The sequence below is a fragment of the Cannabis sativa genome, chromosome 1, assembly GCF_029168945.1.
Source record: "Cannabis sativa cultivar Pink pepper isolate KNU-18-1 chromosome 1, ASM2916894v1, whole genome shotgun sequence".
Lineage (NCBI taxonomy): Eukaryota > Viridiplantae > Streptophyta > Magnoliopsida > Rosales > Cannabaceae > Cannabis > Cannabis sativa.
The window spans coordinates 42080416-42192604 of NC_083601.1; the positions used below are offsets into that span (position 1 = coordinate 42080416).

The 112189-nt window shown below is 32.3% G+C and overlaps 12 protein-coding genes and 1 long non-coding RNA gene across 20 annotated transcripts in view; 6 read left to right on the forward strand and 7 right to left on the reverse strand.

Moving 5' to 3' along the window:
• Positions 1-980, reverse strand: part of LOC115707041 (polyadenylate-binding protein-interacting protein 3) — a 7021-nt gene extending 6041 nt beyond the window's left edge. The window contains exon 1 of one of the 2 annotated variants that reach the window (XM_030634864.2): positions 694-980. The gene's annotated coding sequence lies outside the window, so the exon portion shown is untranslated. The remainder of the gene's footprint in view (positions 1-693) is intronic. The other variant, XM_030634863.2, reaches the window with a different exon arrangement.
• Positions 981-2532: 1552 nt separating this feature from the next.
• LOC115707043 (phospholipid:diacylglycerol acyltransferase 1) lies at positions 2533-8621 on the reverse strand. Of its 2 annotated transcripts, XM_030634865.2 has the most exons (7): positions 7671-8621; positions 6865-7087; positions 6431-6714; positions 5191-5515; positions 4671-4930; positions 3663-4148; positions 2533-2983 (listed from the first exon to the last, which is right to left on the reverse strand). In XM_030634865.2, exons 1-6 carry the CDS (start codon positions 8135-8137, stop codon positions 3671-3673), a joined length of 2037 nt encoding a protein of 678 aa, XP_030490725.2. In that variant the 5' UTR covers positions 8138-8621; the 3' UTR covers positions 2533-2983; positions 3663-3670. The 2 variants fall into 2 exon arrangements, with proteins under 2 accessions (XP_030490725.2, XP_060964362.1); XM_061108379.1 differs by having other exon boundaries at positions 2533-4148; positions 7671-8444.
• Positions 8622-43156: 34535 nt separating this feature from the next.
• Positions 43157-47956, forward strand: LOC115707052 (protein Brevis radix-like 2). The gene is made up of 5 exons (XM_030634876.2): positions 43157-44200; positions 44326-44693; positions 46093-46228; positions 46658-47049; positions 47425-47956. Exons 1-5 carry the CDS (start codon positions 44078-44080, stop codon positions 47501-47503), a joined length of 1098 nt encoding a protein of 365 aa, XP_030490736.1. The 5' UTR covers positions 43157-44077; the 3' UTR covers positions 47504-47956.
• A 1234-nt stretch (positions 47957-49190) lies between these two features.
• LOC115707054 (GBF-interacting protein 1-like) lies at positions 49191-56714 on the forward strand. Its single transcript, XM_030634877.2, has 10 exons — positions 49191-49718; positions 50539-50582; positions 51445-51571; positions 52247-52376; positions 53364-53923; positions 54092-54422; positions 54661-54925; positions 55123-55215; positions 55639-56097; positions 56229-56714. The coding sequence occupies exons 1-10, from the start codon at positions 49544-49546 to the stop codon at positions 56565-56567; spliced, it is 2523 nt and encodes an 840-aa protein (XP_030490737.2). The 5' UTR covers positions 49191-49543; the 3' UTR covers positions 56568-56714.
• A 5804-nt stretch (positions 56715-62518) lies between these two features.
• On the reverse strand, positions 62519-63527 carry LOC115706651 (uncharacterized). The gene is made up of 2 exons (XR_004009613.2): positions 62671-63527; positions 62519-62574 (listed from the first exon to the last, which is right to left on the reverse strand). It is a non-coding gene; the product is annotated as an uncharacterized LOC115706651 (long non-coding RNA).
• An 8220-nt stretch (positions 63528-71747) lies between these two features.
• On the forward strand, positions 71748-73852 carry LOC115707481 (protein BIG GRAIN 1-like B). Its single transcript, XM_030635460.2, has one exon. The coding sequence runs from the start codon at positions 72285-72287 to the stop codon at positions 73713-73715; it is 1431 nt and encodes a 476-aa protein (XP_030491320.2). The 5' UTR covers positions 71748-72284; the 3' UTR covers positions 73716-73852.
• An 8646-nt stretch (positions 73853-82498) lies between these two features.
• Positions 82499-83328, forward strand: LOC133034667 (omega-amidase, chloroplastic-like). The gene is made up of 4 exons (XM_061109954.1): positions 82499-82623; positions 82835-82897; positions 83042-83124; positions 83218-83328. Exons 1-4 carry the CDS (start codon positions 82501-82503, stop codon positions 83300-83302), a joined length of 354 nt encoding a protein of 117 aa, XP_060965937.1. The 5' UTR covers positions 82499-82500; the 3' UTR covers positions 83303-83328.
• Positions 83329-83625: 297 nt separating this feature from the next.
• LOC115707057 (developmentally-regulated G-protein 2) lies at positions 83626-87676 on the reverse strand. 2 transcript variants are annotated; one of them, XM_030634882.2, is made up of 12 exons: positions 87518-87676; positions 87282-87370; positions 87113-87180; positions 86913-86989; positions 86508-86688; positions 86287-86343; positions 86045-86119; positions 85743-85862; positions 85425-85595; positions 85194-85307; positions 84913-85083; positions 83626-84177 (listed from the first exon to the last, which is right to left on the reverse strand). In XM_030634882.2, the coding sequence occupies exons 2-12, from the start codon at positions 87349-87351 to the stop codon at positions 84082-84084; spliced, it is 1200 nt and encodes a 399-aa protein (XP_030490742.1). In that variant the 5' UTR covers positions 87352-87370; positions 87518-87676; the 3' UTR covers positions 83626-84081. The 2 variants fall into 2 exon arrangements, with proteins under 2 accessions (XP_030490742.1, XP_030490743.1); XM_030634883.2 differs by having other exon boundaries at positions 87282-87361; positions 87518-87655.
• A 1004-nt stretch (positions 87677-88680) lies between these two features.
• Positions 88681-91283, reverse strand: LOC115707059 (protein TIC 20-I, chloroplastic). 2 transcript variants are annotated; one of them, XM_030634887.2, is made up of 2 exons: positions 90525-91283; positions 88681-89573 (listed from the first exon to the last, which is right to left on the reverse strand). In XM_030634887.2, coding segments are annotated over exons 1-2 (789 nt in total). In that variant the 5' UTR covers positions 90527-91283; the 3' UTR covers positions 88681-88786. The 2 variants fall into 2 exon arrangements, with proteins under 2 accessions (XP_030490747.2, XP_030490748.2); XM_030634888.2 differs by having other exon boundaries at positions 90503-90678.
• A 229-nt stretch (positions 91284-91512) lies between these two features.
• On the forward strand, positions 91513-93984 carry LOC115707058 (3-dehydrosphinganine reductase TSC10A). Of its 2 annotated transcripts, none has more exons than XM_030634884.2 (4): positions 91513-92271; positions 92784-92931; positions 93028-93324; positions 93644-93984. In XM_030634884.2, the coding sequence occupies exons 1-3, from the start codon at positions 91735-91737 to the stop codon at positions 93321-93323; spliced, it is 981 nt and encodes a 326-aa protein (XP_030490744.1). In that variant the 5' UTR covers positions 91513-91734; the 3' UTR covers position 93324; positions 93644-93984. The 2 variants fall into 2 exon arrangements, with proteins under 2 accessions (XP_030490744.1, XP_030490746.1); XM_030634886.2 differs by lacking the exon at positions 93644-93984 and adding an exon at positions 93425-93619 and having other exon boundaries at positions 91735-92271.
• Positions 93985-96054: 2070 nt separating this feature from the next.
• LOC115703595 (chromatin structure-remodeling complex protein BSH) lies at positions 96055-98813 on the forward strand. 2 transcript variants are annotated; one of them, XM_030630827.2, is made up of 10 exons: positions 96055-96233; positions 96334-96425; positions 96523-96617; positions 96747-96818; positions 96905-96952; positions 97037-97120; positions 97208-97246; positions 97379-97461; positions 97559-97618; positions 98451-98813. In XM_030630827.2, exons 1-10 carry the CDS (start codon positions 96181-96183, stop codon positions 98548-98550), a joined length of 726 nt encoding a protein of 241 aa, XP_030486687.2. In that variant the 5' UTR covers positions 96055-96180; the 3' UTR covers positions 98551-98813. The 2 variants fall into 2 exon arrangements, with proteins under 2 accessions (XP_030486687.2, XP_060971990.1); XM_061116007.1 differs by having other exon boundaries at positions 96061-96233; positions 97559-98813.
• A 723-nt stretch (positions 98814-99536) lies between these two features.
• LOC115707062 (uncharacterized) lies at positions 99537-105453 on the reverse strand. Of its 2 annotated transcripts, XM_030634889.2 has the most exons (9): positions 105106-105453; positions 104459-104624; positions 103885-104053; positions 103288-103346; positions 101923-102732; positions 101294-101431; positions 100524-100814; positions 100344-100400; positions 99537-99892 (listed from the first exon to the last, which is right to left on the reverse strand). In XM_030634889.2, the coding sequence occupies exons 2-9, from the start codon at positions 104588-104590 to the stop codon at positions 99722-99724; spliced, it is 1827 nt and encodes a 608-aa protein (XP_030490749.2). In that variant the 5' UTR covers positions 104591-104624; positions 105106-105453; the 3' UTR covers positions 99537-99721. The 2 variants fall into 2 exon arrangements, with proteins under 2 accessions (XP_030490749.2, XP_030490750.2); XM_030634890.2 differs by lacking the exon at positions 101294-101431 and having other exon boundaries at positions 105106-105443.
• A 960-nt stretch (positions 105454-106413) lies between these two features.
• On the reverse strand, positions 106414-110747 carry LOC115707064 (small ribosomal subunit protein uS3x). The gene is made up of 6 exons (XM_030634893.2): positions 110462-110747; positions 110235-110382; positions 109855-110026; positions 107297-107351; positions 107065-107196; positions 106414-106956 (listed from the first exon to the last, which is right to left on the reverse strand). Exons 1-6 carry the CDS (start codon positions 110489-110491, stop codon positions 106774-106776), a joined length of 720 nt encoding a protein of 239 aa, XP_030490753.2. The 5' UTR covers positions 110492-110747; the 3' UTR covers positions 106414-106773.
• Between the last annotated feature and the right edge of the window lie 1442 nt (positions 110748-112189).

Genomic DNA, 112189 nt, shown 5'->3' on the forward strand with positions numbered 1-112189 from the left:
AATAATGTTGAAATTTTGAGAAAATTATAGCACTAATCAAAGCCCCCAACCTTACCCACAAAAGGTCTTGTAGACCCAATGAACCTAGCCAAACAAAATGAATGAAAATCAAGCTAAATGCACAGTATAATTTAAAAAATAATGAAAGACCATATTATCTGCTAAAGTGCACGTGAATTGTAGTTTTATGGATGTCACTTGCATTATCGTCAAAAGCTCTAATGCTAATTGAATGCGCTAAACTAAAGATCATCATCAACCTAGAACGCACAAACACGATCCCAATTGATTTTCGCTAAACTAAAGATCATCATGAAAGAATTAATGGCACGATGAGATTAAATTTCAAGACGTAGTAAAACAACTAAGCAAAATCACGCAAACGTCAACTATAAAATTCAACACGCTTTACAACACCACAGTTCGCCTAACCAAAACCTCTATTAACGTAATTCGCTTGATACCCAATATGATCCCGAACAAAAAACGTTCTATTCACAAACAAATCCCCCAAAAGTAAAAGGCCAAAGCTTCGGCTTTTATAATTATTATTATTGGCTTATTCTCTTTGCCCTAAGAGAGCGCCCAAAGCAGAAAACAATAGAAGTCAAGCAGAGCTAGGTTGCAACGTAAATGTATTAAATTGGGAAATTCATACATTTAGAATAGAAGTTTTAAAGAAACGATCCTCACCTGAAGAAAGTCAATAAAAGAACCTGTGATTAGTCCGAAGCAGCTTCCGAGTTCAAGGGGGCGAACTCAGTGAGTTAGGGCTAGAAATAGAGAAAGAAAAGGGCTTTCGTTACAGAGCGAAAGCGAAGATCTCAGAAGGCGAATCACGAGGCGAGTGAAGAGATGGAGAGATTTGGGTTGGGGTTGGGGTTTGGAGTTTGGGTTTGATCGAGAGAGAAACGGCGAGACCCGTTACAAAAATTACAATTTCTGTAAATTGCTAAACAATATCAATATGGCACTCGAATATATTCACCTGTGCTACGGTGTATAAATATCAACTTGCATCAATTTTCAAAATTTGACTGTTAAAAACAAAACTTAAGAAAAAAAATAGAAAAACATAATTATTATTAATTTTATTTTATAAATATTCATTTTACCATAAATCTTATTATATTCTTATAACTATTTTCCAGTTTTTTTGGACTACATGTTGATCACATGTGAATCAATTTTAAAAATACTATGTTGAATCATTTTATAAAGATTCATAAGTCAATCAACTGAATTTGTATGCTATGAAGGAAAAAAAAAACAGCAAGACCTTGAATTTTTTTTTCTTATTTAATGCTTGTTTATAGTTCAAAAGATCAACTTCATGGATCTCTATGTTTATAGATGTTAGTTTTTTGTTTTTTTGCTAGATATATAAAATAATGATTAAATTGTATTAAATTTAATTATTTTTAAAATATATAAAAATTAATCTTTTAAATACTAATTTTATTAAGTAAATAAGTTTAAATATTTTAATAATATAATTTATTAATTTGTTAACACTATAATTAATAAATTGAATAATATAATAACTAAATTTATTATAAAGTATGATTAATTGATTGTAACATCTAATCTAAATTTAAATTAAAATTTATATAAAAAATTATTATCCAATTATGTTAATATTTTTTAATTAAATTTAAATCTTTAAAACTATTTATTTTAAAAAAAATTAATTAATTAATTTAACAATGTTAATTTTAACTATTAACTTCAAAAAAAAAGTTAAATAAAAAATTTCATTAAATAATCACATTTAATATAAGAGAGATGTATAACATTTAATTAAAATTTTCATAGCTGCAATAGTTTTTTTTTCACGATTTAAGTTGCTCTGATAATTTCTATGTGGGTTGCTATGTGGATTTAAATTATTCTGTTAGTTGTTATATGAGTTGCTATGTAAATTTCTATAAAAATGTAAAAACACTATTGTTTTTTTTTTCACGATTTAAGTTGCTATGATAATTTCTATGTGGATTGCTATGTGGATTTAAATTTTGATTTAAATTGTTCTGTTAATTGTTATATGAGTTGCTATGTAAATTTCTATAAAAATGTAAAAACACTATTTTAAAATATAAAAATAAAGAGGCCCTAATAATAATAATAATAATAATAATAATAATAATAATAATAATAATAATAATAATAATAATCAGTTGCTTTATCCGTTCGAAAATTAAAACCATCAAATAACCTCTAAGTCTGTTCCGTTCACATTTGGCTTCCATAATTTCAACCCGTGACCCGTCAATGTCAATTATGCATATAATTTTTTTCTTTCAAAATCCATATATGATATAACCAAGGTTTTGGCTAATCAAAAATCCATGGAAGATGAAAGTTAAACAAATAAACCAAGTAGAAGAATAACATAAGGAAATATAATCACTTGCTACATGATGTATGTACATTACATAATCTAAAGACAAGTTATGTGTTGTTAATATATTATATACTAGTGAATATTCAACATGAGAAAGGTACATTAATCTAGTAGTCATAGTCAACGACTTCAAATTTCAAAGTTTGTTGATATAGTAAATTATGTTTATATAAGTCGTGGCAAATCTTTACATATATAGTTGGCACCGTGCTTGCATTATATTTGCACGCCGCCACAAATTTACTTATACACTAAAACATAGAGCAACTTATAAATGGCTTTATGTTATTAGCTTAATATTAATACATTCCTTTTGCCTGAAATAAAAAAAATAGCAGAGTAAACTAAGGAAATAAATAATCATAAGAAATACCCTTCAAGAGCTGGCCTTTGTCTTTCAGAGCCTCCCATAGAACCAGACCTAAGTGAAAATCGTCTCTCTCTCTCTCCATAACTATATTATTATTCAAGTTATATGATATGAGAATGCCATTCAACAGTTTGCTTTGATGGTCGTGTACAAGCTCATATTCTTAGCAAAACACAACGTGGTTATCTTTTGGGGGCAAAGTCTGCACTCTGTTAGAAAAAGTGCATAGACAATAAGGTGATAAGTTCAAAATATATTTGTTGGAGATTGTAAATTAACTGTAGTTAGTTGAATGTTAGTTACAATGTTTAATTCCTTTAGTTAGGTTAGTTGACTATAATAGTGAGTCATTTTATTCTGAACAAAAGAGAGAACAAGAGATCAAGAGAGTCTTTTGTGTATGAAAAAGAGAGTCATCTATGTTGAGATCAAGAGAGAATGTTGAAAAAGGAATCCTTGTTCATCTGAGTTTTCCTATTGGGTGTCTCTAGAGGTGTTGTGTGTCAACAGGTGCTGTATGTGTGTAGATGTTTGGAATAACAGTTACCATGGACAAATTAATAAATTAGCATAGCTGTGTGTGTAACTTATTCTAATTCTCTTTGCTAGAGGAGAGGTTCTAGGGGGATCAATCTGGAAGGTGGACACTGTTTTAGTATGATCCAGTATAACCTTAGCTTTTTTATTTTTTCTGTTATTGGTTGTCTTGGATTATCTTCTTCTAAGTTTGGGTCCTAAGGAATTTTACAACAAGCTTATTTCAAATAAATTAATCGGTAATATCAAGCAACAGACAGTTTTTTAGTGTAGTATGGCCACACATAAATTGGTTGAGCTAAGCTAATGGTCATCAAAATTTATGGTTAGAACAATAGAAGGAATACATACCACTTAAATTATAGACGTAAGTTGATCTTCTCAGACCACTTAAAAATGTCGGAGTGGACTTGATCGCCACCCAAATCCTTTCCAGAAGCACCAGTTGCCACTCTTAAGACATCCTCGATCAAAGCGAAATTTCCCATTATGTCAACATGAGCACCACTCTGAGTACCTCTACCCTCAAGTAGATTGGACGGAGGGGAGTGATCATACTCTCTTATGTATGTTCTCATCCCTGAAGGGTTGAATCTGGTCTTTCCCCGCCAACCTTTGGCGCACATGAAACCTGCACTTAAAACAGGCACTGTTTCATCCCCATCTACAGAATACACCCCATCTTTCAAACAGTTCTCTTCATCATTAGCCTTAGTGTCTATTTGAAATGGAATGTAGCACTCAGCTGCAGGAGATAACTTATAAACATAGGCTCTTTCAGTTGGTATTCCAACTCCATAAAGAGAAAAGATTTCCATATCAGGAGCATTTGGTAATCTGTAAGGAAAAAAAAAAGTCTTCATAAGAAAAAAAAAACAATGACCAACAATGAGCTCGAACTACAGAAGCGGCGTGCAATGCATCTGCAATAATATATGCAAAAAGAAAATGTTAACAACACAAGAAAAGTGAGGTAAACTTGCTAAATTATGAGGCATGTTAGCGATGTAGTACTCTTGAGATAGACAACCTATATGTTCAGCCTATCAAAGAAAAGTCTTCTTAAGAATTTAATCCTTTTATGCTGCAATCAATCCTAATAAAATTGTCCATAAGACCATTTCAAAGGTTTACAATTATGCTGCAGCATCCGGAATTGCCTAAACAAAAAATGAGAGCCATTTATATCTTCGCACATCTTTGATTCGGGGTGGCTCATCAATAAGAAGTTTAGACTACCACATATTGGGGTGATCTGTGAGGCAAATGATCGAGATCCTTACATTCAAGAAGTATTTTCTGAATTGAAAAAAAGGGGAGACAAAATCAATTACAGAGAAATAATGCAAGGATTCTCACTTAGTCTCCAGAGGGTTTGACCAATATTTGTAATGATTGTACATTGGATCATCCAAATTATCAGCAATTCCAAAAGAGAAGTGAGCACTACCCCGCTTCATCATTTTTGGGGCAACAAAATGAAGTAGGTCCACAACTTCTTCAGCAGTGTACACTTTATAATCTGCAACAGCTCTGATTCCCTCAATCCCCATGTCGTGATATTCAGTCCACACATCACGACAAGTACTATTTGCAATATTGTTCCCCTTGATTGCATCCTATATACCAGTTTGCCAACTTAGTATAAATAATGAATTTCAAGGGAATAATCAAGACATAATAAGACTTTGTATGAAAGAACTGCCAAGACCTAATTGAGCACAGTGCACGCAAAGGGCATGTGCACATTACTTTTTTCTTTTTTGTTTCTATTTGTCAAACCCCTGCATTGTTATTTTTTAAATATTTATGATCCTGTATTGCAGAAGGCCCAATATTTCTGCTTAATTAGAAAATTTTAATAAGAAATGAACCTTACCCGAAAATCAATTCTCTCTATCTCAGACGAATGTGCGTCTGCTACATCTTTTCCAAACGATATCATTTTTCCATAATGAGCAGATTTTGATTGAGAAGACAATTTTTCAATCCTCTCTTCACTTGAAATCTGGGTGTCATTGTTTCTTTGACTTTCTTTAAGATTATAGCAATCCTCAGGCGACCAATTATGAGCTCCCCATATAGTGTCCCCACCTTTTGGTATCATTGACATTGTTGAATCCCATGTGCGAGTCATCTTCATAGCATGTTGCAAAGTTTGAAGGCGAAATATATCATTATCCAAAAAACCAGGTGCAATAGCCCTGCATTCGAACCATGACAAACATATCTTCAACTATGAAAGCCATATTATATTGTTGGAATTGTTAAGGACACTAGCTATAGTTAGTTAGCTTAGCTGGCTATTAATGTTAGTCACTGTTAGTTGGTTAAGCTTTCTGTTATTTCTCATAACTAACTTTTAGCTCAGCTTTACTATCCTGTGCTTGTATATAAACTCATTTTACACAATTGATTCAATACAAGAAAATCTTCAAATCAATTCTTTGATTCTCAGACTTTACAGGAATTTCCATCAGACTGAAACAGATTAAATAAAACTAAAAAATTTATTTGTTGAAAACCATTAATGCTTACTCTAATAGCTAGAGAAGAAATCAGAATGTCATGTTGCTACCAATAGTTAGTGACATCTAACATCAAGCTGATGTTTCGTCCTTTTATGTAGTTAAAAATTACACGAAAGCATAGAAAGCTATCCAAAACTTATGAATAAAGATATCTGAACAGACCATGTAGAAAGTAATATCTAGCAGTGTAAAAGCAGAAACACAAACGTTGAAAATTTCTTTTCTTTTCACAAATGACCCAAAGAGTGTCATAATAATGGTTGAGATAGAATCGAGCTAACCTAGACAGTCAGCCTGCACAACGTTCAGGATTCATAATAAGAGTTAGTAGAGATATTTAGTTACTCAAGTATACTAACCTACATCTACACTCTATGAAAAAATTATTTCACATAAAAATTACTTCAAAATGAAGGAAAACAAGCAGTGTACACGACATTTAGTTACTCAAGTATACGAACCTACATACAGTCTACACGCTTTAAAAAACTATTTCAAATTGAAGGCATCTCATTCTCCACAAGCAAACAAAATGCTGCTACTTAAGTCATGACTATTCAGGTACATGAAGGAAAACAAGAATCAAACCTGGCAACTGCAACATCCTTGGCTTCAGAAGAAAAAAGACCAGCAACAGCTTTTGGAACACCCAAAAAGGGTCCACCAATGTTCATCACTGCCTTTATATGTTTAGCACACCAGTCTGGTCCTCCCCCACCACCCATTGGAGCTGGAGCCTCAACCCATTTCATGAAGTGCAAAAAGTACAAGACACCCATTGAATGTGGTAATATAACTGCCTTGTTCCCACCATTAGTAGCTACCATCAATTCTATGTTACTCTTTATCCGGCTTAGTGTCTGATCTCTTACCTAATTAAACGAATTAAACGAATTTGACAAGAATATCTTTACCAATACAAGCAGTTCACAATATTATAAATTGAATGAAACATGTGAAGAGAAATACTAAACCACTCAACTACATTAATATCATACAAAAAAAATGTTAAAAGAGAGTACCTCAGTATTCTGAAATGAGATTCTCCAATCATATGCAGCCATATACATGTTCTTCTCCTCATAACCAACACGAGCCAAGTTAGCAATCAGAACTGCCCACACAAAATACCCTGGAGCAAAGTAATCAGCAGCCACAAGTCCAGTCACAGGCCTGACCCTTATGCCAGAGGGATCCAACCCAGTTTCATTGTCCAATGACATATGTTTCATCCAACAAAAAGGTCTGTGAAATATCCAATCAATCAGCTTGCCCAAGTGTAAAATAAATAAATAAATGAAAACTGCTGAGTTCCAAATTTCAATATACAAGTATAGTGATGAGAATAATTATAAAAATGCCATAGTTGAAGTCTGTAACCCACATACCAACATCAGAGATTAGGCCATGGGATACAGTATATTCTAAAATTTCCTATCAATTCCTTAGTAAGAGATATATTTTAAAACCAAAAACAAAAAAACAATAAAAGAGTACGGTTTTGAACAAGTGGAATGGTCGATTTTCTTTCTATTAAAAGACAAATAATGGAAGTAAAGGTGTGCAGCTGGTATGATCCTTACTTGGGTACATCAAACAGAGGAAAAATTCACACTAAACAAGTCTCTTTCAATAGTCTATACAAATGAAATTAGATTATTGTACTATAGATTAGCAAATGAAACCGATTACTATCATTATTAACCAATCTACTAATAGAAACAAAGGCATAAAAGCTGAAAGCCTCAAAGAAGAAATTGACAGTACAAAGCAAAAACAATAAATTCCATAAATTGATGAAAAGAAATTGTGGACAACTCAAATTTACCTCTTATAGACTTCTCCAAAGGTACCACCCCAAAGGCGTTTCCTAAAAAGCCCATCTGCACAATGATGACCCTCCCACAATTCAAGCCCACCAGTCACAATCCCCGGCACAAACACCACAGGGTGCTTCACGCTGACTCCTTCCTTCTTCAATTTAATACCAGGCGGGTCCGGTAAGGGACCGGTTATGGCCTCCGTCACGTACTGGGGAAACGAAGCCGGCATAGCATTGTACAAGAACAACAAAACCCACCAAACTGTACAAATGCATCCAATGAACCAACAGCAACTATCCACACAAGACCACTTGTTCTTATTCTTATCTTCACTCTTCTTTTTCGCTTTATGTACCTTTCCTGGTTGCTTTTTCTTTGTATCATCACTCTCTTCTTCGTCTTTATGTTCTTCTTCTTCTTCTTTGCTAATCTCACTATTCTCCGCAGCTTTTCTTCTCCGAATCGTAGCCATTTTCGTTTTTACAAACCGTGTGTGACGCTTAAGCTTCCGTTCTTAGTAGCATCTGATTGGCTCTCCTGAAACCGTTTTCAGCTAACATTTTCTTGCCATATTCAAAAAAAAACGAATAATAATGCGAAAAGATAATAATTTTTTATTTAAAAAAGAAAAAAAAAACAAAAATCGAAAAGGTTGGAAGTAAACGAAAATTCTGGAGCAAAATTGACGTTTATGTCTTTATGATGAGATGAGATGAGATGAGAGGAGAGATTTATTCTGAACGAAAAAAATGATAATTTTGTAACTATGTTATTATTATAGCTAATCTGTATACGCTACTAAATTTTTTTAATTATTATTATTATTATTAGACATTTTATGTCTATAATAGTGTGTCTTTGGTCCCCAAGGAATTATTTAAAAATAATAATAAAAATGAACATTATACACATATCAATTATCTAAGCCTTTGATTAAAAAAAAAAAATCTAAACCTAAATTAATATTAACAAGCTTAAGTGGTCATATAGGATTTAAACATATCAATATTATAATTAGTGTAATTAAATATTAAATTTTATATAATTTAACATAATAATTTTAAAAAAGTATTGCTAATAAATTATAAAATATCACATCTAGAGTGTATTTGATGCTTAAATTAATATGTTGTGAAGTGAAGTAGAGTTGGTGCACTGACTGGTAGATCAGAAATAATGTTTGATTTTGTTATTTGAAAATTACTAATTCTGAAATTAGATTAATATTTGAGTTTTTGAGTGTTGTGGAGTGGAGGCGTTGAAAATGTGAGATATATTATAATAATTATGTGGCTGTGTCAGATGATCAATTATTGGTGGCAACGTGGTACATTAGATTAGAGACATTAAATTAAATTTATATAAGATATATGGATGGATGGAGGCCCATGTGTTTTATTTTCTTTATAATTTTGTAAATGAAAACATTTATATATACCGACTCTTCTGATTTTGTTATCCATCTAAGAAACCTAATTTAGTAATTTGAATTGGGCAAAGTAGTTATTTTATCAATGTTTGTATATAATCGGGTGTACACCTAAAGTCTTGATTAGAAATAGAAATAATTTTAGATATATAAAGATGAATATTATCTCAATTTAAATCACTTGAGCTAAGAATAGGTGTGTGTTGGAGGTCCTCGGTCCGAGTCCAGATAAAATATGGTTGTTATAAACGCTTAAATCAAAACAAAAAAATATTATCTCAATTTAAATGAAATATTTCGGAAAGTGCTCAAAAATAAATGTTTAGGTTTAAAAGAGATACAGTAGAACCTCTATTCAAGAATACACTTAGGACCAAGAAAATAATATTCTAATTGAGAGGTTATAACTAAATAGAATTATACGTGAAAAAAAATCAAAATATCAAAAAATATCAATGTAACAAAAATACCAATAAACAATTCTTAATACTATATTATATTAAAATTATTTTCGAGTACATATAATATTTACTTAATAAGATGAAGTTTATGTGTACACTCTTATACACGTGACGTTTATATTGATACACTTAATTTAATTATTTGAAAAATATAAAAAAAATATATAAATATACCACATGTGTAAGAGTGTACAGATAAACCGTCTATATTTTAGTACGGGTGTTGTTCATCAAACTGCTCAAACCGCCTGTACTGCATTGCACCGCAAAAAAGTGCGATTTAAAATTCTTTGCAGTGCGGTCGCAATTTAAATTTTTCCTAAACTGCGCGGTGCGGTGCAATTTGCAGTTTTGAATTGTTAATATGCGGTTCAAATCGCTCCATACCGCACATTATAAAAATACCAATTTTTATATTTATTTAGGTCTAATATGTGAATATCCAATCCAAAGCCTACTAATTATTTTATTATTGAAACTTAATTTTTTTATATATATTTATTTTCAAGTCTTATGGTATTTTTGACAAGTTTTGCCCAAGCTTTGTTATATTTGTGATAGTTTAATTATTGATGATAATCCAAACCGTAAAAACCGCACCGTACCATTTTTTGCAGTGCAGTTTCTACGATTTTTTAGTTTTGTAGTACGAGTGCGATTTAGAAAATTGAAAAAACTGCATGTGCAGATTGATTTGAAAAAATAGTCAAAAACTGCACCATCCACACCACGAACACCCCTAATTTTCAGTTAATTTTTTATGTTAATAATACTTAATTTATATTTCTGAAACTTCCGTAAGTACCTAGACAATAAATTTCAAGTCATTATCTACGTGTTATTTTCTTATTAGTATATTTAAAATAATTTTTAAATTACGCATAAAAATTTAATGAACCAATCAAGAATTGCTGACAATTTACTTCACTTAACAACTAAATACCTATAAAAAAATTTATAGTTATAACTTAAATATTATTACAGTCAAATATTAAATTTAATTATTAATTTATAACCGAAAATTAAATTTAATTATTTATACCACAAATTACTTTTACAAAATACTACTTTTAAACCAGAAGGCAGAGACACAACTTATATTTAAGGGTAGTTGCTAGTTAGTTTAGGGTTGGTTTAGTAGACTAAGCAGATGAGCCCAACGCTAGTTTCAAAAATGGGCCTCGATTGGCCGAAAATGGACTTTGGAAATAGCTCCAAGAGGCTGGGCTGAATAATTAATGATCCAATTGGTTGTCTGATTGAAATTACGTCTAATGCACATCAATTTTTTTTTTTAGAAATTTTCAAATTATTATAAATCAATGGTCTGTTTACAACAATAAAAAAAAAATAAGATATAGAATTTCTCCAATTCAAAATACATTTTTATCTAGCTCTACAGCATACTTTGTTAAGTCGCATAATTAGCATGCCTACCAACACGAGTAAAAATAACTTTAAAAAAAAAGGACAAACAACAACAAACACATCAATTAGATCTCAAAAATAAGATAAATCTATATGTCAACCTCAAAGTTGAAAAAATTCTTAGTGTATCCATTTCAACATGTACTATCAAAATTTATTGTTGATTAGGCCAACTGACACTATGAAAGAGTGCTTTTACTTCCATTTCATTATTTCTAAAATAGCCTTAAACTGACTTGAATAACACAGTAATAACTTTACCTTTGTAGTTTCGAACCACTGCTCCAATATTCAGTACATTCATCTTTAGTATAATGTACATCATTACTCTTATATGTTTATACCCAATTATGATTTTTTCCAAGTAATAATATACTGTTATTTGCAACCGTCTATTATATAATTTTTGTTTATGTATATAGTTCGATTTATTCATTGATTATAAAAGAGAAATTTAATTTTATATGTATATATTACTTTAAAATTAATCCCCTAAACTTATATGTATTAATATTTACTAAATAGGTCAACATTTCTCCTTTTCCCAAAATACCCTCTCATTTTCAAACAGCAATTATCTCTCTACTACCAACGAGACTGTGACTGACGACCCAACCACCACCAATTTTCCATATGAGGATTCACGCAACCCAACCACCACCACCACCACGACCCACGATCCAAACAACACCCTTCTCCACCACCCACGACCCAAACAACACTCTTCTTTACCACCCACGACGACTGTGACTGACGACCACCGTGACTGATGGACTGAAGATCCCTTTCTCTACGACCACTGTGACCCACAGACCCAATGTCAAAGGTTAGTGTTTTTAAATATGTGATTTATGGGTTGCAAATACATTTTTTAGGCAAGTCCGATGCATTCTCGATGCATCGTGATGAAAAAATTGGATCTGAGTTGAAGACAAAAACCCGATATAGGGTCCGATGGCCAATCAATATGAATTATGTAAGAATACTCACAAGTAGAAATGGGAGTATTTGTCCAGATTGGCGAATACTCGAAAAAAAAGGGGGAAGTAGAGGCATAAATACCTAAAATTTTAAATTTGTAAGCGACATAAACTCAATATTTATTTTAGTGACATAAATACTCAATATTTGTAAAACTATAATTTTTTTTTTTTACTTTCGTCAGTACAAATTTCGTTTTGAATTTATTTAAAAGATATTTGAAAGAAACTGATACTACATGTTTATGTTTAGACCTAATGATTTAGAACTTGGGCTTTATATAGCAGAGTCTGTACTGACAAAATTAGAAAAAATTGGTCTGCTTAGTCCATTTCTTAAAGATGGTTTGTGATTAGTCTTATTTGTATCTAATCATTCAGTTACATAACCGTTCAGACAGGACCGTTACACACATTAAGTATACTTAATTGAAAAAAAAAACGTTTGTAAAATAAATGAAAGAGTTTTGACCATTCTTAGTTAGTACTCAAACGAGTGCGACTACTTTGATCACATATCAGTTGTTCATATTCTCGGTAACATGTGAACTTGAGGGTTCACTCGAGTTACCGAGTATATTAAGACTTTGGACCATGTGAACGGATAAACCTTTCGGAGTTTGTATAGATGTGTGATATCAAGGTTCTGATCCATATTATAGAATGTATGCGATTATACTGGTCGCGTATTGAATATTCACGTACTGACAACATAAGACTCGTGGGTCCATCACAAGTTGTCGCATATAATAGTCATTTGGGTTAATCGATGTAAAGATGTGATCTTTACATAGAGTGCTGGGGAAAAATACCAAGTCATCACATATATAGTCCATATATATAAATATAAATTGTGATTGTGCTAACTTCTTTTTGTATGTCCCTTTTTTATTTATTTTTTTTACTATGTAGTGCATATTATGCGATTAGTTCATATCTTCTTGCATATTTCTAGCATGCACAATAAAAAATCCTATTAGAGGTTTGCCCTTGACATGCCATTTTTTTTACTAGAAACTGAGTCGTGTCAAATATAAATATCATCATAATTTTGGATGAAAAATTCATGGCATGGAAAGTTTTCATATTTGTATATATTTATATCTCAATTCAATATTAAATGCGCATGCTTTATTTGCAAGGAGACAGAAAGTAGCACTAAGATATAGGACTTACGTACTTTACCTGAGTTGCACTCTCACTAACAGCTTTTTACAATTTTTAATTTAATTTTAAGAAGAACTTTTAAACCTTTCCACCATGGACAAGGAAAATATAATTGGAGGTTGTCTTGTCACCCTAAAGAAAAGCATAACACAATAATGGAAGCTTTTTTTTTCTTCTTTAAATAGAGTTCCCCTATTAAATTAATGTACGTCTACCTCTATATAAGGGCAGACTCATATAAGAGCAAGACGGGTAAATCTCGGCTTTTAAAAAAAAAATCAAAATTACAAAAGATATGTATTTTAATTAATTATGATATATTTATAATAAAAAAAAATAATATCTATAAGTATAATATTAATTTTAGTGTAACAATAAAATTAGATAACATATAAAATAGAAGTGGAGAATTTAAATCCCACCAATAATATGTTTTTTCTTTTTAAATTTATTTTTGCCATTGTCTTATCAAAACAAATTTACGTCTTCTCTCACTTTAAATTTTATGTTCTCTCTCTAACTTTTTCAATTGTATGAGTTATTAAGAACAAGGTAAGAATCGTATAGAGAAATGTTGCATAAAAAGGCATATAATACCAAACTATAAAGAGATAAGATTTAAAGATTAAAGTATTGATCAAATGAAAGTATCAAAAGCTATATATCAAAGTTACTACAAGAATATTATTTGAAGGGAAAAAGTGTAATTAGAAGGATAACTTAGTGGCTAAGATCAATATTACTAAAGCAACTCACAAAGTTAAAATTAATTAGCTTCGATTATATTCCTTTGTGCTTTTAATTTCTTTTTGGTTTCTTGTAATAAAGGATCGTACTTTTTGATTTATTGCATTGTATATGATACTTGGATGACACTTTTTTTTTGATCTATTTGGATGACACTTAATTCCACTTAAAACTACACATTCAAAGAAAACAAAAACTACACATTTAATTTTTTTATTAATAACTAATAAGTATTAATATTATATATCATTTTAGACTTGTTTTAGAAAAGTTACTAATCACACTATAATTTTTAAAATATGTAGTACAAAATAATACTTTTACTTTAATTTTTTCATAATACAATTAATCTAAACCTAATTTTTAGCACAATCATATGATCTCAATTGTACAATTAACTAATTTAATAATATTGATATGTATTTTTAATAATATTTAATTTATACTTTATATTTTTAAATTGTACATATTTAGTACCTAAAGTAAAATTTAATTAATACACTTTTATCAATTTAACCTAAGAGATCTCAATTGTATGTAATTTAATAATTAAATTTGAATTCAAAATTTATAATATGTTAGACAGTTTGATTATATTAATAAAATTTTAATAAAAATAAATAAATTTAGGATACCATATGTTTAAAATACAAAATATTAAATACATATTATTGAAAACACATAGTACATGTCTTATATTTACATAAAACATAAAGTACTAAATGTGTAGACACTTTATATATATATATCTATATTAAAAAATTATGAGAAATAATAATTTTTAAGATAATTGCAAAAATATATATATATAAATCAAATGTGACAAATTCTTAGTAGGTGGATAGTATTTTTTTTTTTTTGCAAGAACTTCCAGTTCATTAAAAGACAGAAAAAATGGGTACCACAAGTCCCTCCTCTTGGATAACACCAGCATTCAGGCTAGACTCTTTAGTGCTTCTAACTATCCCATCACCAATTACATTAATCCATCGACTAATAAAAAAACAAGTTACAAAGTGTCAAATTCATTAACCAACTTGAGAATTGAGAGGGAAATATTCCAAAGTAGTTAATACGATGGTTGTTTGAAACAACAGCCACTAAAGCCTGGAGTCTGAGAAAATAGTAATATTCCAAAGTCGCCAGTCATGATAGTGTTGTTTGACACATTATTATTTTGGGTCAAATTGTGTGGAACTGCTTTGGATCAACGCTTGAAACCCAATTTACTACCTCTGTTAAAAAAAAAAATAGATAGTGTTTTGTACATAAAAGTACCGATGTACTGTTGGAGATGTATAAGAAGTGTGTTACAATTTGTACTGACATTTTTTTTCTGAAAGACTGACATATTTTCTTTTTTATTTAGATATATTAATATTGATTTGTAAAGAAAAATACGTTTAAATATCATAAACTATTTTAAATTTAAATAGTTAGAAAACAGTCAAAGTGGTATCCGATGGTAAAGGAAATCAGGAAGCATGAGATAAAAAAAAAGTACAAGAATCTTTGCTTATTCCAATTTATTTTCAGTTCAGTATTTTTTTTTTTTTTTTGATATTTCAGTTCAGTACTTTTCATGGTTTTCAAACTTACATCGTTTTTTCTTAATTGATGTTGTTGTCGTTTTATGTGGTCCTTGTCACGAAGTCTTCCTTGTTTCAGCTCCCAACTCAAAGATTATTTGATAGATTAAACTCTCAACTTCCATATATAATTTGAGAATCAACAAAAATGATCAATGTCAAAAATTTATGGATAGCCCAGTCATAGGCGTTGGCGAGGCCATTATTAATATTTTATCTATATATTAATATTTTTATTTTTTCACAATTTTAGAACCTTAAGCGTTTGGTTGTTTGAGGCGCTCGTCTACCCTCAAGGTCGGGCTTGCCTGCTCGTGCTCGTACTTTTTGGGCTCATGTTTTGTCAAAAAGTACGACTTATATTTACAACACTAGGCGAGGGAAGAGAAAGTGCAAAGGTTGCAACTATTATTTGTGGAAGATAAATTAAAATAACTATATATAATTTTTTTTTAGAGTTAAAGTTAGGGGTGTTCATTAGACCACATCCAATATTTTTAGGTCTATTAAGATTCAATCCAATTATATATTAGATGTTAGATTTTACCATTCGATCCGATCCAAATAATTTCAGTCATCTAATCAATCCAACATCCATTGGATGTTAGATTGAATCGGTTCTATCCAGTGAATGTATTTTATATATTAGTTTAATTTGATTTTATTTAATATTTCTGACTTAGTATTTTTTGGATCGGATCGAATCCATCCAATATTTTAGGTCCAATATGTATTGGATTGGACTGGATCCATCCAATCCAAGAAAAATGAGTAAAATTTTAATGCTAATTTTCATATATACATATAGATATTACGTATAATAATATAAAATCTAATTACTCATTCAAACTAAATGAAAATACTATTAATTCCATTGGATGTTAGATGTATTGGTTTTTGGACACTCATCTACCATATGATCCGATCCAATTGTATATTTAAAAATAACATCCAATTCAATCTGATTATAACTAGATATCCAATGTTTGACGGTCGGTTGTTATTGGATTGGTCGATTCTCATTGGATTTGATCTATTTATGCAGACTCCTAATTACAGCTCTTAACTTTGTAAGTGGTTCCTCAATGTGGTACGAAATGCATTACTATAAATATATATAATAATTTATTTTATTTGATTGCTTCTTGTAATGTTTTATTGGAGTTTTTTAAATTTACATTTTAAAACATTTTTTTTTTTGTGTATTTTTACGAAATTCTACACAGAAATTCCTATAACAACTAACAGAGCACCATAAATCGCAACTAAAATCCGTATAGCAACCACATAGAAACTACCAGAGCAACCCAAACCGTAAATTAAAAAAAAACGTTAAAAAAAATATATTAAATAATTCTTTTTTTTATTTTATTTAGAATTTGTATATTGTTTTAAGTTATTGAAAAAAATAAAGGAATGTGTATACTCTTGGTTAACAATTTTGATCATCAACACTAATATTTGGGTTTTTTTTTTATTAAAAAAATAACTTTCAAGAATTAAAGACATATTTAATTGAGAAATTTACACTAAGTAACTCTTTTTACTAATATTAAACATTTATACTTGCTCTCTCTTTTTTTTTTATATTTTTACATTTTACATTTTTCTTTAATACTCTTATAAAGTTTAAAAATTACAATTATACGGTTCACTATTTTTTCTTCTTCCTTCTATTCACACAGCAGCAACCTTCTCCACCCTTCCATCTCGCATCCAGTCGATCTCGTCTCCAGCCATCTCGTCCCCAGCCCGTGAAACCACTACTCAACCTTCTGTCATGGTCTAGGGAGAAAGAGGCACACTCGAAGCTTATTTCCTTCTTGGTAAGTCATCTCTCTCTTTTTCAAACTTCTTTTTGCTGCTATTAAGTTGTTCTTTTCTTGTTCTTCTTCTTTCTTTTTTTTTTCTTTTCAAATTACATTAATAAAAATTTAAATTTGAAAGTTTAATAAGAATATTGTTTTAGTGTGATTGTTTATTATTGATTCTACTCTTTTGTCCTCAAATTTTGTAAATTTTTTCTTCTTCTTTAAGTTGAATTTTTTGTTAATATGTATATAAGGGCACACCTTCTATGTGTTTGACAAAATGCCTAATATAGTTATTCTTAATCACTAGCCTAATGAAAGAGAGCATATTTAATTGTGCTATTGTAATTTTTATTCTTCTTTAAGCTGGGATTTTCATGTTGTTCCTCTGATGTTATTTATGTTCATTTTGATGTTATGAATTAGTTAATTTATCAATAAATTTGATAGTGTTGTTTATGTGTTGTTTATAAGTTGTTTATACGTGTTGTTTTGCTACTGCAGCAGAAAGAAAAAACTTTCATTCCAAATGTTGAAGTACTTCCAAGTTGATTAGGATAGACTTTGTGACAATTTCTATTTCTTTGGTAGAATGAAGTAAGTTGACCACGTTGAGAGTTTACAAATGCTCTATAGTTGTGTGTGTGTGTGTGTGTGTCAAAACACCCATGACATGTGTTTGGTGAAATGCCCGAAAGAATTGAATTTTCACTAACATAAAGAAATAAAACATATTCTTTATATTTTTTCTTCTTCTTTAAGTTGAACTTTTCATATTGTTACTTGTTATTTTTGTTCATTTTAGTTTTATAAATTAGTCAATTTTTATTTATAGATGTTTGATAATTTTGTTGATATAGTGTTGTGTTAATGTTGTTTATAAGTTGTTTATATGTTATTTTTGTAAATGCTTTCAATGATTATGTTGATATAGTGTTGCGTTAGCGTTGTTTATAAGATGTTTATATGTTATTTTATAAATGCTTTCATTTTTTATTTTGTTTGTTTTGCTATTGCAGTTGAATGCAAGAAACTTGATTTTCAGTGATGATGTACTTCAATGTTGATCAGAATAGGCTTGTCGTCCATTTTTATTCCTTTAGTAGAATGAAGTGAGCTGCATACATTGAAAGTGTACAAGAAAAGATTCCAATCTTCCAAGAAAGTTCAAGCTATTGTGTATGAATTAGTGATTGAGAAGTGTGCTTAGTTTTGGTTGTGTGTTGAAGAGCACTATTTTTTTAAGAAACTTTGTTTTTGTATATTTTTTAAAACTTTTTTAATTAATTTTATATGTATTTTTTACTTGATATTGAACATTATAATTTTATTTAATTTGTTTATATAGTTTAGTACAAAAAAAATTATTATTATATTTTTAATTTATACATTAAGTATTTGTATAATTATATTTTTTTTTTTTTGAGAAAAAAGACGATAATTGTTAGTAGGTTTTTTTTAACTGTTGACAATATTTTGCTACGATTTAAAAGTATAAAAATAATTGTATATGTAATTTAAGTAACCTACAATTTTTAACTGCTATAATTTAACGTACAAACAACGTGAAATCAACATATATAAAAAGTAACAAAATTAAACAACGTGTTTAAAACTTGAAAACAATTGTAAAACAACAAACAATGTTATTACTAAATATAAATCATTTTTATTCATATTTACAATCTCTTTCTATCAATGCCCCCACTTGATTAAAAATACACATGATGTATATTCTATTATTTATTTTCTATGTCTGAATATGTAAGAGATAAAATAAATTTTTATTTTAACATGTAAAACTCTATTTGCTTTAATTGTTGAACAACCACTGTAATGTATAAAAAATCCATAACAAACTTTACAACAATATGAAAATAACTTGATTTTATTTTCAATGAGAAATAAGATGTCGCAAAAATAACACAAAAAAACTTCACAGAAGGTTTTCTTTTAGTTGTTTACTTGTTGATGTATGGTTTGATTTAGCTGTCAAAGTATCAATATTAACTAAAATAATATCTTTTGAAATTGATCATCTCCTTAAAGGAGATAAAAGTTGTTTAGTTGTTGTTTCCGTGTTGTTGTCAGGTTGTTGTACATCTGAGTGTACTGAGTGATTGCTATTTTCTTTCATTATCATATTATTGCACACTTTTATTTGGGTAGCTGCCAAAAAAAAATTGTGATTCTGTGTTGCTGAATGCGTACACACATAATGGATATTGCGTGAAATTAGTTTCCTTGGTTAATAGCTTTATGTAAAACATCAAACTTTTGTCATCCTTGAATTGGAGTGGTTAGCAACCTTCCTTCAGTTGGTATTTTAGTTGTTTTTGAGTTGTTTCACTACTGTTGCATTGTAGTTTCTCCATTATTATTGGTACTAGTTCAACAAAAGTACAATCTCTTGATACTAGTTCTCCACTTAATTCGTAATCAACATAATGCTTGTTGTTATCTTAATGACTATTGCTCTGTACCAAAATTTGCAGAGGTTTCATAACTGAAACTAATGTATCAATTTTTCAATTTTGTTAAGCAACCATTTTAATACATGAGAACAATGTATAAACAACTAATTTGTGACAGTTTTCAGTAAATAATCTTAAATATATCACTCCTCTCTCTCTCTTATTTTGTCAAAAGCCTATAAAATTAGACCCCTAAGGATCAACCTTAATGTTTCAGCAACACAAAAAAAAGGCCACCAGATTTCTTGCCGCTCTTGCTGAAAAGCAAAAACAAAGAAAAAAGAATAGAAGATAAATTGTTTTTATTTTTTTTTTAAAAAAAAACTAGTTGTTTCAGATCTGTAATTTTTCTTCTCTTGCTCAATATAAATAAAGGGGCTTGAACTAAAGAAGAAGATAATCGACTTATTGCACACATAAGGGCTCACTACCTAAGGTGTGCCAAGAATTTTAGGTTTTGTTAGATTAATTACCTACCTGATCTCAAACATGGAAACATCATCAATCTTGTACGATTTTTGCTTTACGATTGTACCCTTCTCATTAACGATTTTTTTTTTTCAGATCTGAAATTGTACCTTGGTTGAGAACAAAAATGGAGGAGATGGGGAAGTTCTGGTGCGGCTGGAAACGAAGGAGAAAGAGGATGAAGGGGACTGTTTTGCTCAGTCCGTATTTTTGAAAAAAAAAGTTTTGTCTTTCCTTTTTTGTTTATTTTTTCATACTAAGATAAAAATGTAAATTTTGGATCTAAAAAGCCTATTAAGGAAAAAATCCCTATTTAATTTATCACACCCTTACTTATAATTTTTCTTTTACACTCCTTATTCATTTCAACATCTAAATGAGTTTTTTAATTATTTTTTATCGTATATGTTATAGTTATTTTAGATTATTTATAAATTTTAAAAAATTTAAATTATTTATAATTAAAAAAATAAAATTTAAATAATTACTTACCACTCGTATAAAAAAATAATCACACTTACAATAAAATATTTAAATACTGGAATTATTAAATAGTCAATAGTGTATACCACAATAATCTTTTCAAAAAAAATTGTAAAAATTTCAAAAATCTTTTTATGTTATGAACAACATAATGAATAAATAGTAATTGGGAATAATTGTGCAATTTTCAAATGTCTTTGTAAGTTATGAACAACATAATGAATAAATAGTTATTGGGAATAATTGTGCAATTTTTGTTTTGTTTTGTATCTTTTTTTTTTTTTTCATTTTCTAATTTTACTACAAAACAAGTCGATAACATAAAGAAGACAAGAAGTAAAAGGAAAAGATAAATTGTCTTTATATTTGTCCAAGTCATACAACCATTCATTTAAGTGCATATTAAAAATAAGGCATAAGTATATAGGACAAAAGATATAACTATCAAATTGATTATAGAAAGTAAACAACAAAATAAATATTAGGCCTAGCTAGTGATGGTGCCTTAGTTCCCTTCCCACTTATTTTGGTCTATGTGCCCACCCATTTGAAAAAACATTACATAAAACAAATAAGAGTCATAAAATTCTTTTATTTTTAGTTGGTGGCACTAAAGTTGCTCAATTTTATTTTATTTTTAATTAAAAAAAAGAGTTGCTCATATCTTTAATTGTTATTATTTGGTCCATGTATATTTTTTTTTCATGGATTTGGTCAATATGTTTTTATTTATTATATAATGCATCAATATTCTAAGGTGGCCTTTAGTTACCAATTAAAAATAGTGTTAAGGAGAATAGAAATAAAAATAAAATAGAATAAAATTTTTATTATTTTGTTTGGTAAAGACTATAGAATTAATAATAGAATAAAAACTAAGGTGGCGTTTAGTTGAGAGAAATGAAAATATATGAATAAGAATGGAAATAAAAATAGAAATGGAATGGAAAAAAAATTTAAAATACATAACAAAATTGATAAAAAAATCATTAATTTTTTTTTTCTTATTACATTGGAATAATTTTTATTTCATTTTTAAAATAAAAAAGAGATTTTTACACTAGATACTAAATTTGGCCATTTTTTTACATTTTTATTCCAGTTAGCTTTTTTAAACTTTTTTATATTTTATGTTTTTCATTTTTATATTTAAAAAAGTTCTTTAATTACAAAATTACCTTTTTGATGATGTCATTCTTCTTCCTCCTCTATTTTCTTTCTCTGTTACATGTTATTTCTCTCTTTCTCTCACTTTTTTTTTTTTTTCATTTTTTGTTCATTATTATTTCTATGTTCATCATCCACGATTAGATTTTTAAAATCGTCAAACTTCTGTCCTAACCCACTCATTTCCAACTTTATTTTTCAGTCATGAATCCCTCTCTTCCATAACCTCCCTCTTCTTTTTTTTTTCTTCATTTCTCAATTATTTTTATTTTGTTGTGTATAAATGGAACTACTAGGTCAGGTTTGATGTCCTCTGCTCCTAAAAAAATCTCTAAGAAACTTAAGAAAACTCCTTTAAAGTCCACTAATCTGAAGGTTGAAGGTGAACCTAAAATGGGTATGAAATGTATTGCATATAAAAGAATGTCTAATATCTCTGATGTTCCAGAGGCTTCTGGTTATATTAAAATACCACTTCCATCTAAGGTTGAAGCTTGTAAAGCAAAGACAATGAAGTCTTCGAAATCTGTTAAGGGTATAAGGCTTCGATGGTTTTTTTTTAATTTTTTTTTAGTTTTTTTCTTGTTGTTTCTTTTTTACGTTTTTAGTAGTGTGTTTTAAATTTTTTTTTCTTCCTAATGTTTTAGGTTGTATCTGATTCTGATTTCGAGGATGAAGTTCTTGATTTGGATTTGAAAAAAGATACTAGTTACCAATAGGTTTTTTTAACTGTTAACAACTATTTAGCAACAATATAAAAATATAAAAACAATTGTATACATAATTTAAGGAATCTACAAATTTTAACCATTGAAATTCAATGTTCAAATAACGTGAAAGTAACATATTTAAAAAAGTAATGAAATTAAACAGCGTGTTTACAACTTTAAAACAATTGTAAAATGCTATTAGTAAATATAAGTATTTTTTCTTTATATTTACCATCTCTTTCTATTAATGTCCCCACTTGATGTAAAATCAACATAATGCGTGTTCTTTTATTATTTTTCATGTCTGAATGTAAGAGATAAGATAAATTGTTTTAACATGTAAAAATCTATTCTTTTAATTGTTGAACAATCATTGTAGTGTATATATAAATAATTTATAACAAACTTTACAGCAACATGAAAACAACTTGATTTTATTTTCAAGTTGAAATAGGATGTTGTAAAAATACCATAAAAGAAGCTTCACAATAACATAAAAACAACTAAATTATTATTTTGTAGATATTGTGTAGTTTTCAACTAAAACAATATCAAACGATAAATAAATAATTATAGATTTTTCAATATTCAACACCTTTGGGGGTTTGCTTTTGGTTGCTTTCTTGTTGTTATATGGTTGATTCTACTATCAAAGTGTCAGTATCAACCAAAATAACATATTTTGAAACTGATCCCCTCCTTGGAGCAGATAAAAGTTGTTTACTTGTTGTTGTTGTGTTGTTGTGAGGTTGCTTCACATCTGATTGTACTGAGTGATTGTCACTTTCTGTCATTATCACATTGTTGCTCACTATTATTTGGGTAGCTGCCAAAAAAGATTGTGTTTCTGTGTTGCTGAATGTGTTCACACATAATAGATATCGTTTGAAATCAATTTTCTTAGTTAATAGCTTTATGTAAAACAATAGACTTTTGTCATCCTTAATTTGGAGTGGTTGGCAGCCTTCATTTAGTTGATATTTCAGTTGTTTTTGAATTATTTCACGATTGCATTGTAGTTTCTTCATCATTATTCGCACTAGTTTAGTAAAGGTGCAATCTTTTGATATTATTTATCCAATTGATTCGTAAGCAACATAGTACTTGTTGTTATCCCAATGACCTCTGTACCAAATTTTGCAATGGTTTCATACTTAAAACTAGTGTATCAATTTTTCAATATTATTAAGCAATTATTTTAATACATGAGAACAATGTATAAGCAACTATTCATGACAATAATCAGGAAATGACCTTACATGCATCACTATTTTTTTAAATATGAATTATTTGCACCAATTTATTCAGATCAACCAATTTTCAGTATGAATTTACTTTGATCTACTTCAAAAACATTAAATAACAACCTAGTTATGAAGGAAAACAGTTGTATTTTTTTTTTTAGTAATATAGTATAAACAACTCATAACAAACTTTACTACAATTTCAAAATAACTTGGTTTAACATAGTATTTTCAAGTTAAGGATAAGATGTTTCAAAACAATGCAAATAAAACTTAATAACAACATGAAAATAACTTTTTTATTCTTTTTTTATATTTTGAAATTTATATTTATACCTTCAACTTTTTAATTTTTATTTTTAATGTTGAAAATTATGGAAAGATTAATCTTACTGAATAAATATAATTCAATTATTTTTAGATGGGATGGGTAAAGATGTTATGATACAATATTTTTTTTTTCTTTTTCTCTTGTGGTCAACACAATTATTTTTTTATTTCATTATTTATTATTCTTAATAATAAAGTAACATCAGTTTCTCATTATTTTTGTGTTATTATTGTATTTTTTGTACATCTTTTATTTTACGATCATGGACAACCAAAAAAAAACATAACAACAACGTTAAAACAACATAGTTTTATTTTAAAATTTTAAAACGCACTCACTGTTCTCATTATACTGCCCAGAAACTTCAATTCACTGTTTTCATTCCAGATTTTTAAAAAATACCAGAAAGTACTAAAATATATGAACTAAAACCACCAATATATGCGAATCAACTAAACAACAATTGATTAAAAAAATAATTAAAGCAAACATACTAATCAACATCAGATTTGTTTTTACTAAGGAAAACCCAAAAAATTTGGCAATTAATTAAGCGTTTATGGAGATTTGCCTCAATAGTGACCTTCTTGTCGACTTTTCATGGAGATCTCTATTGTTGGTCGTGTTGCCATGGCTGATCGGAAAAAGCTTCTTGCCGGAGTTCATGGTGATCGGTAAAAGCTTTCTTGTCGGCATTCATGGTGATCGGCAAAAATTTCTACATTGTTGGTGGTGTTGTTTGGAGAAGCTACATCGATTATGGAGTAGATCTTGGATTGTTTGGGTGAGCTCGTGATGATTTTAGATCTGAAATATTTGAAAAAGTTATTTTAGGAAGGTCATTCTAGAGACCGTATTTTTGAAAAAAAACTTTGAGTTTTCCTTTTTTGTTTATTTTTTTATGTGAGAGTAAAAAAGTAAAGTTTTACCAAAATAAAGCTATATGAAAAAAAATCCCAATAAAAAAGGCATTCCACCAAAATGGTGGAAAAAATATTCTATTGGAACGTCATTAATATTTTAAAATGCAACCAAACAAAAGAATAGAATGAAAATTGTTACCATACTTATTTTTCCTTCATCTACTATTTCTTTGTTCATGTTTGGTTTTAAATTCCTTTATGTTTTAGAATGAATTGGATTTGTATGAGTTAAAATTCTGTTTAAAATTACAATTTAAATAAACTGAATTCTTATTATGGCTTAATGCACATTTGAATGTTCTTCTTCATCTATTATTTTCTTATTCTATTTTAATTTTGGTGTGATAATTAATTAACCATGTTAATGAATTGAAATTCTCAAAAGTAAAATTCATTTATGCTTTGATTACAAAAATACCTAAGTTGTTTGTGTAGCTTTGGAGTTATTAAGATTAATGCCTTCTTTGCGATGAATTTACCATATAAATTATGAAATTTTTCATTTAGGTTGAGTTTATATTTCATAACTCAAATATAAGCATCTTTTGTTAACTAGCTATTTAAATCAAGAAAATAATTTTAAGAATCAATAAAAATAATAGTTGACGATAACTGAATACTCTATTTGTTTTTATTGATTGTATTTTTAATTAACTGACGCAGAGTCGTAATAAATGATAAATAAAATCAAAACACGACCAATAAATGTAAATATATATTGACACCAAAATTTAAAGAGGTACAGTGTTTATGCTCTTCAACTGATAAAATTTGGATCCCTTCTTAAGTCAGGTGTGACCCCTTATATAGGGGAAGGGTTGGTGCATGTCACTTCGAGAGACACAACCTTAGTGCTAAAATATCTCAATCGTTAATTTTCGGGAGTGGTTGCAGTTCAATTCTTGCGATAATGTAAAGCCCGCTTAGTTAATTTGGAAATTATCAGTTGTTTATGTTAATTATGAAATTATTTATAGCTATTTAAATAATTTATTATGGATATTTATGGAATTCAGATATGCATGAGTATGTTATCAGTAGTTTTTATATTTCGCATTTCCGGTGTCCGGTATTTTGGGACTCGGCGTTTGGCTCAGTAGAAATCACAACTTAGTATGTTAGTATTTTGGGGACGGGTTTTAGACATTGAGAATGTCGGGAATGGCCGGGAATTTAGAATTTCCCAAAAATACCCCTTAAGTATGATTTATGTGGTTTTAGTATGGAGGGGCAAAATGGTCTTTTTGCCCCAATGATATTTTGTATTATGTGAGTTTTTATTTGGAAATTAAATGTTTATTTTAATTAAATGTTGGCTGAAATGAATTGAGATTAAGTGACTTTATTCTCCATTTGACTTTTCAAAACAAACACTTAGAAAAATTTAGAAATTTCACTCAAACTCTCTCTCTTTTCCTCTCCACTTTCGGCTGGGTATTTGGGGGTGCAAAGCTGGGTTTTTCTTCAATTTTCAAAGCTTGATTCAACCTTAATTTGTGAGCTCTTGATTGTGGTAGGTGATTCTAACTCTTTCTCTTTAAATTTCTTGAAAAAAATGATGAAAAGTGATGATGCATGCATGTTGTTTTGGATGGTGTTGCTGCTGCTTTCTGTGGTTATTTTATGTGGTTCAAAGCATGCTAAATTGATAGGAATTAAGCTATGTTGAAAGCATATAGGTTAGATTGTTAAGCTTTGAGTTTTCTTTGCAAAAAAGTATGATTTTTGAAAGAAAATGTTGTGATTATGTTCTGTGATGTTGCTGGATGTTCTTGTTAGTTTGCAGAGGTGATGTTATGCTTAGTTATGTAGAATTAAGTTGGTTTGCATGCTTGTTTAGGTGGTTTGCTCAAGCTTGAGTTTGGAACTCAAAGCTTGAGCTCCAATGGCAAATTTTGTATCTGTGGTTTCTGGGTAGGTTTGATGCCTTGGATTTGTTCTTTAGGGTGTTTAGAACAGGTCTGGAAAGTTTGGGACCAATTGGGGTTGAATTGGTCGAGTTATGGGATTTTTAGTTGGCTGCCTGCGAGGAACCGGAATTCCGGTTGTGCATCCGGAATTCCGGATGGGGGTCCTGAATTTCCCAGAACCGGAATTCCGGTTGGGCAACCGGTCTTCCGGATGGGGGATTTTTCAGAACCCTAGTTTTCCTCGTTTTTGGGTTTTTAGGGGTATTGCCATGCTTTTTATCGATAGGGAAACTTTTAGTTTCGAGTTTTAGTCCCCGGGAAGTGATTTAGCGTGTCACTTATAGCGTTGTGATTTTTATGGTTTAGGAGCCAGTAATCCGCCGCTCAGCTTCAGTTCCAGTCAGGTTGACCGGCACACCTGAAATCGGACTCCAGGTAAGATTAGTATAACAGTATGCATATGTAGATTACATGTTTAGCGTGCATGTAGGAAGCCTGCTAGATTACATTAGTTATGTATTTAGGCTTCGAACCATCCAACCTGTCACGTCGGTACAGGTGGAGTATGACCACGGCCGGAGTATGACCAGGTTTGACCGATCAGGCTGACACTTGGTTGGTGGTTCCGGGCTATTGACCTATCCCGTCGGTACAGGCTGGAGTATGACCAGCAGCCGGAGTATGACCGGTTCGACCGATCAGGAGGATACTTGTCAATAGTACCGTCCCCTGAACGTTCAAAACTCAGTACCATGTTGGACATGGCAGTAGTGCTCAGTACCATGTTGGACATGGCAGTAGCGGGACTCAGTATCGTGTTGGACACGGCAGTCAGTTTTATGTATGATATTATTATGCTTTTCTTACTGAGTCTGTCGACTCACAGTTTACGTTCATGTGTAGGTAAAGGCAAGGCAGTTGCTGATGGACCGTGAGCGAGCTTATGAGATTGTACATGTCGGGGCGGTTAGGCCTGGAGCGTACGATCCTCGGGACGCGAGGTCTGAGATTTTGTAATCGTCGTTAGACGACTTTCATTTTGATGTAAAAGTTAAACAGATAAAACGTTTGTAAATATTTTTATAAATCGGGATCCCGAGACTTTTTGTAAAATGGTTTATAAGTTTAATGAAAAAGCAAAATTTTAATTAATCACGTTTTTCCATAAACCTCGTTGATTAGCAACGAGCTGCACAGTACGTTTAAAAATCACGTAATACGCCTAAGATAGTTAGGGTGTTACAATTTGGTATCAGAGCCGCCAGGTTGTCTTCCGAAGATCGTCACGACATGTACAATCATCATCAGCAGTTAGCTCGGTTCACGGTTCAGTAAGCCTTTATTGCTTTAGTAGTTTATTTTATTCAGTTATAAAAAAAAAAAGAAAAGCCTGTTAGGAAGCATGTTAGTAGCCTGATAGTAGAATAGGCGCATGTTTCATTTCTAATTTCCAAATTAAGCGGCATTAGTAAGCTCGCCTTGAATACGACCTGATATGCCAACTCTTGGTTTCGCAGGCGGTTCTAACTAGATGGACGCCAGGCGGACTACCAGGAGTCAGGGCAACTCCGTGGGGTCGAATCAGGGTCAGGGAGCTCAGTTTCCCCCACCTGCTAGGGGCCGAGGCAGAGGTCCCCGAGGCAGGGCTCGTGGCCGGGGTGATGAGAACCCGCCACAGGCTGCCCAGGCTCCCCTGCCGATCGAGGAGCCCCGAACTGGGAGTTACGGTTTGCGGAGATGCAAGCCCGGATCGAAGAACAAGACCTCGAGATTCAGAGGTTGAGACAGCAGGGTGCTCCTGCAGTTCCAGTGCCTATTGTACCAGTGGCACCTGCCCCTGCTGCCCAGGCCGAGATAGTGGTGGCGGCCCATAGATTGGAACCATTGTATGAGCGGTTCCGGAAGCAAGCACCTCCGGTATTCCTGGGAGGTCCAGATGTATCGAAAGCCGAGCAGTGGCTGACGGTGATCACCAGAATCTTGAACTTCATGGGTGTCACCGGTAACGACAGAGTGGTGTGCGCCACATTTCAGTTCCAGGAGGACGCCCTGGTATGGTGGGACATGGTGTCTCAGATTCACGATGTCACCACCATGACCTGGGAAAGGTTTCAGGAACTCTTCAACGCGAAATACTATAATGAGGCGGTCAGAAGCGCCAAGAGGAAAGAGTTCGTTCACCTGACCCAGCGGGAGAACATGAGTGTCACTGAGTATACCACTCAGTTTGACCGGTTGGCGAGGTTAGCCTCGGGAATTGTGCCGACCGATTTCAGCAGGAAGGAGAAGTATCTGGACGGGTTGAATCCCAAGATCAGGCATGACCTGATGATTACCACAGACGACGGCACCACCTATGCTCGGATGGTGGAGAAGGCCTTGCGGGCCGAGGGCGCAGTGGGGTGCATGTCAGATTCAGTCAGTACTCCGGTTGGTGGCGGGGCTCCTACCCCTCCTGCATCAGGCTTTAGCAGGGGGAGTAGTGGTTCGGCCATTGATCAGAGGAAGAGGGCACCCACTGCTTCCGGCGGCTCGAGTCAGAACAAGAGGTTCCGGGGGAACCAGAACAGAGGGAGTCGTCCTGGTGGTACTGAGACCCGATTCTCCTATCCCGAGTGCCCCAGCTGCAAGAGGCATCATCGGGGTGAGTGCAAGGGGCAAGGATGCTTTCATTGTGGCATGCCCGGACACTTCAAGAGGGAATGTCCCCAGCTCCGGCCAGAGGCACCGAGAGCTCCAGCGATACCCACTCCAGCCAGGGTGTTCGCTATCACGCAGGCTGATGCAGATGCCAGCCCATCAGTTGTTACAGGTCAGCTTTTTATTAACAACTCGCTTTATTCAGTGCTGTTTGATTCTGGGGCTACACATTCTTATGTGGCGGCCAGAGTCTTTAGTAAGTTGGGTAGACCCTTTGATAGATATGAATCAGGGTTTGGAACCCTGTTACCTGGCGGAGAATTGGTTATCTCCAATAGGTGGATTAGGTCTATGCCGATCAGGATAGATGGTAGAGAGTTAAGCGCTGATCTGATAGAGATGAGCTTAGTCGAATTCGATATTATTTTAGGAATGGATTTCCTATCTAAATATTCGGCGAGCATTGACTGTAAGAGGAAGATGGTGGTCTTCCAACCGGAAAGTGAAGAACCGTTCGTGTTTGTGGGTTCGGTTCAGGGATCTCGGATCCCGGTGATCTCGGCTATGTCAGCGAGAGAATTATTGCACGGTGGGTGCTTAGGGTTTCTAGCCGTGGTGGTGGACACCACTCGGCCAGACACCATTCGGCCAGAGGACATCAGAGTGGTTCGGGAATTTTTGGACGTTTTTCCCGAAGAACTTCCAGGGTTACCACCTCAGCGGGAGATTGACTTCGTGATTGACTTGGCACCAGGGGTGGATCCGGTTTCCAAAGCCCCGTATAGGATGGCTCCAGCTGAACTTAAGGAATTAAAGATTCAGCTTCAAGGGTTGCTTGACATAGGGTTCATTCGGCCTAGTGTGTCACCCTGGGGAGCCCCGGTTTTGTTCGTCAAGAAGAAAGATGGCTCTATGAGGATGTGCATCGACTACAGAGAGTTGAACAAGTTGACGGTGAAGAATAAATATCCACTACCTAGGATCGATGACTTGTTCGATCAGCTTCAGGGGAAGACGGTCTTTTCTAAGATTGATCTCCGTTCGGGTTATCATCAGTTGAGGATCCGAGAGGAGGACATTCCGAAGACGGCTTTCCGCACTAGGTATGGACACTACGAGTTTCTGGTTATGTCATTCGGACTAACCAATGCTCCTGCAGCATTCATGGACCTGATGAATAGAGTATTCAAGGATTTCCTCGATATCTGTGTGATTGTGTTTATCGACGACATCCTCGTATACTCTCAATCAGAAGAGGAGCATGAGTTGCATCTTCAATTGGTACTGCAACGACTTCGAGAACATAGACTCTACGCCAAGTTCAAGAAATGTGAGTTCTGGTTGTCTCAGGTGTCCTTCCTAGGGCACATTGTGAGTAAAGATGGGATCAAGGTGGATCCCGGGAAGATTGAATCCGTCAGGGATTGGCCGAGACCGAAGACAGTGACAGAGATCAGAAGCTTCTTGGGATTAGCTGGGTACTACCGTAGGTTCGTGGAGGGGTTCTCCAAAATTTCAATGCCCCTAACCGAGCTTACAAAGAAGAATCAGCGATTTATCTGGTCAGATAAATGTGAAGCTAGCTTCCGGGAGGCGAAGCAGAGATTGATTATCGCTCCAAAGGTACTAGCCTTTGCCTTCGGACGAGGAGAAGTTCGTAGTTCTTCGTGACGCATCCAAACGGGGTTTGGGGTGCGTATTGATGCAAGCCGATCGGGTTATCGCTTATGCCTCCCGTCAGTTAAAGGATTATGAACAGCGATACCCGACTCATGATTTAGAATTGGCCGCAGTGGTTTTTGCACTGAAGATTTGGCGGCATTACCTGTACGGGGAGAAGTGCGAGATCTATACCGACCATAAAAGTCTCAAGTATTTCTTTACTCAGAAAGATTTGAACATGAGACAAAGGCGTTGGTTGGAATTAGTGAAGGATTATGATTGTGAGATCCTTTACCATCCCGGGAAAGCCAATGTAGTGGCCGATGCCCTGAGCAGAAAGGGTCCCGGGCAAGTAGCTAGCATGGTTCAGATCTCACCTCAGCTAGCAGAGGACATGGTTAGATCCAGCATTGAGTTTGTGGTAGGTCAGCTTCACAACTTGACGCTGCAATCTGACCTGTTAGAAAAAATAAAGGTTGCTCAGACGACAGATCCGGAGTTAGTGAAGATCCGAGATGAGGTATTGGCTGGTCAAGCCAAAGACTTTTCAGTGTCAGATAGTGGGATGCTTTTGTATAAAGCCAGGGTTTGTGTTCCGAACAGTGTGGAATTGAGAAACGAGATCTTTGAGGAGGCTCATTCTACCCCGTATTCTCTGCATCCCGGCACCACCAAGATGTACCAAGATTTGAAACCGTATTTCTGGTGGAGCGGTATGAAGAAGAATTTGGTAGAATTCGTATCGAGATGCCTCACGTGTCAGCAGATCAAGGCTGAACATCAGAGACCAGCAGGGTTGTTGCAGCCTCTAACTCTACCAGAATGGAAATGGGAGGATATTACTATGGATTTTGTGGTCGGGTTACCTAGGACCACGGGTATGTATGATTCCATCTGGGTAGTGGTGGACCGGTTTACGAAATCTGCTCATTTTCTGCCGGTTAGAACGACATTTTCTGTGGATCAGTTGGCAGAGTTATATGTCAGGGAGATAGTGAGACTTCACGGGGTACCGAAGTCTATAGTTTCGGACAGGGATCCGAAATTCACCTCCAAATTTTGGCAAAGTTTGCAACGGGCAATGGGTACGAAGCTAAAATTCAGTACAGCATTTCATCCTCAGACAGATGGTCAGTCCGAAAGGACAATTCAGATATTGGAGGATATGCTGAGAGCCTGTGTTATGGACTTTGAGGGTTCATGGAGTAAATATCTACCGTTGATAGAGTTCTCTTACAACAACAGTTATCAGAGTACGATAGGGATGGCTCCCTATGAACTGTTGTACGGTAGGAAGTGCAGATCCCATATCCACTGGGATGAGACAAGGGAGAGGAAGTATTTAGGTCCAGAGTCAGTTCAGCGGACCAATGAGGCAATAGAGAAAATAAAAGCTAGAATGCTTGCCTCACAGAGCAGACAGAAGAGTTACGCAGATCCGAAACGTAGAGATGTTGAGTTCCGAGTAGGGGACCATGTGTTTTTGCGAGTATCTCCGATGAAGGGGATTAAACGTTTCGGGAAAAGAGGCAAGTTATGCCCTAGATTTACAGGACCTTTCGAGATTCTCGAGAAGATAGGTCAAGTGGCATATCGGTTAGCATTGCCTCGGCACTTATCGGTGCACAACGTATTCCATGTCTCAATGTTGAGAAAATACGTTTCAGACCCCTCTCATATACTCAGTTATGAGAGTCTTCGGCTCGGCCGGACATGTCATATGAGGAACAGCCAGGTGCGGATCCTGGATAGAAAGGATAAAGTCCTTCGGAATAAGACCATAGCGTTGGTCAAGGTTCTCTGGAGAAACAGTAAGGTGGAAGAAGCCACCTGGGAGCTAGAGTCAGATATGAGAGCTCAATATCCAGAGTTATTCAGGTTAGATTTCGGGGACGAAATCCTTTTAAGGGGGGGATAGTTGTAAAGCCCGCTTAGTTAATTTGGAAATTATCAGTTGTTTATGTTAATTATGAAATTATTTATAGCTATTTAAATAATTTATTATGGATATTTATGGAATTCAGATATGCATGAGTATGTTATCAGTAGTTTTTATATTTCGCATTTCCGGTGTCCGGTATTTTGGGACTCGGCGTTTGGCTCAGTAGAAATCACAACTTAGTATGTTAGTATTTTGGGGACGGGTTTTAGACATTGGGAATGTCGGGAATGGCCGGGAATTTAGAATTTCCCAAAAATACCCCTTAAGTATGATTTATGTGGTTTTAGTATGGAGGGGCAAAATGGTCTTTTTGCCCCAATGATATTTTGTATTATGTGAGTTTTTATTTGGAAATTAAATGTTTATTTTAATTAAATGTTGGCTGAAATGAATTGAGATTAAGTGACTTTATTCTCCATTTGACTTTTCAAAACAAACACTTAGAAAAATTTAGAAATTTCACTCAAACTCTCTCTCTTTTCCTCTCCATTTTCGGCTGGGTATTTGGGGGTGCAAAGCTGGGTTTTTCTTCAATTTTCAAAGCTTGATTCAACCTTAATTTGTGAGCTCTTGATTGTGGTAGGTGATTCTAACTCTTTCTCTTTAAATTTCTTGAAAAAAATGATGAAAAGTGATGATGCATGCATGTTGTTTTGGATGTTGTTCTTTCTTTGCTTTACGTGGTTATTTTATGTGGTTCAAAGCATGCTAAATTGATAGGAATTAAGCTATGTTGAAAGCATATAGGTTAGATTGTTAAGCTTTGAGTTTTCTTTGCAAAAAAGTATGATTTTTGAAAGAAAATGTTGTGATTATGTTCTGTGATGTTGCTGGATGTTCTTGTTAGTTTGCAGAGGTGATGTTATGCTTAGTTATGTAGAATTAAGTTGGTTTGCATGCTTGTTTAGGTGGTTTGCTCAAGCTTGAGTTTGGAACTCAAAGCTTGAGCTCCAATGGCAAATTTTGTATCTGTGGTTTCTGGGTAGGTTTGATGCCTTGGATTTGTTCTTTAGGGTGTTTAGAGCAGTGCGGAAAGTTTGGGACCAATTGGGGTTGAATTGGTCGAGTTATGGGATTTTTAGTTGGTACTGCGAGGAACCGATTCGGTTGTGCATCCGGAATTCGGATGGGGGTCCCGAATTTCCCGAGGCAAGATTCGATTGGGCAACCGGTCCTTCGGGATGGGGGATTTTTCAGAACCCTAGTTTTCCTCGTTTTTGGGTTTTTAGGGGTATTGCCATGCTTTTTATCGATAGGGAAACTTTTAGTTTCGAGTTTTAGTCCCCGGGAAGTGATTTAGCGTGTCACTTATAGCGTTGTGATTTTTATGGTTTAGGAGCCGATGTCCGCGCTCGGCTTCGGTTCCGGTCGAGTTGGCCAAGCACACCTGAAATCGGAATCCAGGTAAGATTAGTATAACAGTATGCATATGGAGATTACATGTTTAGCGTGCATGTAGGAAGCCTGCTAGATTACATTAGTTATGTATTTAGGCTTCGAACCATCCAACCCTGTCACGTCGGTACGAATTTGGAGTATGACCGAGCCGGAGTATGACCGGTTCGACCGATCAGCCGACACTTGGTTGGTGGTTCGGGGCTATTGACCTATCCGTCGGTACAGGTGGAGTATGACCAAGGCGGAGTATGACCGGTTCGACCGATCGGGAGGATACTTGTCAATAGTACCGTCCCCCGAACGTTCAAAACTCGCACCATGTTGGACATGGCGGTAGTGCTCGGTACCATGTTGGACATGGCGTGGCGGGACTCGCATCGTGTTGGACACGGCGGTCGGTTTTATGTATGATATTATTATGCTTTTCTTGCGAGTCCGTCGACTCACGGTTTACGTTCATGTGTAGGTAAAGGCAAGGCGATTCTTGATGGACCGTGAGCGAGCTTATGAGATTGTACATGTCGGGGCGGTTAGGCACTGGAGCGTACGATCCTCGGGACGACGGTGAGATTTTTGTAACTGTCGTTAGACAACTTTCATCTTGATGTAAAAGTTAAACAGTTAAAACGTTTGTAAATATTTTTATAAATCGGGATCCCGAGACTTTTTGTAAAATGGTTTATAAGTTTAATGAAAAAGCAAAATTTTAATTAATCACGTTTTTCCATAAACCTCGTTGATTAGCAACGAGCTGCACAGTACGTTTAAAAATCACGTAATACGCCTAAGATAGTTAGGGTGTTACAGATAATATCCCCTATTTTTGTGGGTTTGTAACCACCTTTGAGCTTCATGCAAGGTTGGACGATATTGAGATAGTATTGGATGTGTTGAACTGATTCCACTAATTTCTCAAATCTATTTTCTCTTTTGTTTTATTCAACAAATTTGTTATATTATTTCCTAGTCTAACGTAGGATTAAATTAGTTTCATTTTCTTATGTATATTTAACTTTTAAATATATTAATTGTAATCAATATATATATGCACAGATCATGAATAATAAAAACACAAGTTTTTAATGTATATCATGGTATCAGTAGAATAATTTCTCTTATTCCTTCATCATGTTTGATAATAATCAAACCTCCACTACTCCACTATTATCCTCTCACATCAAACAAGACTCTTATGCTATTCATCATTTTGATGGTCGTGCAACAGTCCTTGTTACACCTCTTTTAACAGGAGATAATTATGGATCATGGAGGCGCAGTTAGAATGGCACTTCGTGCAAAAAGCAAACTAGATTTTGTTGATGGATCCTTACCCATTCTCGAAGAACAAAACGACATTTCTAATTAGGAACGTTGTAATGACCTCGTTGGTAGTTGGATTCTTAATTCAGTCTCTCCTGAAATTCGTCCAAGTATCTCGTATGCTAAAACTGCAGCACAAATTTGTATGCTCCTAAAATATATCAATTGAAGCAGTCAATTACTGTCCTCAAGCAAGAAGGTATCTCTATTTCATTATATTTTACTCAACTCAAATCCTTATGGGATGAACTCAATTCCATTCTCTCTATTCCTTCATGTATTTGTGGTCATGCTGAAAGCTATATTAATCAACAAAATCAAGATCGTTCCATGGAGTTTCTTCAAGGACTTCATGACTGTTTTTCTGCTATTCGTAGTCAAATTCTCTTGATGGATCCATTTCCTTCAATTCAGCGTATCTATAATTTAGTACGCCAAGAAGAAAAATAAAAGAGAAAATAGATTTGAGAAATTAGTAGAATTAGTTCAACAGGATGAATCGGGCTACATGGGGTACCTCCCTAGGGTGCAGTTTGGCTGATCGACCTTATGGTGGGTGGCCCTTACGCTAGGGTTGTACCCCCGGGATGTCCCCTTCTTGCTTCTCATGTTGTCTCCAGAGTTTGGAACTATGTAGTCTTGTTACTTAGAGTAAGTATTGCACTATCTATGTTCATACATAGATATGGTATGATACCAGGACAATAATAATGTAGGGGTGAAAAGTTAGTCAGCCACCACCTTAGGGTAGATTACCTACCCTTGGGGGTGGTGGGGGGATTGATCACTTGACATATTCTTAAGGAATAATTACTCTATCTCATCTCCATATATAGAACATATCCTTGGAGGTAGTTATTCTATCTTAACCCCATACATAAAACACATCCTTAGAGTAGTTACTCTATCTCATTCCCATACATAGAACAAACCGCGAGTCTATCACCCATTCATTTGGAATTATATCTTTTGTCAAGTGACTTTACGTATCATCTATTAACTTAGTTTCGAAAAGTCTCGTAACACATGTCATCATATTTGTCATGTCACTTTTTTTTATCAGTAAGATTATAAATTTTTAGTTAAAATTCAGTATTTTTATAAAAATTCCTCTTCCTCTCGAATTCGTCCCGTGTCTGAAAAAGGACTAAATAGCTACAAGTACACGGGTGGCTTTTCATTCTTGGACGGGCTGTGTGTTGTAGCACATAAAATTTGAGTGCAACAATAATACAAAAGTGTCGTTAATTTTGTCTTATATGAATTTCCCATGCTCGATAACTGCAATTAACTTGCTTATTTCCCCAACCCAAAAAAATAAAAAATCTATAACAATAAACAAATACAACTTGCTTATATGAATTATTGACCGTCTAGTCTTTTGGTTGGTTTTGTATTTTTCTTTTTTACTGCATCGGTGGTAAAACGTGCCCCCTTCACCAACTTTCTATTCTATTGAGATTAAAAAATAAAAATAAAAATATTATAATGATTTTTAATTATTAAAAATCAAAGTACATCAGATCAAACTAATTTAGAATACATTAAACTTTAGTTAAAAAAAACAAAATCTATTCCCTATTTATATTATTCTATTGATAATTAAAAACTAATAAAGATTAAACATAGTTGATTTTGCTCATATATGACAGTCACCTTGTTGGTGAAGGGTCCCACTAGATTATGGTTTGCCATGACTAATGCTTCCTAAATATATGTGATGTGATGTGACCTAATGAAGAAGCCTCCAAGATTTTATTTTTCTATTGGAATTATTGGATTGGTCACTTTGAGGAACACTTTCTTTTCTTTTCCCTCTGTCATTAGACCAAGTATTGCATATATATAACATATATGATTAGGGGTGTTCACAAAGTATCCGATCCAATCCAATCCGCACGATCCAATCCAATCCAATCCGCAAAATGCGGATATCCGCACTTGTGCGGATTGGATTGGATTGAAAAATCTAAAATCCGCACTTATGCGGATTGGATGTTGTTTGACCTCAAAAAGTAACCGATCCAATCCAATCCGCAATTAATTATATATATTTTTAAAAAATTATAATATATAATATATATTAATTAGAAAAAGATACAAACTTCAAATTTTTTAATCTTTTTTAGTAATATATTGAGTTGGTGTATTTTATTTATTTTGTAATAATAAACACAAGAAAAATAATTCTTATTCACATAGACACATACACATAAAGTTTAAATATATATACATACTAACTTATTTATTTTAGTAATAGATACATATATATTTTAGTGTAAATCTAAAGATAAGTATACATATATTGATATATATATATATGTATATTGGTTTAATTTGTATATAAATAGAGATGGAAATAGATTATTATTGGAGATTAAGAAACAATAGTTTTTTTTATTATTTTTTCTATGAAATATTAAATAATTTATTATTAAAAAAAATAACCGATCCAAAATAACCGATCCAATCCGCACTATTGCGGATTGGATTGGATTGGATTTAAACTCTTATGCGGATCGGATTGGATCCAAAATATGAAATCCGCACTTAGTGCGGATTGGATGTTGTTTGACCAAAAAAGTGCGGATTGGATCGGATGAACACCCCTATATATGATATGATGCACTGTGATAATTGTACTAAGTTTCTTGAAAAAATTAGTACATATTTTTGACAATTGTTGGACCTAGCAAAGGATAGGGGACAATTGCCCACCAATTATTTATTTAGCTGGTATTTAGTTTAGCAGGATATAATTATAACCATAATAGAAATAATAATAAAATGTAATAGTAATAATAATGAGAATATTGAACATTGTAATAAAAATTGTATTGACAAAAATACTTTTATTTCATTTATCATTTATTTATATTTCTAAAATGTGGTGGTAAAGTAAATTTGGTAGGGGTAAAATAAACTTAGTAAAGAAAAACTAAGAAAGAGAAAAATGGTAAAATTGTCTTTTTATTATGTAGTAATCATTGCAATGCTCATTCATGAGAGTAATGAAAATTCATAGAATTGTTGTAATGCCTATTACAATGAATTCTATTACAAAAGTTAAAAGCACAAACTAAGTATTATATCAAATATTGTAATGGTAACTTTTATTCCATTACAGTCTTGATTTTAATAAACCAAACATATTTTTATGCAAGCCTGAACCAACCAGTACTTGGCAATCCAAGATTACCTATGCATCTGTCCACCCGAGTTGGATGAGAACTTTCAACCTAGCCATAAGCGCTTTTTTGCTTCTCCTTCAAACAGGTCAAAAGTCGTCACCTTCTCTGCAAAAATAGCTTGAATTATATTTATCTTATCTTTTACGACTATGCCAACAACAACTAGAAATTGGCTATTCTTTTCTTTGAACTGTTTAAGCATCTTTCTTCTAGAGTCTACAATTCCTCTGCCCATGCTTTGGTTAGGTGGGGAGTACTAAAGAACTTTTACTTCGGTCTTATTAATTTATGGGAGGTGAATCCTCGTGTAATCACCAAAATTATTGTTTCTTGTTAGTTTATTTAATGAAGTTTTTGAGGTATTTTCAAAAAAAAAAATACTCTTATTTATTTTTATTATAAAAAGCAGCATTTTTTTTTGGGGATTTTTTCAATTTTAATCAAAAAAAAAAGTAACAATATTACAAAAATACTTCTAGTTGGCCAAATAAACAAATATACATCCCAACTAAAAAAAATTACACAAATACCACTTACACACACCTTTAACCCATGATCTATGCTTCCTAGGCAACTATCACGCAACCATCGTGCAACTACGCAGCAAACCAATGCAACCGAAATGAAAATTCAATCAGAAAGAGAACCACCATTAATTTTGGCGACTTCACCTGAGAAGACGACCAGAATCAATCAAAACAGAGGTTGTTTCAAATTCATAAAAAAAGTGTAGAAAAACTACTACGAAACTAAAATTCAACTGGAAATCCAGTTTAATTTGCATAAAACTAATTTCTTGACTTCAATTTTTAGATCCATGAAAGGCAGATCTTAAAAAATTGAATTGGAGTTCCCAAACAATCCAACTCAAGTATAATCCAAAAAAAAATAAAAATACATCAATACTATAGTAAAATATTTATCCTGATGTATTTTGTTGTTTTCCAAATTTCTAATGGTAAATTTGTTCATATTAAATTATAAAAAGACATATAGATAGAGTTATGTACGTGAAAACACAGTTCTGATTTTTAATGTTTCACAACAGTTGCATTACAGTTGCATTATAGTTGCATAAACATTTTACTAACAATTATTTCGTCTGATTGAAACCTTCGTTTGATGCAACCTTCGACCAACTACCCAGCAACCACCCAGAAACTTTCGTCTGATTGAAACCTTCGTCAGATGCAACCTTCGGCCAACCACTTAGTAACTACCATGCAACCATCGTCTGATTGAAACCTTCATCTGATGCAACCACCGCGCAACCACGCAGCAACCACTCTGCAACCATCGTCTGATTGTGTAAGTGATGATAATGTAAGTGGTATTTTGGTAATTAAAATTACATAAAAGGTATAAATGTTGACTTTATCTTATGGATGTATTTTAGTAAATAAAATGTCAATTTATAATTTCTATGTAATAATTCCTTTTTTTAGTGTCTTAGATATATTAATATTATATATTTGATCTAAATATGTATATTTAATATATTATTTTATAATTGTTAAAAAAATACAATTATTTAAAAAAACCTACTTTTGTTATTTGCTAAGTTTTTTTTTTTAATCTCAAGAGCATAATTATTTTTGTCATAGTTCTTTTTTATTTTTTCCAATTCTAATTAGAAGGATTTTTCTAGCAAAAAAAAAAAAAAAAAAGCAAAAAAAGAAAGTGTTGAGACATAAAGGATTCAAGCAAAACCCCATGTCACGTTTTGTTTCTTCATTTAATTAAGTACTTATAATTTGTTAAGGAGAGATAGACAGACACAATATTTAGTTAGTGAGGGGCACTTTAGAATCAAACATAAAACATAAGACATGAGCTTTGATTTGTAATGTTTAAACATGACAGAAAGGTGAACTTGATTCTTTAATATTTTTATTTTAATAAAAAATGGGGGTTCTTTACTTGATACCCAAAAAAATAAAAAGGTACCCAATCTCACGTGACATAGGATTATATATGCTAATGTGATTTGTGATTGAATAATGTTAAAAAAGAATTTACATGATTCCTTCCTCAAACATGGTGAGCATGGTTTCAACTTTCACAGTCTTGATTAAGCTCAAATCCATTTTTGTCTTTTACACTCAAGTTTAGACGACACCAGACTATTTAGTTGTAAAAAGGTCATTTGGACATAAATCTTTTCATATTAGGTTAATTGCCGCAAAACTCCTAAATTTTTTTATTTTGCTTACATATAACTGTCAAAATTTAAATTTTAGCGGGAAAACTCCTAAAACCCGTATTCTATTAGCATTTAGTTATTTTCATCAATTTTATACAGTTAACTGCTATATTGGACTATTCACACGTACATAGGATTAATCTACGTGGACACAGTTAACAAATAATATAATTTAATTGGTCCACATATAATTAATTATTAAAAAATAATTTAATTTAAAATAAATTAAAAACATGTAAAAATAAAATAAATTTTACAATAAAAAATAATAAAAACAAAACGAATTATTTTGTCCTTTATTTTTTTCCTCAGATTCCTTCTCTAATACCTAATCTCTCTATCTCTCTAATATTTTGATCTCGCCAAATGCTGGCCACACTCTCTCTCGTCTCTTATGTGCGCCGACCCGGCCCTGGGTATAGGCGGGCTAGGCCTGTGCTTAGGGCCCACCCAGCCCAGGGGCCCAAATTTGTTTTTTCTCTTTTAAAATTATACATTTTTTTTACCGATTTTGAAAAATACCACATTTTTTCTAACATAAGGGCCCAATTTTTTTTTCCTTATGGCCCACTTTGTTTCAGGGCCGGTCCTAGCGCCGACCACTCTCTCTCTTGTCTCTTCTCAAGCCGGCGATCACTTTCTCTATCTCTCTCTCTCTCTCTCTCTCTCTCTCTCTCTCTCTCTCTCTCTCTCTCTCTCTCTCTCTCTCTCTCGTATTTTCTCACGTGGACACAAGATGCATGTTTTAGGGGTTTTACGGTTAAAATTTAGGTTTCAGGAGTTTTAGGGATTAAATTAATGAGTAAATATGTGAAGTGTAATATTATTATTGTTGTAATTTAATATATTTAATCAATTATAAGAAAATACCTTTTATCATAATATTAAGCACATGACTACTTTATAAAAATGCTTATATATATGGACAATAAATCTTGGCCAAAGTCAAATATATTTAGCCAATTGATGGTAAATTATGCCTGTTTAATGGGGTACCCAATCATGGCCAAAGTTGACAACTATGGAAAGTTTTGGTTAATGACTTTTTTTCCTTCCCGTTTTGTAATTATTGGATAGTAATGCTGGTAACTTATATTGCTATTTTTTTTTATTATTAAGAAGTCATTTCTTATAAGAACATTTGTTAGTTTATATGGAATTAGAAATTAAAATGATAAAAAGTAAGAAGCAGCAAAACAATATATCATTATTCGTAAAATATGGCTAGTCAATTTTATATACTTCATTCATTAATACATATTCAACCAATTATTAATTTTCTTTTCAATTTTTACGAAAGGGACCAACTACTCTTCTTCTTCTGTCTCTCTCTTTTTCTTTATGAACTATAACCAATCACTATTTCACTAACATAAAATATACATTTGTTTTCCCCTTAAATAAAAGGAGAGAAGCAACCTTATATAAATTACGTATTCGAAATGATGTAACAAATAACAATGGATAAAATACTCATTAATAAACCTTCCCAATAAATTCAAGTCCACGTGAACGTGTGAATTAATTGATAAAGTTTTGGGGGACTTATGTAACAAAGTATCTTATTCTCAACAGCAATATTGTATTCATTTTTTTAAATGAATTTTGTATTCATTTCAAATACCATAACTGACATAACACATCAATCTACATATTATAATCAAAACCAAAATATTGTCAAAAAAAAAAAAAAACTCCTCATCCTTTTTTTTTTTTTTTTAAATTCTTTCCTTATTACAATTGTCAACTTTTTAAAGCAATGAAAACATTTTCCTATATAATAATTACAATTAGAGCTGTCATTGTTCACTAGCTTCCTATTTACATCTTTCTCTATTTAATTAGAATTAGTATAATAGTATTAATAAATGTTCTCTCTCTCTGTCTCTCAATTTGTACCATCCCTGTGTGCGAGTGCGAGTGAGAGAGACCCAGTCTTGAGTTGAGTGGCGCACGAGACACCAAAAAACAGAGGTCCAGCGCATATAGCGCCACCCCTCCTCCGAAGGCTCCAAACCACATGCACCCGAACCCAACTCACTCACTCACTCACTCACTCCACCACGCCCACCGTTACCTTTCTCCTCCTAACTCCTATTTCCTAATACTACTGTCCTGCGCCTCCTCCTACTCCCCTACTATTATTTATATATATAATTTATTGTTATTATTATTGCTGTTAGTTATTACTAGCGCTGCTGCTACTGCCCAAATCTCAATGCCTTTTCTTAGCTTCAAGAAAACAGAGTGAGAAAGACTCAAAAAGAGAGAGAGAGACACCCATCTGCGTGTTTCTCACTCAAATCAGGTCTTTGAACCGAAAACGAAGATTCAGAGTCCAGACTACGAATTTGTCAGCTGGGTTTTTGTTTTTGAAGCTACATATTTGGATCCAAGCCTTGACTATCTTCCTCTCTTCCGCCCTTAACGGTCACTTTCAGACGCTTCTTCAATCTCTCTCTCTCTCTCTCTCTCTCCTATTATTTTTCTTTTGTCCTCACTATAAGCGTTAAGAGTTTTCATTCTCACCTGGCTCGTTTTTTTTTTGTTTGTTTGTTCTCATTCTCTGTATTACGCTTTGTGCTTTTTTTTTTTGTTGTCGTTGTGAATTTATACGATTTATCGAAGGAGTGCTCGTTTTCTGGTTCTGTTATTTTCCTTCTTTTTCATACTCCCGAAGTCTGTGATCCGTACAAATCTGGGTGTAAATTTCATAAGGGAAGAATAATCATAGATGTTGACGTGTATAGCTTGCTCGAAACAACTCAACAATGGATCTCTGCAACATAAAGGAGAAGAAGATCCGGTGGGTGGGACTCCCAGGTCAAAGCATGCCATCAAGAATCTTACTGCTCAGGTAAAAAATAAAATTAAAACTTTCCTGGTCTCGTTTGGTTCCCGAGAAAATGTAGTTGAATCCGAACTAAGAATTTTTTTTTTATCCAAAGTAAGCTACTTGATATTGAATTTGTTTGTTTTCAGATTAAAGATATAGCGTTGAAGGCTTCAGGGGCTTACAAGAATTGCAAGCCCTGTTCTGGGTCATCGAATAACCGAAACTGTGCTGATTCTGATGCGGCTTCGGACTCGGCAAGGTTCCATTGTGGGTACAAGAGAGCAGGGAGCTCAAATTCTACGCCAAGGGTTTGGGGTAAAGAAATGGAATCAAGGTTGAAAGGGCTTTCTAGTGGAGAAGGGACACCGGCTTCTGTGAGCGGACGAACCGAGTCAGTTGTGTTCATGGAGGAAGACGAGCCTAAGGAATGGGTTGCTCAAGTGGAGCCTGGTGTCCTCATAACGTTTGTTTCATTGCCTCAGGGAGGAAATGACCTCAAGCGCATTCGGTTCAGGTACTCAATTCTCACTCTCTCACTCTCTCTCTCTCTCTCTCTCTCTCTCATTTCCTGTTGTTTGGTAATTGATTTATCTAGTTTTGAATAGAAGTCCCCACCCACCTCCCAAAATGTTTTGATTGAATTGAACTCACATGCTTATGCCTATGATTTGGTTGTGATGTTGGAGTTGTGGTTGTGATTTACACAAATTTCTATTCTTTGATCAATTACGTCATTTTCTACCATTGGTTTTGAGTTTTGACTTTCTTATTAATAGAAAGTGTTAACAGTATGTTTTAATTGTGATGTTGAACCGTTGTGGTATTGTCCTTCTGTATTTGCATTTTCTCACTTACTGTAAAGATTAAAGAGGCTGACACTGAAATAGCACGTGAAATAAATAATATCTAAGGCATTCATCTTTGTTTTGCTGTTGGTGGGTGGCCCTTGTGTGGGTCTTACCTTACGTACTGCAGACAAGTTTAGTACTTTGCAGCTTTTGTTGTATTACTATTTCCAATAAAGTGTGCTATCTGTCACCAAGGGGTGAATTCTTATCATTCACCTCTATGATTGAACAGTTAGTAGTTGTCCAACTTACCAAAAAAAAAAAAAAGAGATTGAAGAAAAAGTAGAGAGAGAGAGAGAGAGAACAATGAGTATTTTGGTAGAATATGGTAGAGCGGAATTATTCAAAAAGTTTAAACTATAAACAAGGATTTCTGTACGAGAAAGTTTTATGCTGCTTGAGAACTTGATTCAGGGCAACTTTTTGAAGCAGTGTTTGTACACAGTGATCAATGTTCAATAGTATTTGTAAAGAATAACTGTGTTTTGTTGCACTGGAGACACTGCTACTCACCTGCTTTTAGTGCCTGTGTGTGTGGGATTTATGTGCACCACACACACCATTACTGCCTTTGGCTCTATAACTGTGGGAATTTACTCTTTAGATTTATATGGAATACAGATCCAGTCTGTTGTATTCTGTTTTGCTTTCTTACTGGCTCATGCCATGTTTAGATGAAAGTATGAAGACACGGCTTGATTACCACTGGTTGATTGGAATAATAATTGAAATTTTCAAATAAAATAATTGGTGTGTCTTTTGCTTCCATGTTTTGCTTGGATGGAGCAACTGAATTATGCATGACATAGCTATTAGCTATTATTATCAAGCTGCTTCCTTTTCGATAATTTTTGGAGATATCCCACTCTTCGAAGGGCCAATCCTTTGTTTCAAACTAGGCCAAAGCCTCTTCGCATCTTGGCAAAGAAAGATGGAAAGATTTCTCTTGTTTTGATTAGTCAATTCATGAAACTTGCAAATAGAACTCTAGCATTCTTATGTGAATGATTTTATTTGAATAGATCATGAGTGGGGTTTCTAATGATCATCTTCTAATTTCATCAGCCGAGAATTGTTCAATAAATGGCAAGCACAAAGATGGTGGGCAGAAAACTATGACAAGGTCATGGAATTATACAACGTTCAGATGTTCAATCACCAAGCAGTCCCACTTCCAACCCCACCTAGATCTGAACAAGAGGTAAATATACATATTTGTTTACCTTTGCAAAATGTGTTATCACTTATCAAAGGCTAATATATATATTTTTTGAAAATAATCAAAAGCTAATATTTTTTATTTGAATAAAATCAAAATCTAATATTTTTTTTGAAATTAAACTCTTAAAAAATCAAAATCTAATATTACACTTTTGTATATATATTTTCTTTAATACAATATAGAGATGCTTGTAACTGTTTGAACTGTCAAGGAAGATCATATATGTCATATGTTGCACATGGACTTGAAACATGTAGTACTGATGGATAGCTTTATACAAACAAGATCTTTATTATTTTCTTGAAGAGTGAAGAATTAGCAAATTGAATAATTAGTTTTCATATGTCATTAATGATCATGGTTCACTTTCTGGATGGATTGATGTTTAAATCTCTCTTAATCTTTCAGAGCCCTAAGATTGAGTCTGTTAGGGACAGCCCTATGACTCCTCCTCTGGGCAAAGAACGCTTACCTCGCAACTTTCACCAATTGGGGATAAGCTACTCTTCATCAGAGTCTCTTGAGCACAACCTCATGCAATCCCACCACTACAATGATCCAGGGGCATTAGCTTCTACACCTAAACTTTCCAGCATTAGTGGGATGAAGACTGAGACATCTTCAGTCGATGAATCTGCAAGGACTAGCTCATCGAGAGAGGCAGATCGCTCAGGGGAGCTCTCTATGAGCAATGCCAGTGACATGGAGACCGAATGGGTCGAACAGGATGAACCAGGAGTCTACATCACTGTCAGAGCACAACCAGGTGGCACTCGGGAACTTAGACGTGTGAGGTTCAGGTTAGTAGTTGCTCACACTATTTTGATTATGATAGAATTTTGAATTGGTATCATCTATGAATTAAAAGGTGAGCTGTTAAAATATTTTTGCTACAGTAAGGATTATGATGTTATAATTTAAACAACAATAGCTTTTGAGATTACTCTTCACTTTTATGTAGTCTATTGTTCCACTTTTACTTGTTTTACTTTCCACAAAAGTAGAACTCAGAAATTTTATCATTGTCATCAGAAACTAAAACTCACCCCGCATAATATTCCATTTCAGCCATTTGGCTTTTCTTTTTTTCTCTCCATTTATTGTTTTTTGCATTATCAAATAGGAAACAGACTAGTACAAGTTATTTATTTTGGTGTATGAATTATGTCATGCAGCCGAGAAAAGTTCAGCGAAATGCACGCAAGGTTATGGTGGGAAGAAAACAAAGCCAGGATACAGGAACAATACTTGTAACTTACGTCATTTTAGACATGGACATGTGAGACTGAGTGGGCATCATCAAAAAATCATTTTTAGAAGCAAATGAAGAAACAAAGCAATCATATGTCAACGTGCCCTAATTTTCTTACTTTTATTTAGTTGAGCATATCATAAATCATTGTGAATTATGTTTATTTTTTCTTGGGTTATTTTTGTTTTCTTTAGTGGAGATGATGCCGTGCAAGTCATAATAATATCTGTGCATATAGGTAAGCCTGAACAGGTGGGGGGAAATGAAGATGGTGGCAAATGTTAACTTTGTGATAGTGAAATTTAATTCATAGTGGGGATATTTCATCAACTTTTTATCTGATTTATAAACATGAACTGTCCGTGTCAGTAGATGAAATATATAAATCTTTGTTTTTTTTTTAACTATAAATAATATTGTTGTACAATTGAATAAAGCCTATTGTTGTGATTGCCTATAGTTAAGCGGTGAGTACTGTCAGTTTTTTTTCCCCTACGGTTTATATATAGTATTTGGGAAAAGTAAAATTGCTACGGTTTTGTTATTGGAAGTTTTCGTTATGTCAATTTGGCATGTAATCTTTTAATTGTCTATTGCAAAATTTTCAATTATCTTCTTTATTTTTTCTTTTCAGTCAAGTCCTCAATTATTTAAGAAATTTAAAATCTTTTATTTAAATATAACACATTTAGCTTTACTCATTTTTTTTCTTTTCAGTTTTTTGTATTTTTAGTTTTTTTATGGGTGTGTTATATTATTATAAATGTCTTTTTAAATCATGTATTTAATGTTTTAATTTTTTTTTTCTCTTTGTTTGAAGCATAAACTACAGAAATCAAATGTATTATATTTTTGAAATTGATTTTTTCATTAAAAAAAATTAATTTTGATTATATTAAAATAAAATTTATATATGGATTTTTAAGTTTTTTTTTTTCATGATATTTTTTTTTTATTTATGATGATTTATCTTATATTTTTAACTTATTTAAATTTTTTAAATATTATATTTAGTACAATTAAGTTTCCATATTTTTTTTATATATCCCATTATTTAATGACTTAATTACAACAAAAATAAAAATATATTGGAAAAAAATTGTACAATCAGAATACGATAATCATGTAATTAAATTTTGTTTTGATCCATATATACAAAAATATTTTTAATTTCCAAACGAGAAGCTAGTGGATCTATGCCAAACATTCAGAAATGAGGAAATTATTGAAAGCATGCACAATCGGAATGATTGTATTCTTTTTAAAGCTAAATGATTGTATTTTGATTAATAACTCAATAAATCATTAAATCCATGTTGTCATATTTTTTCTATTTTTTTATTGATATACGGAATATAAATTATAATTTTTTAAGAATTTTTTTAACTATATTTATAGAAACAATATCAAACAGTAGTATAAATATTTTTGTGAAAATAACGTAAAAAAAACAACGGTTTATATTTTTGTTAAAAATAATTCTAATCCATAAAAATATTTAAAAATGGGGGTTAATTATGAAAAAATTCCTTAAGTCATTAGCTAAGTGATTTATTTAGTTTCGAACTGGACCAAGCGCTTGCTAAATGGGCCGAAATATGAGTAAATGGGCCGTGGAAACCAATTAACGGTCGCCAATTCGGGTAAATTCAGTATTAATAAGATTGGACTTAATGGAGAAATTAGGGTTATAATTACGTTAATTGTAATATTAAGATAAATTGGTGTTTCCCAATTCTGACAATTAAACCAATTAAAAGAGAAGAAAGAAAACTGCTTAGAGTGGTTCTACTTGGTAGTCTTAAGTAGTAAGTAGTAGTAGTAACGTTTTTCAAAACCCTCGCTTCCAACCTTCCCCCACTTTTCCTCTCTTTCTTCTTCGAATGCTTCACAAAACCCTAGCCTTGCTTTTATCTTCATCGTCTTCTTCGGTTGCGTTAGGGTTTTGATTTTCTTTTTTTATATATAGATATATATTGTTTTGTCTTTTCTTCTATTTTGTATTTGGAAGGGAAACCAACGAGCGCGCGAGCGAGAAAGATATGGTCTCTGCCTCGCGAATCGAAGTTGGGCCTCAGATACTCTCGGCGGGAGTACGCAAAACCATCCAATCCATCAAAGAAGTTGTGGGTAATCACTCTGATATTGAAATATACTGGGCGCTTAAAGAAACCAACATGGATCCTAATGAAACCACTCAGAAATTGCTAAACCAAGGTGCGCCTTTACACTTTTCTCTTTAAAGAACATAATTTTGACTTTTCCCCCCTCGGTTTTGGATAATGGGCTCTCTTTTTTTTTTTTAACTCTTATTTGCGTTTCAGCCGGTTATTGGGATTCCTGAGCCTTTTGTTTACATGTCCATGAGTAATGCATTTTGACTGTCGAGCTGGTTATATATTTTGCTTACATACTTAGGTTTCTGTAAATTAATTTTAAGTCTGGATTGTAAGACAATTTTTTGGTTCTTTCCCCATGGGTCTATAGGGTTGAATAATTCTGATTTTTCTTAATGTGGGGGTTGTTGTGACGATTCATGCAAAATAAATGGCTTTAGTATTTTAGCTGTTTAATTATGTCCCAGCTTGCAGTTACATTTTTGTTGCATAATTATGATATTACTCTGCTTACTGGCTGTGTTTGGTCGCATTGTGCTATATGTGTAAGGATATATGTTGGGAATGATTCGAGTTTTGTTAGTTCTTTGCTGTCATTTTTTTTTTCGTTTTGTGCCTCTTCTTGGATTGGAGGTTATCACTTATTTGTGAGTCATCATTTGTGACCACCCACCCATTTATGAATTCATTGCATTTCTTTTGTGAACTCAACTTTTTCCGTCTGTACTGTAAATTTCTTCTGTATGTAGAGATTATTTAAAGCATGTCGCACTCGCAAATGGTACCATGGAATTTATATTCACACTGTTTCTTTTCATCATTTGTTAGTTTATTTCTTGCATACGTTTATGCCTTTAAAAAAACATTAATGTAACTTTTTAATTGCTGAATTCTGACATTGTTCCCCTGATTTACCTCAGACCCATTTCACGAGGTGAAAAGAAAAAAAGACAAGAAAAAAGAGGTAAATTATGCATTTCTAAATCAGAATTACTACATTATGTTATTACTGTATCAAGATTTCATGCTTCTATATTGGAATTAGACTGTATTTTGCATGATTATGTGCTGGACATTCTAATGTAAACATCAGAAGCACTTTTTAGTGGTTCCTTTGAAAAAGAAACAACAAATTGATGGCTTAGCTAACCTTTGTGGAGTATCCCCTTTGGGACCAGTCGGGTTGGGGCCTGTATATCTGCCGTTATATTTAAAAGAATCAGAGTAACTTCTGTTAATGTCTTCATATGAATTGGTTTTTATGGGGTTATCTAGTTGTAAGGAGTGTTGGAAAGTGCTTTGTAAGGTTCGAATCCCCATAGACTCATAAACTTTGGGGCTACTGGGAGTTTTATTGGTCAAACTGCCATGGCCAAAATTGCAATTTTTTTTGGTAATGTTTTTTAAGCTTTGTGTTTTAACTACATATATATTTTCACTGTCTAGAGTTGATACACTATGGACATAATTTTTTAGTTTATCGACATATTCATTTCAAGTTTTTCTTTGTTTGCTGGACTAGGGAAATTTATGCCACTTTCAAACACTTCTGGTTATAGACAATGAGCAATGTTGGGAGTAAAGTGGGAAAAAAACATCTTTGTTTCTTTGTTTAGTTGATAGTAAAATGATATGAAGGTTTAGTTTAGCAAGCAAATGTTTTCTTTTGGTGTCTCATTGATTTTCTAACATATGATAATTGCATATGTTTGTTGTTTGGTAGGCATCATAAATGACAATATCTGCAAATTGGTGAAGAAAAATGTGCTTTAGGAATGTTGATGATGTTTTACTGATGGATGTTATATTCATGCTTGTGGATTTAGAGTGTAGGGTATGAAGGTTCAACGGAGCCACGGAGACATTCTGAGCCAGTAGGTCAAGAAGTGAAAGCAAATACACATTCTGATCGTAATTCTCGCAGAGGAGGCTACTCTCGGAATGCTTTGCCTGGTAAATAGGAAGTGTTTAAATACTAATCTAAATACAACTGTATTTATGTATTACGTATATATATACATATATATCATTTTAAACTTTTCTTGACCTGGCATTACATAGTACATAGCCAAAGGTCTCACTATGTGCGTTTTTATCTGGTTTCTTTTGAAGGATTCTCGCACTAATAAATTGTTTAAGTTAACCTGAAAAGTTTTTTTAAATTATTGTTCTTCAATTTGAGATGTTACTCCACTTTCCCTTATTTATGTCAAGTTTTTTTCTTGTTAATCAAAAAAGAGTTAATCTTATGGTCATAGACATAGCCTAGTGGTTTCAAACTTCTTCTCATATATAGGAGGTTTCTAGTTCGAATCCCCCTCTCCCAGTGTCAAAAAAAGGTTAATCTTTATATACATGTAAATAGCTTAGTAGACAGTGACCTGTTTCTGTTTAAGTTATTTCTTGATCCTTTTTGTTTGTTTGTTTTTATTTGTAATTTTCTTTGTAGTATAATTTAATCGTTGTCTTGTTGAACTCTTTTTGTTCAAGATATTCCTTCATTGTTAATTGTTTTCATTTAAATTTTGCTTGAATTTTTCAAGGAACTTATTGTTTGTTAGGGAATCTCGCCAATTGCTCTGTATGATGTTATTTCAATTGTTTGACACATAATCATATTTTATGCAGGAGTTAGCAAAGAGTTTCGTGTTGTGAGAGACAACAGAGTTAATAGAAATATCAATAAAGAGTCAAAGCCAGTGGTAATGCCTGCTGCAACATCAACCATTGAGAACGTGTCTAGTGGTTCTGGGAAGGGGTATGTCATTACATTTCTGTGCTAACTTACTTTTTCTTTTATTTGAAGAATGCCTAGTTGTGTTTTACTGCAATATCATTTAATTTGTTAGTCTTAAAATAAGCAACATATTTTTACGGAGTTAAATTTTTTTATACAACCAGCTGAGTAAGTCCTAGAGGCTAGAAGGCCTATTATCCTTAGATAAAGTATTGGAATGATACTCGTTAGTTTTGACAAAATGGTAAAGAATAGAAAATTCTATTAAAATGTCCTAATATTGCCTGAACTTGAGCTGCTTAAAGATTCATATCGTTTACAGACATTTAATTACAGATATCTAAGTGCATTTTTGTGTTTAGAAGACCCTGTGTTCTTGACCTGTTGTGACTTGTTCACACATATTTAAAATCTAAGTAAATTTGACAGTTTTTGTCAAATGAGATGTAGTTTATATAAAAGTGTTAATTATCAAGTAGGATCTGCGACTGTGTATAGAATTCATTATTATTACCAGATTTCAACTTACGGTACCTCTTTTTGTTGATATATGGGTTAAAGTTTTTGTCATTGTCATTTGTGTGTACTTGTGTTTTTCTAGTTCTTCTTTTGTGATGTTTGTATTTGGCACGTCGTTTATGGTTTTTTCGGTCTAAACTTATCTAAATGTTGAAAAAAATTACCCATGAACTTTGTTTCTTGGGAGCCTGGTAAGCATAAATGGAAGGAAGAGACTTAGTTAGGTAAGGTTTGTTACTGTCCTTTGTTAAAACATGTCATGCTCCAGAGGATATTTGATTGAGCATGAACCTGAAACTACCTATGTTGAATTTTCTATTAATGTGATTTATCACATCAATCTTTGAAGGCCACTTTCCTATTATGCCTTTGATTTTGTTATCCTTTCAATTTTTTTTTTTTCTGTATGATTTGATTTATTTGTTTTCAAATCGTCTTAAACATTTGGGGGGCTGTTACATGATAACTACTTATTTCTTCTGTTGTCAGTTCAATTGGCAGTTCAAGCAGTCAGAAACTCTCTGATGGCAGGATTTTATCTCAGGGTTTGAATAAATCGTTTGATTCCCATTTTAGAATTGTCCAAGATATTGATTCTAGTGGCTCTGCCAGAAAAGAAGTATCTGAGGAAAAGCGGGTTGTTCAGGCAGGGAAAGCTAACAATCCGCGATCGCAGCCTGCAATGGTGGCATCAAGCAGCTCTGCCATAGGGGTGTATTCCTCTTCCACAGATCCCGTTCATGTGCCATCTCCTGATTCTAGATCTTCTGGTTCTGTTGGTGCTATTAAGCGTGAAGTTGGGGTGGTGGGTGTTCGCCGACAGTCTTCTGACAACTCCAAGCAGTCTGTAGCTGGAAGTTCTTTACCAAATTCAATTTTGGGAGGGGAGGGTGCTACAGAATCTTTACAGTCTTTCAATACGATATCTAAAAAGGATGAACTTAGTCAAACCCATGAATCCATTATCCCTAGCATGTCTGTTAGCAGATCATTATTAAGTCATTATGGTAACAGGCAGCCACACCAACAACCCGTAGGTCATCAGAAAGGTAAATCTTGAAATAATGTTTATATGCAAACAATGTGTTTATATATGTTCTAAAAAGTGTGTTTTTGCACATAGTATGTGTTCTGAAGTATTGTGTTGGCTAATAATAGGCCCCCATTCATACATGTTTATAAATTAGGTAGAATATGAACCATGTGTTTTCGTGCAGCTTCCCAAAATAAGGAGTGGAAGCCTAAATCAAGTCAAAAGCCAAGCCTAAATGGCCCTGGTGTGATTGGAACACCCACAAAATCTGCTACTCCTCCTGCTCACAATTCAAAAGACTTAGATGATTCTAAGGTGCATGATCAGCTTTCAAGAGTAAACATACATGAAAATCAGAATGTCATCATTGCACAACATATTAGAGTCCCTGAGACAGACCGTTGTCATCTGACCTTTGGCAGCTTTGGAAAAGATTTTGATTCGTCTCACGATCTGGTTAATGGCTTTCAAGCAGGAAGTGCAGCGGTGGAGGCAAATGACGAACATGCTGCAAGGTTGGTGTGATCCCTATGTTTCTTCTGTTTTATGGTCATTTTTAGACTATTGGAATTTGTTTAGTCCAAAATTTGAATATTTGGGAATGTTAAACTCAAACATTAAGTTACTTTTATAAGTCTGCCAGAAATAATTTAAATGTTTGAGACACTCTACCACAAGTTAAAAGTCTGTCAGAAATAAGGTATTTTGTGTATTATTAAATGTATACCCGTTTTATATGATAATTTGTTGCAGTTTGTCGGCTCCTGAGTCAATTACTGATGAGGCTTCTAGCAGCAAGCAAGTGGATTTGATTGATGAGAAAAACAGAAATTCTGAATCTGATTCTCAAACATCAGGTGCAGTGTCTGACGATCAATTGGCAGATAAGAAAGAGTCCTCGAGTCCTCCAAATTTGGATAGTTATTCAGATATTGGATTGGTTCAAGACAACAGTCCATCCTATACCCCTTCAGAGTCACAGCAGCAGCCAGATCATCCAGAATTACCTGGTTTCTCGGTGAGCATTGTTCAGACTTGTAATTTTTTTTGTGTAAAAGATGATCCTTGATCTTGATCAAATGTACCATCTTTTGTTGTTAGTCAATTGGAAACAGGTTTTTTGTTTGTCTTAGTGATGATCAGATGCTTATATTTAAGAACATAATTATCATGTCTTGCCTAAGGTTTTTCTAATTCATGCTGTTTTACAAGCAGGCTTATGATCCCCAGTCCGGTTATGATATTCCATATTTCAGACCTGCAATGGAGGAAGCCATGAGAGGACAAGCCCTACCATCGCATCAGGAGGTAAGTTTTTCTTGTTTGATGTGTTATAATCAATACTTTAGCTACTTTCAGCATGGTAAAGCCAATTTCTCTACTGGTTTGATTAGCTTACAATTATATTCTGTTTTGTTTTACACTTTTACTTCTTTCTAATTTCCTTTTTGGAGTTCTAAATAAAATTCTTGTTGGAAAGAAAAAAAGGTTTTTCTCCTATATCTATTTAAAATTCTTGGTGAAATTTTAGTTTTGCTCGTTTGCTGCCTTAAAGTCGTGTTGTTTTGCTCTAATTAATTTTTTTTCTGCGTTTAAATGTTATGTGTTAGGATAGCGTATGCAGTGTATTGGTGTAATGTATCTGGTTATGCATGTATGTACATGTCTTCATGCATATTTGTAACAACATGAATTGGTTGTGACTGAATTGTGTACTGTCTTCGACTGTAGGCGTTGAGCTCTCATAATCCCAATGTTCCCTCATCAACAATTGCCATGGTACAACAGCAACCACAGCAACAACCTCCTGTACCACAGATGTACCCATCAGTTCATGTTTCACATTTTGCAAATCTGATACCATATCGGCAGTATTTGCCTCCTCAAGTTTATGTTCCACCAATGGCCATGCCTGGTTATTCCAATAACCCTGCATATCCGCACCCATCCAACGGAAACAGTTATGTGCTGATGCCTGGTGGTGGTACCCATCTTAATGCCAACAGCCTAAAGTATGGAGTTCAACAGTATAAGCCTGTCCCTGCTGGCAGTCCAACAGGGTTTGGAAATTTTTCTAATCCAAATGGCTATGCTATCAGCAATCCTGGTGTCGTCGGGGGAGCCTCTGGGCATGAAGACTCATCACGCATTAAATACAAAGACTGCAATCTTTATGTTCCAAATCCACAGGTGTGAAACAAATAATGCTAGCTAGAGTTCTCATGGCTTTAAATTTTATTGGTTGCAATATGTTTGCAATTGCTGACCACGTTGTTAAAATTCATCATTAACTTAGTTTATTATGTTACTTGGTGTGACAGGCTGAGACATCTGAGATCTGGATCCAGAACCCAAGGGAGCTTCCAGGTCTGCAATCCACTCCATACTACAACATGCCCGGGCAATCTCCTCATGCTGCTTATATGCCATCTCATACTGGTCATGCTTCCTTCAATGCGGCTGCAGCACAGTCGTCCCACATGCAGTTTCCAGGTTTGTACCACCCTTCTCAACCTACTGCAATCGCTAATCCACATCATCTAGGCCCTGCAATGGGTGGCAATGTCGGTGTTGGGGTGGCTGCTGCTGCTCCTGGTGCACAGGTTGGTGCATATCAGCAGCCTCAACTGGGTCATATCAATTGGACAACCAACTTCTGAAAACGAATATATGTCTAACCCCTGGGTTGTAAGGGATTGTGAAGTAGCTATATAAGTTTTTTTTTTTTTTTCAATCCTTTTTCCCCTCTCTGTGAAATGAAGGACTTATAATTTTCTAATTATAATGCATCAGCGCTATTCAGCTTCTTTTTGTTTCATCTGCTTAAAAGAATATTTATCCAAAGCCCTGTTGAGTTTACATTCATAAATATAACAAAAATATAAAAAAGTATGATTTTGCAACTATACATAGACCCAAGTTAACTCTCAAAACATTCTCAACAATTTGGCTGTATTAAAAAAGTAGGCTTGTTGTTGTCCATGTTTCTCTTTCCAAATCACGCTGGTCTTAATTTGTATCCTATTTTCAGCTTCATTCTGATTCTTGTATCCTTTTTCTCTTTGGTGGTACCACATGAGTGTAATCTAATAAAGTGTCTTGGTATGCTGTCATTTTTTAAAGATCCCTTATGAAGATCGTATATATTGGGATTGCAGACCCTTTGTGTTTTTTCTTTTTTGTATTTCTTAGATTTTTCATTCATGATTTCACAGGTTTGAGTGAGAGAGGCCCAAGCCCCCACGAGGCCTTTCACTTTTACTTTCACTTCCACTTCTTGGTAATCATTTCATTCTTTATACTAATTACCCATCCATGCTTGTTGCCTTCGAAAGCAATGAATGATTACAAGGCTAACTTCTAAAGCCCCCCTTGGTTTAGGTTGCAAGCTACCTAAGTCAACTAACGTTTACAATTTCAGTGTTGCTTTCTAAGTTACCATTATACTATATCATATCTCCTTTATTGATTATAATATTCTTACAAGTAACAAACGAGTATTACTATTAAATATATGATTGCATGTGTAATTAGTTGTCTCATAATGTATTAAAATTTCTTAATGAATACATCTTGTAGTTGTGAAATAGAATTGGATGTCATAAATGGCCCTCTACTAGTAATCATGGAAGCCTAGCTAGAGAAAGAGAGAGACATAGAATACAGAGCAAGAGATTTGGAAAAATGGCATATGCTAGGACGCACGTGCATGGTAGGGCCTGACAGTTTGTCAGTCAGTCGTTGGTGGTGGTGGTGGTCCTTGCCTACGCATGCTCTCTATATAATTCTTCAATTTAAAATAAATTTCACGATAAAGGGTAGAAAATTATATATATTCTTTCTCCTTTTTTTTTTTTACGAAGAAAAAAAAAAGAGGAAAAAGAAAATGAGTAGTTGGCTGCTCGTGCAAGTTTTAATTTGGACGCTCTCTATTTATATATATTTATTTTGGGATCGTTAAAGTGCTACGGTTGATAAAAGGTTTAGGACCACTTTAAGCATGTATTCCGTACATTTTGTACGGAAATAGCCGTTTGCTTGGAAGTGGTAACAAAATCGAAACAGCCTTCTTTACACCATTTACGTTATCTGAAATTTAGCAAATTGACAAATCACCTAAATTTCTGTAAAATAAACGTGTCATTCCACTAATTAACATAAATCTAAGTTCTATAACTGATTACTATAAATTTTAAGCATTTAAGGGGGAAAAAAAAAAGGTTGGTAGGATTGAAGAAGTGTGAGAGATATTCAAAAGAAAAAATGACTTTAAATTTCATATTTGTTAAAAATTAAAAGGAACTTTTAGTAAGGAAAGTAAAATATAATGGCTTTGAATTGGTACTCCTTTTAAGAGTTGTGGTTGTTTCACATTGTATTTTGACTAATACTTTCATCAAACAACCTCCTCATAAAATTTATTGGAATTTACAATATTTAAGAATGATTAATGATAATATCAATTATAATTATTCAAATGAAAATCTTACAAATTATAGCATGAATCCTGTACCAAGTAATTGGACTAACACAATTATGAGAAAAAGGGCAAACCAATGTAGTAGGGGTTTCAATAGGGCTAAGTTTTGGAGGTGACCCCTACAATAGAGTACAAATTATGAAATATATAGCTAATGGACCTCAATTTCCACCATTATTTATTTCAAATACTATTCCATGGTATATATGGTAGGCTATATGGTCTATGGACGGTGGGTGGTGTGACATTAATTAAGTGGAGTCAATTGTATATTTATTTAATATATATAATTTTTTTCTTTTCTTTTCTTTTTTTTTTGGAAAAAATAAATTCTGTCTCCCTCCTTAGTTCCAAAGTAATCCTAAGAATTATGTATTAATTATATGAGCCTTATTCTTTATTTTATTTTACTTGGTCATCTCTACTTACACATGAGGGTTAATTATTTTCTAAAGATAGTACATCAAGTTAACTTTTCAGGACCAAACATAATCCCTCACAATTGAAGGCTTGGGTAAGAGTCGAATCCTTGGGTGGACAATAAAAGTTTTCCTACCACTACACGAATAAAGATCTTCTTTTAAAAAGTATTATACTACAGTGTATTAAACCAATCTAAATATGATACAATTATTTGAGAGTATTTTAAGAAAAAAAAATTATCTACATGGTTAATAGTATTTTTTTTAAAAAAGTAGTTAATTGAGTTGACACATTTAGATTGGCTTAATACATTATGAAATACTAATTTTTCACGTATGATCTTAATTCCCACCACACTACGTGTTTACGTAACACGTGGTTATTTAATATAAACCTTGATTAATAATATACATATATATAAATGATTAAAAGACTTGAAAATTCGAATAAGAAATGAACTCAAACACGCACGAAGAAAATGATGAAAAGAAAGAAAGAAATGGGAAAATTGATGTGAATTAATTATATTTATCCCTTGTGGAAGCCACCATACCCCACCTTCAATTAGATAGTGTTTTAGTACGAATATCAAATGATCAAAATTTAGAAAATTCTCTCTCTAAATATATGGAAATTATTTTGCTGACTGTGAATTCCTTTACGGCTATAACACAAAATCAAATGGCTTAGAAGAAAATCTCATTAATTGTATGCGTAGGGACAAAAATCGATTTATATGTTATCATGTACAAAAAAACAAAAGCTGAAGAAATAAATCATTTTTAACGGTTTCGTCCATATCTTAAGTATAATTGCTATATCCACTTATATAATAATAATGAACGTCATATGTAGAAGAATAATGATTTCAAAGGTTGATCAATTTTATGATATGACTGCAATAAATAGTACTATGTGAAAATAAAAAAAAGTGATTATATATATGTTTAGTACGATAAACCAAACTAAGCTAGCTAGTATTTGTTCCCCACTAGTCTAGCTAATTTCTATTTTAAGACCATGATTACCATAATACGTATACCAATTACCAATTAATTAAGCTAATGTATAAACAATATATACATATACTTAGTGGAGTGGAGACTGTTTCTACGTCAATATGAAAGAATATTTTTGATGAAAGATTCTTTAGTGTGGGACAATTGTTTTCTATCTTTTTTTTATGATGGAAATATATTAGAGTAATTTTTTTTTAATAAAGAAGTTTTTATTACTTGGTTGAGAGTAGGGGAGGGGTACCCAATTTGGTCATTAAATTCCATATAGTGTGTGATCTGAATGGAATCTTCCCTCTCTTTCATGCATGTTTCCCACATCAGCACCCTATATTTCATCTCAAAAGAATCTTTATATATATCTCACCTCTTTTTACGAAAACTCTCTCTCTCTCAAAATGTACATCATTTACCGTAGAGTTAGGTTTTCAGGTAACTTTTCAGAGCATTACGTACACAAAGTAGTCATGAGATATTAATGGCTATAGTTTTGTTCTTTTTTTACTCGTAGAGTTAGTACGTTTTATTAGCCTTATCTTCCTTTTTTTTGTGTGTGTTTATACTACTGTTATTTCATCATGAGTGCATGTTATCAATTTTGGTAAGTGATAAACATTATAGTAGTACTAATTAATAATTAATGATAATAATTAGATTATTATTCATGATGTGGAACTAATCAATATATGGAAAATATGAGTACGTGTATCATGTTGATTGCATGGTTGGATATATATTTACCAAAAGAGAGATCACATGTACATAGAATGATTAGTTTATAGTTTAATTTACTTAGAAGAATAAATTTGGAATATGATAAGACACAACTTCATTTCTTGTGTTTGAAGGGAAGGTAGAGAGAGAGAGAGAGAGAGAGAGAGAGAGAGAGAGAGAGAGAGAGAGAGAGAGAGAGAGAGAGATTACATGTGAGAAAAAGGAAAAATTAAGGAGGAATTAATAAGAAGAGCAAGGCACACACGCACGTTGCTTTTTTGCTTTTGGCTTTTTCTTTATTAATAAAATAGCTCACAAAGGTTTAATTTTACCCTGTTTGTGTACACACTAGTACACATGGATTCTCTTCTCCTAATTAATCAACACTTAGTTTAACTGGCCAATTAATCTACCATATATATATATACGGTAAAACAAAGAAAAAGAAATGGAAATTAGTTAATATATGTAGATATTAATATTGCTTAATTGGCTAATCTCGATATTATAGATCTTTCTCTCTCCAAAAAGCTTCGCAATAACCACGAGTGCAATCATTGTCCAAATAAGCACCCACTATATATATATAATAAGAACATGCAATTAATATATAAATGAAAACATTATTACGTTACGTATATATCTATATTTATTGAAATTAATGTACATTATCGAAATTTGATTAGTGATATATAGGATCACTAATTAAAATTAAATGAGATGAACCAATAAAAAATATTATAGGTAATATATAACTTATATGGGTATAAGATTAATGATGGAGCTGGGGCCGGAGTGCCTTGGCCCTCCCATTTTATTTTTTAAAAAGATTTATGTAAAAAACCATTAAGAATAAATAAATAAAATTTTATTTTATTAATTATATGTTTTCGCCTCCATAAATTTTTGAGCAAGCTTTCTCATTGGGCAGGATGATCCATGATAAATGTGAGAGTGCACACAAAATTATATTAGACACTAGTAGTGCTTAGCACCTTTTATAAGTGGTGCCCTATAATTAGTTAGCGATATTGTCTAAATTAAAGCAATTTTTTTAAGTTATACAGAACTTGATACTTAATTATACCAATAACGGTATGACACCAAAAATGGTGCTAGACAGTAATACTTTTCAGCAATTCTTACACAAAATATGTATGATTGTACCAAAATATTATTATACATAAATGTATTTAATATTTTGAGTGCAGTCTCACTGTTTAAAAAAATTAAAATAAAAATATTATTATTTGATATTTTAAGGTATCTAACACTATATAATTACGTGACACTTTATGATTAACGGTTTTTCATGTTATATTTAGAGTAATTTGCGGCATAAATACTTAAGTTTTATCCCGAGTAGCAGATAAATACCAAAGTCGTATTTTTGGCGGTAAAAATACCTTCCGTCACTAGTGTGGAACTTCCGTAGGTACCTCGTCGTTAACTGACAGGTCGGCATCTACGTGTCACTCATTAATTGGTCCATGTCATTAATTCTTTTATTTATTATTTAAATGTAAAAAAATTATAAAAAATTAATAAAAAAACTAATTATAATCTATTTTATTTTTTAACATTTATTTCTTTTCCATTTCTTTTTTTTTTTTTTTGAATTAATAAATAAACTCAATTGAGAAATTGAAAGGCAGAAAACAAAACCCAGATCGATCTAGATATCCAACTTCAAACGCAGAAAAAAATTAAAAGCAATCCAAAAATATATACCCTATCTATATCAACTCACTATTTTCCTTCCCTATTCATCATCCAATTTCAAAAATTTAGAAAACAAATTTATATAAACAAATAAAATCTCAAATCCAAACAAATCTATAAATATATAAAACCCAAAAATTACAAATAAGCCAATAAATTTCAGATTCAAACTTGTTGCATTCAAACCAATTCTTTACAACTACACAGACTATACTCGGATTTATACACAAATAAATAGCAACATTTCATCAAGCTCCCTCATTGAAACCAAAAAAAAATACAGTATGGTCTTCTCCTCATTTCAGATTTCTCCTGCACAAATACAGTATGGTTGCTTCTCCTCATCGTTCAATATTCTATTTACAGAAGAAAATATGGCCAAAAAAAAAAAAATCAAACAACCAATACCTCTATAATCTTCTATTTAGCCAAACCCATATCCAAATCTGGTCTTTTTGTGGTAGATCTCGTCTTCTCGCAAGAGGAGCTTGGGGATGGCGATTCCGCCATTGAATCCGGAAAGGAGACAAGAGAGGGAGAAATTGAGCAGAGGGAACTCGAGCTTCATGGTGACGGTGGATCAAGGAATAGCTTTGTGGTCCACCATTGAAACCGACGAGAGAGATTGTAGTCCACCATTGAAACCGACGAGAGAGAGATTGTGGTCCACCATTGAGACCGACGAGAGAGAGATTGTGGCCCACCATTGAAACCGATGAGAGAGAGATGATGTTGAGCTTGGGACTATTGACGCCGAGAGAACTCCATCGGCCGGCAACGAGGGAAAGAGGCTGCACTGCAGCTTGCCTGAGAAGAAGGAGAATGGAAGAGAGAGAATGTGAACAAGAAAGGGCGTGGGAGGAGTTATGTTGGGAAGAGATGTTAGGGTTTTCTTTTTTAATTAAGTTATTTTAATATTAATTTTTTAAAATAAATTTCAGATTTCAATGAATTTCTTAAATAATAAATAAAAATTAAAAGACATGGACCTATTAGTGACTGACACGTAGATGTCGACCTGTCAGTTAACGACGAGGTACCTACGGAAGTTCCAGAGTAGTGACGGAAGGTATTTTCATCGCCAAAAAATAGGACTTAGGTATTTATCTGCTACTCGGCATAAAACTTAGGTATTTATGCCGCAAATTACTCTTATATTTACTAACTCAAAATAAATATAGGTCTTATTAATAGTAAAATGTACCAATAACATGATGCCATAAGTAGTTCTTAATCTTATATATGGTGCTCGAAAGATGCACGTTAGCATTTTTTTAAAAAAATAAAGGGAGTTTATCATTATTTTTTATTTTTGTCAGAAAAACTTAGCTTATTAATATTCCTTTATATGGAAAATATAAATACATATTTTAAAATTTTTAATTTTAGCAAAGAAATTAATTAAATCAGTGTTATTTACGCACGCCAACTCTTCATGTCATTTTTATTTGGTTTTTTAAAATCTTAATTTCTAAATAATTTTTTAGGGTTTTTTTTTAATACTTTAAAATAGTTTATTTTTATATTTTTATGGAAATCTATATAAAAATTCCTATAGAAACAAACAGAACAAACTAAATTGCAACCAAAATCTACATAGAAATTACTGGAGCAACCGGCCAAACCGTTAATTTAAATAAAAAATTAAAAGTTACATATGAAGTAATTCTCCTGCTTTTTAATCTAAAATTTATTTTGCATGCAAATTCTTCATGAACCCCATATGATCACACACCCAACTACCATTACAAAAAATAATTACATTTAGTGACAATTTTTTAGTCATAACATGAATTTTTTATAATTACTTTTAATCACAATATAAAGCTACTTGTGACTAAAGCATAATATTTAGATACAAGTTGTCACTTATTTAGTTTTAATCACAACAAGTATTATGACTAAAAACACATTTAGTCACAACAAATTGTAATTTTTGTGACTAATACTTTTAGTCACGAACTTTTTAATCACAATATAATAACTAGGGCTGTACATAAATTTTTGTAAACCGCCCAACCCGAACAACCCGCCCAAACCAAACCAAGATAACCCGAAGAAAAATGCAAACTGAAAAACCTGACGAAAATATAACCCGTCCAATTAGGGGTGTTCATCCGATCCAATCCGCACTTTTTTGGTCAAACAACATCCAATCCGCACTAAGTGCGGATTTCATATTTTGGATCCAATCCGATCCGCATAAGAGTTTAAATCCAATCCAATCCGCAATAGTGCGGATTGGATCGGTTATTTTGGATCGGTTACTTTTTTAATAATAAATTATTTAATATTTCATAGAAAAAAAATTAAAAAAAGACTATTGTTTCTTAATCTCCAATGCTAGTCTATTTCTATCTATATTCAGTGACGAAGCCAGAAATTTAGTTGAGTGATGGCTTGAATAAATATTAAGTCAAAACTAATAAAAATAATGATAAATGTATCTTTCAAATTTTCATCTTCAACAAAATAAAATAATACTGTTGACAAAAATAAAATAAAATATTGTCAATGGTATTATTTTATTTTTTAATAAAGTATTATTTTTTTTATTATTTGTATTGGACTACTTTTAAAATGGGCTTGATTAGAATAAGAGTAGGCTCATGAATCATGATTAAGATATTGAGTGAGAGCTTTTGTGAATTGGACTTTAATAAATTGAACAAAGTGAATTAATATATGTATATATCTACATATAAAAAATTTGATGTATATATTTGAGTGAGGGCTTTAGCCCACACATGGGCTAAAGTCCCTCCGTCCCTGTCTATATTTATATACAAATTAAACCAATATACATATATATCAATATATATATACTTATCTTAAGATTTACACTAAAATATATATGTATCTAATTACTAAAATAAATAAGCTAGTATATATATATATATATTTAAACTTTATGTGTATGTGTTTATGTGAATAAGAATTATTTTTCTTGTGTTTTTTATTACAAAATAAATAAAATGTACCAACTCAATATATTACTAAAAAAGATTAAGAAATTAGAAGTTTGTGTCTTTTTTTAATTAATATATATTACATATTATAATATTTTAAAAATATATATAATTAAGTGCGGATTGGATTGGATCGGTTACTTTTTGAGGTCAAACAACATCCAATCCGCACAAGTGCGGATTTTAGATTTTTCAATCCGATCCAATCCGCACAAGTGCGGATATCCGCATTTTGCGGATTGGATTGGATTGGATCGTGCGGATTGGATTGGATCGGATACTTTGTGAACACCCCTACGTCCAATCATTATATTGTGCGGGTTGAAAATAATATCAATCCACCCAATCAACCCGAACTAACTCGACCAACTCAAGTAAAAGAGTTTTTATATATTATATTTTTATTATATACAATCTATATATTATATAATTTATATACATATTTATAAAAATAGAGTTTAACTAGAATAATATACATAATATTTTTATGTAACATAAATATTTTATTATTACTATTATCTAAATATTTTGAAAAGAACTTTTGAAGATAATTTTTTATAATTGTTATATATGCAGAAATATTTAATTAATTTAAAACTTGTACCTATTTTATATAAGAAAAATAAAAGCCTAGACATATAATTTCTTTTGAGAAACTTACAAAAATATGGAAATTTAGGTTAATTTTTACAAAAATATTGTCACACGTAAAAATTTTCAATAATACTGTATTTTTATAAAATACCAGTAAAACACAAAACAGAACAACTCAAAACAATAGTAGAACAACTAAAAAATACAAGTAGAACTCTAGTAAAAACTTAACACAGTATACTACGGTATGAAATTTATAAACAGACACAGTAAAAAAGTAAAAAAATACCGCTTGACAGTATGTTTGTAAAAAAATAGCAAAAGTTAGTATACCATGTAAATTTTCATTTGTTTTTCCTTGATGAAGTAGATAAGGCATTGTATCATATATTTTGTATATATATAATGACCTAAACTACATGCGGGCCATTATTCTTGCAGCGTAAGGTTTGTCATGCGCTAAATATACAAGCCATAATATGTAGTATGACAAAAGTAGGGCAGCTAGTATATTTATTTGAGAAATCTTTAAGGTGACAAGTATTACACGAGGTTAAAAATTATTATTGGTGCATTTTAATATTATGTTCTATATATTTTAACTTAATAAATTATAGAGGAATTTGCGGCGAAATTCCCTTATGTTTTGATTTTTATACACTTAACCTCCTTATCTTTATTTTTGGTGGCAAAACCCCCTTATGTTTTAATTTTTATACACTTAACCCCTTTATCTTTTTTTTTGGTGGCAAAACCTATTATGTTTTAATTTTTATACACTTAACCCATCTATCTTTTGTTTTGGTGGCAAAACCCTTCAGTTTACTTTTCTTTGCAAATTTAAAGTTTTAGTTAAATATTACCGTTAAATACTAACTGGATTACTACTGTATCGACTTCGAGGTTTTACCGTTACATATACAAAGGTGTATACAGTGGTCATCCAGTTGATATTTAACGGTAATATTTAACTGGCGTGTCAAATTTGTAAAGAAAAATAAACATAAGGGGGTTTTGCCACAAAAAAAAAAAGATAAGGGGGTTAAGTGTATAAAAATTAAAACATAAAGGGGTTTTGCCACAAAAAAAAAAAGATAAGGGGGTTAAGTGTATAAAAATTAAAACATAAGGGGGTTTTGCCACCAAAAATAAAGATAAAGGGGTTAAGTGTATAAAAATCAAAACATAAGGGGGTTTCGCCGTAAATTGCTCTAAATGATATAGGACGCCACATCTTAGCGTGGAGCTAATGGGGACATGTGGGGTCATTTGTGCTGCCTCAATTTTTTATTAATTATATTTATATATATTTATGAATATTTCACATTTTGTCTCCAAAAAATTCATATTTTTTATTTATATCTTCATAGATTTTTTTAATCTCCCTAAAATTTATGTTTTCTTATTTCTATCCTCATAAAATTTATATATTTTATTTTTACTCATACATAATTTTATTTTTATCCCCAAAAAAATTATATTTTTCAATATTATTAGTACTTAAAATTTTATTTTTGTGGCTGGTTCTATCAATGGTTATATCGATATATTTTAGGGCTTGTTTGGAACGTCGTATTAAGTCGTATTGTATTGTATTGTATTATATTGAATTGTATTTTATGCAATATTTTTATGTAAAACTATATGTGGTATTAACTTCTATGGACACCTAAATATATAATATTTTAGTATAAATTAAAGTTTAACATAGTATTATATAAAAATATGATGTATAACCCAATTCAATATAATACAATACAATACGACCTAATACGGCGTTCCAAACGAGCACTTAAGGTATTAAATAATAATATTCTTTTTATTTATATATGTAAATATTATTTATTATTGATTGATTTAATATATGAATATTAACTGCCTACATAAATATGAGGGATCGATTACAAACGATAGAAAAGAGGAAGATCTTATATATTTGCCAATTGCCAGCCTTGAATTAAGCGGGAACAGCACGTCATAATTGGGATAGTTGGTAGGCTATATTTTGAACGATATAATAATTAAAAACAAAAAACAAATACATACATATATATAGCTAAATCAATGCACACATATAATTATATAATATACATATACATTCACCATATGTGTCTAAATACTGTTTATAGGCAATAAGATCATGCATGAGTACTTGCAAATAAATGTATATATTAATTAATTAATTGTTATATAAAATCAAGCATGTACGTTATATATATTTATCCAAAATAGTTAATATTATACTATCATTAATTCATGTCCATATATATAATAAAACTCATGAATAATGTAGTATGTCTACATTATGTACATTCGTACGTGTCTGATTATTATTATGTGATATTGATCCCACCCCTGACACAACACATGTCCTAATAATATATTGTTGAGCTTTTCATCCAAAATTTATTATATATATACATAATGTATTGGGAATTTATTATATGGTATACTACAGGGGTAGTATACCATGTAAGAAATTATATATTTTTATACGACCGATATGTATATTTTAATTATAATTATGCAGGACCTTTCACTATATAATTTTTGAAAAATTAGATGTGCATGAGCTTTACATGATGTGTATACATGTTAAATAAGCTAAGGCCTGGCCACGCCCATAATCAACAGAAAGTCCACTTTAGGATCCGCCTTCAGTTGAAATAAGTTATGGGCAAAAAATAATTTTTTAAGTTCTTACTATATAGAAATAAATGATATTTTAAAAATTATTAAGAAAATATATATATTTTGTAAAATTTATTTTTTTTATTTAGACTCCTAAAATGAATAGGCCCTAGGCCGGGATCTAACTCGCCTATGCCTAGGGCCAACCCATCCACTTACAATTTAAGAGATTCCACCTCAAAACTATATAGTAATAAGGGGAGTAGCTCTTTAGCCTTATACAGTGATCAACTGTTTTTTTTCTTCATCAAAATGTGTTATTTAGAAAGATATATATAAGTAATTTTAAGACCATCTCTAATAGGAGATATAAAATTTGACTTACATTTGGTATAAAAAGTAGTTTTGTGACATTTTTACATCAATTTTTTTATTATTGTGCTCACTTATTAATTTAACAAAAAAAATATAAAATAATAATAATAATGCAAAAATAAATATAAAATTTAATAAAAATAATGTAAATCATTAAATTGCAAAAGAGCATGTTAACTAAAATTTATTAATAAATTATTAAAAATTACATAATAGTAAATATCAAAAGCATAACATTTATTGTGATGCAAATTTCGCATCATGCTATATATTGTGATTCAAATTTAAATTATTTTTATTTTGTGTCATATTTGTATCACAATTTATTAGCGTACTATTAAAATAAACTTTTAATAAAATAAATTATATTTTACATGTACATTACTTATTAATTTACGTTTTCATTAACAATATAAAATATTCAAAACAACTCATTTTGTGTTTTAGGAATGACAAATATATTATATTCAGTCACAACAAAACTTGTGACTAAAAATAAAAAAATTGTGACTAATTATAAATTATTATTCTTATATTGTGACTAAAAAGTCCGTGACTAAAAGTATTAGTCACAAAAATTAAATTTTGTTGTGATTAAATGTATTTTCAGTCACAATACTTGTTGTGACTAAAACTAAATTAGTGACAACTTGTGTCTAAATGCTATGTTTTAATCACAAATAATTTTTTGTTGTGACTAAAAGTCACATTTAGTCACAAAATTTTTATGTTGTCACTAAAAGTAACAGTTTTTTGTAGTGACAATAAAAATTAAATGGTAACATATCCATAATTCCAAACACAAAAATAAATTATTTGAAGCATGTTCTATTCTCGAGAAATAGATTTTTTGAGTTTATTAGTTGTGCATAAATAATTTTGATTTCCTGAAAACTTATGAGATCCATACTATAATTAAAATATATAGTGTATTATTATTTTGGAAAGCTAAATTATATAAAATTTCATTCTATACGTACGTATATACGTAGGAAACAAAAGCATGCACTACCTATCAGTCTTTATCATATTAAATATGTATATATTTCTACTTTGCTTGAGAATATATACATAATGAATTAATGAAATAAAAATATACTAATATTATATAAAATATTGAACAGTACTTATAAGTGATTTACATCTATATACTTGAATAATATTCACCTTAAAACGCTGGATTAATTAACAAACATATGGTTTTGGGAACTTAATGTAGCTTTTATTATATATAATATAAAATTAAAACATATATGGAGAGGTAAGTAAGAAATTAAGGTGATTGGAAGGGGTTTAAATGTAAAAAGAAAAAGAGTATATATATAGTGTTACAATATGATCACAAGAAAGGACTGCGTAATTATATTGTCGGTAAATTATATGGATGATTCACTGTAATCAAACTGTTGGAGAACACTACTCAGTAGTAGAGATACACCCTAAAAGCTTGGAGTGCCCACCATAACACTTAATAAAGCTAAAAACAATTTCATATCTTTCTTTACACAATTATTTTTTTTTTAAAAAAAAACTAATAAAATTATCTCAAGTAAAGCAAAGCCAAAATAATTGATTAGAGAGGATGAAATTAAGTAAAGGAAGTGTTATTTTTTACCAGCTAATTAATTAAATATATAGTAGCTAGTATATATTATAATTCTATTGGTAAAGTCAAGGCAATGTTCACCATTTCTACTGCATAATTATATTCCTCATTTGCCGTTGTAAAAGGAGCCAGTAGATATGTGATTATTGTGAGACGATATGCCAATCATCTTTAGACACAATTGATTTGTTGTGTGTATATCGATCATAGGTTAATATTTACTTTGACCCTTATTATATATAAGATATCAGGTCATTCATTGTTATAATTTTTGCCACGGTTCTATATTATATATATTCTATAATAACGTTTATTTTTTTGTTTCATTTGTATAATAGAAAAATGTCAAGAAAATGAAAGATCCATAAAGATTATATATGTTATTATTAAATTTCACACGTAAATAAAAAATTGCTAGCTTAGTATCTTTGTACATGGATATAATGGATTTGAATTATAGTAATGAGCCGCAGAAGTTGACTGTGCATGCCAAAGCAGGCTACCAAAAAATTATCTCTACTTAAACAATCATACTAATGAAGCATGAGTACTTTACGAACAGTTCAGTAGTGCATGCTTATACAAATATATATATATATAAATATATATATGAGACAAGTAATTAAATTTTGAATTAAACGAAAGGTTATATTTTATTTGTTACAACTAAATACAAATAGTTTAATCAATAATTTGAATGCTTAAAAAGGGAAATTAAGAAAAAGAAATAGATGAGAATGTACCAACGAGATCTGGACCCAGATGATCAATATCGGTTGTGGCTAAAGTAATTAAAGGGTGTGCCAAAATTTTTGCCTGGCCTGCTAATCAAACCAATACAAAATATGTGTATAAAAAAGAGAAAAGAAAAGATATATATATATTTTAAAATATATAATAATTGTAGACCCCCTAATCAATATCGGTTTGAGTTGTTAAGATCAATATCGGGTCCTACCGTACACATATTTAACTTATATTTAATTAAATTTTCCTTTGGATTATTGTTATTTCCTTATCTTTTTGGAACAAAAGCAAGGATCTTATGTCATTTCTAGTGAGCAGTCCAGGAGATCAGAAGGCAAAGTGTAGTGTGTTGTGTAGAACAATGAAGAAAGAATAATCAAAAAGAAACGAAAATGAAGATGACCAGGAAGGAGAGCTAATAATATTATAATAATAATAATAATAAAGAAAATTAAGATAATTTCCACGTCATCATGCCATCTGGCTAGAAGTATCCAGCTTGGACTTTTCATGCACGCGCGCGCTTGAAAAAAAAAACCATCTCTTATAAAGCGTGTGAAAAAAAAGAAGCACACAAAGAAGAGCTCTCTCTCTCTTTCTCTCTCTCAATCATCGTCTTCTCTAATCTCTCTCTCTCTCTCTTCTTATCAGGCGTGGTCTCTGGCTTTTGATTACATACTCAAAACTCTCTCTCTCTTTCTCTAAAGCTTAACGAACACCCATCAAAGCGCATGTCTGCTTTGTTTTCTTTCTCTTGTTTTGTTCCCAAACAGTGAAAGAGAGAAAGAGAGAGAGTGTGAGAAGAAGTGATAGAACAAATCTAAGAGTCTCTGTCTCTTGAATTTGTCCTTTTTACACATATAATCATCAATATTTTTTTTTTCTTTTCTGCTTTGGTGTTTTATCAAACACCTAAGAAACACACTACAATCTCTGTTGTTTTTCTCTTTCTCAGCTTTTGACACTCTCTGATGGAAAACAAATAATTACCCATCATTTGAAATCCAAAACCCAGTACTATACACACTGTTTCTTTCCTCCATTATTATTCTCTATCTCATTACTTTGGGCTAGCTAGTACTATAAATTGAAACCAAACAATGGAGAGTTGGGATAACAACTCTCAAAGACACCATCATCTTCACCACCACCGGCATCGTCATCGGAGAGAAAATCCTTCTTTCTCTTCCACTCTTCTCGACACCATTTACCGTTCTATTGACGAAGGGAAAGGAAACGAAGAAGGAGAGCTGATCTTGTACAGAGAGAGTATGAGGAAAAAACAGAGTAGTATTAGTAGTAGTACAACCACAACTTCCGGTAGTTTAAAGCAAGAAGAAGAAGGCATGGACAACAGTCTCCGTCGAGCCTGCATCATCGAGAAATGGATGGAGAAGAAGGTCAGTCATGAAAAAGTCGTCGTCCGCAGAAATTCCGTGGAGGATTTCAATCTAAAATCGACTAAACATCAGCACAGAGATATTATGCTTCTCAACTCAAGTTCAAGCTCTTCCGAGTCGAGTTGTGGAGGTGGGTTTTCATCTTCCGAGTCAGAATCGTTCCGTACTGGTTCAAAATCGCGGTCCTCTTCTTCCTGTTACTCAATTCAGAAGCCTAAGCCCATTCGGACAAGTGTATCGGCTCCCAAGTCTAATCAGCCTCCTCTGTTCTACGACAGTCATCATCAAAATCGTTACGACCAGTCATATAATATCGGTGGTTCAGCTCCAAATTCGACTACACAAAAACCCAAGCACGAAAACGGGTTCGTCAAAACGAAATCAAAAGCTCTAAAGATCTACGGAGACTTAAAGAAAGTAAAGCAGCCAATATCCCCCGGCGGTCGGCTCGCGAGCTTTCTCAATTCGCTTTTCACAACCGGTAACACAAAGAAAACCAAAATTGAAGAATTGGGTTCGCAAAGAAAATCCAAATCAACAAATGGGTCTACAACGACGTGTTCTTCGGCTTCATCTTTTTCGAGGTCTTGCCTGAGCAACACACCCTCATCACGAGGAAAATTCAGTAGCAGCAGCACCGGAGCAAAAAGGTCTGTAAGGTTTTGTCCGGTAAGCGTGATCGTCGACGAGGATTGTCGGCCTTGTGGACATAAGAACTTGCATGAAGAGCAAGATTCAGCAACATCAGCTCTAATGGCGTTAGCCAGTAATAATGTCGAACAGGTTGGGTACTACGTTGTGGACGACGGTCATCGTCGGGTTCAAGAAGTTGCGATTGATTTGCTAAAGAGTTACCAGAAGAAAAATAGTAGTCTAAACGACGTCGTCGCTCTAAAAAACGACAATAAAAACGATGTCGTTGAGTTTGATATGAGAGATGTCGTACACGGTAACGACGACAATGAAGCGTTTGAAGACGATGACGACGACGCTAGTTGTGCAAGCTCTGATCTTTTTGAATTGGATAATCTCTCGGCTATTGGAATCGAAAGGTATCGTGAAGAGTTACCTGTTTATGAAACTACCCATTTCGGTACCAATAGAGCCATTGCAAATGGTTTCATTTTGTAATTTCAACCAAAAAAAAAAAAAAGGAGAGTGGTGAAAAATGGTATAAACTTCATAATTAATTAGTTTTTTTTTTTGTTCAAGTAATGGTGTGGGGGTTTTACATTTTAGTGAATAACATATTTCTTTCTTTGTTATTTTATTTGGTGCTATATATGTGACTTGTTATTATCTTAATTAATTACCCCTCTAATTTCTCTCAACTTGTTCAAAGATTATTTCTTTTTATTATTTTTTTTATAGGTTTAATTTAATATGAATAGTGTATGTTGTTACAAATTATCTCTTTTAGGCAAAGAATATGGTATTTATAAAGAATGTGACAGTTGAGTTGTCGAAAGATAAAAAGATGTTTAGGAAAAACAAAAAGAGTGAACTTTGATATATTCCATTCTGTTGTTGAAAACAAAGTGGCTAAAATTGAAACATTATTCTGGGATTGCGTTATTAGACAGTGCTAAATGGAATAAAGTTAAAGATATATATAGCAAAGAAGGCGATCGTCAAGGCCTTTGTTCAGGAGATTAATTAATCAATTTTTCATAATATATATTATATTTTTTTTTGATAATTAAAGCATAGGCAGTTTTTCTAACATTCTTTCATCTCATGATCCAGTGCAATTTGTTGCAAAGAGAGATATATTAGCTTGACAGCTTTACCTTTTTCTTATCATGATCACCACGTGTGGGGTCCTCCTTTGCTTCAATATAACACCATAATCTTACTGGTTATAACAACTGTAAATTAAAATTTACAACACAAGCTCATGAATTAATCATAAAAAGTTGCTCCTCTTATGAATCATTTTGGTGACTCACTCTTTTCTTATATAGTTTTTTTTTTCTTTTAAGTAAATACTATTTGGACCTTATATTTATAAAAGTTACTAATCTCGATGTGTTAAATGATATATTAGCTAGATTATATATTTTTTTAAAATAATACAACTCAATTTTATAGTATTTTGTTTAATATAATCCTCCTGAACCACAAAGTTATTATTTTTATTTTACATATTTATACTCTAATCGACCGGTATAGTTGACAGCTGGCTGGCCGGAGAAACTATTTTGCGGCGGCACTGTAATATTTTTCCATTGTGGTAAACAATATATGTATAAAGGAGAGATTATATTATATTTTAAGTACGTGATGAAGTTAATGGAAAATATAGAGAGTGATATATAGATTCATGGTCTCAAAAGCTTGGACAAAAGGATCTAATCTTTGATCCTTTTGCCCTTACGTCAAATTTGGTTGGCTTCTAAGCCAAGAGAAAATGGCTCAAAAAGTAGTTATGTATATATAAATATATATTTGAATGATTTTTTCAAAAATAATATTGCGTATAAAAATATTTCCATAAACTTCATTTTCAAAGCAAATAATAAGTGATGAGTCTAAAGCCAATAACATGTAGTGTGTGTGGTATTAATATTCTTTCTATTGAAACTTTTTCTTTTTACTACTTTATCTTGCACAAATAAATGCCACGAGGACATTGGGTATGGGTATTGGGAGTTACAAATTTAAATAAAATTTGTTTTCTTCTATAATGTCATCATTTTTAGGAATATTATTTCTCCCAAGGCTAGCTATATACCTAGCTAGTCCCTCTTCTGATCCAAAATTATTATTTTGAAGTTATTTTTAAATTAATTAAATGAGATCAAATTTGATTGTTCATATCTAATAATATAATAAATTTATTTTGATGGTTGATATAATAAGGTCTCCATGATTGACGTTTACATATTTGGAGTCATGTGATCAAAACACAAATGTCAAAAAGATAATAACTTTTTCTAACAGAGTACTTGGGTTTTGAAACAAATTTATAATATATTTTTAAAAAAATAATATAAGTAAATAAAACATTACTATACGTTCCTCACTTGGAGATAAAATTAGTTGTCATTTTGAGGAAAAAAGTTGAAAGAATTAAATGCAACTTTATAGGGAGTCACGACTTCCTTTGAATTTAATTTCATTTGCAAAACACATTGATAATGCTTTGTTGAGCTCTAATCATTTGGTTCTTGAGAATATGGTGGCCAGAGAAGGAGAGAACAACTCGAGGTTTATCTTTTGAAAATCTCCAGCATACATTACACAATTTAAAATCTTAAAAAAAAATCGTTTATATATGACTTTTTAGTGTGTTCTCTATGTCTCTAGTGTGTACTGTTCAATAATTAAATGTTTTATAGCTAATTATATTTTTACATGAAAGAAATTATTTATTTTCTTAAATATATATCTTTTTACTATCTCTGTAGAAAACAAATTAAATTTTTTCCAAGAGCTGATTATTACGACGTACTTTTTATGAACTCATGCATGGATAGTATACTAATTAAATGTACGTAGTGTCCAATTTAACGTTTAAATATATATATGTGCCAAACCTCCAACTAAATATAGTGATATATAAAAAATAAATAAAAATTAACTTGTTGGCTCTTTGATGATCTGAAGAAGTATATATTTTTACATGCGTATATGTACATATAATAATATATACTTTTTGTGTTTGAAACTATTCCTGATGATCAAGCAGGTCATATCCTAGGAGAGAGTTAGAATAATGACCACTAAATCATAACAGTGTGATATGCTAATTATATTAATCATAAAACCATATTCTTAACTAAATTGTTTAAAGCAAAAAATTAAAGTAAACTTCAACAGTAGGAAAAGAAAAGGCTAGCCTATGGTCAAAAGTATAGTAGGCTCAAATGGCTAGCTATACAATAAAATTGTGAGTTGGGACCAGTATATATTATCAACTATATATATATATTTAAAAGAAACCTTCATAATTAATCAAGGCGAAATTTCATAACACCCACCAACTTATTGGATGAAGGAAAGTGTTACTATCATTTTTAAAATTTCAATATTCGGTAATAGGACTTGAGATCTGCCATTTACTATTCCTATTAGTTACTTTAAAAGTGAATAATCTTTTTTTGAGCAGAGAAACTAAGAGACGAAACATATCAATATAATAAGCATCGTGCATATATGATAATTTGGTAGAGTTATTAGAATATTTTTTAACACATGGTTTGAAAGAAGTTTGGAGAAAATGACACCAATTAATAATAATAAAATATGGTATATATAGGGATAGTGGTGTGAGACCACCAACCAACTAATTACGCGTTGACTATTAACAATTTCACAGTATTAACTCTCTAAATTAATCACCATATAATCTTCTCCTTAAATACAAATGTTATGCCTGTTTTATTTATTTATAAACTGTTAAATTCCGTAAATAAAGAAAACGAATTAAGTAGGTTAGTGAAGCGCGCATTTATTATAATTTCATTTTTTATATACGCGGAAATATGTACTATATTTGCCTATCATTATATGAAATTGTTGTTGTGATATATATTAATTGTTTGGCTCATAGGCCCTGAACTATATTCTTTCTATATAATTAAACTTTCTAAATTAATTTCATAATTAATTATCATGGGACGTAAACTCTCGAGCATCACCTATATAGCTAGCCCTATATAAATACCTATACATAGCTAGAGCTAGTGGTGGCCTTAGTACTTGAGCATATAGCCATGCAAAGCACTATTAGAGATTATATAAAAGTACAATCTTTCCAACGAATTGTTATGATATGACATGAGAGGACCCAATTTAAAAAAATCAATAATATTCCCAAGTCGCATTATTAATGTTGTATTATCGTTTTTCTATTTTATGGCAACAAAATTGTTGAATATGGACAACCCATTTTGGAGCATTATTAATAGAAATGAAACTGATGTGATCATAATACGAACAATTTTGTAAGAAGAAAATGAGTTGTTGCTATCTTTAACTTAGAGACCTAACTCATGTAATACGTACGAACTAGTGGGCAACCCATAGCTAGCTAGAATAATAATGTACTAATGTCACTAACCCACCATGCAAAAATCACTGGCGCATATTAATTTCTCAAAAGCCATTTTGTATATGACACACATGTGGCTTGCTACGTACATATTAACATATAAACACATAGAATTATAATTGTAGGGCCTAATAATTTCTACTCTATTTTGGGTTCTAGTCTTTACCACAAATAGCTCTTATGGTGTCTCAATATGTCCTTATAGAAGGGTGCACAAATGGGTATATCTACACACTAGAGCCACTTGTCCAAAGAGATCATATACATATATAATAGTGCTTTAATTTTGGTATATCTATCAAGCTCTCAATTCGAAAATTTTGCTAATGGCTTACACGTACTCTTTTCAATAATTCGACACATATTAAATCTGAGGCAAGAAAGGAGATCGGTCTTAATTTTCTTGGTTGTCATACTACTCTCCATCCACACAATTTTTTACACATAATCAAACCTTTTTTTTTTCTTTTGATCATGCATATACTATGATTTGTCCTGTGCAATAATTTGCAAGCACGAGATAAGACCCGGATAATATCCCCATTTATTTGTTTTCTTTCCCATCTTTAATTGACATTTTTAATTCATACAATTAAATTATTTATGAGTGGGGTCCAAAATTGCTGCTAAGCCCAGCTAAAACACTGCCACCAAAGCGTAGGTGCCGTAAGTCCTTAGCCGTAGTAGAACTAGTAGTTCACATAAACACACTTGGAATTTTGGACTTGGAACTTGGAAGCCAGTTCCATACAGTGGCCTTTTTCTTTTTCTTTATTTTTTTTTTGGGGGTTCTTCGATCCATCGCACGTGATGAGGATGAGGTGGGCCATGATGTTGCAGACCTGTCGCGCATGCACACGTGTGCTCTTCCTCCACGGATCCCCGTAAGATCCGCTGTCAAACAGGAACACAAAATATCATAATTCATTCTCACACTAAAAGTTATTATTAAGTGAGTGAGTGAGTATAGATATAAGGAGGGGACCGTTTTTAGACACACCCCTTCTCTTTGATTACCATTGCAAATTGCCCCCTTACTACCTAGCATCAAATCACCACCACTCATAATCCGACACGTGTGCTGCTTTTGCCACGTTTTTATGCGTTAATATTTCTTGGTCCAAGTTATTAATACCAATTTGACCTATGGAGTTTGTATTGGGGAATTATCTTTAGTAATGGGTAGTTTTGGGATTAATGTGAAAGTGGTTTATGGATTAGAAAAAATAAATTAATAAAAAAGAGTGGTAGAGAGAGGTGGGGTTAGGGGGACAAGGCAGCTTTAGTAAAAGAAAAGAAGGTGTGGTGTGGTGGTGTTGGTGTGTGTGTGTGAGAGAGTGAAAAAGAGATTAAAGTGGGTACTAATAGGATCAGAGGAATTTTATTTTTGGTGATCCCAAGAAGATTGCAAATAGTTTAACTTGTTCAAACGGAGAGATGTTTTTTTTTTTTTTTTGCAGCTTTTCCTTTTTGCCTGGGGATGCATAATAGTGTATGAGAAAGAGACATTAGATTCCAAAGGCCACTGCACATGAGAATCAAAAGGGTTTCTTCTTCTTATTAATATTATCAGTACACTTACACACTACTCTTCTTTTGAAGAAAATTTTGAATATATAGTATACTACTAGCTAGAGAACATCTATAAGAAATAAAGAAACTGCCTTTGTTTCTATATCGATCCAAATAATGATTCCAATTTTCAATTCTATAAAAAGTTAAAGGGATCCGACTAGCTAGCTATATAGGTTAAGGCCTATAAAGCTAATAATAATGTGAATAAAAATCTACAATTTATATATATAGGCATAGCTATTGTCATTGTTGCGTGATAAAGATTTCTCTACAGATCGAAGTCGTCATGCTCATACCAAATGTATATATATTATATACGTACGTGTCATCATTATATTAATGAGGTTAAGCTTGTACAAATAATGACAATGACATGTAATGTAATAAGTTTAAAAAGAATCTATTTGAAATGTAAGTTTCATTAAAAAGAAATTTTGACATGAGAAACACCCGGCCTAGTGCGGAAGAGAAACTTTTTTTTTCTTGTTCTTTCACAAAAGGGGTCCAAAATATGTATGTGGTTGATAATAGTGGAGTATTGTGCTGGGGCACGTAGTTTCCCCACTCGACTAGCTACGCCGGCCTTTGAAAAGCCATTGTGTCTATTGTGGCTCGGCAGATTGTGTCCAGGGCCACAGCCTGGTCTGCCCTTGAAAATGTCATAGGCTTGTGTAGTCATTATCAGCCTCATTAATTACTTAAGACACACACATATATATAGACTAGTTAGAATTGACATATCTTGGTTTGAATATCATCAAATAATCCAACATAAGGAAAAAATGTGACTCGTGATGTAAACGTAATGTGAGACTCTTGTCACTCTTTGAAATTCATGGCATTTGTTTTTGTGCTGATTAACAATAGTAAATTTTTTTTAAACTATTTAGAGATTATTATTTGACTGGATGAAAGTAGATTCCTTGTTCATATATAATATGTATCAGTATGTGTACAGTGTGGACCAAACTCCTATGGTTGAAGTTGAGCAATAACTAGTAGTGTCCTAAAAATTGAAAGCTACTATTTATTTGTGGCTCCCTCATTTTTAGCAATGTGTCCTTTTCTTATAGCTACTTTGATTGAGCCTAAAATTAGCTTTACTGTACACAGTAACAACTGCTATTCTGTCTTAATTAATGAATTAGATATATAAACAGTTAAAAGTTTGAATTCCATGCAACTATTTTTATGAAAGTAAAAAAAAAGTCCTTTCTAAGCAACCTATATAGTTTTCCTAATAGGGGTTCAGCAGATTTCATCATATGATGAGGAAAGAAATTCGATATATACATAGTACTGATTATTGATTATATAAATATAAGAGTAGACCTAGCAACAGTTTATTATTTCTAAATTAATCCTTTTTCAGTGAGATGTATATATTTGTCGTAATCTTGTATGATGTGAAAGGAAGCTGGCTTTGGCTTATTTAAGTATAAGCATGCGTATAGCAAAAGTAACAATAAACATCAAATTTTTTTAAAAAAAAAATAAAAAAATTTGCTATTTTTAAGTAAAATTGAGAGAATCTTTTATATTTTTAAACACATACATCACAATACTACTCTAAATTGCTTCTTTTCATTCTTTTTTTTTTAAAAAAAAAGAAAAAAATTACTTCCTCATTTCACCTTTTAAAATATATTATTCATTTTCTACATTATATATAGTAATATTTTATTACTCTAAATATAATTTAATAATTATTTTATTAGGTCTTAATTTTATATATATATTTATATATCAAATTATTTTTAAAAGATAATATGTAATGAAATGTAAGAATTTGAGATCAAATAAATGAAGTAATACTAAATTTAGTGATGCATTATTAAAAAATAATAAAGAGATGAAGTTAGTACATGGGAGTACTGCTCTAAGAAATGCTTTGATTTATAAATCTTGCAACAGTAAATATCACGCAAATTTCCTTTTACTCATTTCTAAGAAATGCTTTGATTATTTTTCTGGCCCCTATACTTATCTTGAAATCATTGAGATTATTTTATGACGTCTTAGGTGCATGCATGCCGAACAATAAAAATTTGAGAAATTAATGTTAAAGGTATCAATAGTATTTATTATCTTTAAATAGTAATATTATTATTATTGTAATTAAATATCAATATCATATAACTTAATAATATAATAATTTTTATAAAATATTACAAATCAATTACTACAAAAAATAACTACTTTTAGTGATAATTTTTTAATCACAATATAAATTTTTTGTAAATTAAATGCGATTTTAATTTTTTTTACTCATAACAAAAAATTACTTGTGACTAAAATATAGTACTATTTTGATACAAATTTTCACAAATTTAGTTTTAGTCATAACAAGTATAAAAACACATTTAATCCCAACAAATTGTAATTTTTGTAATTAATACCACAGACTATTTAGTCACAAATAATGATTTATAATTAGTCACAACTATTTTACTTTAAATTAATTACAAATTTTGTTGTGACTAAAAGTAAAATCTTTTGTAGTGAATCGCGAAACATTATCTTAAATGGTGCTAGACAGCCCTAATAATTGCCTAATAGCAATACTTTAAAAAATAAAAGTGTATCAAATATTAAAGTTAGCTTTATTTTTTATTTAGTGCTTTTAACTGTTAGAGATTTTTACATTGATAATGCATGAAAACTAATTAAATATCATATATAAAATACATAGCTACTCCACTCATTATCCTAAATTGTAACATATATAGCTAGCGTAGGTTTAACTATAAGACTATTTAAGCATATCTCTACAGCCTCACAGAATATAAATTTATATTTTAATAGGAGAATATACAATTTTTTATTAATATATATAGGTGGTATATATAAAACAAATATATTTAATATATTTTCAGAGAAAACACAATCTTCTTCATTGAATAAATTTTAACATTAATATTTACTAATGTTAACAATACATTTTTAACTAATTTTAAATAATCTAAAAAATTTCAACTATCATTTAATAAATAATGATTTTTTAATAAAAAATTTTATTTATAAAACAATGTAAATAATATCATAATATTTCCTCATAATTATAATTATACTTACTAATAAAAAAAATTATACTTATGATTCAAATGTAAATAATATCATAATATTTCCTCATATTAAGTAGTGTTAATAATATGCAGAACTTGGTCGTATTGGAATAGGGATATGTCATGATATTCGATTTCCTGAACTTGCCATGCTATACAGGGAAAAAGGTTCTTAATTTAGTTGAAAAGTCTTATTATGTGGTTCGGTAATCTTATGTACATGTTTCATGTACTGATATCATTACTTTTTAATTTTATGTCAAAGGTGTTCATATATATGATATGCTATCCGGGAGCATTTAACATGAGCACTGGTGAACTGTTGTGGGAGCTGGAACAGAGAGCCAGCTAACAAAATTTTGTATAATATTTTTAAGTTAACCACATTACAATAGTTCACAGGCACTGATTTGATCTTTTCCAATTTTCAGGACAGCTGATAATCAGGTGTATAAAAAAACTGCATTCACTACATAATAAATCATCTAAATTGAATTGATGATTAGCCTAGAAAAGAGTTGAAAACATTATAATTTTTTTCTTTGTGATTTCAGTCACCAGCCCGGGCTTCAAGTTGTTCTTATATGATATGGGGCCATTCTACACTTGTTGGACCGGTACTGTCACAAACTTCTGCGTTTCTTTCCCTTCATTTAGAACTATTATGGTTCTGTATTTTAGTCATATATGGGAAAAGCAACCAGAATACTATTTTAACGAAAAGATATATTAAAATGGCTTTATTGGTGGTAACATGGCAGTCGGGTGAGATAATTGCAACATCAGGGGATCAAGAGACTGTTGTGGTTGGTGAGATTGATTACTCCAAAATACAACAACAAAGGTGATAATTACTGGTTTTTACTTTTCAATAAATTTATGTCAATGTCAAAGCTACTTGGTCACTTACACAGCTCATGGAATTGGAACTGTGCAGAAAGAGCCTCCCACTTAACGAGCAAAAACGAAGAGAGATATACCAGTTTGTTGACGTACATGAACAAGAACAAGAAACTGATTAATGACAACATCTTCACATATTTGCGTAGCAATCATGCATACAGAAACTGATGTTTTCAAAATATTACTACTATAACAAAATGTAGCAATTAATTACCAAGAATTAAGATCATTGTTTGTGAACACGGGTGTGTTTATTTATTTATTTATATTTTTTTTTTTTGACAAAGGGTGTGTTTATTATTTGAACCAACTTTAACATATTACGTTATGTTCATTTGATATCAAACGAGTTCTTGCAAAAAAAATGCAATAAAGAAACGACAGGACTGGACAGAGCCGTTTTGATTCAACAAATGACATGTCGTTTTTCTCAGAAAAATAATGTAAAATGTAAAACATATCATTGGATGGCCAAAGCGGCAATGCTGTCATGGGGTAGAGGCTAGAATTCGTTTCCTGAGAAATTACAAATGTTCTCATTGCAACAGTGCAACTTCCTAAATTAAAGTTCCAGATAAATACCACGTATATATATGAATATATAATAATCACTTTCCAAAACCAAAATGACTACATATCTATCTCGATGTTTCAAAATCCTTAATGAAGATTACAACATATGGACCCAAAAAGTATACTCATTCTGACAAACATGCTTAGAGACAAATGAAGCTGATTGAAGCCCGATGGGGATTTCACTACCAAGTTCTACCCTTCTGAATGATGTTGCACTGAGCATATTGTTATACGTTTTCAAAGAACTATATTTCAGGTAGGGATATCTTGATGCTGCTTCTTGTTAACAAGCCTCTGAGCATGGCAATAACTCTTCACAGAATTATGTCTTCAAAGGAGCCTTTTTCTCTCTGTCACAGATTCTAGCAGGAGCATTTGAATGCGACTTGAACCTACCCCTTCCACCCTCATCAGTTTCCTGGAGAATAGATAATAAACAATATATCATCATGGAAAATGCTTGTTTCCCATCTGGTTGCACGAAAAAAAGGATATACAATAAAGCAACGGGAATAGAATGTCTGCAAATGATGGTTCTAATCACAAGTGACAATAACAATGGAAGTGTACTAAAACAATGGTCCATATCCACCCGGTTGTCAAAAGGCAACAACACACAACACTCAAAAATCTAACATCATCTGAAGTTAGAATTTATAAAATCTGAATCTCTAAACTTGTTTGGAACTCAAGGATTGCCATTCTATGATAAAATACTAAAGAGAAGATGGAGGAAAATGTTTTCCGAAAACTCTATAGCAGACTTTTTCTAAGCTATTTTTGTTTGAATATATTTATATGAGTTCTAAATTTTATAAAACTAAATAAAAATTTCTCATATTATTTTTCTAAGCTATTTTCGTTTGAATGTATTTATGTAAGTTCTAAATTATATAAAACTAAATAAAAATTTAAGTCTCAAATTATCTTAAAGTTCGTCCATTTTTTGTTTGAATCCAAACAAGTGATTTTTTTTTCCTCCCAAAATTCCAAGTTCCAAACAAAGTGTAAAAGATCTGGAATTTGAAATAGTCTAAAGAAATAAAGTTGCTCAAATAACCTACAATGGTTTGGCTATAATAATGGCGATGATATGATAAACAAAAAGCAACTTTAATTTCAACTGAACAACTAAACGAAGAAATAAGTCTACCTTCTTCTTAACAATCTGAACCACATCTTCATCATGAAGATTGTGACTAAGACCACAATGTTGAGGGTAGTGCCTGGCACTTATACCCCACACCAGCACATATTTAACATCCTTCACCAAATTCCTGTGTATGTGGTTACAGAAATCCTCAACTGTGCAGCCGCCTCTGTCCTGTAAAACCAACCAAGAAAGGAAATCAAAAGAGAGGCCAGATTTAGAGAAATCGAGAGAGCAAATTACTTGACAATCAAATAGAAAGTCTGAAAATAATCTGAACGTACAGAGGATAGAACTACAGGATCTGTGAAATCAGGTTGCTGCCCTTGAGGTTTTGTGTAAACTCGAACAAGCCCCATCTCTTCCCACATCTTTGCAAGTAGTCTATCGAAGTTTAACTGTTAAAGCGGCACAGATATGAGAAATCAACACTAAGAGATTTCAAAATATATTGAATAATGAAACCAATATTCTCCATTTATAATTATTTAGTGAAGTTTAATTAAAGAACTTGCCCTCAGGTTGCAGCTTATAACAACAGAATTAGGTTGTCTTGCCAATGTGTCCACATCATCAATACCAATAACATCAATCTTGTTGTAGACATACACACATTTCATGTATTTACGATTTCCCTCAATGACATCAATAAAATCATCCACTGTTGCATCCTCGCGAAATAGCACCTGCGAGAAAAAAAAAATCACCATTAAACAATATGATTTCCCTATTCAAATAGCCCAAGATGTAAAGTCGAATAATGTAGATAAACATGTATAAGCTGAGCTGAGTGTGCGAGGTGATTCAATTAACAAAGAACCTTAACAACATACCTCAGCGTTGTGAATTTTGTATTCGTGTAAAATTTGATAACAAAGCTTCTCATCCACGTGAGTTAAAGTGAGAGTGCTGTTGAATGAAATGCCCCCAGTTTTTTTCTTTTTGAAGTATATCTGCCAAGAAGAAACAATGCCAAAACCCAGTTAAGAATCCTGCAGGTTATGAAACAAAATCAACAAAATATAAACTAAAGAGAATAATCAAAACAGTAAAAATATAACATAGCCTTTCAAAAAAGAAAAAAAAAAAGAAGAAGAAGAAGAAGAAAGAGCTATCTTCAATATCAAAAGCTTGCCTGAGGAGGTCTTTTGTTTAAACGCAAACCCACAGCTTCCAGCTCCCTTGTCAATATTTGCCGATGACCCTCACTCTGATACAGTTTACAAGCAATTAACATAAGAAATAACAAGATTGTTCGACTAAAACAAATGATGCAGAATCCATCATAGATAAAGAAGTAAAGGATGTCACTCATAACTCAATCCAGTAGCAACGGTAGAGAAGAGTGGGGAATTTAGATTCAAAGTACATACTTACTTTTGAGGCATCAAGAACCATCAGAACAATGTCAGACGACTTGGCAACAGCAATAACCTGACAGAAGTAAAGAGTCACAAATTTTTTTAATTTCCTTAATAGTTACATTATTAAGAAGAACAAGAGATAATAAATGACCAACAGACCAAGACGAACTCTAAAATTATTCTCATTAATACTATTAAAAGATATGTGAAGAAATTTTATAAAAACCATCCCACCTGCCTTCCACGACCCTTGCCTTCAGAAGCACCTTCAATGATTCCAGGAAGATCGAGCAACTGAATTTTTGTATCATTGTAGTGAATAATACCAGGAATGCAAGTAAGTGTTGTGAACTCATAAGAAGCAGCTTCTGACTGTGTACCCGTTAACATTGTCAGAAGTGTCGACTTTCCCACACTACAAGCAATTGCAATAAGTAAAGATTTGAACATTCTCTATCTCAGATACAAAACGATTGTGTTTTCACATTGGCAAAATTCTATTAAATTAGAAATATACAACATAGTAAACCAAACGCATAATTAAGACAGATGGGTCGATAAATATGAAAGGAAAACCATTTACAAACCATACAAAGAAAATCACACAAACATTTCCAAGTCATGATAAAGATGGCAAACCTAGGAAAACCAATCAACGCAACACGTCCATGGCCAAATTTTGTTACTTCAAAACCATCTCCCCCTCCACTAGAACCCTGAATGTTCATAGATTCATATAAAAGAAAATGATCAATCAACATATTCGAACAAGTAGAGAAATTTTCCTGTGCAATTTAAGAGCAAGCATGGCAAAGCAATAGAGGAATTGCATCCCATACCTTTGGAGGCTCCAGTAATTGAGTCCGCAGCTTAGCAATCTTTGCTTTGAGCTGACCAAGATGATACTCTGCAATTATAACCATTGTAACAATTAAATTATATGTAATTCTATCCATGAAAAACAGAATTAAATTGATTAAAGAAAAAAAAAGATGCAGATAAAGATACCTGTTGCTTTGTTTTTCTGAGTCCGAGCCATCTCGGCCTCAATTTCTTTGATCTTTTCAATGATCCCCATTTTTCTTTATCTGTAGCTCCTGTAATCGAAAACAATAAGTCGAGAACGCATATATAACTATAAAGGGTCTAAAATCGCATCAATTTATGAGAAATTAAACAATAAACTGAAAAGCAATATGGGAAACGGGATAGGAGAAATTGAAATTGCAGTCAAAGTTACTCACCGCGACGGAGCTGCCTATGAGTCGTGGAGCTTGAAGCTGAGATAGAGAAATGGCAGACTGATAGTGATAGTGGAGGAGGAGGAGTTTAGGGCTCAGCTTCAGAGTCAGAGCAAAGGAGGAAAGAAGAAGAGCGTAGAAGAGTTTGGATTATCGACTTCATTTAACGGCCCATTGTAATTATTGGATCGGATTTCCAAGGCCCAGCTCTGTCCCTTGAGTTTTTTTTTTTTTTAATTATTTGAAAAATACATAAAAAAAAATTTTTAAAAATGGTTTATAAATTTTACTTTCTTTCTTATTATTTTGGTGCTGTTTTAATTTTTATTTTTTATTATTTTTATGTTGTTCAGATATTATTTTTTATCACTTTTATATAATTTTTTAATTATTTTTCTAAAATACTGTAAAAATATAAAATATATATATATCTAAACATATAAATACAAAAAATTTACTGAAAAATTATTGTTTTGCGTAAATTTCTCTTTTTTTTTTTGAACTTCGACTGCCAATTTTCATTTTTAATGTTTTCTAGTACATATTAATCCAATTTATAATTAATTTATGTGCAATACATTTATAAAAATTATATTATTAAGAATTCAAACAGTATTTATAATTAATTTACTACTAAATTATGTCTATGTACACCAATTTTCTCTTTTTTTAATTAAAAAAGCAAAAGTTTTTTTCTTAAAATATGTTTTATAAAATTAATTTCACTTTTTCATTTTTAAATACAAGAATTAAAATTTTGAAAGTTTGAAAGCAAAAACATAAATTTATATAACTTAGTGCACCAGACACTTCCACTTCTTGAGTAATTTAGGCTAGAATAGAAATCTTCAGTGCATTCATTTCGAAATATGAGATTTATTTTGAAAGAATTCAATATAATTATTAGTATGTATGCACTCCCTTCGTTTGAAACTTCACAAGATTGTATGGGATAATGAGTGTTTATGGAGTAAATCAGTAATCTTATTCTTGATAAAAAAAGAAAAAAATAAGCCAACTTCATTGAAGTTTCATAAGAGGCAACTATCCCCACTCATAACTTCATGTCCTTTTCTCTTTTAGACGTATCGTATTACTCCTTACTTCATGTGAAGTACAACTTACCATAACCAATATCCGAAAAGAAATACAAGATCACAAGAAAATGCCATTAAAATTTCTAATCCCATTTCAGCAGAAACAAAGCCGGTCAAGTTACAAGATATACAACAGTCTCAACAGAAAACGAAGACCAAGATGTCATTTTCCATCTTAATCATATGGGATTTGAATATAAGCAGCATCACAAACGAAAGGGATGTCAGCATACATACCAGCAAGAGAACAGCGCAAGCATTCCAAAACTGTAAAAAGGTAAGCAAAAGCAACCCCTGTCCAGAAATGCATCCCGACTTTGCCCCAGTACAGAGCAAGAGGCATCCAACGGCTGACAGTTCCTATCACTTGCAGTGCGATTTCGAGTAACATCCCCATCACTACATGAAACCTGAAGAAGTGAGGCCATTCCTTTCTTCTCACAATTCCAAGATATGCAACAAAGAAGTATGCCATCAAGAACCAGCTCGGCAAACTTCCAATGGCGGTAAGAAAAGGGTATGTTGCGAATTCCAAGTCTTCAAGAAAAGGGTGTAGATGATAAGCTGTCTCAGCATACATCCAGGTTTCATGGAGGGGCATTAGATAAGGAAGACATGCCAGCATTCTCCACCACCATCTAGGCTTCTTAGTCATTGGCGGGAACCTAAAACTAGTTGGGACATCCTTAGCTGCCCTAATAGAAGTACCTTGCCTGCAACGCTTTGGTAACAAGGGGATGGCACGCAACAGGCTACCTTGATCCCCACTTAGTAGTGGAGATGAAACAGCAGAGAGATGAAGGGGTGGCATCCATGAGCTGATTCTGGAAAAAGAACCTTTACTTTGCAAATGAGGAACGCATGAAGTACCGGATCCATGTATCAATGTCTTGTTTGTTCTGAGATTTATAGAGAAACACCCAGTGGGCAAAGAGCTTCCGTTTAGAACCATGGTCGGGCACCTGATAAAGAAAGCCAAATTCTTGAGTATAAAACATCGATATAGGATTTAACATGAAATATAACCCACATTAAAAAGTAAACAATGCAAGCCATGCGAATATAATCCACTCGAAGTGGACACTAGGAATGAAACAGTAAAACACAAATGCTTAAGGACTACAATACAATAATAAACACTAAAAATTCAAAATTCGTTTCTAAGTGTAAACCCCCGACATGACCAAAGGACACAGCACGTTTTATAATCAGGTCATGTTTTAGTATCAGCCCGGACTGTTTAACCTGTGTTTATACCGTTTAACACTTAAAACATTTGATAAACCTGTCCAAATATTTAAATGGCAAGAAGAATTCTTTTCCCATTAATGTTTCCATTACAAATGAACAATCCCAAGAATAGGCTGAACAATTAATTGTTGATACAAACAGCAAAACCCAGATGGACCTTTTCAAAGGATATCGGAATGTTATTAATATATAGATGTCTGTTAGTCCCATTTCATAATGCAATATAGGCATTTAGCAAATATAATTACAATCACATATTTTTTTGTTGATAATGTAATATACCCAGATGGACCTTTTCTAAGGATATAAAATGATATAAATAAATCAAACGATTAGGATGTATGTTAGTCCCATATTACAAACACTAAGTGGACTTTTAACAAACAACTCATATGATTCATTCTGCCAAACATTACTCTTTCAATCAAACTGGAAAACATATCATTTTGTCTGCACTAAGTAAAGAGCTCCCAAACTTTGAAAAACTCTCCCTAATTAAAAAAGAGCGCAAATTTCCACAACTACCACTTCACTTTTTTTTTCTTCTTTAATTAAGGAGAAAGAAAGAAACAAAATGAGAAGGTAACAAATGAGAGAGAAAGAGTGAATAATTGGTTATAATAGAATCTATTAAACTCACAGAAGAAGAAATTGAAGATTACATGAGAGCGGAGAAGAGAGCGGAGCAGCGGCGAGAATGATTAAGAGTCTAGGGTTTGTGCAAACATCATCGTTGGAATCTTCATTCTATCCTCTCTTGTCTGATAAACCTCACCCCCAGCGGCAACTCTAACTCAACTGTTGTCACTTCACTTATGTTATTGAATCTCTCCCATATGGACCTGAGAATCGGAAGGCCATTGACATTGGGCTGAAATGGCCCACTTTTAAAGCCCACACCATATGTTAGATCAGTTCGATTTTTGTTGTCCACTTTTGTTAAAAGCAAATGAGAAAAGAAATAAAAAATTAAAATAAAAAAATTAAAAGAAAAGGTTTTTTGTAAATAAAATAAAAAAAATGTAAAAATATTCAAAATTATTTTTGTAATTTTATTATTATTTTGGGAAATTTACATCGTGTACAAACTTTTGCTATTTTTTTACAAAAATACTGTCAAAACATGTCAAAATACCATAAGACTTGAAAATAAATATGAAAAAAAAATTAAGTGTCAACAGTACAATAATTAGTAGACTTTAAGTTTTTTTTTATTTGAAAGAATAGTAGACTTTAAGTTGAATATTTACATATTGGACCTAAATAAATATAAAAATTGGTATTTTTATAATATGCGGTGCGGTGCGGTTTGAACCGCGCGGTTTAGGAAAAATTCAAACCGCGACCGCACTGCAAAGAATTTCAAACCGCACTTTTTTTGCGGTGTGGTACGGTGCGAGCGGTTTGGGCGGTTTGATGAACACCCCTAGTGTTTTATAAAAACATAATATTTTTGTAAAGATTTCCGTGTGATAGTATTTTTGTAAAAATTAACTCAAATTTCAATATTTTTTTTTTTTTGTAAACTTTTGATTATTTTTATTTCAATATTTATGTATGTAAAATTATTCCTAAAAATTATTTAAAAAATCACCATAAACAGTAAATTAAAAAATAAATAAAAAAAATACCCAAGTTATTAATAGAAACGATCGCACGGCGGCTTTCTCCAGGCCGCCACCGTCTGTATTTGTAGATTCCGAATAAAACATACATAATCTCTGATTTGATTATTTATTTTTATGCTTTTTTATTAATATTTTATACTACAAGACAAATCTTTTTATATAAATATATCATTTTATTTTTAGTCCTGATTTAATCAAATTTTCAATATCTTTAATTTGAACGACCTTTCCCAAAGCTCCATCAATGGCGGACTCCAACTTCGCCTACCTCTGGTTTCTCCTCATCCTCTCACCTATTGCTCTCCTCATCTTTCTCTATTTCATAGTTCGACCACGTCCAGTCAAGATCGCAATAAAAAACCGTCACGTCTTCATCACTGGCGGATCTAGTGGCATCGGCCTCGCCCTGGCTCACCGGGCCGCATCGGAGGGTGCACGAGTCTCCATCCTAGCCCGATCGCTCGACAAGCTCAAGGAGGCGAAGGAATCAATCAGTCTAGCCACAGGCGTCGACGTTGCGATCTTCGCCGTTGATGTGAGGGAGTACGATGCCGTTCGTATGGCGGTGGAGGAGGCTGGGCCCATCGATGTGCTGGTTGTGAATCAAGGGGTTTTTATTCCTCAAGAACTGGAGAAGCAAGATTTGGATGAGGTGAAGTTCATGGTGGACGTGAATCTGATCGGTAGTTTCAACATGATAAAGGCTGCTTTGCCTAGTATGAAGGATAGAGGAAATCGTGGACCGGCTTCAATCGCTCTCATGTCATCCCAGGCTGGTCAGGTAGGTATTAGCGGTTAATTAAGTCCAATTTCCTTAGGCATTTCATAGTGTGTTGAACTCAAATACTAAATTGCTTTTGATTTGCAGACCAAGTTCTCATTGTGAGTTTTTCACAGAGTATTGTACTAGTTAATCTAAGACTCACAGAGTGATAGTAACACATTTTTGGCATATGATATTGAAAATGTCTATTTTCACTGATTATTCATTTAATTTGAAGACCATGTCCTCATTTGGAAATATGTCTCGAAATTTTAATAAATTGAAAATGACAGTGACAACATTTATATATTTTTACAAATTTGTTTGACTGTTTGAGAAAGCTCTGTTATTAATATTATTTTTTGAAACCTATTTCTTTTATGATTTTTTTCAAAAAAAGAAACAAAAGCAAATCTACACTAAGCAAACTGTCAAAAAGGGTTTTCAAGTTTTGTTTTTGAAGAACAAAGTTATACAGAACAAAAGTAAATATATCTGAATTTCTCCTAAATGCTTGTATTAAATGTTAGGTGGGCATATATGGTTATACAGCTTATTCAGCAAGCAAGTTTGGGTTGAGGGGTCTAGCAGAAGCGTTGCAGCAGGAGCTTATCTCACAAGACATTCATGTCTCTCTTATATTTCCTCCAGATACAGATACACCTGGCATGGCAGAAGGTACAAGAGGAAACCTTTAAACAATCACTTTTTTCCCCTGAATTTGTAGTACATTTTGTTCTATGTGAATGAATGTGTGATTTTGGGCAATGGCAGAGGTCAAGAGACGTCCTCAGCTCACCAGCGTCATAGCTGCAGCATCTGGTGCAATGGGAGCTAATGAAGTTGCCAAGAAAGCTTTGGATGGCATTAAATGTGGTAGCTTTATTATCCATTGCAACTTAGAGGGGCTCTTACTGTCCATAGCAACTGCTGGCTTATCTCCTCAGAGATCATTTTTAATGGCTTTCGTTGAGGTGTTTGCTGCTGGCCTGATACGTGTTGCAGCACTTTGTTTCCAGTGGAATTGGTATTCAAGCATTGAGAAGTGGCATGTACAACATAAACAATAAGGTATATTTTTAGGCCAACCCATCTTAGCAGAACAAAAATTGCAAAACTTGTCGGTGAATCTAAGCGTATTTTACTATGATGTTTTGTGTTTTTTGTCAAGCTTAATCTTTGTTGGGATCCAACAAAAGAATTAGCTCTAGGCTTCCTGCAATCTGAGGTGAGCTAATGTCCTAAGTTGCTACACGGGTGGAATCCACACTTACAATAAATGTTAGGAATAAGCATCGGTGTTATTATGTAAATGTTTTTGGTTTGTTTTTTATTCCGGGAATCATTCACAGAACGATTAGTGCTTGATTTTGTGAAATTTTAATTGCAGGTGTGGATAATTTGATGGATAGATGTAAGGACTTTGAGCCACTTAAGTGTTGAAGTGAAGTTGAAGAGTTAGATTTCACTCTATACATGAGTGTGAAAACAACAAACACAAGTGCTTTTGTAATTGAAAAGAACCATTCTTTTTTTCTTACAAAAATCATGCTCTTTTCTTAACCATTGAACCTTTCTGATTTCTGTCTCAAAGTTTGGTCTGTGTGCTACTTAAATTGGAGCACCCAAAAGTCTAGACTGTAAAATGTTATCACAAAATAAACTGTGTAAAGATAAAACTAGGGGAAGAGATAGCCTTTTGACTTTTACAATGCAATTTCTTGTGGTAAACGGCAGTTTTGTTTTATTATTGTATATCAACACTTATATATAAACTAGGTGAATGTACGTGCCGAGCCACGTATTGCTAGTTTCATTTAAGATTTTGGTCTTTTTAAGATTTTGAATATATTTTATTTTTAAAGATTATAAATTTTTTGTTTGAAAAAATTAAATATTTATATTTGAAATATTATTTAATAATGTATTAAAAATAATATTAGTGTAATTATAAAATTGTAAATAAATTTATTATTGGAGTGGTAGATTATTCTATTTAGTTCTTTTTTTAACATAGCATTGTAATGTAGGTTTATATATATAAATATTCTGTAAAGTGATAATATTATATGAACATCTCCATTTATAAAGCTAAAAAGTGGGTCAATGACAGAATTGGTATATCTGCAATCACACAAAGATAGAAGTGGTATTTCTGCTTCCTTTAATTTTTTGGGTTTAATTATTGGGTTTATTTGTTAACGGGAGATCAAACTTAATTGTTAATGTATAAAGATATATATTTGATGAACAGGATACTGAAACAATCAGATCAACACAAAGCAAAATATAATCAAAATAGAGTAAGTTTGCGGCCTATAATAACAACATGTTTTTAACTTGTTACAGTTCAAGTTTATGTTGTAGTATATGCTAATTGCACAGTATATCTTTAGAAAACTAATGTTTGGATTGTAAAGTGGAATTTAAAGATGAACTTGAGAAGAAAAATCGAGTTTTACTTGTCACAATCTCTTTGTTTATTCAGCCAAAATCTTTTAGGATTTTAATTTATTCTTAAAAATAAATTGTATATTTTTGTTTTTTAATGACTATAGTGGTTGGTTAGTCATTTAAGATTTTTTTAACTAAAATAATATACAATTGTAAACCATATCATGCAAATAAGAGATTAAAAGCCATTTAAAAAAAATAAACATTAAAATATAACTCATTTAACTGTGTTCTAAATGTGTACCAAAAACTAATGCAAATTATATATTTTTATATATTTATATATAAATTAATTAAAACATTAGATTATAAAATTTACATTAAATTTTACAGTTGTGTACTGGAATATAATGTTAAAATTTTATACAAAGTTGTTTTTTGTGTCAAATTTAACACAATTTTTGTTTCTCTCATTACACATAGGTAGGGATGCATATTTTCCCTACGGGGATGGGGCCCCGCGGGGACCCGCCCCTAATGGGGCGGGGATTCTCCGTCTAAATGGGGAACGGGGCGGGGACGGGGATTACTTTTTGTCCCGGAATATTAAACGGGGCGGGGACGGGGATCACACTCCCAGCCCCGACGGGGACCCGTTTAGTATTTTATCTTATATTTTTAGTAATATTTTATAATTTATAATTTATGTTTGTATTTTTTTTAGTATATTAGTATCTTTTTTATGAATTATATGTTGTGTTTTGGATAATAATTAGTTTATTGAATAATAATTAATGTTTAATATTTTAATTCTTATATATTTTAATATTTTTGTATATTAAAAATTTTATTATAAACTTTATTTTTCTATTAGGGGATTCTCTGCCCCGTCCCCGCCCCCATTAGGGGAATTCCCGTCCCATCCCCGATGGGGAATAAACGGGGATGGGGATTAAAATTCTTAACGGGGATGGGACGAGGGGAGCACTCCCCGCTAATTCTCCGGCCCGTGTGCATACCTACAGATAGGTCTAACATAAATAAAAAGAATGAAAATTGTTGCAATTTTTCTAAGTCTTCTTAATTTTTGCCGTTAATATATTTTCAAAATAAAAAAATTAAAATAAAAGATAATTTTAATCCACCATAAGTTGAAAAATGCCTCTTTTATTAATCAATTAACTAAATTTGCCTCTAATTTTATATTTATTTGAAACATACCTCTTTTTATATGTATTGTACCTAAAATACTTTGACATAAGAGAGTCACATGGAGAGTATCTTGAAGTGACAGGGGCAAAATTGATACAATGTTTAAAAAAAAAAAGTAAAAATGATAGACTTTAAAAAATAAAGTAAAAATAAAAGAGGACAATATAAAAATGGTATAGAGTGTAATTTCCTCAATTGAAAAAGGCCGTAAGGCCCGTAACCAGATTTGTTTGAAAGAAGCGAAAAATAGAGGTGTTACGGTTGAGCTGCAGTGCCACAACCAAGAAATACAGTAATAAGAAGAAGACGAAGACGACGACAATGAAGGGTCAAGCATCAGGCTACTGGAGGTCTTCAGCCGTCAAGTTCAGGATGTAACTTTTCTTCTTCTTCTTTCTCTTTTAATATTGGCTTTAATCGAATAATAATAATCTAAAGGAATGAACTCGAAATTGTCATTGATTGGGTTGGCAGCCCAACCGCCCAGAATTTGGTACCAATCAGATTGGACATAGAACTCGACGATGGTCACAAGTTCAAAGACACTTTCACTTGGAACCCTTCTGGTATTTTTGCTTATAATCCATCTTTTTCATATCAAAATTACTCCTTTCTTCTTTTGCCTAATCTGAATTTCAATATTCTGCTTTCTGCCTTGTCTAGATCCTGATTCTGAAATTGTTGTCTTTGCCAAAAGGACTGTCAAAGACTTGAAGCTCCCTCCTGCATTTGTTACCCATATTGCTTCCTCCATTCAGGTTACCCAACCAAGCTTTCTCTTTTTTCTCTTTTAAGGGATTTTTTTTAAACTATTATTATTTATTATGATGATGATGATGATGATGATGCCACTACTCAGCTTTACCTTGTTTACTTTTCATTATCAGTCCCAGTTAGCTGAATTTAGGTCGTTTGAAGGTCAAGATATGTATGCTGGCGAGAAGATAGTTCCTATTAAGGTATTCTTTTTAATTCAACTTTCAATCTAATCTAATTATCTTTGTCTTAACATCTAAGTTTAACCACATGCTATGCTCATCATCAGCTTGATCTTCGTGTAAACAATATTCTTATAAAGGACCAATTTTTGTGGGTAAGTTGTTCTTTCATCCTGTGATTTTTAAGTGGTATGAGACTGCTACTACTTGTAATGAACATTGTTTCTGCTATTTTCCAGGACATGAACAACTTTGAGAGTGATCCCGAAGAGTTTGCGAAAACCTTCTGCAAAGATTTAGGCATTCAAGACCCTGAAGTTGCTGTAAGTAGCTACTCTGGTCTATGCACTTCAGCATACCTTGTGTCAATACTTTCTTTCTATCCTAAACTTAAGAATGTTTTGTTTCAGCCTGCAATTGCTTTTTCAATCAGAGAACAATTGTATGAGGTCAGATTCCTTCACCTTTTAGAGTTAGCAATAGAATTATACACTCTATGTAAACTCGATTTCCATTCTTTCTGTTTGCTTTTGTCTCATATTGCCTTGTCATCAATGTACTTATGATATATTATATTCTAGACTGCAATTCAAAGTGTAGCTTCAGCAAGAGAAAGCCGAATCAGCAAGAAGGGACGCCGAGGGACCGAGCACACACCAACCAGGTTGAATTTGTATGTTAACAGTGTAAAAGAGTTGTGAGCCGTGAGGAACTTAGTTTGTCTGTCAACTAATTCAACATGAAATTCTTTCTTATGGCAGAGTTAGTGGTGTTGCTTTGGACTTAGTGAAGTTATTTGGGCATAAATCCAGTGTTGTTCGGTATGTCTTCATATTACTTGTTATACTTATATGGCATATGGATAATATATTTATGTTAGAAGCTTGTAGCATATTTGCTTTATATTCAATACTAGAGACACCACCAATACCGTATATGCTATCAGTGCAGAATTTACATCCGGTACAGCCAGCCACAGTTGCAAACCTCGAGTTACTTACTCAAGTTATCATCTTTTTCTACATAATTAAGATGTCTATTTTTCTATAATCGAAAGTCATTTTCCATTCATTGCTGACAATTCATCTTCAACCTAAATTAGATCCTGAAGCAGATATGAATTTGTGAGGTTTATTCCTTCATTGAGATATTGGATTTTTCTTTGGCCTTACTATTGTTTTGGGGTACTATTACATCCTAAGTGACTTGAATGGAAAAATGAACCCCATTCTATGCTCAAGAGTCACTTCTAGTGTCAGATTTCAAGAACATTCCCTAATGTCAGCATCTTCTTGCTCTAAATTCTAGTTTTACTTCAAGTATAAAGAATTCTTAAAACAGTTAATATTCCAACGATGTCCCTTGTAGTAGCTGATAACATATAACAACAATTGTAAGAGCAAAAGAAGAGATATTGGAAAAAACCAAGAATAGGGGAGCCCTTATACAATCTGTCAAAATACTCAGAGATTCATAAATTTGCATATTTCTCTAAATGAGGTTGTTGGCAAGCACTTACTTTTTAAGCCCATTGCAATTTGCAATATGTGGATATGGTTTGATTGCATTTCTTTTTTCTTCCATTTGACTGGTTTAGTTTGTTGCTTTCAAGATTTTTGGCTGAGGATCAATTGTTCTTGTTCAAAATATCAGGAAGAGGAAAGAGTGGGACATATACGAACCCATTGTGGATCTTTTATCTAACGAAGAGGTGGATGCTCTTGAAGCAAGAGAAGAGAGGAATGCACGGTGAATTAGAGTATTGCAGTTGTAACCTTCATTTTTTATTTTTATTTTTTTGAGAAAGAAAGATCACTGTTTTGTAACCATAAATGAGCCATTCTAGTGTAAATGGTATAATGGATTGTTAAATCACTATTTTGTAACCATAAAATAAACTACACTGCACTCCCCAAGTATCTACTAGTTAACTTATCACCTTAGATTGTACAGTTAAAGGCTACGCAAAATCATCAATCTACACAGATCACGTAGTCTAGTTTATTATTTTTCCTATTCCTTTTTTTATTATTATTTAAAATTAATCAAAAATAGCGTTTGATTGGAAATAATAAAATGAAAAGGAAACTGTTATTATTTCATTCTTTTGATTCGTTATATTTTAAAGTATTAAAATAATATTTTAATATTTTATTTTAAAAAATAAAGAAAGACTATTTTAATAATATTTATTATTATTTCTTATACGTTTTAAATATAATTTCTATTCTCCTTTTCATTCTTTCTAACCCAATAAATTTTTGGGTATATATATATCATACAATAACATTAACCCTTTTTTTTGTTCTCTATTGGAAAATTCAACCACGATTATAAAAGGGGACATTGTTAGCACCACTTTTGGAAGAAAAAAAAATCCAGTAATTGTAAAATATAGAAGTATTGCAACGAAAGTGCCAACACCAGTATACAGTATGCTATCACTAAAAAATATATGCCGACTAAATATAACATAAGCTGAATTCGACACAATTAAAATTTTATTTCTTTTTTTGCTACTAATTAGCGTTTTCTTTTTCTTCTTTTTATTTATTTGTCTATCAATAAAATTAAATAACTTTTCAGATATAAAAATTGGACTCTTAACTAATTTTTCTGTATACTGCGGATTCGTAGATTCATTAAGAACGACATTGTTTATTAAGTGGCAGACCAAAAGTGCATGGAGATAATACTATCTCCAATTAACCCAATAAAAGAAATGCACGTGCCTACATATGAGACTAAAAAAGAAGGCATCAATCATCATTACACACTGGTGAAACAACGATTTGGTTTAGGACTAGTAAGCATCATCATATAAACCATACAACGCATCAACAGCATATTTTGATTATCATGGGTTCCAATTTTGATAGCTTTATTTCCTATTTAGACAGTTAGAATGGCAGTTATTTACAATGTTACAAGTACCCTGACCGTGTTTCATGCACACTACTCCTCCCACTTACTCCACCCAAGCTGCTGTTTGAGCCAAGATTTGGAGGCATCTGGGAGTGCATCTCAGCCAACTGCCTCACTCGTAGCAAAATCGGGGCAGGGATGGGGACCGACGCATGTTTCCGGGAATTCATCTACATAGTTGACCACAGAAAAACAAAAACAAAAATTAAATCAAAACAAAGCTAAATTATTTATTTAAGGATAACCCAGTATTTGGATTCGATGTCATAAATTAAACAGTCTGACTTAAAAAAATTATCTCCAGATATCTATCGAAAATTCTGGAAATAATAGCCCACCATGTCAAAATTGGGTGGCCAAATCCAATTTCCATGTGCATTCTACTTGACTGACAATAAGCAGTCAGTGCTGATGGCCGCAGATAAGTAATAATTCAGGGACATTTTGTGCATATTTGATTCAGTTTTGGCCAAGTGACTAGATGATTAATATAAAATTCTCAATATTATGCAATGAGTTAACATCAAGAATGCATATGCAGACATGGTCGACCATCACAAATTTAGAACCAGAACCAACATAAATAAAGGTGATTAGAGAAAACAAACAAAAAATACGTACTCCATCATCAGGAGGTGATTGTGCAAAGCTAGCTTTCAGTAGGTTCCTCCACTTGTCCTACAAAATAATAATCAGGTTTCAGGTTTCCGCCAAAAAGCCATGATATCATATCAACATATAGTGGAAGCGTCACTGTTACCAAGTAGCACCGATATAGCATTACAAACAGCAAACAAGTACCTTAAGATCAACAGAAGTGCGGTAAGAATACGATGCAAAAGCAAGTCTTTTAATTTCAGACCATCTCCCAGCACCACATTTGGATACACCTTCCACTAACTTCATAACCTCAACAAGAGTCCAAGCTCTATGATGTTTCCTTCTCATTCCACCTTTCACAGTGGGAACAGTTGTTATATTATCATCTGAAGTGTCTTCAGATGAATCTGTCTGTTTTAAACCCAAAGTCTTGCCTGTTTGAACTCTATCGATGGCAGAACATTGCTTATCATTTTCTGCGTCAGAAGTGAGCTACACAATAGACAAAACAATCAGGCATCATACACATACATCAGTAAGGAGATCAAGGGACCAGAAGAAGCCACCGAGCTACAAAACTTCATATTATATCAACCTGCCATTGGGTTTTTTTTTTTTTTCATAATACTGGATTTTACACTTAACGTCTCTAAAAACTATAAGACTTGTTATGCAAGGACTCCCTTAGACTTTGTGTAGTAAACCACATGTCTAACAATTTGAGCTATCCTGCCACTTCATATGAAAGTAAGATTTAACTTCAGCACTGACTACCCAGAACTCCAGAAGACCTTGATCATGGGACAATGTATGGCTGCGCATATGAACTATGGTGTCTTAAAATATCCCTATTTTCCTTCGTTCAGGAAATATATTATATATCCCTTACCATTCCAGTAAACAAGCATAGTTCACCCACATATGACTGAAAAATATATTATACGACATTATAAATACTAAGTTGGACTCACCAGTGGCTCAATCTGTTCTGAAGCAGATATTGACTCTGAGACTCTATTCATTAATACACTATCAGGTCGAGAACTAGGTACTGCAAGGGCCTTCCTCACCACTTCAGTTGGCATGCCCACACTACTAGGATGGAATCTCTATGCAATTGTAATTCAAAATCACTTCAGTTTTCTCTTTCTTTTGCATTAAATAAAATCTAGTGCTATTTAATTTTCATGATAAATGAGGAATGAATAAAAATCAAGAAAGACAATGCTAAATTTATAATGACAACCTACTCTAATTTCTACCCTCATCAAAATCTTGATTAGACAAATTTATACAGATAAACAAGCTCCCAAGCCAAGAAAAACGCACTTTTAAGTTTCAACAATATACAATACATGCTCAATCACCTAAATTTCAAGAGTCAAAAGACAACAAATGTCTAAATTTAATAAGGTTAGTAAATTTATTCCAAAGAAAACTTAAAATCGCCATTAAGTCCCTAATATTCTATATCCGTAATGTAGTAATAACTGTCACAGATATTTAACAACCCTGTACTTTTCAGATGATATCAGCTAGACACTTTTTTTAAAATAAAAGCAATGATCATATAATTGAGACATGTAGAACTTTTACGTACCATAAGAGCCTTAATATTTTTCCTTGGACGGCTTCTTCGAATTCGAGAAACGCATGGAACCTGAACCCCAGATCCACCAAGAGAGTCCAAACGTGTCAACATGATTCTTTCATTAAAAGAGACACTCTTAACAGGCCTGAGACAGGACTTTGGAGAAGTACTTCCAAATCCAACATGTTTGGCAGAGCTATGCACTTTTGGGCTATAGTCTCTTGATTCAGCTTCAGAAAGCTCTTCAATATATCTTTTTGTAGGCTTCCTAACCCTCTTTGCAGCTCTCTGTTCTGCATGAAGATCCTCAGTTTCAAAGTCGAACTCAACACTTTCATTGAATCTCTTTCCCGAAACAAAATTGTGATCTTCCATTTGAGCATCACAGTTAGTTGGTGAATTATTGGAGTTGTTGATTGTTTCAACTTCCAACTCCACAGAACCTTCTGCATTCTTACAGCTTTCTTCATTTTCCTTATTGACCAATTTATTGTCCTTGATTGTGAAAGTTGTGGTTGCAACATCACAAGAATTAGTCAACCCCATTGTAATCCTCCTCTTAAGCCACAATTTGTCTTTGACAGTAGTTTCCCGCCCAAAAGTTGCTTTGAAAAATTCATGAAGTTCTTTAATTGAGAGGTTGTCCAAGCATATTTCCCCCTTCAACTTATAAAAATCAGGTTTTTGATTATTGCAGACATCAGAAGTTGATGGTGCACTATCTGGTTGTTCATCTGAAGGTTTAGACAGCTCCTCAATGCTCCCTGATAAATTCTTGCAGTTGTCATCAACAATTAGTGCTGATGAAGGGACAACTTCCTGCGTGCAGATTTAAGAGTAGATTTCTTACCAATACAGACAATTTAACACGCTAACGAAAAAACTCTGCTGTCTGCTTTAATAAAAGCAGAACAATCATCAGGAGCTCCACAGGATTCGAGGAGACACTTCCTATTACTTTTGGTAACATCAATTAAATGTACAACAAAATAGTTTTACAGCTGAGAAGGATTCAAGAAATTTAATTGATCATACTGAAGTTTAGAATTGATTTTTTCTTGATTATAATGAATATATGTATATAGCAATTAACAATGAACAACAGGAGTCAAGAGTCAAGACAAAGCTATTGCAGCATAAATAGAACAGTAAACTTCAAGCATTTTAAACTGGTCATTACTTTTTACTAGTACTATCTCTGCCACAATCCAAATTAAACACCTAAAATTCATTAGAGACCAAATTTCCATCCAATTGGAAATTCTTCCTAAAAGTAATTTGTTGACACCCACTAATCAATGAAAGCTCATAATGATGCACAAGCAAATCCACAATTAAACATAAAAATGCTCGAAGAAGAAAGCACACAGATACCTCAAGGCTCGAAGTCAACTTTTCATCATCAGCTTTCACATTTCCGGAATGAGGCAAACCTGCAACATAGTGATAATTGGATGTGAAACAAAACGTAAAAAATAAAAAGAAAAAGCCTAGGCGAAACATAATAACTTTTGGAATGATAGCGAAAGCCAATCTTCATCTACAATACCAGATAAACCATCTATCTCATTATGAGTATATTTCTGTAATAACAACACTGCATTAAATTGAATAGAGATAGAGAGAAGGAAATCTACAAAAAAAAAAAAAAAGCCTCAGTGATGTTCTTAAAAACAGCCTAAATATTCCTGTGAAATTAGATAAAAACGATCAAAGCCACCTATTCAGACTGAAAATATGAATTTTAAGACATCTACAAGAAACTGAAGTGGAAGAGAACCCATCATTTACCCCCTTCTTCAAAAAACAAAAAAGGCTAGAATCTTTGCAGTTGATAGATACAGAAGTCTTGATTTGATTCTGAAAACTAAATACATTCTGTGTAGCTTGTATAGTTTCAAGACCATCATAGTAATAGTAAAGGTAGACATAAATATGAATTAATAAAAAAATAATGGTAAAATGAAAAACCTTCCGAACTGTCCAACTGAAGCATTTCACTAGGAAGTCCATCATCCGACGAGCACTCTGCATTCTTCCCACCATCTACAAGCATTTCAGTTTTGTCATCTACAAGAAAATCCTCAACTTCCATTACTTCATCGTCTGTTGCAGGGACAAATCTCCCATCACATTCAACCTGAATCACAGAACATTATAAATAGAAGAACAACAAAAAAAACAGCAATTCATAGAGCTTCCGTATTAATTCAAAAATATCCTATACAGTAATTCTAATCCCTAGCCCTGTCAAAAACATTGCACTTAACAATTAATGGCTGCAGTCAAATATTTCAGGACATCAAAATCAACAAAATTAACCATTATACAAGATAATAGATATCTGTTTTAAAATATCTAACTTCATATCCTACCTACATCTACACTTTCATTACTCATCTAAGATTGGGCCTGTGCCACATCCAACTCTCAAGAAGAGAAGGGGATTTCAATACATTTTCCTGCCTTCACAAGCATACAAAAACACATTTTTGTACATAAGTGAAGTGAACAAGATTAAAAAGAATATTAAGGAGAAATGTACCCGAACAAGCTTGTATACAACTGGATCGGCAATATACTTGGGTGAAGACAAAGAAGAAGTACTGTTTTCAAAAAACCCACTTTCCTCAAACTTCCATTCATCACTATTCTCAACTCCAACCACTGTTTCCATGATAAATCCACCACATGCAACTCAAACACACCAACTGTAAAATCATAAGGATAAACAAAAACAAAATGACAAACTTTTAAAATGCAGGCTGGCTACTATAATTAATGCAATGTGTGTATATAATTCACAATTTAGCAAATAACAAATTATAGATTTTTTTTTAAAAAAAAAAAATAATCTTATCTTATCTTATACAAAGTTAATAAATTAGAACAATAGCAAGACATGAATCTTTGGCACATAATACTAAATACAAAAAAGGTAGACAATAAAAAATCATCAAATTCAAACTCCATTAAGAAGAAATTGAAAGAATTCAATCATTCAAAATAAAAATTTCTCAAAGTTAAAAGTAATGACCCGCGACCCATGTACAAATTGGTCATAAATAATTAGAAAGTAAGAGAAGTTATACCAAACCCAGTCTCGAAATGCTGTAATTCACATGCACAATCGAAAAAAGCTCAAAATTCTACCCAAATGAAAAATTAAAGAGATAGGTGGGGAGTTCTCACCATAGAAGTGACTCGGTCCTTGCGAGTAGGAATTGGAATATCAGAAGGTCCGAGACTGAGTTCGAGTAACCGAGTCGCTGAGCAAGAATTAGGCCAATAATCTTCTGTGGCACGATCTTTTTCTTTTGTGAAAAAGAATTGGATTAGCGTGCGTTCGAGTCGGGTCGAATCAAGTTGTAGTGAGAGCCCAAGCGTTTAATTTGCTTTTTTTTTTTGGCTCGCTTTTTTAGTACGCTGTGTTTTGTTTTCCAATTCCGGACTCGAAAGTTGGTATGAAGCAATTTGGATAAAGAGTTGTCGAGTCCGGAAGATGTACGACGATGGTCTTGCGTCTGCTGTATGGACCTTATTCCACCAAAGTCCAAGCCAACTTTAGGTCATGAATATAGGCCCGTTTTAGTAATTTGATTTAAAAAAAAAAAGCTATTTACACAAATATGGAAAAATGAAGATATATTTTTGATAGATATGATATAAAAACTTAATTATCTTAAATATGATATCTTTTAAAAAAAATGTCATTACAAATTTTAGTCAAGATCAAAATTCAAAAATAGTACTTACATAAATAGTCTGTAAGTATCTTTTTTGATTTATTCTATGAGCTAATACACTTCGTCTTTGTGATATTTTTCTCTAGATTTTGATCTTGACTAAAATCTGTAATGACCCTTTTTTAAATTACATAAAAAAATCTGTACAATAAATTTCATAAAAAAATATATCAGTTGGTGAACTTTACTAAGTCACATTCCTACTTCAGTCTTCACGCTGCGGCTTGGCTTAAAAGAAGACATGGTAAGATTTTAGACGTGAATTAATTAAATTATTTATATTTAAATTTTAGATTTTATAGTATTTAATTTAAAATTTATAGTTAATAATTTTAAAATTTACACTAAATATAATTTTGTTTTTTAAATTTAAATTTGCAATATTTTTATTGGGTTAGCTGGACTACTTTTTTTTTTTTTAAAGTACCTGAAAAATTAAAAGCTAAAAAAAAAACTATACTCAAACGAGTCAAACCCAATCAAAAAGTACTACTAGAACTTCAAAAACCAACCAACCAACCAGCCCCGACATGGTATAAACCCCACGTTTAGAAATTAGAATATGCTCTTTGCACTCTCAAGCCTTACTATATGAGCATGAGCATTTAACATCTACAGGTCATAAATGGTGATATTGGCAATGCAATAATCAATGAAGATGATGAAAGTGACTTCGTAAATTTCACTAAATGGTAAAAATAATTAAATATATGAATAACTTATGATTAATTAGTACTCAAACCAGGTAACTAAATTGTCCCACAAGTGTCAAGTATGAATAACTTATCCTTTTCTACAACATACTGAAAATTATTACAAGGACAATCAGACCATCAGCAATGAAATATTGCATGAATTTGACCTAAAATTAAGTGCCCTGGAGCCTATACAATCTCATGGGAGACACACTAAGATTTTGCTCATAAATGGATAATCCATCGAGCACACCTACTGGTTTAAAATGATGTCTCAAGTAAAATTAGACAACCACAACAGACCAAGTCAAAATTAAACAAATAAGAATAACTATAAAGAGGAAACGTCTACAGACAGACGTATTTAACTCAGCCCTAGACACGAATGTGCAATCTTAAAATAGCAAGAGAATAACAATCTATGCAGCAACTACTTCTACTGGTATTTCTGTTGCCACAAATGAAGAGGGCCTTTCATATCCATATTCTTCTTCATCTTTGGGTGGGTGGATTGTGACCAAATCAGGTAGTGGCGTTGTGGGGCCTTGCTTACCTTTGGGATCCCAATCAAGCATTATCTTGACCTTGATACCAAGAACACCCTGCAAACATTTTAATCAATCAGAGGACTCAACTGACATTACTAGTATGAAGGATAAAATAAGCCTTGTATTGCCTTAATAGTTGAGCTAGTGACAGAATAGGCTAACCTGTCTAAGAAGCACATGCCTCACTGCTGAATCAATATATTCTTTAACAGGCTGACCAGAAGATATCATGTATCCATCTTTAAATTTCATGGATTTTGCACGCTGAGCCCTGAGCTTACCACTAATAATAACCTGCATGTTGTAAAACATTTAAGTCTCTAATTTAACAAAGTAGACAACTTTAGATGAATGAAAAAATATAGAAAAATACTCAATAGCTTCATCATCGCACCTCGCATCCCTTTGCACCACTCTCCATCACAAATCTAAGTACACCATAGCAAGCCCTAGAAAAAGGTTCAGAGAAAAGTGAATTTACAAATTAAAGATATTAGCACCAAACACTAATACCTCAGTTACATGAATATTAGTCCTAAAAGGACTGTGTGTTCAAGGAGGTAACTCTCGTATTATTTCGATAGTCATAGACACAATGAAACAGATAGACAAGGATACTGTAGTATTCCACTGAAGCTTGTCTGAATATGGCAAACACAAAGTAGGATAGCTACTTCTAGACTTCAGTAGTGAAAATCGAAAAAGAGTTAGTTTACATACTTGGGATTGGGGGAGGTAGGTTTAATTGTGATACCACTTCAAGAAAGTAGCCATTTTAGCCTTAAAAGCTGACAAATTAAAGAAAACTGTTGGAGTTCCCGAACTCTAAGAACTAAAGAGTTCAAAGAAAACTAAAAACTCCGACTAATTTATATATGCATCCATTTGGATCCTCTAACCCATTATTTTAGGACAGGGAATTGTATAATGAATGCTAGAAGTAACTATGTAAAGTGTTTAACTTATGCTTTAGTTTACCATAGGCACTAAAGAATAACCATAAAAGTTTTGAAAATGAAAATGTTTGAGTTCCCGAAGTCTAAGAACTAAAGAGTTCAAAGAAAACTAAAAACTCCAACTAATTTATATATGCATCCATTTGGATCCTCTAACCCACTATTTTTAGGACAGGGAATTGTAAAATGAATGCTAGTGCTAATTATATGAAGTGTTTAACTTATGCTTTAGTTTACAACAGCACTAAAGAATAACCATATAAGTTTTGAAAATGAAAATGTTCGAGTTCCCGAACTCTAAGAACTAAAGAGTTCAAAGAAAACTAAAAACTCCAACTAATTTATATATGCATCCATTTGGATCCTCTAACCCACTATTTTTAGGACGGGGAATTGTAAAATGAATGCTAGTGCTAATTATATCAAGTGTTTAACTTATGCTTTAGTTTACCATAGCACTAATGAATAACCATATAAGTTTCGAAAATGTTCGAGTTCTCGAAGAACTAAAGAGTTCAAAGAAAACTAAAAACTCCAACTAATTTATATATGCATCCATTTGGATTCTCTAACCCACTATTTTTAGAACTTATGCTTTATTTTACCATAGCACTAACGAATAACCATATAAGTTTCGAAAATGTTCGAGTTCCCGAACTCTAAGAACTAAAGAGTTCAAAGAAAACTAAAAACTCCAACTAATGTATATATGCATCCAGTTGGATCCTCTTCCCCACTATTTTTAGGACAGGGAATTGTAAAATGAATGCTAGTGCTAATTATATGAAGCGTTTAACTTACTTTACCATAACACAATATTCCATTCACCTTTATATGTTGGACACAACAGACAAAAAAAAGGATAGACACACAGAAGTTCATAAATGTTGGAGTTCCCGAACTCTAAGAACTAAAGAGTTCAAAGAAAACTAAAATCTCCGACTAATTTATATTTGCATCCATTTGGATCCACTTACTCATTATTTTAGTATAGGGAATTGTATAAGGAATGCTAGTAATAACTATGTAAAGTGTTTAACTTATGCTTTAGTTTACCATAGCACTAAAGAATAACCATAAGTTTTGAAAATGAAAATGTTCGAGTTCCCGAACTCTAAGAACTAAGGAGTTCAAAGAAAACTAAAAACTCCAACTAATTTATATATGCATCCATTTGGATCCTCTAACCCACTATTTTTAGGACAGGAAATTGTAAAATGAATGCTAGTGCTAATTATATGAAGTGCTTAACTTATGCTTTAGTTTACCATAGCACTAAAGAATAACCATATAAGTTTTGAAAATTAAAATGTTCGAGTTCCCGAACTCTAAGAACTAAAGAGTTCAAAGAAAACTAAAAACTCCAACTAATATATATATATATATATGCATCCATTTGGATCCTCTAACCCACTATTTTTAGGAAAGGGAATCGCAAAATAAATGATATTGGTAGTTATAAAACTTATGCTTTAGTTTACCATAGCACGATATTTCATTCACCTTTATTTATGTTGGACACAACAGACACAAAAAAAAAAGATATGACAGACAGAAATTCATAAAATGTTGGAGTTCCCGAACTCTTAGAACTAATAGAGAGTTCAAAGAAAACTAAAAACCCCAAATAATTTATATAAGCATTCTTTTAGATCCTCTAACCCATTATTTTTGGGACAGGAAATAATATAATAAATGCTAGTAGAAATTGTAAATTAATGTAGTCATGTAAGTAATGCTTTTAGCTTGTGGTTTCTTTTACCATCCACCATACTCAGGAAACATATTAAAAAGCAACATTTCAACCAAACAAGCTTAGGCCTGAAGATAGTTGGGCAACCGGTAACATAAAAGTTTTCATACAATGTTAAAAAAAACCAAACAAAATATGCATTATTGATTAAAGTATATAGTTGAATTAACATAGATCGTTATATTTAAGTTCCTACAGAGACACAATCTACTAATCCAGCTCCAACCAAGTTTCAAGGCATACCTGCGGACAGCAAGCCCCCCAAGAAGCTTGTAACGCAGAGATTCTGCCTGAGCAATAGCACAAAGCCCTCTGTTGTTGACTTTTTCCGCAAAGAGCTCAACGCTGTTCTCCGGAAATTTAAAACGTTTCTGAACAACAGATGTTAGTTCTCTAATTCTTCGTCCCTTCTCACCTATCCCAATAATCAAACCCATAATCAGCCAGTGAAACTGGATAGCTCAGCTCCAACTTAGGAGCAAATTACATAACCCCTGATTCAAAATCTCAGAAATGACCAAAAGACAAACACCTGATTTTCTCTTTATAATAGAAAATCAACTGAAAATTAAAGTAGTCATATTTAACAGAATCGAAATTCTAAAAACAACTCAGTAAATTACCAAGAACGTTCTGAGTACGAGTAGCCCTGATGATGATCTCCGTCCGCATAGGCGTAACCCTAACTTCAACGCCAGAGTAGCCATCCTCAGCGAGCTCTCTGGTCAAGACCTCGTTCAGCTCGGCGAAGAACACTCCGTCCGCTACAAACTGGAAATGCATACATATATACTTATCAATAAAAGCTTAATGAGTAGAAATTGATAGAATGAAGTTCGTGGGGGTGCACCTTTCGCTTTTTGCTCATCTGGGTAGCCATGACTGTAGAAATGCTGCGACTGAATGCACTCGGATAAGTTCTGCCGCTTTTCACCTGTTGGAGTCTTGCGAACCCTAAATATAGGAGTCTGTAGTTAGATTAGATATGGGAGGGAACTGATCTGACGGAGTAAAGGTTCTCACTGACGGCTGAGATTAAAACATAATTTCACACTCAAAATTTAAGGCTCAGCATCGATACATTCTAATTATAACCTAATACTAAATATTATTGGAAAAATTTATAATAAATCTCCGATATATTTCTATACGTTTTAGTATCTAAAATTATTTTTTAGTTAATTTTTTTTTCATAATAATGTAAATTATAGTTATTTAAGACATTTTACAAAATTTTAAGAAATTTAAAAAAGTTTAACACACTGAAAACTACAAACTACGTTCAAATAATGTGTTGCACGCGTGACTATTTTATTTTATAGTGTAAAATAGACTGTTTGAATATTATTTTCTATATTATAAATTATTCCAAATTTTTTAAAATTTTGTAAGATATCTTAAATAGCTATAACGTACATTAATATGAAAAAAATAGACTAAAAAATTATCGAGATACCGAAACAAGTAAAGGGTGCATCAGTACATCTTTTTAAGAGGTGCACGGTAAAATCACTCAATATTATATATCTAAATGTAATTAGATCAGAAAAGATCTTCAATGGAGTGTAACAATTTAATACATCTAATAATTAATCGAACTAATTTTCATTTAGTAACTAATTATATTTTATGTTATTATATTTAAAAGGTAAATATTATTTTGAATTTTGTATTTTACAAAAATTATTAATTAGATCCTTTATTTTGTTAAATAATAAAATTGACCCTATATTTTCTAAAATAATAAAAATAGAATCCTGAGCTCAATTTTCAACAAATTTATTTTTTAATTTAACCAACTTTAAGATAATTTTTAATACGAACGGAAACAGAAAATGTAACCAGTTTTGTTATAACATCTTTAGATCAAATTATTATTAAGTTTTATTTTGACAAAAAATCAGTTCAAAGTCTTATTTGTAATAATAACATAAATATCTTGTCGAGAAAACTTGGAATGGCCATGGCATGTTTACAATCTAGTTGGATGCGTTTCCACTTAAGCTTTTAGTTTGTTAAGAAATTTTCCAAAAGTGTTTTGTAGATCTAATAATTAAAAACTTAAACTACAGTCAATATATATATGGGAACTTTAGAAGTCCAAAAGTAACCTTTAAAAATCAAATAGCTATTTATTTAGAATATAGAATGTATTGAGTAAATTATTAAGTTTGGTCATGTTGAATGTACAAAACAATAATAAAATATCTTTAGGAGGAGTTAATTATTTATTTAGGGAAATTTGAATTTCTAATGCATGCATTAGGGGATAATTTTTTCCTTAAAATAATATTTTTCTACATTGAAAATATATGACTACTTTTTCAAAACCCAAAAAATACTCCTCTAAAAAACTCAAACCCTTTCTCTCTCCTTCCCTCAAACTCTCTCTGCATCTCTCTTTCTCTCTCTATCTCGACATCTCTTCGCCGCCCCACCCAAACCGTCCCACAACCTCCACGGCTCAACCAAAGAGCACGGCTCCGACGACCTCTACGACCTCCGACGACCACCGAGGACCACCCAGCCCCCTCTCTCTTCCTCTCTCTCAACCCGTGAGGACCACCCAAACACACCA

What these genes read in the sequence shown, in the direction of transcription:
- LOC115707057 (XM_030634882.2), bottom strand. Translation starts at nt 87,351, where the DNA reads ATGGGGATCATTGAAAAGATCAAAGAAATTGAGGCCGAGATGGCTCGG. An exon ending in AATTACTGGAGCCTCCAAAG is followed by an intron (nt 86,990 to 87,112) that starts GTATGGGATGCA and finishes ATGAACATTCAG; the next exon opens with GGTTCTAGTGGAGGGGGAGA. An exon ending in GCGTTGATTGGTTTTCCTAG is followed by an intron (nt 86,689 to 86,912) that starts GTTTGCCATCTT and finishes AATTGCTTGTAG; the next exon opens with TGTGGGAAAGTCGACACTTC.
- LOC115707062 (XM_030634889.2), bottom strand. Translation starts at nt 104,590, where the DNA reads ATGGAAACAGTGGTTGGAGTTGAGAATAGTGATGAATGGAAGTTTGAG. An exon ending in AGTTGACTTCGAGCCTTGAG is followed by an intron (nt 102,733 to 103,287) that starts GTATCTGTGTGC and finishes ATCTGCACGCAG; the next exon opens with GAAGTTGTCCCTTCATCAGC. An exon ending in AAAATATTAAGGCTCTTATG is followed by an intron (nt 101,432 to 101,922) that starts GTACGTAAAAGT and finishes ACAATTGCATAG; the next exon opens with AGATTCCATCCTAGTAGTGT.
- LOC115707043 (XM_030634865.2), bottom strand. Translation starts at nt 8,137, where the DNA reads ATGGCTACGATTCGGAGAAGAAAAGCTGCGGAGAATAGTGAGATTAGC. An exon ending in TTTGGAGAAGTCTATAAGAG is followed by an intron (nt 7,088 to 7,670) that starts GTAAATTTGAGT and finishes GATATTTCACAG; the next exon opens with ACCTTTTTGTTGGATGAAAC. An exon ending in TCAAACCCTCTGGAGACTAA is followed by an intron (nt 4,149 to 4,670) that starts GTGAGAATCCTT and finishes TTTTCCTTACAG; the next exon opens with ATTACCAAATGCTCCTGATA.
- LOC115707052 (XM_030634876.2), top strand. Translation starts at nt 44,078, where the DNA reads ATGTTGACGTGTATAGCTTGCTCGAAACAACTCAACAATGGATCTCTG. An exon ending in TCAAGAATCTTACTGCTCAG is followed by an intron (nt 44,201 to 44,325) that starts GTAAAAAATAAA and finishes GTTTGTTTTCAG; the next exon opens with ATTAAAGATATAGCGTTGAA. An exon ending in CTTAGACGTGTGAGGTTCAG is followed by an intron (nt 47,050 to 47,424) that starts GTTAGTAGTTGC and finishes TATGTCATGCAG; the next exon opens with CCGAGAAAAGTTCAGCGAAA.
- LOC115707054 (XM_030634877.2), top strand. Translation starts at nt 49,544, where the DNA reads ATGGTCTCTGCCTCGCGAATCGAAGTTGGGCCTCAGATACTCTCGGCG. An exon ending in CTCTCGGAATGCTTTGCCTG is followed by an intron (nt 51,572 to 52,246) that starts GTAAATAGGAAG and finishes TATTTTATGCAG; the next exon opens with GAGTTAGCAAAGAGTTTCGT. An exon ending in AATGACGAACATGCTGCAAG is followed by an intron (nt 54,423 to 54,660) that starts GTTGGTGTGATC and finishes AATTTGTTGCAG; the next exon opens with TTTGTCGGCTCCTGAGTCAA.
- LOC133034667 (XM_061109954.1), top strand. Translation starts at nt 82,501, where the DNA reads ATGTTTCATGTACTGATATCATTACTTTTTAATTTTATGTCAAAGGTG. An exon ending in ATTCTACACTTGTTGGACCG is followed by an intron (nt 82,898 to 83,041) that starts GTACTGTCACAA and finishes GTAACATGGCAG; the next exon opens with TCGGGTGAGATAATTGCAAC. An exon ending in TCCAAAATACAACAACAAAG is followed by an intron (nt 83,125 to 83,217) that starts GTGATAATTACT and finishes GGAACTGTGCAG; the next exon opens with AAAGAGCCTCCCACTTAACG.
- LOC115707481 (XM_030635460.2), top strand. Translation starts at nt 72,285, where the DNA reads ATGGAGAGTTGGGATAACAACTCTCAAAGACACCATCATCTTCACCAC.
- LOC115707058 (XM_030634884.2), top strand. Translation starts at nt 91,735, where the DNA reads ATGGCGGACTCCAACTTCGCCTACCTCTGGTTTCTCCTCATCCTCTCA. An exon ending in TGTCATCCCAGGCTGGTCAG is followed by an intron (nt 92,272 to 92,783) that starts GTAGGTATTAGC and finishes ATTAAATGTTAG; the next exon opens with GTGGGCATATATGGTTATAC. An exon ending in TACACCTGGCATGGCAGAAG is followed by an intron (nt 92,932 to 93,027) that starts GTACAAGAGGAA and finishes GGGCAATGGCAG; the next exon opens with AGGTCAAGAGACGTCCTCAG.
- LOC115707064 (XM_030634893.2), bottom strand. Translation starts at nt 110,491, where the DNA reads ATGGCTACCCAGATGAGCAAAAAGCGAAAG. An exon ending in AGATGAGCAAAAAGCGAAAG is followed by an intron (nt 110,383 to 110,461) that starts GTGCACCCCCAC and finishes ATGCATTTCCAG; the next exon opens with TTTGTAGCGGACGGAGTGTT. An exon ending in GGCATGTGCTTCTTAGACAG is followed by an intron (nt 106,957 to 107,064) that starts GTTAGCCTATTC and finishes AAATGTTTGCAG; the next exon opens with GGTGTTCTTGGTATCAAGGT.
- LOC115703595 (XM_061116007.1), top strand. Translation starts at nt 96,181, where the DNA reads ATGAAGGGTCAAGCATCAGGCTACTGGAGGTCTTCAGCCGTCAAGTTC. An exon ending in AGAAGATAGTTCCTATTAAG is followed by an intron (nt 96,819 to 96,904) that starts GTATTCTTTTTA and finishes GCTCATCATCAG; the next exon opens with CTTGATCTTCGTGTAAACAA. An exon ending in TTCAAGACCCTGAAGTTGCT is followed by an intron (nt 97,121 to 97,207) that starts GTAAGTAGCTAC and finishes GTTTTGTTTCAG; the next exon opens with CCTGCAATTGCTTTTTCAAT.